The 144,179-nt window shown below is 39.9% G+C and overlaps 1 protein-coding gene across 1 annotated transcript; it reads right to left on the bottom strand.

Moving 5' to 3' along the window:
• Positions 1–42,883: 42,883 nt before the first annotated feature.
• Positions 42,884–110,971, bottom strand: LOC113257385 (protein O-mannosyl-transferase TMTC1-like). Its single transcript, XM_026501574.4, has 7 exons — positions 110,868–110,971; positions 110,355–110,556; positions 107,622–107,734; positions 93,198–93,365; positions 80,124–80,237; positions 50,424–50,510; positions 42,884–44,826 (listed from the first exon to the last, which is right to left on the bottom strand). The coding sequence occupies exons 1-7, from the start codon at positions 110,969–110,971 to the stop codon at positions 44,796–44,798; spliced, it is 819 nt and encodes a 272-aa protein (XP_026357359.3). The 3' UTR covers positions 42,884–44,795.
• Between the last annotated feature and the right edge of the window lie 33,208 nt (positions 110,972–144,179).

The following is a 144,179-nucleotide window of genomic DNA, read 5'->3' as shown; positions in this document are numbered from 1 at the left end:
AGCAAGAGGGAAAAAAGTATAAAATGTCCAGAAAACAATTAAGGGAAATACAGTATATTTATACCTATCAATAATATAAACGGACTAAGTTCTCCAGTCAAAAGATATAGTAGTTGAGTGGATTGAAAAACAACAACACAAGACCCACTTATATGCTGTCTACCAAGACTCACTTCAGATTAGAGACTGAAAGTGAAGGGATGAAGAGAGATATTCCATGCAAATGGAAATAAGAAAGCTGATATAGCTATACTTATATCAGACAAAATAGACATTAAGCCAAAATTCATAATAAAAGACAAAGAAGGTCATTATAATGATGAAGCAGTAACCCAAGAGAATATAAGATCTGTTAATATTTATGTATCCAGCATAGGTGCAACTAAATATATAAAGGAAACATTAGCTGATGTAAAGGGAGAAATAGATTGCAATACAGTAATAGTAGGGGACTTAAGTATCCTATTCTCATCAGTGGATAGATCATCCAGACAGAAAATAAGGAAACGGCCTTAAACAACACATTAAACCGGATGGACTTAACATTCCACCCCAAAGCAACACAACACACATTTTTTCTGGAGCACACGTAAAACATTCTCCAGGATATATCATGTTAGTCCACAAAACAAGTTTTTTATTTTTATTTTTTTTTTCACAAAACAAGGCTTAATGTATTTAAGATGGAAATTATATCAAGTATCTTTTCCAACCACAATAGTATAAAACTAGAAATCAATGACAGGGAAAATACTGGAAAATTCACAGATACGTGGAGATTAAACAACAGGTTTCTGGACAACAAGTGGGTCAAAAAAGAAATAAAAAGAGAAATTTAAAAAATACCTTGAGACAAGTAAAAATGGAAATACAACAGACCACAATTTATGAGTTACAGCAAAAACAGTTCTAAAAGGGACAGTCATAGCAATAAATACCTACATTGAGAAACAAGAAAGATCTTAAACACAAATAACTTTACATCTCAAGGAACTAGAAAAACAAACTAAACCCGAAGCTAGTAGAAGGTAATAAAGATCAGTGAAGAAATAAATGAAGGAGTCTGAAAAGAGAATAGAAAATGGGTGCCTGGTTGGCTCTGTCGGTTAAGCATCTGATTCTTGATTTCTGCTCAGGTCATGATCTCTGGGTCATGAGATTGAGCCCTGCATCAGGCTCTGCACTGATGTGGAGCCTGCATAAGATTCTCTCTCCTTCTTCCTTTGCCCCCCCCCCCCGCCCCCGTGCATGCACTCTCCCTTTCTCAAAAAAAAAAGATAATAGAAAAGATCAATGAAACTAGGAGTTGATTTTTTGGAAAGATAAACAAAATAGATGTATTTTTGGCTAGACACACCGAGTATAAAAGAAGGGACTCAAAATCAGAAATGAAAGAGGAGACATTACAACTGATACCACAGAAATAAAAAAGGATCATGAGGAGACTATTATGAACAATTATATGCCTACAAATTGAACAACATAGAAGAAATGAATAAATTTGTAGTACCTTACAACCTATCAAGACTGAATCAGAAAGAGAAAATCTGGACAGAATGATTACTAGTAAGGTGATTGAATCAGTAATCAAAACCTTCCAAAAAAACCCACAAAAGTCCAGGAACAGAGGACTTCACTGGTCAATTCTACCAAATATTTAAAGAGGAATTAATACCAATTCTCCTCAAAATCTTGCAAAAAATAGAAAAGGAGGGAACACTTCCAAACTTATTTTAGGGGGTCAGCATTACTTGGATACCAAAACCAGACAAGGACACTACAAGAAAAGAAAATTATAGGCCAATATCCCTGATGAACATAGATATAAAAATCTCAACAAAATATTAGCAAACTAAATTCAATAATTTGAATTAGTAAACTAAATTCAGTAATTTGAAAAACTAAAAGGTACATACACTATGAGGAAGTGGGATTTATTCCAGGGATGCAAGGATAGTTCAATATCCACAAATCAATTTATTAACCCACGTTAACAAAATGAAGGATAAAAATCATACGATCATCTCAACAGATACAGAAAAAAAACATTTGTCAAAATTCAACATCTGTTCATAATAAAAACTCTCAACAAAGTAGGTATAGAAGGAAGGTACCTCAATATAATAAAAGCCATATATGTTAGGCCCACATTGCCATTATACTCAGTGCTTAAAAGCTGAAAGCTTTTCCTTTAAGATCTGAAATCTAGAGTTGGATGCTTAACTGGCTGAGCCACCCAGGTGCCCCCTCAACAATCTCTTTAACTTTTTTTTTTATTATGAAAAATCACAATCTTAACCATTTTTATGTTAAGCATGCAGTTCAGTAATGTAAACTATATTCTTATTGTTGTACAATAGATCTCTAGAACTTCTTCATTTTTCAAAATTGAAACTCTATGCCCATTGAACAATAACTCCCTATTTCCTTTCCTCCCAGCCCCTGGGCAGCCACGATTCTACTTTATTTTTATAAGCTGATGGTTTTAGATATGTCATCTAAGAGGAATCATACATTTTTTTTTCTTTTTGTGACCAGCTTATTTCTCTTAGCAAAATGTCCTGAACTTTTATTCATGTTGTAGCATAGACATGATTTCTTTACTTTTAAGGATAAATAATATTCCACTTTATGTATATACCACGTCCTCTTTATTCATTTATCTATTGATGTATTTATACCCCACATTTTCTTTATTTGTTCTACCTCTTGACTATTGCAAATAATGGTGCTATGAACATGGGTATACAAATAGGTCTTCAAGATCCTGCTTTTAATTCATTTGAATCTATACCCAGAAGTAGGATTGCTGGATCATATGGTAACTTTTTTTTTTTTTAAGATTTTATTTGTTAGAGAGAGGGAAAGCACAAGTGGGGGTGGTGGTAGTGGTGGTGGTGGTGGTAGGTGAGTAGTGGCAGAGGGGGAGGGAGAAGCAGACTCCCTACTGAGCAGGGAGCCAGATGCGGGCCTCCATCCTAGGACCCTGGGATCATGACCTGAGCCAAAGGCAGACGCTTAACTGACTGAGCCACCCAGGTGCCCCAGGAACTCTATTTTTAATTCTTTGAAGAACACTATACTATTTCCGTAGTGGCTGCACCATTTTACATTTCTACCACCAATACACATATGTTCTGATTTCTCCACATTCTTACCAACACTTCTTCTTTCCTCCTCCTCCTCCCGTCGTCGTCATCGTCTTCTTCTTTTTTTTTAATTGTGGCAATCCTAATGGGGTAAGGTGGAATCTTATTGTGGTTTTGATTTATTTTTCTAGTTAGTGATGTCAACCATCTTTTCATATGCTTGTTGGTGTTTGTATGTCTTCTTTGGAGAAATGTCTGTTCACGTCCTTTGCCCTTCATTCATTAATTCATTGCAGCATAATTAAGAGTGTTATAGTTTCAGGTGTACAATATAGTGATTTATCAATTCCATACATTATTCATTATCTTATAATCAAGATAAGTTTATTCTTAATTGTCTCCACCTATTTTATCCATCCCCTCACCCATCTCCCCTCTGGTAACCACTAGTTTGTTCTCTATAGTTGAGTATTTTTGTCTTTTTCCTCCTTCATTTGTTTGGTTCTTAAATTCCACTTATGGGTGAATCATATGGTATTTGTCTTTCTCTGACTTATTTCACTTAGCATTACACCCTCTAGACCCATCCATGTTGTTATAAATGGCAAGATTTCATTCTTTTTTATGGCTGAGTAATATCCATTGTATATATACATCTTCTTCATCCATTCATCCATTGATGAACACTTGGGTTGCTTCTATATCTTAGCTATACTAAATAATGTTGCAATAAACATAGGGGTGCATATATCTTTTTCAATTAATGTTTTCATATTCTTTGGGTAAATTCCTAGTAGAGGAATGAATGGATCATATGGTAACTCCATTTTTAATTTTTTGAGGAACCTCTATTCTGTTTTCCATGGTGACTGCACTAGTTTGCATTCCCACCAACAGTGCACAATGGTTTCTTTTTCTCCACATCCTCAACAACATTTGTTATTTCTTATGTTTTAGGTTTTAGCCATTCTGATATCTTATTGTGATTTTGACTTGCTTTTCCCTGATTAGTGATGATGAGCATCTTCTCGTGTGTCTGTTGGCCATCTGTGTATCCTCATTGGAGAAATGTCTGTTCATGTCTTCTGCCCATATTTAAATTGGGTTACTTGGTTTTTTGGTGTTGTTATGTAAGTTCTTTATATATTTTTGGATGTTAATTCCTTATTGGATATATCATTTGCAAATATTTTCTCCAACTCAGTAGGTTGTCTTTTAGTTTGTTGATGGTTTCCTTTGCCGTGCAGAAACTTTTAATTTTGATGTAGTCCCAATGGCTTATTTTTGCTTTTGTTTCCCTTGCCTTGGGAGACATATCTAGAAAAATGTTGCTAAGGCTAGTGCCAGAGAAAGTATTGCCTGTGTTCTCTTTCAGGATTTATATGGTTTCAGGTCTTACATTTAGGTCTTTAATCCATTTTGAGTTTGTCTTTGTGCATGGTGTAAGAAAGTGGTCCACGGGGAGCTTGGAAAGATGGCAGGGTAGGAGGACCCTGAGCTCATTCTCTTCCATGTTTTCACCTAGATATCATCCATATCCAAATCAACAAACTAGAGAGTGATCGAAGGACTGGCAGAACAAACTCTAAAACTAAATATAGAGAAGAAACTTCATCTGAAAGTTTTGGAAGGTCAGGGGGAGCTCTGTGTGTGTGTGTGTGTGTGTGTGTGTGTGTGTGTAGAAGACAGAGAAATGGGCCCTCATACCAAGGAAATCAGACAGGGAAGACTAATCCCTATAATGTTTGGCTTTAAAAATCAGAGGGGCTGAATTCTGTGAGTTTATAAAACCAATGTTACTTGGAGCCTCGAGCTTTAAAAATCTGCTAAATAACACTGGGTGAGCTGGGAGGGTGACAGCTCTATTACCATCCTTGAAGACAGCAACCTGCATGGAAAGGCAACATAAAAATGGCAGTTCACATTATGTGGGGGGCAAAGGGGTGACAGATCTGTTCATACTGATTTTGGAGCATGTTGGGGGACTTCCCTGAAAATGAGGGAGCTGGCAGGTGCCATTTTCCTCTCCCACACCCCAGCATAAACACAGAGACACCCATGAGAGGGAGGACTGCAAAGACACTTGCTACCTAATCCACTAGCAGTGTGTCAAACCCATGAGTTCTCCTGAGAATTAGCTCACTCCAAGCCTGCAAATTTTGCTAAAGCCATGTATGGGCTGCAGCCAGCCACTGGGTATGCATAGTTGCCACAGTGCACCACACTGTGCCCAGTCACATGTCCCCAGCTGCTGTTCACTGTGCTGTGCCCAGCTGTCACATCACACCCAGGCACACACCCCCAGCCATTATCATGTGCTGTAGCCAACCTTGCATTCCCAGCAATCCCCAGCTGCCAAAGCTCCTTGGAGGATCTGACATAGGACTAGTGGCACATGACAAATTTTGCTAATATTGCTGCCCACTCCCAAGTTCTCTAGTGGGTATGCTCCCCCTGGAGCTGGTGTGCCTGGGTCCCACTAACACTATAGAGAGTAAGCACAGTCCACAATAGCCCATAAAAATCACTAGACACAACAGCAGGGCATAAGCAACACACATAGGATACTATTCTGAGGTTCCAGGCACTGAACAGAGGACAATGCACTGCAGGGTGCTCCAGGATCTCTTCTTCATAAAGAGCAATGAGCTGACTTTCAAGAGCAAAAGACACAGCTGACTTAACACACAGAAACAGACACAGAGAGGCAGATAAAATGATGAGACAGATAAATTTATCCCAATGAAAGAACAGGCCACAGCTAGAGATCTAAGCAAAACAGATATAAGTAACATGTCTGGTAGAAAATTTAAAGAAATGATTGTAAGGATACATACTGGACTGGAGAAAAGAATAGAAGACATGAATGAGACCCTTAACACAGAGATAAGGAATAACAGTAGAGACAAAGGGCACAATAAATGAAATGAAAAACATGTTTGATGGAATGAACAGAGGGATGGAAGAAGCAGGGTAACAAGTTAGTGACCTAGAAGATAGAGTAATGGAAAGTAATCAAGCTGAACAAAAAGGAAAAGAATTACACAAAACGAGAATAGACTTCGGGAACTCAGTGACTCCCTCAAACATAATAACATTTGTATTATAGGAGTCCCAGAAGAAGAGAGAGAAAAGGGGGTAGAAAATTTATTTGAAGAAATAATAGCTGAAAGCTTCCCTAATATGGGGAAGGAAACAGATATCCAGATCACGGAGGCACAGACAACCCCCAACAAAATAAACGAAAACAGACAAATAACAAGACATACTGTAGTTAAATTTGCAAAATATAGTAAGAAAGAAAAAAATCTTAAAAGTAGCAAGACAAAAGAAGTCAGTCACTTACAAGGGAAAACCAATAAGGCTAGTAGGAGATTTTTCAACAGAAACTTTGGAAGACAGAAGAGAGTGGCATGATATATTCAAAGAGCTGAATGTGAAAAAACTGCAGCCAAGAATATTCTATCCAGCAAGGCTATCATTCAGAATAGGAGAGATAAAAGTTTCCCAAACAAAAACTAAAGGAGTTTGTGACCACTAAACAAACTCTGCAAGAAATATTAGAAAGGAATCTTTGAGTAGAAAGGAGAGACCCAAAGTGACTGTATAGAGGTAGGAACACAAACGAAGTAAAAATGAATAGTTCTGTAAAAAATCAGTCAAGGAACTCACCAAAAAAGGACATAAAGATAACATATACCTAAAATGCGGGGAGGTGAGGAGGAAAGAATGGGTTCAAACCTAAAAGACCATCAACTTAAGATACACTGATATATAAAGAAGAGGTTATATACAAACATAATGGTAACTGTATATTGAAACAACTAATACATGTGCAAGGAATAAAGAGAAATAAATCCAAATATATCACTAAAGAAAATCAGCAAAACATGAAAGAAAGAAAGAGAAGAAAGGATCAGAGAAAATCTTTAGGAGCAATCATAAAACAAGGAAGAAAATGGCAATACATATCTATCAATAATTACTTTGAATGCAAATGGACTAAACACTCCAATCAAAAGATATAGGGTGTCAAATAGATTAAAAAAAAAAAAGCAAGATCCATCTATGTGTTGTCTACAACGGACTCATTTTAGCACTGAAGTCACATGAAGATTGAAAATGAGAGGATGGAGAAACATCTACCCTGCAAATGAATATTAAAAGACAGCTGGAGTAGCAATACTTACATTAGACAAAGTAGACTTTGAAACAAAGACTGTAACAAGAGACAAAGAAGGACGCTACATAATAATTAAGGGAACAATCCAACAGGAAGATTGTAAATATTTATGCATGGACCATAGAAGCACCCGAATACATAAAACAGTTAATAACAAACATAAAGAACTAATCAATAATAATATAAAAACAGTAGGGAACTTTAACACCCCAGTTACATCAATACACCATCTAAACACAAAATCAATAAGGAAACAATGGCTTTGAATGACGCACTGGTACAGATGGATCTAACAGATAAATTCACAGCATTCCATCCTAAAACAGCAGAATACATGTTCTTTTCAAGTGCACATGGAACATTCTCCAGAATACTCACATATTAGCCCATGAAACAAACCTCAACAACTTCAAAAAGATCAAAAATCATACCATGCATCTTTTCTGACCAAACTCTATGAAACTAGAAGTAAACCACGGGGAAAAGTCTGGAAAGACCACAAATACCTAGAGATTAAATAACATGCTAAACAATGAATGGGCCAACCAGGAAATAAAAGAAATTAAAAAGTACATGGAAACAAATGAAGAAGAAAATGGTCCAAAACCTCTAGGAGGTAGCAACAGCTGTTCTAAGAGGGGAGTTTCTAGCAATACAGGCTTACCTCGAGAAGCAGAAAAATCTCAAATAAACACCTTCCTTGCACCTAAAGGAGCTAGAAAAAGAACAACCGAAACCTCAAATCAGAAGGAAAGAAATAATAAAGATTAGAATAGAAATAAATATTGTAGGAACTAAAAAACCAAACCCCCTTCCTCCCCAAAATAGTAGAACAGATCAATGAAACCAGAAGCTCGTTCTTTGAAAAAATAAATAAAATTGATAAAACTCTTATAAGACTTACCAAGAAATAAATAGAAAGGACCCAAATAAATGAAATCACAAATGAGAGAGGAGAAATCACAACCAACACCACAGAAATACAAACAATCATAAGAGAATATTGTGAAAAACTACATGCCAACAAATTGGACAACCTAGAAGAAATAGATAAATTCCTAGAAACATACAACTTTCCAAACTGAATCAGAAAGGAATAGAAAATGAACAGACCATAACCAGCAAAGAAATTGAATCAGTAATCAAAAAACTTACAACAAACAAAACTCCAGGGCCATATGGCTTTACAGGTGAATTCTACCAAACATTTAAAGAAAAATTAATACCAGTTCTTAAACTATTTCAAAAAAATAGAAAAGGAAGGAAAACTGCCAAATTCATTCTATGAGGCCAGCATTACCCTATACCAAAACCAGAGAAAGACACTACAAAAAAAAAAAAAAAAAAAAAAGAGAGAACTGCAGGCCAATATCCCAGATGAACATAGATGCAAATTTCTCAACAAAATACTAGCAAACCAAATTCAACAATATAAGAAAATCACTCAACATTATCAAATGGGATTTATCTTGGGTTGCCAGGGTGGTTCAATATTCACAAATCAATCAGTGTGATACATCACATCAAGAGAAAGGGTAAGAATCATATCATTTTTTCAATAGACACAGAAAAAACATTTGACAAAGTACAGTGTCCATTTATGATAAAAACTCTCAACAAAGTAGGTTTAGAGGGAACATACCTCAACATAATAAAGCCCATATATGAAAAAATCATCATAGCTAACATCATTCTTAATGGGGAAAAACAGAGCTTTTCCCCTAAGGTAAGGATATCCATTTTTGTCACTTTTAATCAGTATACTACTGGAAATTCTAACCACAGTAACCAGACAAGAAAAAGGAATAAAAAGCATCCAAATCACTAAGGAAAAAGTAAAACTTTCACTATTTGCAGAAGACATGATACTATATATAGAAAACCTGACAGACTTCACCAAAAAACTGCTAGAACTGATACACAAATTCAGTAAAGTCACAGGATACAAAATCAATGTACAGAAAGCTGCTGTGTTTATATACACCAATAACAATGCAGCAGAAGGAGAAATTAAGAAAACTCCCATTTACAATTGGACCCAAAATAATAAAATACCTAGGAATAAATTTAATCAAAGGGGTGAAAGACCCACACTCTGAAAACTATAAAACACTGATGAAAGAAATTGAGGATGACACAAAGAAATGGAAAGAAATCATGCTCATGGATTAGAAGAACTGCTATTTTTAAAATGTCTATACTACCCAAAGCAATCTACAGATTTAATGCAATCCCTATCAAAATACCACCAGTATTTTTTCACAGAGTTAGAACAAACAATCCTAACATTTGTATGGAACCATAAGAACCCTAAATAGCCAAAGCAGTCTTGAAAAGGAAAAGCAAAAGCAAAGCTGGAGGCATCAAAATTCTGGACTTCTAGCTATATTACAAAGCTGTAGTAATCAAAACAGTATGGCACTGGTACAAAAATAGACACACAGATCAATGGAACAGAAACGAAAACCCAGGAGAGAACCCACAACTATAAGGTCAATTAATCTTCAACAAAGCAGGAAAGAACATCCAATGCAAAAAAGATAATCTCTTCAACAAATTCTGTTGGGAAAACTGGACAGCAACATGCAGAAGAATGAAATTGGACCATTTCTTACATGATACACAAAAACAAATTCAAAATGGACTAAAGACCTAAATATGAGACCTGAAACCGTAATACTCTTAGAAGAGAACACAGGCAGTAACTTCTTTGACATCAGCCATAGCAATGCATTTCTAGATAGGTTTTCTGAGACAGGGGAAATAAAAGCAAAAATAAACTATTAGAATTACATCAGAATAAAAAGATTTTGCACAGTGAAGGAAGCCATCAAGAAAACTGAAAAGCATCAAAAAAACTAAGAGGCAGCCCACAGAATGGGAGAATATATTTGTAAATGACAGTACAGATAAAAGACTGGTATCCAAGATCTACAAAGAACTTCTCAAACTCAATACACGAGAAACAAATAAACAAATCAAAAAGTGGGCAGAAGATATGAACAGACACTTTTCCAATGAAGACATACAAATGGCTAACAGACACATGAAAAAATGTTCAAAATCATTAGCCATCAGGGAAATTCAAATCAAAACCACACTGAGATACCACCTTACGCCAGTTAGAATGGCAAAAATAGACAAGGCAAGAAACAACAATTGTTGGAGAGGATGTGGAGAAAGGGGATCCCTCCTACATTGTTGGTGGGAATGCAAGTTGGTACAGCCACTCTGGAAAACAGTGTGGAGGTCCCTTAAAAAGTTAAAAATTGAGCTACCCTATGACCCAGCCATTGCACTACTGGGTATTTACCTCAAAGATACAGACATAGTGAAGAGAAGGGCCATATGCACCCCAATGTTCATAGCAGCATTGTCCACAATAGCCAAAGTGTGGAAGAAGCTGAGATGCCCTTCAACAGATGACTGGATTAAGAAGTCGTGGTCCATATATACAATGGAATATTACTCAGCTATCAGAAAGAACAAGTTCTCAATGTTTGCTGCAACATGGACGGCACTGGAGGAGATAATGCTAAGTCAAATAAGTCAAGCAGAGAAAGACAATTATCATATGATTTCTCTCATCTATGGGACATAAGAACTAGGAAGATCAGTAGAGGAAGAAAGGGATAAAGGGGGGTGTAATCAGAAGGGGGAATGAAGCATGAGAGACTATGGACTATGAGAAACAAACTGAGGGCCTCAGAGGGGAGGGGGGTGGGGGAATGGGATAGACCGGTGATGGGTAGTAAGGAGGGCACGTATTGCATGGTGCACTGGGTGTTATACACAACTAATGAATCATCAAACTTTACATCGGAAACCGGGGATGTACTGTATGGTGACTAACATAATATAATAAAAAAACATTAAAAAAAAAAAAGAAACAAAAATAAGATATTTCTGCTTCTGAATATGATGGAATTCACGGCAGGAAAACGCTTCCACTGAGAATGATTACAAAATCCAAATAAACTTAGAATCTTATTTTCCAATACATCAGAGGACTGCAAAAACAATCAATACCAGAGGGACTAAAATTCAAAGACTAATAGGAGAGAGAACATTTTATAAAGGAGCAGAGAACCTACAATTGCCTTTTTCAGGAGATTTTATGCCATTTCCAGATATGGGCTAGAGGTAGAGGGTCTGGGTGTGGTCTCTCCTAGGGAGAGAGACAAACTCAGAGATTTGGGTAAACATTCAGGACTGGTCTTAGAGTAGGGAGTTAGTTAGGTTCTAACAGGATAATTGGAGGCCAACAAAGAGGATATCATGGCCAACTATCCAGGAAATCAGAAACCTGGCCTGGCAGTACATGGCAAGAAGTGGGCTCAAATCAGATGGGCCCAAGATGCCCAGTGCCATGACAAGAATCTCCTGACCAAATGAGGAAGAAAAGGCAAGAAATCTTGCTTCGAAGAAATCCTTGCCCCAAAGAATGACTATTTCAACCCCTAGTTAACAACTGTCAATGGAAGATCCCGAGGGCAGGCAAGGGATCTTTTCCCTATTCGGTCTCTCTGGTTCCCTCCTGGTCTCTTGTCTCCTTTTCTGTCTCTTTCTCTGTATGTAAAATGTGTTTGCTTATATACACACATGTGTTAATCTTTGAATGATGCAGGGGTTGGGGTGTTGGTCCCCACATGCTTGCTAATGTACATATAACTTTGACTCTCCAAAAGTTAACTACTAATAGCCTAATGTTGACTAGAGGCCTTACTGATAACATCAACAGTGGATTAACACATATATTGTATGTTATTTGTACTATATACTGATTCTTTCAATAAAGTAAGCTAGAGTAAAGAAAATCATAATAGAAAATACATTGGTAGTGCTGCGTTTATTGAAAAAAATACATGTATAAGTGGATCTGTGCAGTTCAAACCCATGTTGTTTAAGGGCAACTGTATATACATATATATAATCAAATGCTTTTAAACTCCATTCTTATACTTTTTTATTTAAAGATTATTTATTTTAGAGAGAGACAAAATTGGTGGAGAGGTAGAGGGGGAGCAAGAAGGAGAGAGAGAATCTCAAGCAGATTCCCTGCTGAGCATGGGGCCTGACATGGGGCTCAATCTCATGACCCCAAGACCACAACCAGAGCCGAAATCAAGAGTTGGCTCTCAACTCACTGAGCCATGCAGGCGCCCCAAACTCCATTCTTATATTTTGCTATAAAGTATTTTAAGTTAAATATGTCCTCGAGGACATTTATGATCTTATTAAGCATGCTCTGGAAAAAAGATCCATCATGAAGAAATGCACTTTACAGCATTTAAAAAATTTAGCTCTTTAATAATTAAAGAACATCGCTAATCACAGTACGACTTGACTGTGTTGATTTCATTCCATTACAAAAATCTCCTAGAGTTTTTGTCAAACCTGATTGACAGCTTAATCTGCTACTCTAATTTAGGCTCCAGAAGCTTATATTGCACAATTATTAGACTGTAAGTGGGGTACATGATTCACGGTTGACATAGGGGTCCTAAGAGCAGAATAGCTTCTCTAAGAAAATAATATTTGTGGTCTGAAGTGAAGATGAAGAGAAATTTACCTGGTTAAGGGCAAGGGGAAACAAGAGAAAATAGCTTCTGTGAACCTCCTGGAGGGAGAAAAACACAATGAATTGGAGGCAGTGAGGACAGGCAGCTGGAGTGTAGTAAGGAAGTAGCACAGGATGAGATAGTTGAGGCAGGGCCCAATCACTCAAGGTCTTTTGGGCCACGTCAGTGATGTTATTTGCATCCTAAACACCACTGAGAGATCTCAATCTCTCAGGTTAGTTATACAATCAAGGTTTGCACTTTTAAAAATCTTTCCACCTATTGCGTGAAGAATAGGTGAGGTCAGTGAGGTTGGGCACAAAAGTACATGTAAGACCTCAGATTTGAAGGTACGGGAATATTCTAGCAAAGGGATGGTAGTGGCCGGCACTCAGGTGATACGGAAAGAAGTAGACAGGCTCAAAATATTTTTGACTGGTAGTGCCAATCTAGAAACACAGGAGCGGGCAAGGTGGGGAGTAGAAGGGACAAATTGTGATTTCTATTTGGACATATGGGGTTTATTCCCCTAACTCTCAAGAGGAGGTGATTTGTTCTATATGTCTGAATGTCAGAGGAGACATCAGGGGTGTAACTAAAGCCAAGAGTAGAAGAGGGCCTCAGATCAAACATGGAGAACTTTCTACACAATGAATGCCTGATTAATGAACAGACTCTTAAAAATTAAGTAGAGGAGAATGACCCAGAAGGGGAAAGGAAAGAAACAGCAGGATTTAGGAGAAAGGGTGCTTTGTTATGGAAATTATAGGAAGAGAGATTTGAAAAAAAGAGGACTCAAGTGCATAAAACCTGTCACTGGCTAGATTCAGAAATGGGAAGATCAGTAAGTATAGGACTGTTGACAATACTGACTCCATCTTTGGCCCTCCTCGATGACCTCTCCTGGGGCCACATGTTCTGGACCCCTGGAGATTAAGTGACTATATGAGGGTTTCAGTTGCTTCACATCCTTGTTGACACTTGGTATTGTCAATCATCTTGATTTTAGTCATTGTATGTGAAATTATCTGTGGATTTAATTTGCATTTCTCTGATCACTAGTGACTGGGCATCTCTTTACATGCTTATTGGCCATTTACAGGCCATCTTTGGAAATGTTTCTGTCCAAATCGTTAGGCCATTTTTTAATTGGGTTGTTTGTCTTCTTATGATGAGTTTTTTCCTACTGAGTCATTATTATTATTAAGATTTCTTTATATATTCTATAGACACAAGAGCTTTATCAGATACATGTTTCTACAAATATTTTCACCCAATCTGTGGCTCACTTGTCTTTTCATTTTCTTAAGAGTATCTTTTAAACAGCAGAAGTATGTTTTGATGACACACAATTTATCAATTTGTTGTGTGTGTGTTTTTTTGTTTTTATTTTTGTTTTTTATAGTTTGTGAGAAATCTTTGCCTAACCCAAGGAAGGTCACTGTTACATGTTGAATCGAGTCCTCTCAAATTAATATGTTGGAGTCCTAACCTCCAGTACCTGACAATATAACCGTATTAGGAGACAGGGTGTTTACAGAGGTAATGAAGTTAAAATGAGGTTATTAGAGTGGGTCTTGATCCAATATGATTGGTGTCCTTATAAAAAGAGGAAATTTGAGGAAAGACACAAACACACAGGGAGAATGCCCATGACCATAAGCCAAAGATTGGGGTGATACTTCCGTCCACAAACCAAGGAATGCCAAAAACGCGGGCAAAGCACTAAGAAAGAGGCACTGGATAGATTCTTCCTCACAGTCCTCAGAAGGCACTAACCTTGCTGACACCTTGATCTCAGACTTCTAGCCCCTAGAACTATGAGATAATACTTTCTGTTGTTCCTCTTCAGTTTGTGACACTTTGTTATAGGAGCCCTAGCAAACTAATATAATCACTAAGATTTTCTCCTATTATTTTTCGTAGAAGTGTTGTACCACTTTTGTAAGGTCAATTCAGCGGAGGTATGAAAAAGAGTTAATGAGGTCAAAATGATTTCCAAATGAGTTTAAGGAGCGGGGGGATGCTGGTAGCAATCAAGTTTTTACTGGAATAAAGAAATTCTGCCTTGTGTCTGTCAAGCAGAGAGAAGATTTCATCCTTGTGTAAACTGATTTTATTGAACTAAGAAACCATTTGGCATCTGTCTCACTATAATTTAATGAATTAGAAATATAATTTTGGGGGGATGCCTGGCTGGCTCAGTCAGTGGAGCATGCAACTCTTGATCTTGGGGTTGTGAGTTGGAGCCCCACATTGTGTATAGAGTACTTAAAATCTTTAGGAAAAAAGGAAATATAATTTTTTTGGCCGAGAAGCTGCAGTTTGCTGAACCATCATTCTTTTGTTCCATTCTGAGGAAGTTCACTGCTTCTTCATAGGCGGTGTTCAAATAGAAAATTTTGGAATTAAGCAGTAAAGTGTCAAGCTGGATATTAAGTAGCTAAGACAGGCAATGAGGTTTGTGTTAGATTTTTAGCAGAGGCCGCTGGCTGAATTGCACCTCAGGTCTCAGCAGTGTTTGCTTATCATCCTTTATTCAATCAATCATCTTGAAAAAATAGGGATCAGGAAATTCAACTAGAAACCACAGAGGGCTCACCCTACACTCATCATTGTCAGGATAAGAAGCCATACGATGAAGACCTAGTACTTATGAAATCTGTAGGGCACTAGATTCCAGCCATCATGTCTACTTAAGGACAGCACTCATGCTGCCTCTTTATGGTAGTCCTACGGGAGTCATTGCCCCTGCTGGGACTCTCAATGAAGAATTAGAAGCATGCTACAGAAAATGCCAATTTATCATAAAAGAGGAGCTTCAGCATTCCAAAAAAAAAAAAAAAGCATGATACGGGCTGAGAATGGTGATCTCATTTCTGTGAGTTAAATAAAAGGGGGTATCATAATTATGTTTTATAAATGAGGATTGAATTAGAGAGAAGCTAGAAGGACATACATACCAGATTATCAGTATTATCAGTATTATAATAGCCAAACTGTGGAAGGAGATGAGATGTCCTTCAACAGATGAATGGATAAAGAAGATGTGGTTTATATATAATGGAATATTATTCAGCCATCAGAAAGGATGAATACCTACCATTTACATGGATGTGGATGGAACTAGAGGGTATTATGTTAAGTGAAATAAGTCAATCAGAGAAAGACAATCATCATATGGTTTTACTCATGTGGAATATAAGAAATAGCACAGAGGATCATAGGGGAAGGGAATGAAAACTGAAGGGGAAGAAATCAGAGAGGAAGACAAACTATGAGAGACTCTTGACTCTGGGGAACAAACTGAGGATTGCAGGAGGGGAGGTGGGTGGGGGGGATGGGGTACCCTGGTGATGGGCATTAAGGAGGGCACATGATGTGATGAGCACTGGGTGTTATACACAACTAATTAATCAATGAACACTACATCAAAAACTAATGATGTACTATATGTTGGCTAATTGAATTTAAATAAAAAAATACTATCGGTGTTAGCAATATTTAGCGAATGCTTTCAATTAAAGTTTTTTGTGTGTGTGTGTGTGTGTGTGTGTATGTTATGCTGGTCAGAAGTATTTTTTTTATTACAGAATCTTTGTTCATGGGGTTGTACAGAAGATAATTCAGCAAATTTCCAATCCCTCTGTTCCTCCAGCCTCTGCGGGTGCTGTGGATCCCCTCCTCACCCTGATGGACTTTGGACTTAGCCACCTAGATTGCTTTAGCCGGCGGGATGTCAACAGATGGGAGCAAAGGCTTGAAATGTGCTTGCACGTTTGGACTTGCTCTCCTGAGCTCCTGCCTTTAACCGTGAGAAGGACATGTCGTGGACACGGCTAATCTAAGAAAGATGGGAGACGTGGAGCAGGCCTGGACCCAGCCTGCAGCTAGGAGTCTGGCCCAGCTAAGTTCTGCCCCTGGCAGGAGAGCCTACAGACGTGTGAGGGAGCAACATATTGCTGCAAGCCCCTGAAATTTCCAGGTTATTTGTTAAGTATCATTGTTTTGGTTAATTAAATCAATACATACTTTTGCAGAGAGCCAAATAGCTATGGGGAGCAGGTAGCAGATGGTGCTTATGTATCTGCATAGACTGGAAGCAGAATAAGAGTGGAGGCTGAATGATTTGAAGAAACAGCACAGACCTGGAAATGATAAGACCTGGGTTGTATCGGTTTTCTTACTTTTATTTTATTTATTTTTTTAAATTTTTTTATAATAATTTTTTTATTATGTTATGTTAGTCACCATACAGTACATCCCTAGTTTTTGATGTAAAGTTCCATGATTCATTACTTGCGTATAACACCCAGTGCACCATGCAATACGTGCCCTTCTTAATACCCATCACAGTCTATCCCATTCCCCCACCCCCCTTCCCTCTGAAGCCCTCAGTTTGTTTTCCTACCTTTAATAATAATGGCGTATCCTTGTGAAGTGCTGACTATGTGACAGGCATATTTTCTAGCAGTTTTATTAACTCATTTATTTATTAACAACTCTATGAGGTAAGCTGAGTATTATTCTCACTTTGGAGATGAAGAAACAGAGGCATACATGAAGAAACTCAGCAGGGCTCACAGCTAGTAAGTGGCTGAACCGAGCCTAGGACCTAAACAGGCTGTGTCATGGGTGCTGTCGTGTGCTACCCAGACAGCCTGGTCACGACGGAGGCACCTGTTCACCAGCTGCTGGGAGCGTCGGCTCCGGAGGGCTCTCAGCTGAGTCTCTCTCTGCGAGTGGCCCTTGACCAAAGGGAGTTGCCTCACCCAAGGTCATATACTTTCTTGGGGGTAGCACACCCAGAGTCTGGTCAATACGTGACCAAAAGGCTGGTCAAAAACCCCTTTGCTGGGGCACCTGGGTGACTCAGTGGGTTAAGCATCCAGCTCTTGATTTCGGCTCAGGTTGTGATCTCAGGGTCCTGGGCTGGAGCCCCGTAGCCGGCTCTGTGCCCAGCGGGGAGCCTGCTTGAGATTCTCTCTCTCCCTCCCCCGCTCCCCCTACCCCTCCCCACCCTTGCACATGCTCTCTCTCTCTCCCAAAATAAAATCTTTAAAACAAAACAAAACAAAGAAACCCTTTGCCTTCATTAGGGGCAACTTGAAGTCCCTTTCCAAACCAAGAGCCTCTGCAGGGTGATTAAACCTTTGTAACGACTTCATCGCCTCTGCCCAGTCCTGCTTCCCTCATCTCCTGACAGATGCTGGCTTTGAAAATGCTCCCCAACAAACCTGCATACAAATATCCATCCCCGAGTCTAGTTCCAAGGAACTCCATCTGGGAGAGCGGCATTCAGAGTCTGAGTTCTCAGCCACTGCCTGATACTGCGAGTCAGCACACTGAACTTCAGGACAAAGGGGGGACGAGGACACCCATCTCGTTGGCAGGATTAAAAGTGGTAGCATTTTACATCTATTTTCACTTTGGAAGGTGGCTACCTCCCTTCCACCCCACCCTTTCCCACCGCAGGGAAGCTCTTTCTACGAAGGTCAACAGTGACTTTTAACGGCAAAACCCGGCTGATATTGTTTATACTGGATTCTGCTGCATTTGATTCTATCATCACTTCAGAATCTGGCCTTTCAATGATTGTTTTCCCCAGGATTCCAACTCTCCCTCCCTTGCTCATCTACCACCTACATACCCGGGACTTCCCACCCCACTTCCTCTCTGGGCTTTGGGACTGTTCCCTAAGCCGCTGCCTATGCATTGCCACTTGTCTTCCAACTTCCTCAAACTCACCATTTTCAAAATGGAAGTCAGCATTTTCTCTGGGGAGCCCACTCCTCCTTCTGTATTTAGCTTTCATTGGTGACACCATTTTTCCAGGCCACCGTTCACACACAAGGATATCTTTCTTGAATAGTTCCTCTTCCTCATCCCTATACAAAATCAGTAAGTAGGGCTCATTTGATCCACGTCCCCCAAACTTCTCCAATATGTCCCTCCTCTCCATTCTTTCCGTCACTGCCCTCCTTGAGTCCCTCATCATCTCCCACCTAAACAATTTCAATAGCTTCCTGACTGGCCTTTTTGCTTCCCACCTTGCTTTCTCAAAGTTATCATCCAAACCACAGCCCGCACGATCTGCTTAAAAGGAAAATCTCATCATGCCATTCTTCTGCTTAAAACTCTGTGGCAGCCCCCATTGTCTACAGGATAATGTCAATCTCCTTACGATAAAAAGTTTTTCCTGATCTGACTGTACGGAGCCGGAGCCGTGGCTAAGACGCAGGCTTTAAAATCAGACAGTTGATTAGATCCTGGCTCGCGGCTTAGAGGTGGTGTGGCCCTGGCTAATACACTTCACCTCTCCAACAGAATGGAGATATAAGAAAGGTTTCCGCCTGAGGCAAGTACTCACCAGCTTCTCATGCTCCCTTATGCTTTCCAGCCTTTCTGGAAGTGGGGTTGGGGCCATGTGACAGTCAACTGGGAATGGAATTGATGTGAGGCCCACAGCCCTCCATCTTCCTCTTTTCTTGCCATGACAACCTGGTACGCCACATGTTCAGGGGGCAGAGCTAGTGTGGCCAATTCCTTCTTTGCCTGTCGGGGCCCCCCACCGGACTGTGAGCCCCTGAGGACACACAGGGCTTTATTGTGGCCCCTCCACTACTAAGCAGAGCTTCATCCACATTGGGTGGTCAACAGTGTTTGCTGAATAAATCGACAACCACTTTGGACTTTGGAAAATGGAGTATCCTTTTCTTTAAAATGTGCAGAATAGATTTTTATGCTTGTATTAATTTGCTAGGACTGCCATAACAAAATACCACAGTCTGGGTGGCTCCAACAACATAAATTAATTTCTCACACTTTTGGAGGCCAGAAGTCCAAGATCAAGGTGTTGGCAGGTATTCTTCTGGGACCGTTCTCCTTGGCTTTGCGACAGTCACCTTCTCTGTGTCCTCACATGGTCTTTTCACTGCATGTGCAAGTGTCTGGTGTCTCCCTGCATGTCCAAATCTATTCCTTTTATAAGGAGACTGGTCCTATTGGATTGGAGCCCACCTGAATGGCCTCATTTTAATTTAATTACCTTTTTATTATTTATGTATTTATTATTTTAAAGATTTTATTTACTTTTTTGAAAGAGAGAGAACAGAGCAGGGGGGAGGGGCAAAGGGAGAGAGAGAGAAACAGACACCCCACTGAGCAGGGAGCCCGATGTGGGGCTTGATCCTAGGACCCAGAGATCATAACCTGAGCTGAAGGCAGATGCTTAACCAACTGAGCCACCCAGGCGAATCTTAATTACCTTTTTAAAGACCTTATCTCCAAAAATAGTTACAATTTGAGGTACTGGGGTTAGGATTTCCACACCTGCATTTTGGGGGACAGAATTCAGCCCATATCATCCCTCATCTGGAGACCACCCTGGATTAACTCCAACAGACCAGAGGGTCTTTTCCTCCTAGGAGAAAATACCTTGTAATAAGAATGATCAGGACAGCAGAAAGTAACAGCTGCTGTGGATGGCATGATAGCAGCCCCTGCTTCCTGTCCACTCACTATGTGCACGGTCTTCTGCCAGGTTCTGTAAGTGCGTTGTCTCTTTCAATCTCAGAATTGAAGTACAGGGAGTACTGCCCTCCTCCTCATCTCAGTGAGTCATTGCAAGTGCCCTGTGAGACACTATATGCTTTTTTAATTTTATTAAAAATTTTTTTTTTCACTATGTGTTTTAAAAAACTGATAATAAAATAGCAAGCATTCATACAATGCTTTCTACATAACAGGTCCTCTTTCAGGTATTTCATGTAAGCTAACATTTAGTTCTCATAATAGTGCCATGAAGTAGGTATTGTGTGGTCAGTCCCACTGCTGAAAGTGACCAGCAAAGAGTGGTGGGGGAGGACTTGAGCCCAGGCAATTTAACGAAGGGCACGCCAGGGAGAAGGGAAACACTGGGATCTGAACCTGTCTGCAGACCCCACACTCCCTTCTTTACTTTGTGTCACAATCTCTGCCTGCACCTTACCTGCTTTGTGTTTTCCTCCCCCTTTTTGGTGATATGAACAGGTCTCCCAACTCTAATGCTGAAGAAACAAGGGTTGGAGAAAATGCTCCTTTGTCACGTGATTGGAGTAAACTCTGTTTTCTCTGAGACTGATTAGCTATATGTTTAAAATTTCCAAACACAAATATCTTCTTCCATTCCGTAGGCTGCCTTTTAGTTTTGTTGATTATTTTCTTCACTGTGCAGAAGCTTTTTATCTTGATGAAGTCCCAAGAGTTACTCTTGCTTTTGTTTTCCTTGCCTCTGGAGATGTGTCTAGTACGGCTGAGGTCAAAGAAGTTGCTGCCTATGTTCCCCTCTTAGATTTTGATGGTTTCCTGTCTCACATTAAGGTCTTTCATCCATTTTGAATTTATTTTTGTGTATGGTGTAAGAAAGTGGTCCAGGTTCATTCTTCCACATGTTGCTATCTAGTTGTCCCAACACCATTTGTTGAAGAGACTTTTATCCATTGGAATTCTTTCCTGCTTTGTTGAAGATTAGTTGACCAGAGAGTTGTGGGTCCATTTCTGGGTTCTCTATTCTGTCCCACGGATCTCATCTTCAAGCAATCAGAGTAGTTAAATCTGAAGGGGCTGGGAGTCTTCAGCAGGCTGGTAGTTGTGTGCAGATTGCTTGGCTCTTTTATATGTATGAAAGTTATGTGTGTCACCAGGCCTCTCAGGGCCTTTGCACAATTTAAAATACAAACTAGAAAAAGTATGTGGACATATTGTGATGGGTTCACAAGAAAAACCCCAGAGAGAATTATTGATCAGTGAGTTCATTCCACCCTGGCTGAAGCTTCCTGCCTTTCCACAGACTTGTTCTGTGGTCTCTCCTCAGGCTTCGGTGGAGCTCTTCACTACTTGACAAAGTTTGATATTATTTGGAAACTTCTAAGACTGCACTGTGCATTTCTTGCTGAAGCTCATATGTTGAAAGGATTTACGAATCCTGATGATTCATAAATTAGAATGTCGAATTCAGTGTATTAGTAAAACTTCTATCTTGAATTTTATAAAGATGACTTCTTCCCTGCCTCCCCTCCCAGCCTGTAACGTGCACTCCAGGGAGGATAAGGCAGTTGCCCCTGTTCCCCCCAGTTAATTTCATTCCCCGGAACATGGGAGGAAGCAGGGAAAAGGGAGCAGGAAGTTCTTACTTAAATGGTACTATCTGAAGATGGTTTTTGCACTCTCTGGCCCTGGAAGATGTCTATAACTGATTCCTGTGGGCACCTTCATGCTTTGTTTGGTACACCCTCTGATTATAAACCTTTTTTTTTTTTTTTTAAAGATTTTATCTATTTATTTGACAGAGAGAGAGACAGCCAGCGAGAGAGGGAACACAAGCAGGGGGAGTGGGAGAGGGAGAAGCAGGCTCCCAGCGGAGGAGCCTGATGTGGGGCTTGATCCCAGAATGCTGGAATCACGGCCTGAGCTGAAGGCAGATGCTTAACGACTGAGCCACCCAGGCGCCCCTGATTATAAATCTTTTGACATGGGTGATGCATTCTATTTCTTATCTACAATTCTCCCCTTAGCCCCCATTTTTCTGACAGTCTATTCTGCACAGATTTCCACTGTTGGATTCCTCCTCTCGGGCAGTAGTCGAAATGACTTCAAGTCACCCCTCCCTGGTCCACATCTGGTCCATAAGAAGCAATCATGTGTCCCTTGCTTTGACATGTCAATTTGGAGGCATCAGGCTCCTTCTGATGTAGCCCTCTATTTTTGTTTGCAGGCCACTTTTGCTGTCCCTCTGTGAGTCAGGCACAGTCCTCTGGGCCCCCATAACTGCAAGGAACACAGGAAAGGTTCTCCAGGTGGTCCTGCTGGAGCTTTTAGCCCTAGGGTTGAGTTGTGAGAAGAGCACCTATCCTTTCCCGATAAGGTGAGAGTCACAGCATACTAACTGTTTTCTCCAAAGAAATATATTGCAGGTCCCCTCTGTATCAACACACTCTCAACTCTTTGAAATTGTCACACTATGAAGGTCTGCCTTATACTCAGAATTTGGTATCCATTGTATCTTCATGCCTCAGTTGAAACTCCTAACTTAACACCTTATTACACTCATTTACTGTCCCTTTGCTTTGCATCTACAGCATTTCCCAAGTCACAACAAAACCTCTCCTAATAAACCCCATCATTACGTTTCTCTGTTGCTTTTGAGGTGGAACCCTGTCATAGGCTCGTTAACAATTCAAATTGTTATAGCACAGTTTAGAGCTACCTTGCATAGTGTCTGGCACATACTGAATACTTGGTGAATGATAGTTCCTCATTTCCTTGGATACGAATCAACACTGCACAAGGACTATTACTGAAAAGTTAGCTGCAATGTGGAATCTGAAACCATACGACTAAACCTTTCAAACTCTATTACGTTAGAATCCATTGGTCTGTCCTGCACTGTGAATGAAGCTTTTACTCATGCATGGTTTTGTAACATAATGCATTGGATATTTGGAAAATATCAATTCACTGAGTTATACAGATCTTCCTAATGGTAGTGCATTTCATCACTCCATATCAAAAAACCACATACGTTGGGGTGCCTGGCTGGCTCAGTCCGTGGAGCATGTAACTCTTGATCTCCAGGTTGTGAGTTCAAGACCCATGCTTGAAGAGATTACTTAAAAATAAAATCTTAAAAAAAACCCACATACATTGACATCACCACCAATCTCACCAAAAAAGTCTGTGAGCATTGAAAAGCTGATGATGAATACAAATGAATAGTCTGATGAATACAATTTTTCCAAAATTATTATTATTATTATTATTATTATTATTATTATTATTATTACTTAAAAGCTGGAATTCTATCATTGGCAACAAATAACGATTAGTGATTTCCGTGAAGTGATGATGGGCTCTCTGTTTACTTTTGAGAAACTATGTGCTAAATACCCAAGTCTGCAAAACTATGAACTCTGGCAGTAGTTCTGTCACATAGAAATTGTGTCCATGGAGAAAAATGACTAGTTTGGCCTGTGGTTCAAACAAGTACACAGGGCTTTACCTTGAGATGACCATTACTCTTGGGTTCACAGAAGTGCTTTGGAAGTGTAGTTCCCATTTGGCACACAGAATAGTAAAAGGATGTGTACTCTGGGTTGAAATTTTGTAAAATTAAGAATTTTGAGGGCTGCCTGTGTTGCTCAGGTCTTGATCTCAGCTCAGGTCTTGATCTCAGGGTCTTGATCTCAGGGTAGTGAGTTTAAGCCCTGTGTTGGGCTCCATGCTGGGTGTGGAGCCTACTTAAAAAAAAAAAGATTTAAAAAAAATTTTATTTGTTTATTTGAGAGAGAGCAAGAGAGAGCATGAGCGGGGCGGGGGGGGGGCAAATAATCGATTAATATTATTATGAAAATAATTTTGACTTTGTGGACTCCTTAGTCTTGTGGACCTCCAGGGATCCACAGACCACACTTTGAGAATTACTGATCTAGAACATTCCCTCAATCTTCTCCTTCTCCTTCTTCTTCTTCTTCTTCTTCCTCTTCTTCTTCTTCTTCTTTTAAATCTTTCATGACATAGACATTTTGGTAAATTTAGATCAATTCTCCTGTAGAATGTCCCACAGTTTGGATTTTTGGGTTGTTTCCTTGCATTTAGAATTCAGGTTAAATATGTATACATATTTAAAGATTTTATTTATTTATTTTAGAGAAAGAGAGAGAGACAGAAAGACAGAGAGACAGAGAGCCCCAGGAGGGGCGGGGGGGGGAGGAGGGGTAGAGAAAAAGGTAGGAGCAGAGGGAGAAGGACAAGCAGACTCTGTGCTGAGTGTGAAGCCCGACGTGGAGTTCGATCCCCCAACCCTGAGATCATGACCTGAGCCAAAATCAAGAGTTGGATGCTTAACTGACTGAGCCACCCAGGAGCCCCACAGGTTAAATATTTTTAAACAAGAATACGGTACAGGAGATATGTGCTCCTATGCTGTACGTCAAGAAGCACTTACTGTCCATTTGTCCCATTATTGGCAATTCTACATTTGATTGCTTGATGAAGATGGTGCCTGAAAGATCTCTTCATAGTAAATACACTCTTTATCCTTTGAAAGTAATAGTAATAAGAAATTTATATGTTATCATCTGTGAAATAATACTTGGAGACCCTGTGAATACCTTATTCTGCAAAATGGTTTTAGCCATTGACGATTCTTGCCTAAATTATGATTACGTTGGAGATTGCAAGATGGTGATTTTTGAATTCTATCATTTTACATTTTTTTAGCAGCTGTTATTCTGTAAAGAAGTGCTGTCTCTTCACACCACCCCATTCTCTTCATAGATGTGTGGGTTCTTTTTATTTATTTATTTTTTACAATTCAGTGAATTTGGCAAATGAGAACCGTCCTAAAGTGGCTATTATGCTCTTTTAACATGTCTTCATCAACATTTATGCATTTTTCTTGCATTCTGGTATACAATATCCAAGATTAATTTTCTTTTTTTTTAATAATAATTTTTTTTATTATATTATGTTAGTCACCATACAGTACATCCCTGGTTTTTGATGTAAAGTTCAATGATTCATTAGTTGCGTATAACACCCAGTGCACCATGCAATATGTGCCCTCCTTACCACCCATCACCAGCCTATCCCATTCCCCCACCCCCTCCCCTCTGAAGCCCTCAGTTTGTTTCCCAGAGTCCATAGTCTCTCATGGTTCATTCCCCCTTTGGTTTACCCCCCCTTCATTCTTCCCTTCTCTCTCCTACCGATCTTCCTGCTATTTCTTATGTTCCATAAATGAGTGAAACCATATGATAATTGTCTTTCTCTGTTTGACTTATTTCACTTAGCATTATCTCCTCCAGTGCCGTCCATGATGCATGTTGAGAAATCGTTCTTTTTGATAGCTGAGTAATATTCCATTGTATATATGGACCACCAAGATTCACTTTCTACTTATTGTGGGCCAATCATGCAATTAGCCTATTTGTCCAAGGAGATTGGATGCCTTTTAGTGTGAATGGTATTTAGAAATCAAGATCTGGAGGCACCTCAGTGGCTCAGTTGGTTGAGTGTCTGACTTGGTTCAGGTCTTGATCTTAGGGTTGTGAGTTCAAGCCCCTTGTTGGGCTCCCCACTGGGTGTGGAACCTACTAAAAAAAAAGAGAATTCAAGATCTGGGCACTATTTGTATTCATTGCTACCAGGGTTTTTCGACCCTTTCAGTGGACAGAGCTAGAATCTACATGTTTTAAAAAGTGACCAATTCAGAATCACTGAATTGCTCATACCTACAACCACATGGATGAATTTCAAAAACATTACAGAATAAAATAAGCTTTTAAAAAAATGGCCTATAGAGCAGAAACAGAAGCCTGGAGTCCCTACTGGCCCAACTGAGCTCCATCTAAATCAGCTGAACTACAGCCCACCTTTAGATCCGTGAGGAATGAAAAGGTGGTTTTAGCAAGCCACTGGGATTTTGGGATTGTTTGTTTCCAGCATTATTTTAGCCCCAAACTGACAAATAACAAAGAAAGCCAAGAGAGTGTGTGGTCTTAGAAGTCAAGAAAGTGCTTCAAACACTGCTGTTAAATCTACTACATGGTAGACTGGGAATTGACATTGAATTTAACTGCATGGAGTTATTGGTGAACTTAATAAGAACAGTATCGGGGGACCTGGATGGGTGGATGGCAAGTCTGATTAGAGCAGGTTTAAGAGAGAATAGGCTGTGAGGAATTGGAGACAGTTTAGAAAAATCTTTCTAGGGGCGCCTGGGTGGCACAGTGGTTAAGCGTCTGCCTTCGGCTCAGGGCGTGATCCTGGCGTTATGGGATCGAGCCCCACATCAGGCTCTTCAGCTATGAGCCTGCTTCTTCCTCTCCCGCTCCCCCTGCTTGTGTTCCCTCTCTCGCTGGCTGTCTCTATCTCTGTCAAATAAATAAATAAAATCTTTAAAAAAAAAAAAAAAAGAAAAGAAAAATCTTTCTAGGATGGGGCGCCTGGGTGGCTCAGTCGTTCAGTGTCTGCCTTCGGCTCAGGGCGTGATCCTGGTATTATGGGATCGAGCCCCACATCAGGCTCCTCTGCTGGGAGCCTGCTTCTTCCTCTCCCACTCCCCCTGCTTGTGTTCCCTGTCTCTCTGGCTGTCTCTCTTTCTGTCAAATAAATAAATAAAATCTTTAAAAAAAAAAAGAAAACTCTTTTTAGGAGTTTTGGTGGGAAAAAAGAAAAAAAAAGAGCAGTAACTGGCAGGGGAAGTGAAGCCCAAAGTTTTGTTTTGAGAAGAAATAGCAGCATGTGTCCGTGCTGGCGGGTCAGTCACGAAGGAAGTAAAAAACGATGGTAATGATGTTAGGGATGAAGGGGGAGTCGTTGGGTGGTGTCTGGAGTGGGCAGGGGTACACGGAATCTCCACAGGCTTCTGAAGGGCAGAGTCAGAAGGGTCTCTGTTGACGCCAGCATCTCTCTCAGGGCCGAGATCTCCATGAACTATAGTTGAATTTACTGGAGTTGAACATAAGTTCAAGAGGACTGGTGAAGAGCAGTATGGTACCAACACTGCGCAGGCCCATCCCCACCTGGTGGCCGCTGCTCAAAACCTGATGGCCTCCTGCCTGATAAATACTCTGGTCAGCACTTTCTTCCTTAATTCCAAACCCCTCCATTTGGATACCATCTATGAAAAAGTGGCAAATTTCATTCACAAGGAGGACGGGAAAAAAGGAAAGCTGGGCTAGCCACTGCGGCTTCTAAGCCATTAAATTGCAATGGGACCCATGCCAAACTGTTAAGATTCTTTAGTTCAATCAGATTTACTGCCTTCCAAATGGAATTCTTAGCTCTCTGCAGGATATCTTTTTTCCCAATAAAAACTTTATTATGCATCATCTAGCTCCCTAAAGACAATCTGAAATCACTGTGATCTGTAACTCTTGTTTCTACACACTCTGCTGTAGCAACCCCATGAAAGCCACATAGTATTGTTTACGCCCTCAAGCACTGACAGAGATTTCTGGGAGGCTCACCACGTGCAGAGCGCTGGGTACCAACTGCTAAGAATGGGGTGTTGTAACTTCCTTCCTTCATATCATCCTTAGAGTCAGATTCCCAGTAGGCATGTAATGCATACTGACCTATTCTGCATCCAATCATTCAATGGCATGGGACACAAATGACAAACATATGGGTGAGTGTTCCCCGCTGAAGGAAGCCTGCCAGATTTACAGCAAACAAACAAATGAATAGCAGGATATGACATTAAATTTGAATTTCAGATAAAGAAGAATAATTTTTTAGTATACGTATGCCCCAAATATTGCATCTTTTTTGAGAATCAAATGAGCCCCTTCCTGGTAGCATTCCCCAGTTGGCTTACTCCGGGGGGATTTGCCCACTTTGAAACATCTCACTCCTTCAAGAATAGAGGCTCTGCCTCAGTAGCGGCCAAGCTTTTGTATTTTTGGAATTAAAGGCTAAGAAATGGAATTAGATTCCCGGGTTGGCAGTGTAGAGAGAGGTATAAATGAAAGCTGAAGTGAAACCAAGCATAAATGGATAAAATATGAGGTCCTCCCCTCCCTCTTCACTAGCTGCCTTTTAAATATTCGCCACAGAAATGCAAGTCTCTTGGCACCAGAGTTATTAGCATATGTCCCCAAATGTGCAATGCTGATTTCGGAAAGGACAGTGTCGCTCGTTATGCCCTTATTGATGGCAGAGCAAGGCCTCTACCACTCTTTGCTCTCGCAGCGGCACCAGCATTGTCCCACCACACAGGTTCTGCCCGTGCAGTCCTCCAGGTGGGAGACCGAGAGAAAAGCGAACAGAAGATGGTGAATCTGTTATTGGATAGATCCAAAATAATTTTCACTCCTTCTTGGCTGGTAGATTCAGCAAAGGTAGTTTTCCTCTTAAAAAAAAAAATGGGGTGGTGGGGCGGGGAAGCAAGCTTATTTACCAGGAAGAGAAAAAAAAAAGGAAAAAAAATAGATATTAAGAAATAGGAGGGGCGCCTGGGTGGCACAGCGGTTAAGCATCTGCCTTCGGCTCAGGGCGTGATCCCGGCGTTCTGGGATCGAGCCCCACATCAGGCTTTTCCGTTATGAGCCTGCTTCTTCCTCTCCCACTCCCCCTGCTTGTGTTCCCTCTCTCGCTGGCTGTCTCTATCTCTGTCAAATAAATAAATAAAATCTTTAAAAAAAAAAGAAATAGGAAAAAATTATTTAAGGGGAAAATAGTAATTAAAGTAACCCTTTATTTTACATTTGAATAAAAGTGTGAGAAAAATAAGCCAACTAAATTCTAATAGGCCTTTAGTTCACATAAATAAGTTTATAATTGCTGTATATGTTCTATTTGTGATCAGTAAAATCATCGTGCTGCATTAATACACTTTTTTTTTCCTTTGAAGAAAAAGTGACGCAGGACACTTAACATCCTGATAACATAAGGCAGAGCACAAACTGCTATTTTCACTTTTAAACATCTATGTTTTGGGTCTTTAAGTAATTTAGTAAGGATATAGGTTTTTAATAATTTAAGTGAGAAGAAATGCAGAAAGAGAAAACATGAAAGGAAAACGCAGTCCCCATGGAAGTGGATTATTTCTTCTATCCTGATGTGTTGGACTCCACCCATGTTCACCCAGGCCTGTGCTTGATCAGATTTAGTTCCATGGCTGCTTTAAAGCTTTAAATCAATAAAAAAATATTTTCAGGTTAGGAAATGAGAACCCATCTTTAACACTACAGGCTTGTAAAACCACTCTTCACATACAAACATTTAAATGGTTAATACAATAATTATCACTGTTATTTTCTGTTATTGCCCAAGTAATAGAAAACCAGTCACTATTCTTTTGCAAAATGCCATGCACAGCACAAGTTGTTGATTCTAAAGTGAAGAAACCTGGAATGTGTCATTTCCCTGCAGAGAGAATCTTGTGCACTTGAAGACACTCAGGACGCCTGCAGGGAATCCAGGTGATTTCTATTAGAGTGCATCATTACCTGCTGGCCTTGACCTGCAAGAAATCTGTGCTTTTCAGCTATTCTAAAAATGGTTTATAATGGAGTTGGCAAGAAAAACTTGTTTTCTCCCAATTTTTTTCTTGTGGTAAAATCCACATCCATAAAATTTATTATCATCATCATTTTTTTGTATGTACAGTAGTACATTCATGTTCATATAGTTTTGCAACCATCATCTCCATCCATCTCCAGAATTCTTTTAATCTTGCAAAACCAAAACTCTGTATCTATTTTTTCAAAGATTTATTTATTTATTTTAGAAAGAGCGCAGGCACCCTGCGTGTGCGCTGGAGTGGGGGGAGGGGCAGTGGGAGAGAATCTTCAAGCAGCCTCCCTGCTGAGCTCAGAGCCTGACTGGGGGCTCTATCCCATGACCCAGAGGATCATGACCTAAGCTGAAACCAAGAACTGGATGCTCAATTGACCGGGCCACCCAGGTGTCCCTAAAACTCTGTACCCATTAAACAATAACTCCCATTTCTCCCTCTCTTCAGCCCCTGGAAACTACCATTTTACTTTCTTTATCTGTGCATTTGACTACTATAATGTTAACCTTAAAAAATAAAACTGCCAAAAAAAAAAAAAGTGCCAAAAAAAAACCCCCAAAAAAACAAAAACCTGCCAGGTTGTGGTTTTTTTTTTTTTTTTTTACCAGCAAAAATAGTTTTGTTTGGGAATAGCAGAGAATGGCAAGACCATAGGCAAGTTTGAGAACAAAGGAGAGGTATGCTCTTTTGTAGAGGAAAGGGGGAAACTGGGAAGGTTGTCATAAACAAAAAGTCCATTGGAGTAAACTAGGAGTTCAAAGCATAGTGGCTTTTCATAGGCTGAGGTGTGATAGTCTTTCATTGCCCGGGCTGTTGCCAGGGCAGGAGGAAAACCTTTCTTCCTCTTACTGGGGTAGTAAAGTAGTAGCTAAAGTAGTATCCTCTTGCAAGGTAGGTCTTTTCCTGTTGAGTCTTTAATTAGGAAGGAGGAGTAGGCCATGAGAGCCCCCTCACTGCTGGCTTCTTAAGTCCATTTTAAAAGAGATTCTTGGGGGCGCCTGGGTGGCACAGCAGTTATGCGTCTGCCTTCGGCTCAGGGCGTGATCCCGGCGATCCGGGGTCGAGCCCCACATCAGGCTCTTCTGCTATGAGCTTGCTTCTTCCTCTCCCACTCCCCCTGCTTGTGTTCCCTCTCTCGCTGGCTGTCTCTATCTCTGTCGAATAAATAAATAAAATCTTTAAAAAAAAAATAAAAGAGATTCTTTCATTAATTTTCATAGTAGTTACCTCATATGAATGGAACCATACATTACTTGTCTCTTTGTGACTGGTTTATTTCACTTAATATAATGTCCTCAAGGTTCATCCATGTTGTATCATGTGTCAGAATGTCCTTCCCTTTTAAAGGAGGACTAATATTCATTATATGGATAAATCACATTTTGCTTATCCATTCATCTAACATTTGGGTTGCTTCTATCTTTTAGCTCCTATTAATAATGTTGCTATGAACATGGGTATATAAATATCTCTTTGAGACCCTGCTTTCAATTCTTTTGAGCGTACACCTAGAAGTAGAATTGCTTGATCATGTGGTAATTCTATTTTCAATTTTTTTGAGGAACTGCCATACTGTTTTCCATAGCAGTTGTACCATTTTATATCCATTCTATCCAACAGTGCACAAAATTTCCAATTTCTCTACATCCTCACCAACAGTTGTTATTTCCTGTTTGTTTTTTGTTTTTTTTTTTTAGTAGCAGCCTTACTAATGGGTTTGAGGTGGTATCTCATTGTGGTTTTGATTTGCATTTCCCTAATGATCAATGATACCAAGCATTTTTCATGTGCTTACTGGCTCTTTGTGTATCTTCTATGGAGAAATGCCTATTCAAGTCCTTTGCCCAATTTTGACTCAGGTTGTTTCTTTCTCTTGTTGAGTTTTAGGAGCTCTCTATATATTCTGGGTTTTAATCCCTTATCGGCTATATGATTTGTAAATATTTTCTTCATTTCTGTGGGTTGCTCTTTTACTCTGTTGATAGTACTTTTTGATGCACAAAGTGTTTTAATTTTTGTGAAGTCCAATATGCCTGTTTTTTTTTGTCTTATTGCCTGCGTCTTTGATGTCATATTCAAGAAATCATTGCCAAATCCAATGTTGTGAAAACTTTGTTCTAGAAAAACTTTTCATTATCATAAAATTTTAGAATAATTGCCTAACTATCTCAACATCCAATTCAGTAATATCTCTTATTACATCACGGATCCACTTACCGGGCCTAGACTGAAATACCTCCATGACAAGATGCCTAATACTTTGTAAGGAAGACAGCATCATTAATGACAGAAAGTCTAGGAGGATTAGAAAGTCTCTTTATTTTAAATGGAATTTTTTATGTCTCCAGCATCTACTACTCAGTTTCAATTTGATAGTCTATCCAGAGTAACACAAAATAAAATTTTTTTAGCCACAGTAAATGTCTTCAAGTATCTGATGAGCATTATCCTACCCCCAACTCCTAATTCATAATATGTTGTTTTAAGATGAGTAGGTAAGAATATCTAGTAACTTTATATGCAATAGTAAAAGCAAATTTCTTGGGCAGGTCATTTTTAAATTAATTCATAATATAATTCATGTTCTAGAAAACAGAAAAGCTTCAAATGTATCAGAAAAAAATTTCTTTGAACTTGTCATGTTGAAAAAATAATTAAAGCTCAATTTTACCACAGGCAGCCAGTCTATTAGTTAATGAGAATGAAATAATGTTCTTACATTAAATTCAACATCTTTATTTTCATTATTAATAAATATTCATTATGTGCCAACAATATATGGAGCTCTGCACAGATCATAAAAAAGCAGAATTCCAGCCCAATATATTTTACATTAAATGAGATGCAGTAAGTGTTGTTATAGAATGCCTGCCATGCAAGAGCTCTCTATTATCATTTTGATTCTATAAGGCATATTAAAGAAGAAAAGAGAAAAAAAGTGCTGAAGCTTTGCAGCATCTGTGGAAACTAGGGCCAAGTATGGTGACTAGATCGAAATGCAGGTTTGGCAGTGCTGTTCAGGTGCGTTGTAAGATCGTGGATTTAAAAATTTGGATAAATGGTGCTAAAAGAAACCACTACTTCCTAAACCATCAAAACCACTCCCCATATCCTGCAGAGTTTTCCTTATATTATGGCACCTGGGCACATTTTACTGAGCTGAACTTGAGGATTTAGAGAAGTCACAGTCCCAAGGTACAGTGTGATGTCAACAATGTGAGCTTCCTAGGGGCACCTGGCTGGCTCAGTTGGCAGAGTATGGGACTCTTAATCTCAGGGTCAAGAGTTCAAGCTTCATGTTGGGTGCGAAGCCTACTTAAAGTAATAAATAACATAATATAACATAAAAAATAAGTTAAAAAAAGCTCATATGATTAAAACAATAACGACAATGTGAGCTCCCTGCCAACCCCAGTGAAGTCTATTTCTGGGGCATCATTGGTGTTACTGCCATTTTCTTGATAGACCTGATCAGCATGATCTAACCCTAACAGAACAGTTTTTTTTTTTTTTAATGATTTTTTATTATATTATGTTAGTCACCATACAGTATATCCCCGGTTTCCGATGTAAGGCTCGATGATTCATTAGTTGTGAATAACACCCAGTGCACCATGCAATACGTGCCCTCCTTACTACCCATCACCGGTCTATCCCATTCCCCCACCCCCCTCCCCTCTGAAGTCCTCAGTTTGTTTCTCATAGTCCATAGTCTCTCATGTTTCATTCCCCCTTCTGATTACCACCCCTTTCTTTATCCCTTTCTTCCCCTACCGATCATCCTAGTTCTTATGTTCCATAGATGAGAGAAATCATATGATAGTTGTCTTTCTCTGCTTGACTTATTTCACTTAGCATTATCTCCTCCAGTGCCGTCCATGTTGTAGCAAATGTTGAGAACTCGTTCTTTCTGATAGCTGAGTAATATTCCATTGTATATATGGACCACGACTTCTTAATCCAGTCATCTGTTGAAGGGCATCTCGGCTCCTTCCACGATTTAGCTATTGTGGACATTGCTGCTATGAACATTGGGGTGCATATGGCCCTTCTCTTCACTACGTCTGTATCTTTGGGGTAAATACCCAGTAGTGCAATGGCTGGATCATAGGGTAGCTCAATTTTTAACTTTTTAAGGGACCTCCACACTGTTTTCCAGAGTGGCTGTACCAACTTGCATTCCCACCGACAATGTAGGAGGGATCCCCTTTCTCCACATCCTCTCCAACAATTGTTGTTTCTTGCCTCGTCTATTTTTGTCATTCTAACTGGCGTAAGGTGGTATCTCAGTGTGGTTTTGATTTGAATTTCCTTGATGGCTAATGATTTTGAACATTTTTTCATGTGTCCTAACAGAACAGTTTTTAACCTCACTTACCAGGCTTGGCTAAGAAAACCCTGTAGTTGTTGTGTAAGTCTGAGCTTTCTAGACATTTCCTTACTCCTACCTGATAGTTTCCTCAGCTTCCTCAAATTGATTTTCAAAAGAGAATAGCCAGAAAATGCTTGAGGGGTTAAAAAAAAGCTAAGACTAAAATCAACTCTAATGGGAGAGGGAGGGCCAATGGGAGAACTGTTTACCGAGCATCTACTATGTACCAGGTACTGTGCTAAACACTGTACATGCTTTGGTTGTATTTATGTGAACATTAACCATGGAAAACACCTACAGTTCCAAACCATGTTTACTAACTTTAAATTCAGTTATTGAAATTCTTGGAGTTTTATTTTCCAACAAATATCCTAAGAATGGATAACCTACTGCACATGGAAAATGCATATTGGTTATCTTTTTTCTTTCTCTCCCACATGCGAATCTCTTTCATTGTACAATTAGAAGAAGAGCTGCTTCAGAACTCAATGGCCTTGGTACAACATCACCTCCCTGGAGGTCATGACCTTCCTGCTAAGGCAACCCTAAGGTTTCGGGAAGGAAAAAGAAAATAGATTGTGATGCTTGGGACCAGCCGAAAGCATCCAGGAAAGCAGCTCCCTTCCCACAGTCAGCCATATTTCCTTGTGAACTCTATAGAATGAAAGCCACAAACATGCTTTGTATCATGAAGATGTACCTGGCTTTGCAAATACCCATCTGAAGTCCTAGAGAGGACCTAGTTCATGCACCCTAAAGCAGTGCTCAGAGCGATGTTGTGCTCAGAGGGTAGGGCCAACAAGCTGGGGCGTGCTGGAAAGGGACATCTGGCTGTCTGGAAGCATTTGGACCTAAACAAGTATACACCTTTAGGACAGGAAAGAGCTGGATATATTTGATTGGAAAGGCTGCCCTTTAAGATAGGCAAGGGGCTTTTATTTTTAGTCCAGTGACTCCCCAGATGAGAATGGGGGACTACTTTTGGAGCAGTGACAGCTCCACTAGGGTCTATAAGGATCAGCAGTATTCAAAGCTGCTTTTTATCGCTGCAAATTTTCATGGTTTCTTTTCATCTACACTGCACCACTCATTGGGGGCGGTTTTGCCTGCGTACGGATGCTCAGACAGATCCTTTCCTGGGGTCATCTCCACAGCAGAAGGCTGGCGGCACACTGAACCAACCACCACTCCCAGTGACAGGCCTGTGCTGACACCCCCCCCCCTCCTCCGGGCAGGACGCGCGCCCCTCACTGACCCCCTTCTAAACCCGACCCGCGCTTCAGGCCCCAGATCAACGCCGCCCCCTCTCTGCGCTATTCCTCCGCGTCCCGCCGCAGGACTCCGCACGGCCCTGCGCTCCAGGCTCGTCACTTTCCAGTCTGTAGAGCAGGTGTTGCTGTTCTCTCTCCACGGAGGACAGAATCATGCCCGCACCTCCTAGGCCCGAGAGCGCACACGGCTAAAAATAGCAGGTTAGTTTGGCCCACAAAACAAAGTAACATTTTTTCCTTAGTTGCGACCATTGAGAAATGTTTACATACAATCCCAGCCTTTTGATTTATCTTGAAAAACTGGAAGATCTGACATGTCAAGACTCACATCCCCTTCACAGATACAATGAGCAGAAAATGACTCTTCATTAAATGAAGCAGATGCTCTTCATTTGTTTTCAATCACCTGCTTGTAGCCATTAGGACGTGTGCCTCCCTGCGTAGGCATTTTTTGCACAAGATGCCCCAAACTCGCTATGTGGACCACACAAACGAGAGAGCAAGCTTATCTTCTCGTCTACCAAGTCACCATGTTGATTTCCAAGACCTACACGGTTCTTCAGGGCTTTTGAACAGCCTGAATAAGCATTTGGCCACACTAAATCTCTTTCACTCCTCCTTCGATTCTTTTGCGCAGACCCTCGCGTATCAGAGAACACGTCCCCTGCTGCTAATTCATTTCTGGTCACGGTCCTGCTGGGATCAACAGCAGCCTATTAACTTTCATAGTCGTTTTTAACCACATCCTCAGGGTTTCTCTGTTCATTAATTCACTTTTGAAGGGAAGTTGTGAGACCATTAAAGTGAGGCATGTTTAATAGCCCTGATTTAACCAGGTGCCTGGCAATCCCATCCACATTGCTCCGCTCGCGGGGTCTCCTGTTACCCCGCGGCAGGACAGGGGCAGTCAGCCACAGCCCCACCCCATGTCCTGGGGCCCCCGGAGGCCGCCACTGACACCACTTACACTTACACCGTGCTCCTACAACCCAAGTCAGGTGCCCTGGAGAGGTCTATTTTAATTTTTTGTTCAAAAGAAAACTATGCCCTGTGGGGGTACCTCTTCTCACACTGAGCCGTGTCCTACCCACATCCGCTGGTTCAATATGCCATCATAACACTGATTTTTATGAGCTTTTAGATTTCAGATGACACATTTTCCACAACTTAGATTACATCATCAGATCTTTTTCACTTCTACGCGATAGCTGGTAGGATTGGATGAATTAAAACTACTGAGGTTTAACCATAATCGGATAATTTTGTTGACTTCCTAGCTCAATTCTGAAGGTTAGACAAAGGAAGTGATCCAACATAAAGCCAACAGTGATTTTTTTTTTAAAAGATGCTCTGAATATGGACATTTTTCATAACTTTATGCCAACTTGCTACTACTGAGTATTCACCCAGAAAAAAGAAAAGAGAATGCAGAGTGATAATTAAATTAACATTTTCTCAGAAATAACACCTTTAGCTTGTGAATAAAAATGTGTTAGAAATCGCATCCGGCCCTGTCATGATCCAAATGTCATCCTATCTTACTACACCTATTATCACTAGCTCTACCAACACAGATAAGGTATGCTTAAAAAAAAAAATCTGTGGATACGTTTAGATTTCAAAAGCATCATTTTAACTTAAGCTAAACTGTTTCCTGAAAAGATACATTAAAACCAATTTCCTCACATTGTAACTTTCAGAAGCAAAATATAACACTAAACAACAGTTTCCAAGTCCATTTACTGGCTTTTAATTTTACCTTCCCCCACTTTCTTGCTGATTAAATAGACAGAGACATTGTATTTTTTCACCTAAAGTGTTTTGCTTATGTTTCTCTATTTCTGAGCCCGATTTCAATTCTGAAGTCCTAAAAGGTAACAAGGGATCCTAACTGATCATTTGTGATAAAAACAAATGATCTCTTTAGTCTCAAAACTCTGGTTCGATGAAAGTATTCTCAGGAGCCAACTTTCTCTCCTTGCTCTCATGATTCTAAATTTGAAGGAGTGATTAACACTCTACTTATAAAATATATGACAAGGAGCCACTGTAGGAGGGAAATACCTTATGTGTATGTTATTTTAAAAATGTTTGTTTTTGTAATTCTCTGGAAAGGCAATGTATTATTTTTAAGAAGTCTAAGTGGTCTGATTTTTAAGTATTTTGAATAGTCAAATCATTTCTAAGTTGTCGATTTCAAGAAGGTCATCTTCCACTTAATTCATCAAATTAGAGGGTTCTGAACCAGGCCTGGCCATTCGGGTTCTCTACTGACACTGTGAATTTAGGAGGAAAAGAAGATGAAGTACATACAGCACATCCTTAATTAAGAACGCACGTGACTGGGGAACAGTCCTGCCCGCCGTACTGTCTGCTATACCCCAGAGTCTCCGGCTAGTCACGGCCTCACACAGTCAGCCCTGCAAACAGAGGGGCAGCATTCTGTGGGGGCTCCTCTCTGTGGATCAGAAACCTTTGAAGTGAGCCATGGGGAGGAAACAGAACATAGGAAACACTCCCTTCTTGTGGATTATAATCACCCAGCCTGGCATGCTTTCTATCTCCAGAAAGAGTGATCCGTAAAAGTTCTCAAGGAGGTAAAGGATTCATGAAATTTATTTTTCCTCTTGGCATAACTGATACAGTTGGAAAACTTTCCCATGACTCAGATAGCAAGAGCTTGGAGGAGAAATGGGCATTGACTTAATGGAGGGTGTGTAATAACGCATACCCACTCTACAGATGGACAGGGTGTGGTATCCCAAGGATTCGGGAAGCAGCTGATGAAGGGAGACAGGTTTGTGGGCTGCCACCACTGGAAATTGGCCCAGTGTCCTGACATCGCTGTCACATATCCGAAACACCTTCTGGAAATCCCTTCTCTCTAGACCCTGATGTAAGCACATAGGATCCCGAGTTATCTCCCTAACTTTCTAAGTTACCGCATCTCTAGGAAGCTGAGAACCAATGGGAATTTGGGGTTATGCTAATTATTTTTCTAAGAAACATGCAATTCAAACACACCAAAAAATTAAAATTAAATTATTATTAAATTCAAAGTAATTTAAAAAATAAAGCAGAGATACCTCTTTTATGCTCTCCACTAAACAGTTCCCTCCCCTCATCTGTCATCAATATGGGCATTTTATGAGAAACACTTTTCAGTATTTGCTCACTCCTTTTTCTTGCACATGCGGTTGAAATGAATAATTTAATCTGGCATTCTCCCCACCCACCCACCCAGCAAATGTTTTTTTTCTAATCTGAGGTTTTCTCAGCACCCAGCAGAGTGTGATCAACACAACACAGTGACAATTTAAGCAAGAGAGAAATATGACTTTAAAGAGGAAATGCCAAGAATTGTAAAAGTTAATGAAAAGTGTGACAGAGCTGTGAGCCACAAACACAGAGGTTTAGCACTGTCAGGGGCCCATGAAATTGTGGGTGTGGGGGTGACAAGAGACATGAAAGAGAATCATGTAGGTAACTGCAGCTTCCTTGACCCCCACTCATCTCAGACATGTTTGCTTCCATTTTCTACACTCCTGGGGACACTGACCTTCTTCCTGTGCCTGGAATCCTTTAGGCAAAGTGCATTTTATTTTGACTTGCCCACTCCTAAAGGGGCCTAAGAGTCTGAAAATATCTAGCAGATAAGAAGAAGTAGAAGAAGAGAAATGGACCCTGGATCATTTAGGTCTATACTGCAAACTAAGATTTTACTGGAACAATTTTCTTTTTGCTATTCTGCTGGGTGAAGTCATATATGAAAATGCACAAAAGGAAAGTATCTGATTGGATGTACTATTAATTAGCCTAGTTTTTTTTTTTTAATAGTTCACAAACCTGAGGCTAGTAATAATTTATAGGTGGCCAGAGTCATAAAGGAATGTTGATTTTTTCTCTTTTACTGCTGGTGACTATTACCTGAGGCAGAACTAGGCAATTGGTAATGTTTGTGTGCTTGTAAATGTTTAAGAGTCTGTCTGTGGAGCTGGGGAACAGCCAGTTATCTGTGCTACAGGATGATCAGAGGAGAACTAGTAAGCCAGAGACCACCCCTTTTTCAAATCCAAGAGTTTATCTCTCTCTTTGTTTTTTGTTTTGTTTTGTTTTGTTTTTGTTTTTGTTTTGCTGCTTTTGGACACGGTGCTCTCATCTTCTGTTTGACAAAAAGTTTTAGTCTTTAAGTTTAACTTTAGTCTTTAACTTTGAGAGCCAATGCACTTTCGTTGTTCTCTTTCATGACCTTCCTTTCCCCTCATTACCTGTTATATGTTTGACCTTGGACAAGCCATTTCATTTTGAGCACCTCATCTGTAAAATGGGAAGTTAAAAAAGAACTGCTTTAAGGTTCATCTTCCAAAATTCTCCATTTTTATTCACTCCCCTGGAGATGTTATGTTGCCTGTTAGATTATATTTATTAGTCATATTTGAAAAAGTCCTAAATCTATAGCTCCCACCTCAATTTCTCTCACTCTCAACAGCCCATATGCCATTACAATGTAGATATCTCATTAACATTCAAGACCTAAATGTTGAACACTGCTGATGGAAATGGAAATTGGTACCCTCTTTTAGATGCAAATTAGTAAATGTCTTAAGAAACATGAAATATACTCATATATGTTAACCCTGGAATTCTACTTCTAGGAATCCATCCTAAGAAATAATTCAAGATATATTTTTGAAAAGTCATAGGCATAAGTATGTTTATTGCTCCCCTTTTCCCAGACTGAAAAGAATCTAAATGACCAATCGCAAAGGAATTAAGTAACTTACGATAAATTGATAATTTACCAAAAAACTATTAAAATAGTTTAGTTCCATCTAGCCACATAGAAAATAAGTGCAATATTACGTATAAAGTAATGTAATGACCTGAGCTGAAGGCAGATGCTTAACGGACTGAGGCACCCAGGTGCCCCTGAGTATCTGATTCTTGGTTTTGGCTCAGATCATGATCTCAGGGCCCCAGGATTGAGCCCCTAGTCAAGCTCCATGCTCAGTGGGGAGTCTGCTTGAGATTCTCTCCCTTTCCCAGTGTACCTCCCCTTGCTTGTGCTTTCTTTCTCTCTGTAATCAATCAATCAATCAATCAATCAATCTTTAAATAGCCCCATCTCAAATTCTCTACTTTGGCCAGAATACTCTGCTGAGCTCCACTTCCGTGTTATGTACCCATCAATCCTTTTGCTTATTCCCTCAAAACCCACTTTCAGTTTATATAATCTATCCTATCATCTTTGAGATGTTTTACTCCATGTATCCTCAATCCTTATTAACATGGACTTTCTAAGCATGTTAGTGAGATTTAAATGTGATAAAATATTTGAAAAGTGGTACATGGATATTTGATAACATGTTGTTACAATGTAGCATAATTCTTAAAGAATTGTAAATGGCTAATATTTTTTCTAATTTTAAAAAGTTTGGAAAAAAATGGATCTAGAAATAACAGACCAGTGAACCTAATATCAGTCACAGACAAAATACTGGGAGGGATTCTGACACCTATAATTTTGTTGTCACTGAGCACAAGAAATGGTCATCAGTAAAAGCAATAAGAATAGGGCATTCCACACTCATTTTGATAGAGTTCATTAGCCTCAATCAGGGGAATGCTTTCTGCACAGTATTTGACAAAGTATCATTGATAACCTTGTAGACAAGACAAGAAATGTGAGCTGGATGATAATTACTTGGGCAAATTCATAGCTAGTTGAAAAATTATACCAAGAATCTCGATTGAGATCGAGATGAACTTGGTAACGGTGTACTGATCTATCTAGTATTGATCTCTTCAGCACTTTTATCAATGACTTAAATAATCAGAAAATATTCACATTGAATTTTCCCAATTAAAATAGCTAGAAAGGATTTTTATACAGTGACTATCAGAAAAAAAGAGAAAAAAAGTCCCCCGAAGTTTAAAATTTCAGACTAATGTCAAGAAGGTGAAATAAAGTACAGATAAATAGGAATCCCTCAACATGGGTTTAAGAAATTGGCTACACAACTGCCAGAGGGGTGAGACTTGGTTTAATGAAAGATTGTGAAGGGGCGCCTGGGTGGCTCAGTCGGTTAAGCATCTGCCTTTGGCTCAGGTTATGATCCCAGGGTCCTGGGACCAAGCCCTGTATTGGGGTCCCTGTTCTGTGGGGAGTCCGCTTCTCCCTCTTTCTCCCACTGCCCCTCTTTGAGCTCATGTTCTCTCTTGCTCTCTTTCTCTCAAATAAATAAAATCTTTAAAAACAAAACAAAAATATTTGAAAAAAAAAAATCACCAGAGATGGCAGTTGACTGTCTCCAATGTGAGTCACAACCCCCCCCCCCTCCAAAGCCATTTTGGGGTAGAATAATAATACAGGGTCTAGAGCCAGGGAAGTGAATATTTCCCTTTACCCTGAACTTACTGAACCAGAGCTTGAGAAAATAGTTTAATTCGAGGTGCCTTATTTTAATGAAGAAAACGGACATTCCAAAAGTAACACAAACACTGTGAGCAGGAGAAGAAATGTAGGGCAACTAGGGCAAATGAGGAAGAGGTAAAAAGAAATGGGGTGTTCATACAAGAAGTGCCATGACACCTGCGCTCATACACATAACGGGCTCTCAGATGAAAGAGGAACTGAAGGCCCACAGATGGGCCAGTTTGGGAAAGAAGGCTCTAATGTACTGCAGGTGCCTGAAAAGCTGGGGTGCTGAGCAAGTGGTATCACCATGAAATGAGTTTCTTTTCTGCCAAAGAATGAGTCAAATCAGGTTTTCTTTAATAGCATCTCTGTGCCTGGCATGTGTATCTACAGCCTTCTACAGAAGTGAACACATGAATATAAAACAACGAAAGTCGGGGAGGGGGAGGGCTGCTCTGTGTCTTTGATGCCAGAATAAATCTGTGGAGGTGAAGTGAGAACTTTTCAATCTTTCTTTCTTTCTTTCTTTTTTTTTTTTTTGAAGTTCAAGCTTTTTTGTTTTAGAAGTTTTTGATTTCCAGAAAAACTGCAAAGATAGTACAGAATTCCCAAATACCCTGTACCTACTTTCCCCTACTAGTAACATCTTATGTTAGCATGGTGCTTTTGTTACAATTAATGAGCCAACATTGATGCATTATTAACTAATGCCCATACTTTATTCATATGTAGTTTTCATAGTTTTTATCTAATGTCCCTTTTCTGTTCCAGGATCTCATGCAGGATACATTACTCTTAGCAGTCATGTCCCCTTAGGCTCCTCTTGGTTGTGATGGTTTCTCAGACTTTCCTTGTTTTTAATTACCTTTACAGTTTGAGGAGTTCTGGTCAGGTATTACGTAGAATGTTCCTGAATTGGCATTTGTCTGATGTTTTATTATGCTAGGGTTATGTGTTTTGAAGAGCAAGACCACAGAGGTTAAATGCCATCTTCATCACATCTCATCAAGAGTATGAACTATCAAAATGACATCACTAGTGATGTTAACCTTGATCATCTGGGTGAGATAGATACCCCAATTTTTAATCATGAGTTTGTATCAATCCAACATCACAGGTTCTTATTTACCTTCCATCACCCTTTATTTATATCTCTCTTGTGCCACAGTAAAACACCAGCTCCCATCAGTACATTTATTCAATCCTACAATGCATACAAAATAGCTTCCAAATCATTACACCTATGTTACTATGAGGACAATTTCTAAATTAGTTCAGAAGTTGTTTGCAGGTTTTTGGTTTTTGTCTTTATACATTATCTGATATATACAAGGTTGTAAATATTCTCTGCCTGTCATTTGTCTTTTCCCTTTCTTATGGTGTATTTTGCCGTACAAAAGTGCTTTAGTTTTACATTCTCAATGGTAGCAGTCTTTTAAGTCTGGATTTTTCATCCTAACTAGAAAGTCTTTTCACACATCCAGGCTACAGATGAATTCAACTCTTCAGTACGCTTCTGGTACTTGTATGAATTTAGACCTGTGATCAATTTGGAGTTTATTCTTTTGCATGATGTGAAGTATGAATCCAATTTTACTTTTTTCTAAATGACTAACCAGTTATTCCCCAAGGTTATTTATTAAAAAGTCTATTTTTACCCCAGTGATTTGCCGACTATTATACACTACATTTCCCTCTGTATTTGGTAGTATTTCCGACTTTCTATTTTCTTCTTTTCTTTTTTATTTTTATTTTTTTATAATAATTTTTTATTATGTTATGTTAGTTGCCATACAGTACATCCCTAGTTTTTGATGTAATGTTCCATGATTCATTATTTGTGTGTAACACCCAGTGCACCATGCAATACGTGCCCTCCTTAATACCCATCACCTGCCTATCCCAATCCCCCACCCCCTCTCCCCTCCCCTCTGAAGTCCTCAGTTTGTTTCCCAGAGCCCATCGTCTCTCATAGTTCATTCCCCCTTCTGTTTACCCCCCCCCTTCATTCTTCCTTTCCTTCTCCTACCGATCAGAAATTTTCAATCTTTCAACTATATTCGCAGATCTCATAGCATTCTAGGATCACAGTTAAGGTATGAGAGACTGGCAAAGAAGGTATGACCTTTGGATTTAGGAACAGATCTAGTTGTATTAATATGTTATCTTTCTTTAAAATTGTTCACAATATCAACTATGTGAAATGCAAAACTCAACAATTTACCTTTGTGGTTTATTCAGATGGAATCTATCTTATTATTGATTCAAAAATAGGGCACCTGTTGTTTAAACATAAATGAGGCCAAAAAATGCATTTTTGGCCCATTTTCAACTTCCATTACTAATATAAAATTATCAAGAGGAAGAATGAATGGAGAAACACAGAAAAATGGACTATAGTCAATTTCAAGGTCATTACACATCTCAGTCATTTTCACATAGTAACTTTTCATGAACTTGGAGCTCATTAATTTTGAATCACTGATATTTCAAGACTAAAATTCATCCCTGTCCTCTATAAAACAAATACAATTGAAACTACCCAGTCTTATTAAGAAGGTAAACTGTTTTCTCAAACAATAATATTAACATTGTTATTTATAGAGAAATTATAATACTAATTACAATAGATATTTAAATTATTAAAGTACTGAATAGTGGTTAGTTGATGTTGGAGAGATCAAAATATTAAACTAAAAAACATTAAAGATCATTTAGTAAAATGTTCATTTTTCAGATTTGGAAACAGATCCAGGAAAGGACAGAAAAATCCTCACCCAAGCCCATGCTGCCAGATCCTTGAGGGTGAGGTCTAGAATCTGGGTCTCTCACGTCACGATCAAGTGGTCTTTATATCACACCACAGAGAACTGAAATGCAAAATGAATTAAGTTGAGGTACTGCATGGAGCACTTTGTTTATGCAATGTGCTGTGCTAAGTCCTAGAAGGAAGATTTGGTATCCAAAGATGACCTAGCCCTTTTCTTAAAGAAACTGATCATCTTGGCTAAGAGACAAGCCTGAGAGCCTCATAATCCAAAGAGGGCAGAGTCCAGTAAAAGCAGATCTATGAAGGACAAAAACAGAGAGTTCCTATGTGCAGTTTGCTAGCCATCTGTCTTGAAAAAACAGTAAGATTTAGAACATGTGCAGTGGATGGCACAATCTTCATATTCTTTATTTCTTAAGCCTGGACTTGTGTGAGAATTGGGCAGCAGAGAGTTCCAGGGTTCAATGCTCTGGTGAGGATGTATGGGGGGTCTGTGCTTGGTTGCAAGTTAACAGTTCCACATGCTTGATGACCAGCCAGACAAGGCAGAGGGAGGGTCCTGTTGGGACAACGAAGGAGCCAAGGCTAGGAAGGCTAAGGAATATACATGAATAGATACCATATTTTCTTCAGAAAACTTGTTTCTGCTTTAACACATAAGCAGGTTGGTGAGGACTAACAGATTATATCATAAAACATGGCTAACACTATTTTAAAGTATTTATTTAAACAAGGATTAAATTGTTCATCAAATCAATGGAAAAAGTCACTAAAAAATCTACTTGCTAGAACCCCATGTGACCCAGCAATCCTGCTTCTGGGTATATATCCAAAGGGAATGGATCAGGATCTTGAGGTGATACCTGTACCCCCATGTTCATTGCAGCCAACATATGGAAACAACCTAAGTGTCCATCAATGGGTAAAGAGGATGTGATATATATATATATATATATATCACATATATATATAATGTGATATATATATATATAATGCAATATGATTCATCTATGGGAAAGAAGGACATCCTGCAATTTGTGACAACACAGATGGAACTCGATGGCATTATGCGAAGTGAAATAAATGAGACAGAGAGAGACAAATACTGTGTGATACCACTTATATGTGGAATCTGAAAAGCTGAACTTCTAGAAACAGAGTAGAAGGTGGGTTCCAGGAGCTGGGGATTGGGTGGGAGAAATGGGAGATGTTGGTCTTCCAGTTAGAAGATGAATAAGTTCTGGGGATCTAATGCACAGCATTGTGAATACAGTTAACAACAGTGTATTACATACTTCAAAGTTTATAAGAGACTAGATCTTAAATGTTTTCCCCACAGAAAAGAAATGGTAACTATGTGGCATGATGGAGGTGGTAGCTAAGTCTATGGTGGTAATCATTTTGCTATATATGGGCGTATCAAATCAACAGGTTGTACCCTTAAAACTTACACAATGTTTTATGTCCATTATATCTCAATAAAGCTGGAAAAAGATCTATTTGCTTCCTGGTGAATCCTCCATGATTAATTAAATGCAAATTATACCTCTAGGTAGCTGACTTGCAGCATAGACTCATTTACTTGATATGAGCCAATTGATTAGACAGAAGCCATTATATATAAGCTGTAGGACATTTGGCGAAGACAATGAATTTCATTTTAAAGATATTCTATCTGGCAAAAACATAAAGAAACTTGTGTGTTAAGGGCACTTCTGCGTCTCCATAGAGCTATATCAGCAAGTTAGGGAAGACAACTTACTTTTTTTTTTTTTTTCATTTCTCTCTCTTTTTTAAAAAATATTTTATTTTTAAGTGATTTGTACACCCAACATGGGGTCATATCCACAACCCCCAAGTCAAGAGTCTCAAACTCCACCTACTGAGCCAGCCAGGCCCTTTGAGAAGACAACTTACTTAAAAAATAAAAGTCTCAAAATCTTGGCAGGAGGGCGTGGATCCAGGGTAAAAGTAATATTAAATCATTAGAAACAATTAAAAAAAAAAGGAAAGGGTTCAAGATAATCTGTTTCTTGCCACTAAAAATGCTGTCTCAGGAGCACATGCTCCCAACACTTCGCGATCTTTTGAAGGTATTAAGATACAGGTTGTGTCAGCTTATCAGTAATTGAGTTTATACTAAATTCAGACATTTTAAACCATGACCAATTCCCCCAACAAAGGCTGGAGAGTAAAAAGTGGTAACACCTACAATCTTATTGCTTACCTGATAGATTTTGCCCCAAGGTGATAGAGAATATATCAATAACCAATAGTGGATGACCCTGGCCTAAAACTACCCATTGGAATAGTGAATTGTGTGAGAAAGCCAGGCTTGTAATTTTTGTCAAGAAGAAACTTGACAAAACATCAGCAATGAATTAAAGCCTACAGTGTGAAAATCTATGCAATATTAATTTATAAAATTGAGTTAAACTTTAAACTATTGTGTGCAATTGAATGGAAACAATGACCATCTAGGTTGACAATAGAATCCTTCAGGAAGAAGTTGGCTTCTTCTTATCTCTCCTGGGGCCTACAGATAATAGGGTGTGTATGGGTGAGGGAAAAGCTTTATTAACCCTTTGTGAACACTTTGAGAAGATTTTTATAATATCATTTGTTTCAATGAAGATTTACTCTAGATTTTCACTGAAAGGTGAAGAAACCAGGCTTCCTCCAGGTGCTGGCAGCGTCCATGTCTGACGGCTCACCGGAATGAGACGTTGATTTAAGTGAAGTGGCGGGTCATTCTCAGGGTCCTCTGCCTGCATTCCCGCTGTGTTGCTCGGGAGTTTTGTTGCGGACTCTACAGGTCCTTCACAAGACCCTCACCTCACCTTCAGCAGAGTATCGCTCAGGGCAACGTGGGCGGCTGGGGCCGGAGTCAGAGAATCGGGAGGAAGCCTTGGGTCTCTGGGGCACTAATCACACCCCCAGCGGCTGAGCGGCTGAGCCACCCTCCCCAACGGGCCTGGCCTTGTACCAAAGGTAGGTGAGTTTGGACACAATTTATACTGAAGGATATGAAAGATCAGCTATCCTAACACCGCACTTTCACTGGGAGGCGCTGGTTCTGTCTCCCACTGCTGGCTCAGAGGAGCCTGGACGTTCCCCAAGGCCTCAGAGTGACCGCTTTCTCGGTGACGATTCTCTCCTGTTGGTATCACAGGAGCCATCGTCCAGGCGTCAACGTCTTTCCAGGCATCGGCTGCTCTGCTGCTCACTGCACTGAGCAGACGCCGCCTGAGCACCTGCTCAGTAGGGAGCTCTGTCCTCGGCACGAAGAGGGACGAGTGGTGGACTCCTCGGACCTGCCCAGACACGTGACCTGTGCTCGCCGTCGGGCCAGCGAGCATTTGCGGAGCAAAGGCTGTGTACGGAGCATGCGCCTACATATTTATACTGTTATTCATTAATTCTCCTAAGGATCCCATGACGTGTTACTATCTTCCTACCATCATCATTATTATTGCACCCATTTTCCCCACCAGACCATTTGGATTCAGAAAAGTTAAGTGACTCATATGTGGTCACATGTGCAAGTCTTCTCCAGGGTTTCTCATCACCCCATATCTGCTTAGTCTGCCCGTTTATCCAGGAATCTCCCTCTTCCTCTACAACCTTGCTGCTCCAAGTGTGTTCCTGGACCCCATCTGGGCATCACCTGGGAGCTTGTCAGACGTGCAGAGTCTGGGCCCCACCCGGACCTACTGAATCAGACCCAGTATTTAACAAGCCCCCCAGACAGTCTGTCTGCAGGCTGAGATCTCAGCAGCACTGCTCCATGAATCACCAAAGGAGCTCCTGCTCCACAGCCCCTCTGGCTCCGCTGTCTCTGCAGGACGCAGCTCTGTGGAGGGAAAACTAACTTGACTCTGTAAGTTTTGATTCTTCCCATGCCAGAAGTAGCTTATCACAAGGTGATTTCAAGTTGAAGGCAGTTTTCTATCACAGACACTGTAAAAAATATATTTCCCCATACAGACCTTACATTAAATGATTCAGTTTGCCAACATTTATCACTGTGTGTTATCTGCCAAGCCCTGTGTGCCGTGCAGGTCTCAGTGGTCTCCCATGGGAGGTTACTCCCTGCATATCAGCCAGTTCCTGGTTTTAAAGTTGCATATTTATAATAAAATGGCATCTGTACTTCTCTTAATGCTGCTTTCTTGCCTCTTCGTTCATCTAGTCAAACAACATATTTATTCATTTGGACAACAGACACCTTTTGGCGATGTGCAAAGCACTGTAGAAGTCCATGATATTTATAAGTATATATATTTGTGTTTCCAAACCAAATTCTATCCTGGAGCAATTCTTCACTGGGGACATGTTTTCAAAAGCAAGATTTTTAAAAAATCCTGGTCATTTTACTGCTGATTTTTATGGGTAGCAGAACTCCACCTCCGAAGTTTCATAAGTCTTTACCGACATTAACTCAGAAATTCTCCGCATGTCCCAAGGATAAATGCAGACTTAGGAAGCCAAGGCTGAAAATGATGTCCCTCAGGACATGTTGTTGTCTTCATGATAATTTAACTTGGATGTTATTCAAAATGTGCAGGGGAAAATTTCAATATTTTTTGATTTCAAATGGAGCTTAAGATTCTTTATACCAAGTCTGGTAGAGTAACTGGCACTTAAGACAGTCGGTGAATTTAAATACTTGAGGTCTTCCATTAACATCAGTTACATGCTGGGAACTCGGCTCCCTTATGGAAAACTATCGTTCTAAAACTTCCTTTAGGGGATGACATACTCCCAGGAAAAATGCCTCGTTGGGTAATTTAGTTTTATATGGGAGTATTGACAGATGCAAACACTTCAGGCACAGACCTTCTTTTTAGCTCCAGACTCTAGGAGAATTCTGGTTTGGCTTGGGAATCTTTTGGGGTACTTAGTCACCAATGGTTCAGGCTAATGGGTTTGTTATAGCTCGAATGATGTTTAAATGTTTTAAAATATTTTCAAAGGACGTCATTGAGGTGGAGAGGTTGTTAGGTAGCAATTTAACATTTTTTTAAAGATTTTTATTTATTTACTTGAGAGAGAGAAAGAACAAGTGGGGGGAGGGGCAGAAGGAGAGGGAGAAGCAGACTCCCCACTGAGCAGGAGCCCAACGTGGGGCTTCATCGCAGGACCCTGGGATCATGACCTGAGCTGAAGGAAGCCGCCCAACTGACTGAGCCACCCAGATGCCGCACAATTCAATATTTTAAAATTAGCTTTATTGGGGTATAATATACAAGCAATCAAATGCACATTTTAAGTGCACAATTCAGTGAGTTTTGACCCATGTAACACCACCAAGGAAGACATAAAACATTTCCATTGTCCCAGGATGTTTCCTCATTTATGTCCATGTATCTTGCTAAGTGATTTATGTGTATTATTTCTTTAAATTCTCACTAACTATTATGAAATAGGCTGTTATGGGCTGAAGTGTGTCTTACCCAAATTTATACTTTGAAGCCTTTATCCCAGTACCTCAGAATGTTACTGTATTTGGAGAGAGGCTCTTGAAGAGGGGATGAACTTAAAATAAGGCTGTTAGGGTGGGCCCTAATCCAACACGACTGGAGTCCTTATAAAGAGAGGAGATTTATGCACACGCACAGGGGAAGGACTGTATGTGGGCACAATGAGAAAGCGGCCACCTGCAAAACAAGGAGAGAGACCTGAGGAGAAACCAACCTGGGTCTTGGACTTCTAGCCTCCAGAACGGTGAGAAGATAAATTTCCGTGAAGTCACCCAGTCTGCGGTACTTTGTTATGGCAGCCCTAGGAAACAAATATAAGTGTTAGCTTGCCTTTTTAACAATTAAAAACAAAACACAAATGAGACTTAGGGGTATCACAGAATTTGCCCACAGTCCCCCAGATCCTCAGTGATCGGGCATGGGTTGGATCCTAGGCGTGTCAGGCTCCAACTCCATGCTCTCAGTCACTGCCTGCACCAATGCCCCAGGCACCTAAACACTAGGGAAAAAATTGCAGGTGGCTCAGTCGGTTGAGTGTCTGACTCTTGGTTTCAGTTCAGGTCATGATCTCTGGGTCTGAGATCGAGCCTCCACCCCCACCCCCACCCCACTGAGCCCCGCATCGGGCTCTGAGCTCAGCGGGGAGTCTGCTGGAGTTCTCTCCCTCTTCTTCTCCCTCTGCCCTTCCCCCAACTCTCTCTGAAATAAATAAAGAAATCTTTAAAAAAAAAATTGCAACCATGACTCCAGTCAGTCAGTCGCGCTGCCAGGTCCCCCTCAGCTCTCCCTCCCTCCAGTGTCTTGCTTGCATTTTTAGGTGCTTGGCAGCGATCAGTGCTAATCTGCACAGAGGGCAGAATGTGGTTCTTCTTACTCTGACCCTCTTGTAGTAATAGAATATTATAATAACAAAACAGAGTAATTAGATGATTTGAGGTGATCACATAAGTGCTGGCACATGGCACAATTTTTGTTTGGCTATTACTACCTCATTTAATTTTTAAAATTAACTACTTAAAACTAAATATTGTCTCCTTTTTTCCCTTTAATTTTCTAAAATTATGGAGAATATAGTGTGCTTTAAAAACCCAAATAAGTAATAGCTGTTCACAATTCAAACTGTTTTACAAAAAACATTGAGGTTAGACGTCAGAATGATTTTCCCTCATATCGGACTCCATAATGGATTTTTACTATAACAATCCCCATTAAACACGGATGATAACAGTGCTGCCCTAAATGTTAAATAGCGTCGGTAACAAATAGTGTCACTACCCTGGGAAGGAGCCTCATTTACGCAAAAGTTGAGGTGAGGAGGCCTACAAGGCAGACTATTAGTTCAGAATCCACTCGGCTGACATGAAGGCCAAGCACGGCACTGGGTGTGCATTTTGAAGAGTAATTACTAAAGGCGAATATTTAGGTAAGAAATAATAGGAGCCATTTGAAATATCCATTTTAGGGAGACTAGGCGAGCTTCCCGGGAGAGCTTTTTCGGAGTTATGTAAATGTTAAAAGGGGGGAGACATGCAGGAAAGTTCAGAGGAGCACTCTGCAGTTTCTTCACGATGCAGACAGCCTAGCTACCAGACAGTGCAGACCTCCCTGAGAAGGCGGACACCCCAATGCATTCATTCGGACCGTGTAATAAGGAATTTCAGGAGACCAGAAGACAATTATGGATTTAAGCTGCACCTATGTAGGATTATTCTGTTTGACATTTTGGCTGAGTTGACAGATTAATTTGAAAAGAGAAAAATTAGGAAAATAACATCCTCTGCGCTGACAATCATGTGATATAGGTTTCAAGTTCACAGGTTGTTTTTTTTTCACATTAATGAGCAAACTGAATTAGCCAATATTTGTAGAACAAATGGCTAAAATCAAATGATTGAACAGCTGATACCACCTCAGTTTACACCCGGTTCAATTAGTGTGGGCCCATGTTAGCCCACATGAGTCTCAGAGAGGAATAGCCCAGTCCTTTTTGAAAATCACGTGAAACCAAGGGCAACACACTAAAAGTCTCAAAACTTCTGTGAAGGGTGATGGAACCATCAGGGGCTCCTGGTGAAATGGCGTAAGTAGTTTAGAGTGAAAACAACTCCAGGATTAGGCAATATTAGAACCATGTGGCATCTTCTATTTCCTTGTCCGTTAGTTATCAGGTGATGATCTAGAATCCTCTCTGACAGGTTCCCCGTGTTCTTAGGTATTAGAATCATCTGGCTTTTAAAGATCCTAATATCCAGATCGAACCCCTACCAATTGGTTGGAATAGTTGGAGGTAGGACATAAGCGTCGATATTTTTAAAGGGATCTCCAGATTACCCTATTGTGTAGCAGAGTTTGGGAACCACCGCTTTATGACCTTTCCCCTAGGTCAGTAATCCCCAAATCTGAGGGCATAAGAATCACGTGCAGCGGTTGCTAAAATGCAGAGTCCGGAAGAGTTTCAGTAGGCCTGGGGTGGGGGCCCTAGAATTGGCATCCTTAATAAGCACCCCTAGCGATTTTGATGTAGGTGGTCTTTTGTCTCACTGAGAAACACTGCCTTAGTAAGTGATGCTTAGTCAGCACTGGCCGCATCGATTAGTGCGTGATATCAGGCTACAATGAACAAGATGCTAAAAGCTGCAAAAGAGATTAGAGAAGACTCCCTAGGATATTGTGAGCCACAGCCAAAGATCACAGTGGCTGGCTGACTTGCTTGAACAAGATACCTCTGGTTGCCATGGTGATGTGAGGAGGCTGGAGTTATTTCTCCCTTAAATAGTCACCTTTAGTATTTACTCTGCCAAATGCACACCCAGTGCTATATTGGCCCCGATAGCAGCTATCTGTTGACATTTGGCTGTGGCAAGGGGAAATACTACAACAGGAAGAGAATGCTTTCTTTTGTAAGAGCTCTGTTTTCAATGTCCACTTTTGAGCAAGTCTGTGGTATGCAAACAGGCATTATGACATGAATAAAATCTCCTGCTCTTTTTGCAAGCCTCACTCCCTAAAGAGTCCTCAGAAATCTCCGAAAAGTGGAGGTTGTGTGTGTTTGGGGGAGGAGCATGACTAGAACCAACTTTATCATATGTTTATTGGAAATTAGACCCCATTCAAAGACTGTAAAATTTCTCATTAAGCATTGGTTGTTTCAAAGAATTTTCCCTTTAGTTATCAGCAGCGACACATATCAGCCTTCTCGTGTGCTGAGTAAATGCATTTACATCACCTGTTTTCTGGCTGTTTCAATGACAGAAGTTTAGCAAATGCAAATATTCACCGCGTTTTCTCTTGGCAGTTAAGGACTTGTTAGTTTTCCAATTTAGGAAAAGTTTTCAGTTGTCTTTGTCTGTGGTTTCATATTTTCATTCAAACTGAAAGCAGATGCTTTGAAGCATATTGATATTTGGGGAGAATTTAAGAAACAACGGTTGTAGAACTAAATGGATTTAGCAAACCACTTGGTGGCAGTAAACTCCCTGTTAACCATGGTATGATTCTGAACCGCTGGGTGGGCTCTTAATTTTTTTTTTTTAAAGATTTTTTTAAAATTTATTTGACAGAGATAGAGACAGCCAGCGAGAGAGGGGGCTCGATCCCACAACGCCGGGATCACGCCCTGAGCCGAAGGCAGACGCCCAACCGCTGTGCCACCCAGGCGCCCCGGGCTCTTAATTTCTATTCCTTGGTGGGAATCTATTTTTTTCTTTATTATTATTATTTTTTATTTCAAACACTGTCTCTCTCAAATGGAAAAAGGTATGATTTCTTTTTTTTCTGCCCCTAACAGACTGAATTATATGTAAAGATTAAACATTGCGACCTCTTTTAAAATAATTGAAATTTGAGAGATACATTATCAAAAGTCTGAAAGAGAGAATCTTGGTAGAGCACCATTTTTCTATGGCTTCATCATCCAGTCTGAATGAATGCTTACGTACAGTGAGAAGAAAGTTGGATTACATTCCATGTAGCCTATCTCTTCAAAATGTCACAATGCCTTTCAAAAGCATCCATTGTTCTGCATGAATGCCTTTCCATTTTCTCCACAAAATTTGTCACAATATCTTCTTCATCTCTATGCATTTAAGAGAAGAGGGAGCCTAAAATGTAATTTAATAATAATTATGAATAACTAGATGAGTTGTCAACGTATTTGGAACTAAGAAATTTGAGTGGCCAATAAGGAACCATGATAGACCAGTTAATTATGATGTAAGTGGGTTTGGTACTTATGCTAGTCCTGATGAAAATGCCAGTCATGTGAATTTTTAGAATAATTCTAGTCCGGGGTTTGTCAGTAACTAGCTGTGTAAGCCTGGAAAGTCCACTTAATCTCCCCAAGCCCCAGCTCCTCACCTGAAAATGACTAGGTTGAGCAGAAAGAGCGTAGGGCCTATTTCCCCTCTCAAAAATGTATATATACATAAAATTCTAAGTTTTCCAAGTGTATCCCTGGGAAACACAATGGAAATCTAACATCTAGTTTAGGGGGAATCTTGTGAGTAGACTATACACAAGCTATATATAAGTACTTCCTGGAGAATATAAATTCATATTACGTGGTGGTAACAGGAGAAACTTCTTTTCAGGTCCAAAATCTCAGAAAGAGAGGAAATCAGTTGTTTTCCTTGGTGTGGACAGCCAGCCTGCAGTATTGTATTTGGGTCATTGCAGCGACGGTGAAAGGCAGCCTGGGAACCCATCCTGCACAGTGAGATTAGAAAAGCTTTGGTTGCCTCGCGGCACTTTGCTCTTACCCTGCTGAAGATGGAGGAATAGAATTATTTAAAAATTCTGACTCTGTAGAGATAAGAAGAGCAGAAACGGAGATGACTCACGTAAGAGGCGTCATGCAGGGTCTGACAGAGAGTAGTCAGTAATTTTAGTTCCAACTCTTTCTTTATTTGCTTCTCTGAAATACAGTGTATTCACTAGTTCTTTGAGGCAACTGCTTCTGAGCCCAGGCAGGCAGTTCCTTGCCACACTATGGTCTTGTGTCTGCATATTCGAAGCCAGTTCCCAGTTAAGAGTGAGTTGACCTGGGACCGCTTGGTGGCTCTGTTGGTTAAGTGTCTGCCTTCGGCTCAGGTCATGATCCCACGGTTTTGGGACTGAGTCCTGCATCGGGGTCTTTGCTCTCTGCCCTGCCGCTCCCCCTGCTCTCTCTCTCTGATGAATAAATAAATAAAATCTTCAAAAAAAGTGACTTGACCTGCGCAAGATGGGAAGTTAGTCCCAAATCTAAACTATTTCAAAATGTATGCAAATATTTACGTTAAACCATTCCATGATTGGAAGAGCATTAAAAACAATGCTTATAACAGAAAACCTACAACTACAATTAAACTTAATGGTCAAAGGCTAAAGTCAGGAACAAGGCAAGAATGTCTATTCTTGACACTTTAACACAACATTGTATTGGAGGTCCTAGTCAGTAGAATAAAGACAAAGAAAAAAAAAAGATATGCACAATGGACAAGAAGAAGTAAATGGTCTTTATTCACAGGTGGCATGATTATAGATGCAGAAAACCCCAGTACTCTACCAAAAAAAGTAATAAAGCCTAAAACTAAAGTAAGTCAATTTAGCTAGTTAGCCAAATAAACGATCAATATATAAAGACTGTCTTCCTACATACTAGGAATAAGGAATTAGAATATGAAATTTAAAAGATACCATTTATGGTAGTATCACAAAAGCATAAAACTCTTTAGGGGAGATTTTAACAAAAATATAGCATCTCTTTCTTGAAACTATAAAACATTACCAAGAGAACTTAAAGAAGTGCTAAATTAATCACATTCATGAGTTGGAAAACTCATATTGTTAATACATCGTTATCCCCAAATTGATTTATAGATTCAATGAAATCCCAAACAAAATCTCAGGAGGTTTTTTATAGAAATTGACAAATTGACTGTAAAATATATCTAAAATGCAAAGTAGGTAGAATGGCCAAAACAATCTTGAAAGACTTAACTATTAGATTTTGAGACTTAATAGAAAGCTCCAGTAATCAAGACTGTGTGGTATTGTATAAAGATAAATGTTTAGATCAATAAGCAGAATAACAGTCCAGAAATAGAATCGCACATATATGGCCAATTGATTTTTTACAAAAATGCAAAGGCAACTCAGTGGATTAAGGATAATCTTTTCAACAAATAGTGTTGGAACAACTGGATATCAATACATAAAAGACTAAAAAAGTCAACCTAGACCTCACCCCTTTGATAAAATTTAACTGAAAATGGATTAGAAATCTAAACAGAAAATGTAAAACTAGAAAAGATTTAGCAGAAAATATATGGAAAAGTCTTCCTCATCAGGGGCTAGGCAGAAAATTCTTAGATATAATACCAAAAACTATAACCTATAAAAAGAAACATTTGAAAAAATTTGGACTTCATCAAAATTTAAAGCTTTTCTGCTTCAAAGAACACAATCCAGGAAGTGGAAGGACAACCTACAGAATGTTTCTGTGGGAGAAAATATTTGCAAATCATGTATCTGATAAGGAACTCGAATCTAGAACACAGAAAGAACTCTTAAAAGCCAACAATAAAAAGACAAGCCAGTTAAAGAAGGGCAACAGATGTGAACAGACACTTCACTAGAGAAGAAGTATGGATGGCAAATAATCACGTGAGAAGATGATCAACATCATTACTTATTAGGGAATTGCCAATACAAACCACAATAATATATTACTTGACATTCACTAGGATGGCTATGATGAAAAAGCTGGACAATTAGCAGGTGCTGAAGGGGATATGGACAGGTTGCTACCATCACACAATACTGGTGAAAATGTGAAATGGTGCAGTCCCTTTGGAAAACAGTTGGTAACTCCTCAAAAAGTTAACTATCAAGTTACCATATGCCTCAGCAATTCCACTCCTGGGTGATCACCCAAAAGAAATGAAAACATACGTCCACACAAAAACTTGTACATGAGTGTTCATAGCAACATTATTCATGATAGCCCCAAAGTGGAAACAGCCCAATGTCCATTAATAGATTAATGGCTGAAAGATACGGTATAGCCGTACAGTGGAATAGTATTTGTTCATAAAAAGGAATGAAGTAGTAATCCATGCTACAACATGGATGGACTTAGAAAACATCATGCTGAGTGAAAGAAAGCCAGACACATATTGTATGATTCCATTTATAGAAAATGTTCAGCATGGAGTAACGCTAGAGGCGGAAAGTAGATTATTAGATGCCAGAGGCTGGGTAGAGGGGACAACAGGAAGTGGCTGTAAATGGGTACAGGATTTGTGGGGAGGATGATAAAATGTTCTAGAATTAGATATCGGTGATAGTTGCACAATTTTGTGGATATATTAAAAGCTACTGAATTATACCCTTTAAAAACATAAAATAAATAAAAATCACATATGCACAAAACACTATGTAGCTTTCAAGGATACATGCATATCTAAAGACACACTTAAACATATTAGGAGTGCCCTTGGGATGGGGAGGAGGATAAAATAAAATAAAATAGGAACAGAAACCCCCCTTCCAAAAAAAAAAAAAAAAGAACTCTAGAGACTGAGAATATATCAGGGGTGGGCAAGGGTTAGGGGTGAGGGCAGAATTTAACTACAAAAGGACAGGATGAAGGGATCTTTTGGGCAGTGATGGAATTATTTTTTATCTGGATTGTTGTGTTGGTTTCACAAATCTAAAACTTGTAGAATTGCACACCAACAGAACAGGTTATTTTCTTCCTGAATGCAGACCTTAAAAAAGTATACTTAGGCACCTGTGTTTTTACGTTTATTTTAAACTGCCTCCATTTTTTCATGAAGCGCCAATGTTACTCTTCTCTCTGTGAACAACCCCCTTTGGTCTGTTTTTTTACTAAGTCATGCATTAATCAGTTTGTGGGTTATTTTTCGGTTTAGTGCATATAAGATGTGCTGCATAAATACTGCTCAGGCTTTTGTAGGCAGAATTTCAGACACAGATGAACCCTACATAGTATTTTCCTATTCACATATAAAGATATTGATTTCTTTGACATTAGAAGCTGTTTTAAAATGTTTCCGGTATTAAGCTTGAATATAATCATTTGCTAGTAAAAAATTGAGGCTTGCATTCAAGCCCAGAAGGTAATTGTGTAAAAGAGCTTCTGCTCTGGGTTTATAATACTTGCCCTCTGATATTTACCACTGATATTTACCATTACTCTATTTAGTGTTTACCACTGCAAGTAGTATTACTACCTGGGCCCTGAAATGTTTACTATACATATTCTAGGTGGAATTTCTGCTGTATATCAGTACAGTGATAATATCATTTCAGTTCTCCCTCTAATGGTCTTTGTGAGGCGACGAATACCACTGGGGTTTCGCTGTGGCAGCTCTCAGAAGGTCTGGAACTCCTGCTGGAGGAACATCAGGGACATTTATCTGGGGATATATGTTTCTTCTGTGTCTGTGTAAAACTAAACTTAATATCAGAATAAATCTAATTTTGCTAATATTCACCATAGAAAGGATAGTCTATTTCAGTTATAACATTAGACTTTCATTTTGGTTTCAACTGACTTTGTATTTCACTTGTAAGGATTGATGACTATCTGGGCACCAGAATATTTTACATTATTTATAAATATCCCTAATAAAAGCGTAGAAATATCATATAGTTTCGGCACATATAAGCCACACAATGATCATGAGAGTTAAGTCAGTCCCTTAGATTAATCAGAACACCCTTCTATGAATTTCCTTTGTCTTTTTTCCTCCAAGACTTTACTTCTTTAGAGCAGGTTAGGTTTACAACAAAATCGAGAGGGAAATATAGCGATGTCCCATGTAATACTTGCCCCCACACATGCACAGCCTCCCCCATTAACAATTTCACTCACCAGGATGGTACTGTTTTTTTTCTTTTTAAGCCAGGGACAAACATACATTAACTCCCATCATTGACCCCATCAGGGTCAACCTACATTGATCCATCATTAACCCCCAAAGTACACTGTTTACAATTTGTTCTTGGTGTTGTATATTCTATGGGTTTTGACATATGTATAATTTGTCAAAAATTCCATCACTGTAGTATCATACAGAGTATTTTCAGTGCCCTAAAAATCCTCTGTGCTTGGCCTATTTATCCCCAATACCCCAAGATCTTTACTTTCCCTATAGTTTTGCCTTCTCCAGAACGTCATATAGTTGGAATCATACAGTTTGCAGCCTTTTCAGTTTGATTCTTTCACTTACAATATGCATTTAAATTTCCTCCATGTCTTTTCACGGCCTGATAGCTTGCTTCTTTTTCGCTCTGAATAATATTCCATTGTCTGATGTAGCATAATATGTTTATCCATTACCTACTGAGAAAAATCTTGGTTGTTTCCATGTTTGGCAGTTATGAATAAAGCTGCTGTAAACGTCCGTGGGCAGGTATTTATATGGATGCCAGTTTTCAGCTCCTTTGGGTAAACACCAAGGAGTGCCATTGCTGGATCACATAGTGAGATTATGTTTAGTTTTCTAAGAAGCTGCCAAGCTATTTTCCAAAGTGGCTGCACCATTTTGCATCCCCGCCAGAAATGTAGGAGAGTTCCTGTTGCTCCACATCCTTGTCAGCATTTGATGTTGTCAGTGTTCAAATTTGGGGCACTCTAAGAAGTGTGTGGTGGTGTCTCATCGTTGGTTTAGTTTGCATCGCTCTGACGACATCCTTCTGTTTGCTCATTTGCCATCTGTGTTTTCTTTGATGAGGTGTCTGTTAGGATCTTTGGCTGATCTTTTAATTGGGTTGTTTTCTTATTGTTGAGTTTTAAGAGTTGCTTGTCTATTTTGGGTAATAGTCCTTTATCAGATGTGCCTTTTGCAAATGTTTTCTCCCAATCTGTGGCTTCTCTGTTCATTCTCTTGACACTGTCTTTCACAGAGCACAAGGCTTTAATTTTAATGAAGTCCAGTTTATCTTTTTTCTCTTCTTTAGTTTTCTGGGTTTTTTTTAAAGATTTTATTTATTTATTTGACAGAGAGAGAGAGAGAGAGAGACAGCCAGCGAGAGAGGGAACACAAGCAGGGGGAATGGGAGAGGAAGAAGTAGGCTCCCAGTGGAGCAGGGAGCCCAATGCGGGGCTCGATCCCAGGACTCTGGGATCACAACCTGAGCCGAAAGCAGATGCTTAATGACTGAGCCACTCAGGCGCCCCTAGTTTTCTATTTTTTTGTGTAACGTGTTGCTTTCCTTTTCATTGATGATACATTTTCTCATTTCTAACAATAGCTATCAATGCCCAGTTCACATTATAGCACCACAAGGACAAAGCACCCTGTCTTCCCTTCTGCCACTTCGCCCTCGGGTCTGTGTTTGGGAGCTGCTCTCTGGAGCACGGCCAGCCCTGTTCTTCCCCCTGCATGATCGGGGAGGAAGCTCATTCTAAAACCTATCTTGGACTAACTGAGGTCAGTGTATCAGAATGGCATGAGGTACTTGCTAGAATAATTCTGCACAGACAAAAAAAACCTATAATCTCTTTCTCCTAGGAGTTTGAGAAAAAGGAAGATTGTACAAATCCTCCCCTTATTAACTATTAGATATGCTTCGGAAAAGCTGCATGTAAATAGGAAATTTGAAACTATTTTAAGTATATCAGAGAAAAAAGGAAAGTCAATCCCCAGTTAATCACTTTCTCAGTTTGTAATTACGTATATTAGGGCTTTTTAAAGCAAGTCACATCTTGATTTCTAGGACACTGAAAAACTATTTTTAAAAGTTAATATTCATATGCTAGTATGTGGCGACTTTTATTATTTCCCCCCCTAGATTTAATTTGTGGAAACCCTTTGAGAAGCCAGAAGAAATTAATCTAGGTTTTGAGGACAGAAAGTTCTTTTCACACTTTCTCATCCTCTGGCATTTCCATGAGGACAAATCCTTGGGTGAAGGGTCTGAATGGAGAGGGTTTATTGGGCCTCAGGGAACAGCCCATGACACTAAGCCTGCCACAGAGGGCTTGGAAATGAAGAGGTGTCCTTGAATGGTGTGGGCCAGTGATATTAAAAACATTTCAGCTATGGAACCCATTTTTCAAAGGAATCGTATCCAGAAGCCTAATAGATAAACAGATAAAAGACAGGCTGCTCTGCCTAAAGCGAAGTAGGGAGCCTGGAGCCCTAATGATGGGGCAGTTTTGACCATGGAATTTAATGTGTGTTATTGGCTAGAGGGACAGTCCAAATACTACTTCAACCCTGGCGGTGCCACTCACCGGCTGTGTGACTTGGGTTAGCTGCATTACTTCTGTGAGCCTCAGGGCCCTCATCTGTAAAACGAAGGTTGACCTCTACCTCTCCAGTATTCTAAAAGGTTTAATAAGCTAACATGGGTACTGTTTTGGGCAGAGGGTCTTCCCATGACAAGACTCAATAAATGTTAAAACCATTGCTCTTTCCCCACTGACCAGCCAGCTTCCCACCTAGCCTAAAATTTCCATCTAAAATATCACGAACAGATTCCTACAAAGGTTGGGGGAATTGTCTCCAGAAGGAATTGTTAAAATGGAAATGCTGCCTCTGAAGGGAAAAGGGACTGCAGTTTCTTCTTTGGGCTTCCTTAGTTGACACTTGGGTTGAAGCGTGAAGAATCTTGGACCTAACAGACACAACTACAGATTCTGAGAACTAGAGCAATTGATAAGAGCAGCCAGTCATCACTTTTACAAACATGATAACTGAGTGTCGAAGAGGTTGTCAATTCCCCGAGGTGATGGACTGCAGTGGGGGGACATGGATGACTTTCTCCAGCCTGTTTTCTTTCTAAAAAATGACAGTGATGATCCCTTTCCTACCAAATACTCAGTGTTCACAGGGGAAGTGAAAGCACCTTATAAATTGATTTTCGAGTATCCAGTATTGTTGCCCTTTTCACTTGGAGAAGGAGGGGAGCAGGAAGGGTGAGGGACAGAGAGCTCTGCAACATTGCCCAGCAGACGGGTGGTACAGCAGAAGGCACCAGGCTGGGGAGGCTGGGCCCTGTCTGAGGTGATGAATACGGGGTTGGTAGGACCTGCCCAACATGGCTGTCCTGAGGCATCGTCAGAAAAGGAGGGAAACTTATGGGCAAGCAGGTCCCCACAAGGGCGGGTGTGAAACAGGGAATGCCCTTCTGTGTGTGTGTGTGTTTCTCATTGCTATTAACATGAAATTACTTAAGTTTCTTTTCCTGGCTTGCATGGAATACTTTTAGATCGGAAAGTCTTTTGATCTTCTCAAAAGTCTTAGATACAAGACCTCAACCTGCAGGGCAGGGTAAGATGGAACCCAGACTAGTTTAAGATAGGTAACTGAGAACATAAAGGCAGGGGAGGCAGACGTGGCTTTCATGCCTGTTATTCTAGAATGAGATAGTATATGCGAGAGGTGAGAGGTGAATCCTGTGAGTATGCCTCATTTATCAGGTTCTTTTACGTGAATCATTCTTTCCTGAACCCACATCCTGATTCAAGTCATCACTCAAGATAGAGACTTACAGGGACCGGATTTCAAAAGCATCCAGGAAGTCCATAAACCTGAAGAGTGGGAAAAATAGTCTACCTGAAGGGGAGACTACTGACTGTTCTGATGATTGACAAAGTAGTCTAGCCTCTGTTAGAAGTGTTTTTACGAGGGAAGAAAGCGATGACATCCTTACTTCTCCAGGAGGATGAAAACAAAAGCAGGAGTTTCCTCACAGCCTTCCTCTCGCCCACGGCACTTCCTGGGCAGATCTGTCTTCTGGCCCCAACAGTGTCTGTTGCAGCTGTCACGACAAAGAAAGGATGGGGAGAAAGACACTCCCTTGCAAACCAGGAGATTCCCTGCTATGGATTTCTTAATAACCTTTACATGGTAAGTTCAGCAGAAACCACACTTTGAATGGACAGATTTTAGTGGGGGGAGGGGTTATAGAAACATTCACAAAACCATTTTAACAGAATTCTGTTTATGTGGAAATAACTCTCAAATCTTGAAAGAGCAGGGAAACATCTTTGTCACCATTTTACTGGTAACTCAGTTTTATATAAAAAGGTGAGTATAGGGGTGCCAGGGTGGCTCAGTCAGTTAAGTGTCTGCCTCTTGGTTTCAGCTGTTATGATCTTGCAGTTGTGGGATTGAGCCCCACGTCGGGCTCTGTGCTCAGTGCAGAACCTGCTTCAGATTCTCTCCCCCTCCCTTATTCCCTCTCTCTCCCTCAAATAAATAAATAAAACCTTAAAAAAAAAAGGTGAGTATAGATAAATGAAAATGCAAATGAGAGCACATTATAAATGAAGCAAAAGAGTGTCCCCTTTACAAAAAGTCCTTAAATGAATTCCTTTTAATGTTCTATTCGACGTTTTAAATATCTATGTGTATTTCTTTTCTCCTGACAGCAAACATGAGGTTTCTAGATCAGAGACAGACATTATTTACTTACTGAACATCTCAGTGTTGGTTTCCCATGTCCCATTGTCTTTGAGGGCAGTGTGATGAGGGCAGATGTCCCCTGGCATGTGCAGAGGGTCCATAATACCCTGGAGGACCACTGAAATTATGACACTGGGAGCTTATATAGGAACTGCTGCACAAGAGCCTCCTCCTCCCCAGAGAGGGAGAGAGGGGAACTTAATTTTTTTTAGTGGGATTTAATGGGATATAAATGTATGGATCACGACTTTATTACCTTTTGAGATATAAATAAATGGCATCAGGGGAGATAAACCTGTAAATCTATCAGGAGCAATTCACTATTTCTAATTTCCAGGGCATGATTACTACTCAGTCATCCTTTAATACAGTTTGCCAGTAATTTTTGTTCCAAAAACCCTGATGGTGTGGAACATGAAATTAATAGTGGTTTCTCAAACCATCAAATGTGGTTGGGTGGAATTGTATTTCCTATTCATTGTCAAGTGATCCTGGCATTGTGAAGTCGATGGCTCTTCAGTAGAAAGTAGGAAAGGCTTGAATTGTAATCTTGATGCTACAGGAATGAAATAGAAGGTGGCATATCTGGTTGAAAGCCATAAGAAAAAAGTCTATCCCCACTACTTAAATGTATTTCAAAGATAACAGTTATTAAAGCAAATGGTTATATCTTGTCTCTTTATTTTCTTGAAATTCAATTTTCTAAAGAAACAGAATAAACACTACCCATTAACTATGTGCTATTACCAAAATAATCTTTCATATATTTTAGTGAATATTGCTTATGAAGTTTATTCTGACAACCACTTAAGATGTGACTGAGAGTAGGATTAGGGATGGAGGTCAGTATGATATGCATAGGAAATTCTTTTTATCTTCAGTTTCAGTAGTAACTATCAACAAATATTTTACCTAAGCACTTACAGGGTACTTAGGTACCCCAAATTTAAACAGTCTATTCTAATATTCTGATCCTGTAGGGACTTGTGCTCATCCATAAAATGTTTACCCTCATCTTGCCTACTTTGAGGACATAACTTTTTTACATTTTAGTTTCCAAGCATAACAAGCAGGAATTCACATAAATTAAGGGTGCCAGCAGGGAAAGCTGTTCCTTATCAATCCCTCGCACTGGAGCTATGCTGCACAGAATCATAATGAGTTAGTTTCAAGGTTTAGCACAATGGTCATGGAAGAAGCTTAAAGTATTCAGATAATACTCAGTGTGGTCTACTGCTGTGAAAGACCCAAAGCTGGCCTGCCATATGGTGCCAAGAATACAGATAAAATGTATTCCCAATGCTATAATATATTCCCATGGAGTAGGGTGTTCTGGAAGATCAATGTCTTGTTTAGAGTTTTTAGGCTGGACAAAGCCTCACAGGTCTGTCAAAGTCCATGTCATTAATAAAGAGCCACCGGCAGTATTTCTGCCGCGAGGTGGCCATGGGGAGCAGTAGAGTGTGGTGGTTACACTCATGGTTGGCCCTTAGGTTTTGCATTATCTTTAAAAGAAAGCGTAACATTAATTTTATCATCTTTGTAGATAAAATGGGATGTTACACTAGTATGATGTGTCACGACCTCACTTCTGATGACTTATTTTGATTTATTCAAACAAGAAACCATGATGGGTACTTTAAGATGTACAAAAGTGGACAGCATTTATCTTGTCCTCCAGAAGTTTATAAAATAGAAAAAATTTCAGTATGCGTGTTGTTAATGACCTAACAAGCAGGGATAAACATATCACTACTTTCTCTTACCACAACCATTTTTTCTTTTGTTTTGCCTTTTGTATTGTTTCCAACATGACTTTTAAGTTCAGAAGTTCAACCCCCATTCCCACCACCACTCGTCCAAAATCACTACCCCCTTCCCAAATCATGGCCACTTTTGCCATCATGTCCAGTACTAGTGTTAGTACGAACAGGAGTGCAATATGTAGAATATTCCACTTGTCACCCCGTCTTTCACGACCCTGATTGTATTATCACCCCTTAAGAAAGCCATGAGTGAAAAGCAAACATCACTGATCATGCCTACGAGGTGTTTATAAGGTCAAAGGTTACCACTACCAACTGCAGGTAAACATCACTTTGTCTCCTATTTCTAGTAAAAATTGTAGTTATGCTATTTTGGTTGTGACACTTTACAGCACTTTTTTTCTTCTTTTTCTAGACCAATCTTTTCCCAAAAGTATCTATGGAATGCTTTATCTTGGGAAAATGTTGCCAAGAGTTTCCCGGGCAATTCTGAATACCAGATTCCCTTCTTGAAGATTCACAAGATGAGTTAATATATTCCTGACTCTCATAACAAGAGAACCTGTTTATCTTTGCTTAACTAAGCATTTGCTTAACCACTGGACTCTGCCTTGCCCATATTTAATTGGCAACTGTGAACATCCCTCAGAATGTGCATTTCCAGTAAGACATTCTGGTAAATCCTTCGCTTGAGTGACAAGGGATAGAAAACATTCAGATGAATGTTACAATGTCCCAAAGCTTGAGAACCCTAACCCTTTAGGAAGAGGCCACAGCACCACAACTTGAGTCGAGAAGGGAAGCCGTCCTAGGAATCACAAGGCTATCTGATCAATGGTAGACTCCATTTGCTTCAGAGATTCCTGAGATTTAAAAGGGCCCGGTTGTGCTGAGACACAGGCTCCTATCTCAGAACTCCTCCGATAGTCTATCTTTGCCTCTGCTGTGTGTCTGCTCAGTGCGGCAAGGTTGTTCAGGGCACTTGCAAGGTGTGGATACAACTTGAAATAGTGTGAATCCTAAGCCACGATTGTCAGACACCTCTAAATTTGAAATAATTTGCTTATTATTTTTTTAATCCAGGTATTCCACAACCAAAATAAAACACTGAAATCTTCCTTTACTTTCTCTTTTGAGACAGTATGGCTGTGCCAATCATTTCATTATGGCCAACTTCTATTTTGTAAAAAAAAAAAAAAAATGGAAAAAAGGCAATTTAAAGTTTTAAAAAATTTTGCTGTTGGAGGTATGCAGATTTGGCAGGAGAGCGTAGATCTGACACATGGTAGTATAAATATAGCCTCTGAGTAATGCAAGGTTTAGAAATACACAATGCTAGCATTATTAAACAATTAGAACCTTTTATGGCTTAAACAGTTACTTGCAAGTTCTTTCGGTAGAAAGTTCTCATGAGGTGCTGAATTTCTGGTCTGCTGGGATTGCTGACCTGTTCATATGGTGCCCTCTATTTACACAAGATGGTGGGAATTCATTGGTTTGTACACGAGGGAGTTACATAAATGTCTTTGGATCAGGGCATCAGTAAAGCTAGCATTATGAAGAAGGAAAGACATAAAATTTATGCACATAAAAATAAATCACATCCCTAAGTTGGTTCTTCATCTGCATCCACCATTTGTCTCTTTCCTTCTCCTTCTGCCATGAGATTCTGTCCTATCTGGTGTAGTTCACAGCATGAAAATCCTGGAAAAATCTCTAAATATAAAAATATTAAATAATTCACAATGACATAAAAGAAAAGGGGCCAGTCCTCCTAAAGTTCAAAGCAAATAAAGAAAATTTGTGCTGACATAGAAAGCAAGGGAATTGCTTACTTCCTAAACGATAAAGAAGCCAAATGATCACAGCTATGTAATTTAGATGTTTCTGCTACATTTAGAGTGGACATATTTGTCAATTTAATAGGCTCTCTCTATCTCTGTCACCCAAGGAACGAAACTGTGGAGCCAGCTTCAATGTAGAAAACCCAAGATAATGTCCAAGCGATAAAAACAGGATCTGCACTTGTCAAATCCTTTGAAAATCAAATGCCCTACTCACCCCCCTTTCTGCCCTATTTAAGAAGATCAGTTTAATTCTGGAGAAGGAGCTCCTATTGATCGGCCAGGGAAGACATGTTGCAATAGCTTACCGCGGCCCCGCAAGAGCTTGGGAAGCTATTTGGTGAGACATGTCATTGGAGGCTGCTGGGCAGAGAGAACGCGCTGAACTGGAGCATGTCCTGCTACTTCTTTGCACACACTTTTTTTTTTTTTTTAAAGATTTATTTATTTATTTTAGAGAGAGAGAATGGGGAGGGGAAGAGGGAGAGAGAGTCTTAAGCAGACTATGCGCTGAGTGTGATCTCCATCCCGTGCTTCGTGTCACCGTTCTGAGATCAGGACCCTGAGATCACAACCCCAGTCCAAACCAAGAGTTAGATGCTTAACTCACTGTACCACCCAGGTGCCCCAGGTGTACACCTTTAATTGGTAGGCCGTTCTAGGGCCTCCTCTATCCCCAAGCAGGCTGTGAGCAGTAACTGAGGGACAGCAAATCCCAAATGCTGTGGGAGGAGCTCAAGGATATTGTAACTATGATAGAAGAAAAATAGTCCCGTGTTCCAAGCCCATGAAAGATCTGGGTACCTTGGTCCGGAGAACTACTTCATTATTCCCTGTAAGTGATTACAAAGAGCATAGCTCAGCCAGGATTTATTAATGAAGTAAAGTTCCACGACCTCTAATAGATTTAGGGGGCATTGAGTGAACATGGTGAAGGTGATTCCATGCTCATTGTTTCTCTGATGACAAGTGGTCATAAAAGCATACCTGGGACATTTCCCCCCTTTGTATCACAGGAGAGGTAATTTCTTATAACTTGATCTTTTCCTTATTTCTCTGGGCTTGAGGGCCCTTGAAATAAACATCTGAAGTGATAACTATGGGAAAAGCCAGACCCAACTCAACAAGAGCTTTCACGATGGGCTCACCTACACATCAAGACACCTGTCCATGGTCACACACGTGCCTTCTGGAGTTGTATTCACCCAGCATCCCACTGGCATTTAAATAGCCATACTCACTGACTACAGACGTGCTTTTTTCTTCTTTTTCTTTTTGACCCGATATAGGAAATCAGTTTGCCTCTCAAAACCAGAAACAAACATAAAGAAGGGGAAACAAAGAAATATGAATTCTGTAAGCAGAGAAGGCCTTTATACTTAGAGTAGAGACTTTATTTTAACAAATAGCCCCCAACTAGAATTGGCTTGGTGGCATTTATTGTAATTTACTGATTCTATTACCATGCTGCAGTCCTCCATCTGGATACTGTGCAGACATTTTTTGTTTCTGGTAATAACAAAGATCCGCAAGTAATATTCTCTCTCTCTCTCTCTCTCTCTAGGGATCTGATTGGTAAAAATTTCTGTGGCTGCACCCAATGACAGGTGAGCACTATATGATTTATGAAACGAAGCTGAATTTTATTTTAAAATATTCTTCAACAACCAGGCCAAAGATCTCACTTTTGCTTTTTTTTATAAATTTAGTTTTATGAAAGATGTTTTTCTATTTGCTGCAGACCTCTGAAATTATAAAACCTACTTTGTGTTTTTCTCTTAATATATGCTTGAATTATATTGCAGTTTGAGATCTTCAAAAAAATCAAGTGGAGATTATTTCCACTGGAAGATGAATAATTTAATAGTTGTCTGTGCTTCCGCATCACTCGTCAGAATACACTTAAACATATCTAGACTCTGACTTCTACAGGTATGTTATGTAAGTTCTGTTCATAGCTATTTCTTACCCCATCAAAGGAAACTCACAGAGTCCCCCTGGTATAAAAATAAGTACTTCACTGAATTGGAAAAGACTGGTGAATTTTAGTCCTAGTATGGTGGCTTTCACCACTTTTTAAAACCATTTTTTCTTATAAGATGAATTTTACAATTTTATTATAAAAGCATATATACTATACTCGAGTAATAAACTTTATTGTTTCATTTCAAAAGACAAATAGAGGAGAAACTGGGTGGCTCAGTCGGTTAGGCTTCTGACCCTTGATTTGGGCTCAGATCGTGATCTCAGAGTCCTGAGATCAAGCCCCGAGGTGGCTCTGCATTGCTTAAGATTCTCTCTCTCCTCTCCTTCTCCCTCTGCCCCCACCCTCTGCTTGCATGCTCTCTCTCTCTTCCCCTCACCCTCTCAAATAAATTAAAAATAAGTAAATAAATAAATAAATAAATAGGCAAATACAGGTACAGAGACATATAGTTTGATTAGATGCACAGAAAAGGAAGACACAGGGAAGAAATTATTGTCATGGAAAATAACCTATTGAGGATTGTATTCTGGTATTGAAAACCTCAGCCATTGTATTTGCTTCAGGTAAAAATGGAATTCAGGAATAAAAGAAAATAAGTCCAAATGATCTAAAGTCGTGATAATGACATTTTACATTTGTCTTGTACTTTGCAGCTTATAGGGTACTTTTCCATTTATTATTTAATTTTCCCAATTTTTTTCAAGCAAAACAATTTTTTGTTACTTTATGGTTGGAGAAACCGAATCTAGGGAATACTGAAAAATTACAATAAACATACAAACAAAATAACTAGTACTTCAGAAGCACTTGTGTTTTTAAGGTGTTAGAGGCAGATATTTCTTTTTTTTTTTTGGTCTTTAAAATTTATTTCAGTAGGCAATACTTTCATGTTTCAAAATTTAAAAACAAATGCATAAACAGATATACATTGGGAAGCCTTGCCTTTGTATGTGCCCCATACAGACGGTCCTACCAACCCCATTAGATAATTGTGTACATTTTTGTATATTGTCCAGTATCTTTTATGTACTTATAAATATAAGTACACATGCAAATAGAATAAACACAAATGTATATTTAAATAAGTGTGCAAAACTAAGAGTACAAATATGTATATACATTTTCATTCATCCTTTTCACTCAAAGTTCAGATGTGTACTTTGACTTTTATTCCCCAAGTAATTGTTTATCTTGAAGGTCTTTTCAATCCCTTCATAAGATGCTTTTTCTTTTTCTTTTTCACACCTTCATAGAACTCCCATGGCTTAGATGGATCCTCGTAGGTGTCTAGGCTCTTGCCACAGCAGAAAGCGTGTGCATGACTAACCATGCACACGTCACTTCTGTAGGAGTAGAAAAACATCTTCTCTAGCTATACTTCCAGGTTCTCAGCTGTGTCTTTGTTTTTGTTTCTTTTTTCTGGTTAATATTTTTTATTTTTATTTTTGTTTTATTTATTAATTATTATGTACAATTAGCCAGCATATAACACATCATTAGTTTTTGATGTAGTGTCCAACAATTCATTAGTTGCGTATAACTCCCAGTGCTCATCACCCCACGTGCCCTCCTTAATACCCATCACCCAGTTACCCCATCCCCCCACCCCCTCCCTTCTGTAACCCTCAGTTTGGTTCCTGGAGTCCAGAGTCTTTCATGGTTGTCTCCCTCTCTGATTTCTTCCCATTCAGTTTTCCCTCCCTTCCCTTGTGGTCCTCCATGCTATTCCTTATGTTCCACATATGAGTGAAACCATATGATAATTGTCTTTCTTTGCTTGACTTATTTCACTTAGCGTAATCCCCTCCAGTTCCATCCATGTCGATGCAAATGGTGGGTATTCATCCTATCTGATGGCTGAGTAATATTCCATTGTATATATGAACCACATCTCCTTTATCCATTCATGTATTGAAGGGCATCTTGGCTCCTTCCACAGTTTGTCTATTGTGGACATTGGTGCTATGAGCATTGGGGTGCATGTGCCCCTTCTTTTCACTACATCTGTATCTTTGGAGTAAATACCTAGTAGTGCAATTGCTGAGTCATAGGGTAACTCTATTTTTAATGTCTTGAGGAACCTCCATACTGTTTTCCAAAGGGCTGTACCAGATTGCATTCCCACCAACAGTGTAAGAGGGTTCCCCTTTCTCCACATCCTCACCAACACTTGTTGTTTCCTGTCTTGTTAATTTTTGCCATTCTAACTGGTGTAAGGTGGTATCTCTTTGTGGTTTTGATTTGTATTTCCTTGATGTCTAGTGATGTTGTACATTTTTTCATGTGTCTGTTAGCTATTTGTATGCCTTCTTTGGATAAACGTCTGTTCATATCTTCTGCCCATTTATTGATGGATTATTTGATTTTTGGGTGTTGAGTTTGAGAAGTTCTTTATAGATCTTGGATACCAGCCCTTTATTCGTAATGTCATTTGCAAATATCTTCTCCCATTCCATGGGTAAGAGGCAGATATTTCTTTTTTTTTTTTTTTTTTAGATTTGTATTGCTTTATTATTTTTTTTTTTAATGATTTTTTATTATATTATGTTAGTCACCATACAGTACATCCCCGGTTTCCGATGTAAGGCTCGATGATTCATTAGTTGTGTATAACACCCAGTGCACCATGCAATACGTGCCCTCCTTACTACCCATCACCGGTCTATCCCATTCCCCCACCCCCCTCCCCTCTGAAGTCCTCAGTTTGTTTCTCATAGTCCATAGTCTCTCATGTTTCATTCCCCCTTCTGATTACCCCCCCTTTCTTTATCCCTTTCTTCCCCTACTGATCATCCTAGTTCTTATGTTCCATAGATGAGAGAAATCATATGATAGTTGTCTTTCTCTGCTTGACTTATTTCACTTAGCATTATCTCCTCCAGTGCTGTCCATGTTGTAGCAAATGTTGAGAACTCGTTCTTTCTGATAGTTGAGTAATATTCCATTGTATATATGGACCACAACTTCTTTTTATTTATTTATTTATTTTTTTAATTTTTTTAATGATTTTTTATTATATTATGTTAGTCACCATACAGTACATCCCCGGTTTCCGATGTAAGGCTCGATGATTCATTAGTTGTGTATAACACCCAGTGCACCATGCAATACGTGCCCTCCTTACTACCCATCACCAGTCTATCCCATTCCCCCACCCCCCTCCCCTCTGAAGTCCTCAGTTTGTTTCTCATAGTCCATAGTCTCTCATGTTTCCTTCCCCCTTCTGATTACCCCCCCCTTTCTTTATCCCTTTCTTCCCCTACTGATCATCCTAGTTCTTATGTTCCATAGATGAGAGAAATCATATGATAGTTGTCTTTCTCTGCTTGACTTATTTCACTTAGCATTATCTCCTCCAGTGCTGTCCATGTTGTAGCAAATGTTGAGAACTCGTTCTTTCTGATAGTTGAGTAATATTCCATTGTATATATGGACCACAACTTCTTTTTATTTATTTATTTATTTTTTTAATTTTTTTAATGATTTTTTATTATATTATGTTAGTCACCATACAGTACATCCCCGGTTTCCGATGTAAGGCTCGATGATTCATTAGTTGTGTATAACACCCAGTGCACCATGCAATACGTGCCCTCCTTACTACCCATCACCAGTCTATCCCATTCCCCCACCCCCCTCCCCTCTGAAGTCCTCAGTTTGTTTCTCATAGTCCATAGTCTCTCATGTTTCCTTCCCCCTTCTGATTACCCCCCCCTTTCTTTATCCCTTTCTTCCCCTACTGATCATCCTAGTTCTTATGTTCCATAGATGAGAGAAATCATATGATAGTTGTCTTTCTCTGCTTGACTTATTTCACTTAGCATTATCTCCTCCAGTGCTGTCCATGTTGTAGCAAATGTTGAGAACTCGTTCTTTCTGATAGCTGAGTAATATTCCATTGTATATATGGACCACAACTTCTTAATCCAGTCATCTGTTGAAGGGCATCTCGGCTCCTTCCACGATTTAGCTATTGTGGACATTGCAGAGGCAGATATTTCTGATAAAAATATTTGTTTTCCCACATCCCATGAGTAACGACTCAGTTTTCAGTACAATAGTGACTAGAGCCCTTTGAGGAATGGTCATTTGGCTCAACAGTCATGTAGCATATGCTATATATAAATATGCTGCTACCAGTTGATATCAATGTGAAATAATTGGTGCTTTTTTCCCCTTGACCAACCGATTGAACTATATTACTTCGGTGAGAAGTACTTAAACAGAAATGAAATATTTCTAAATAACCTGGGCCACTAAGATTACTGCTTTAATTGGAAAAATTTGCATCCTATCACACAACATGAACATCTCTAAAAACCATGGCATAATTGAAAGTGTATTAAAATCAATAACATGCAATAAGTGAACAAGACTCGGTCCACCAGGTATTAGATAAAAATACAATGTCAAATAAATTAAGTTACGCTCAACTATTTTAAAGCTCTATCTTTGACCAAAGTTCTATAGGTTTGAATCTCAGAAAAAGAGAAAGGATTATACACTAGGTGGTACAGAGATTAGCAATCGGTGAAATCTGTACATCTAGAAGATGAGATCTACTTTTTATTTCAAGAATTGCCTTTATAGTTTGCACAGTCTGTTAAAGAGTTATAGATGTCATCAATTTTTCATTGTTCAAGTGATTTGTAAGTAATTCCACAGTTCCAGTAAAATCGCATCACGTGCTCTAGTTTGTAATTTCCCTTCTGTGTGTACACACCCAGATTTACTTGCCTGATTTCCATTCCCAGATTTTATTTATTGAAGATTAAGTATGCTTAAGGTCAGATATTTACTTTCTATTTTCTGTTGAGAAGAATAAATCAAAGCGAAAAATATTTTTAAGAATCACCCATAAACTCTGGATTTTTCAGGACTAAAAACTACCCCCACCTAAACTCAGTTTCAGGACATGGCCCTGGACGTTCAGGTCAGTCTTATCCCTGCTCTGTGCCGGGTTCCTCCTTTATGCCCAGAAAGTAATGATCAGTCAACCTAACTGAAACTCAGCTCTTGGTATAAGAAGCTCCCTTCTGTTTATTTGCCAACAGAATTTAAAGTAAAACCAAGGGTGAAGAGTCAGGAAATGAGTCCTCTAAATAGCTATTCTGATAGTTGAGGCTTAACCTTGGAAGTGACAGAAAGTAGGACATTTAGCGAATATTTCTTTTAAAGCACTATCATACTTCTCTGTTCCTGTAAACAGAATATTGTGAATATAATCTAACCTTTTCTTATTCTGGGAGCAGGATGGATGGGAAGCTGCTTTGGTGAAATGGAAGAACTGATTTGGGAGTGAGAAGCCCTGGGCTCCTTTATGCCTGTGATACTTTCCAGTCCTGTGGGTTGGATTTGTGTCTGTGCCTTAGTTTCTTTCCCTGTGAAAGCAGAGCCAAGAGCACATTTCACTAGGCTACTGAGAAACCAACGAAATCATTTGTGTACAAGTTGTCCTGGCCACACCTGCTACATTCTAACAAATGTCGTTGTTCCTTTTCTGAACTTACTCTTTTTAATAGCCAGCTTATTTTAGGGTCCTTAGGCCTTTCATGTAGAGGTGGAAGGAGTACACACTGCAGGATCTCTAAGTTGACTCAGTTGTCTCCGCAAGCCTCACGAATCCGTGGTAGGCTGAAACATCCAGCTCTCCACTTCTCCCATGGCTTTCTCATCTTCCAAAACAAACAAACAACAAACAAACAAAAAAAACCCCCCAAAATATCAAAAAAACCCAAAAAAAACAAAAGCTCTGGACTTGCTCCCTTCAGTGAAACTATCCTCGTTATTTCTTCATCTCTAGTAGAGTGAAGACTCGCATCTTCTGGCATCCATCTGGTTCTACCACTTTCTGTGCTCATGGGTGTGGAGGATGAGTGCAGGAATGTTCTTTGTTGGGAGTCCTTTCCAAAGAGGACCACCCCTTCTTCATCTGAAACAGGTGATCCTCACAGACACCAAGCCAAATATTTTTTCCATGTCTCTTTGTGGGACTCAACATCCAATGGAATTCCAGCCATGTACCAGTAAAAAGGGGCTGCAGCAGTGAAGTCTCAGGAGCCCCCACCACTAACCCTCCCAGGACAGCCGCCCAGCCCCCTCCAGGAGAGAATGCTGGGAGTAGTCAAAGCTCGTCATAACATGGACAAAAAAGGCCACAGAAAGAGAAGATCTAGAGCCAAAGGACAGGAGTCAGGAAATCTTAGGACCCTACACAAAAGCCACAGCCAGCCAGCTTTGTGCAGTTAGAAAAGCTACCCGGAACTGTGCCTCATTCTTTTCAAACTAGATCAGGAAAACTAGTTTTACATAAACATGAGCAGTATGATAGCCTCAAGGGCAAATCACACGCAAAGCTATTATAAATAAAATTATGAGCGGATCAACATGTATGCACATTTAGAGCTGTTTCGAATGAAGATTAGAGTGTTTTGATTTAAGATGTATCCATGCATGTGAGCACCACGTGACTAAAAGAACTCCAGCTTATTTTTAAAAATAAACTAATACTTCTTAAATTTAATGATCAAGACTGCCAAACTTAACACAACATGTATAGTGAGAATGTAATTTCATCAGCAGATATAAAAATAATGCCAAGCCTCCAAATGAGATATCAGAGAGGAAATTCAGGTCTTTAAGTGTGAGCCCCAATACATTAATAACCCCTCCAAAGGAGGAAACTTCGTTAAATCCAAGCAACAAGTGGTGTTGGAATTTTATTCCTTCCAGAAACATATGCCAGTCGGCATCTGAGTCCATCTGGAGTTGTGAGAGTTATTTTAAAGTTCATTCAGAATTAGCTGTGTAAATAATGTGGTGTGTTTTCCTACTCCATGGGTCCTAAGGCTTACAATTTTCAAACCCCACATGTTTTATTGGACACACTCTTCATAAGAAATGTTATATAATAATCTTATTGAATACACTTAGGATACCCTCAAAAAGTAGGCTATTTTGCACCTGCAATTAGCTTTTCTTGTATTTCAGGACAGCACTAATGATGTTTCCTTACTATTCACCTACTTATTTCTTTTTGAAATAATTGTTTTTTCTAATTGAAAAAATATACATCCAAGTCTTATAAAATTTTCTTGAAGAGTTCCAATTGTCCACATAGGAAGAATGATTAAGTACTATGTTAATGGGCAATATCATAAAAAATCTTTATGATTCAATGACTTTTAACAAAAACAAGTTCACTCCTTTCCTTTCCAATGTTTAAGGAAGCCAAAAAGTGGGATGGGTTTTTGTTTTCGTTTTTGTTTTGTACAGAATTATTAAAAGCATAGTCCTTCCTTTTTAGTTACAAGAACGTTAAACAACATGATCGGGAATTATAATCCCGTTTGCAGTTTTCTTTCCTTTCAGAAGTGCTGCTTAAAATATCAATGACGGGCATATTAGGAGCATCCAAGGCCATTCTAAACGCTTCAAGGCTGCCGGGCACACCGCGTCCCCCCCCCCCACCAGAGTGGGGTAATGTACCTCCTGACTGACCAAAACACTGGAGGAGAAAATCAATCTGACTTAATTTTCTGTTTATTTTGTGTCTGAATTATACATGTGAAGAAGAAAGCGGATGTCTGGGTGACTGATAGTCAGCCCTCTCACGTGGATTAAATCCTGCACTGATATCCAAACACCTGCATAGCCTAAGCGTCAGCAAATCTTCAAGCGCTGGGGTCACAGGGGCATTATGCGAGCAGAGTGGTATGAAGGACAGCTAGGGGAGCAAACGTCCGGGGGCACGCGGGGCAATATTCTAGTGACCTTGAGAGGCCAGCCTGACTCCCTAGGCAGTAGCATACCTTATTTTGCATTCCTAGATGCCAGGTTTTGAAAGCCAGCTGAAAAGAACCAATAATTGTCATCCAGTGAGTCTGAACGATAGTAGAAACTATGGTTTTTATCAGTTTAGGTATATTCCACCTTAAATAATCTCCAAGTCAGAGTCACCAGGTCAGCAGCCATTCTCTAATCCTTTTGTGAATTTACTGAGTGAGGCCCTGATAAGCCCTCAGCGAAGCATACCCACCCCCCCCCCTCAACACCCCGGCTCCCATTAGTGCACCCCTAGCCTCTGCTTGCCCTGGCTGAGGTGCTGGATCGCTAAGAGTCAGTGTTTATTCCCAAGTTTAGTCAGTTGCATTTTTTTCATTGTAATTGCATAATTTAGGAAAACATCTTAGAAATGGATAAAATCTGAGTGTGAAAGAAGCTGTCATTTCTATGAAAATCAAGGACAGACGTGCTCTGGGAAGATTAAAAATACGAAGTTGCTAAAAAATCTAGAACCGCTGTGTAATTAGGTGTTGATGCTGATTTGGCTCTTATTAAAAGACCTTGGCCAGACCTTAAAATATGAGCAAATGTACACATGCATGTTTTAGGTTAAAATAAAATGCTTAAGCTTAAATATTATTTGCTTTGATTCTCTACTTTAGATTAACTTTTAAAACTAAACAACTATTTTCTGCACCTTATCCAGACTGGGTCACTGTGTCTCCTTTTGGATTTATTGAATGAGTCCCTTTGTGTCGGTGCTTGTGCAGGAAGAGCTGAGTTATTGGGCGGTGTCTGGAGTTTATACTCCCATCATGTGGGGTGGGATGGCAGAAACTTTCCACAGAGTAGCCCAAAGGTCTAAAGGCTTTTAGAGGCCCATGGCAGATCTACCAGTGGTGCTCTGATTCTCCAGCATGTAGAAGCCCAAATTTTATAGAACCTGGAGTAGATATAAACAGGAGAGCTGCCCTTCCCAGCAAAGCAAAGCTAACATTCCTGTTTGCACTGAGTGTTCTGACTTACTATCATTATTATTTTTAGGTTTTAAAGTGAAACTATAACTTTAAATGTAGTATTTTTCCAGGGGAAGTTTTCCCATTCTATACAAATATATTTAAATGGACCATGCCCAGAGGGAAGAAAGCAAAGGTAGTTCTGTAATATTGTAAAAATAAAATAAAAATGTGAAAGAAGCAGAATGGTCATGTTATATATAATTGTCAGCTTAGTATTAGGCTAGTTTGAGAAATGCAAGCTAGCCAAAAAAGTAATTAGCTCACAATAAATACAATGCGACGACTAACTTCACTACTGCTCTTGGATTCCGCATAGACATTATAGCTGTGTGGATGACTGTTGGAAGTGACTTTGGACACTTTAACCCTGCATTTCCCTATTCTCTTGCTTGCTGTGAGGAGATATGGAAAACATTAAATACACTGAAGTGGTGAGTTGGGATAGGCACTTGGAAGGGAAAGGAATTCCTACCTCAGCAACACGTACATAAATTGTAATAATTTCCAAAGACGCTAACATCTGACAATAATTCACAACAGGAGCCTACAGATAATAAGGAGGGTACTTTTGAATCAGACAGAGTTTTGAGCCTGGTCTGAGAGAATCAAATATTTCATCAATCACTGTGTGGTCTATTTGTAGCTTTAATTGTTCAAATGTCTCTCTCTGGAGACATGCTTCTCACAGAAGCACAGTTAATACGACAACACTTATTTTTATTGTTTTACTGGAGATAAGCTCAAGATGTCCAACTGCCTACTATAATCCCTTAAAATCAACCACCTGTGAATCACACTCACTTCATGTCCAAGTGACCTAAAGTCTGCCTTGTTTTTCTGGCAGAAAATAGGTTTTAAGAAAGAAAAATAAAAATCCTAAAGCATTTCCTTTCATCCTATATTTTTTTCAGGTAAACTTAATGTGCTCATTTTTTCCCCACAAGAAGGCTATGGAAAATTGTTAAATGTTAGTTTATTTTTCAACCAAAATATACCCTTAAAATTTAAATGACATTTTCTGATTGCTAAAGCATAGCATTTTAAGAATACAAAAATCAACATAATTCTATCAATGTAAGACATAGCTGTAAGCTTTTGGTAAACTGCCTCCCAGCAAAAGAATATGACTACTTATTAAGCCTTTCCACTCTTCTGTTCCTCAACACAAATATGAGGTCCTTTTGACTTTAGCCTCAATATTGTGAGTTAAATATATTATTCTATTATTTACACCTAGTGGTATATGTGCTTCCAGGCATCTATGAGAGTGGAACTGAATTAGAGAACTCAATCAAATTGGCCAATCTGTGGGGTCCAGAATCCTGCTGAAAAACCTTCTATGAGTCCAATGGTATGCAATTGAGGAGAGAATTCAGCTTGATTGTACTCTTCATGTATTTTATTTGTCAAGTCTCCACATGTTCAAGGTCAAACATATTCTTAACTGGAATCTTGAGAAATGGCCACCATGAAAAGTCATCACTGAGAAACAAAGAGTGTCTGAAAGCCCTACAGCAATGGGCTTTTCCTTAGAATGAAGTAAAGCCACAGCTATAAGCATATTTGATCTACTGCATCCCAATGAAACGTGCGAGGAGAGTATCAGAACTCTTTACCTGGGGAAAATATAAATACATACATGATCTAAAAAGCTTACATTCCACACATGGCAGTAAAGTGCCTTTTCATTTTACTCTTAATCAATGTAACATGGTAGGGCATCTTAATTGCTTTCGAAGGATGCCATAAAAATCTTCCTCAAGTAGTGAGAGACCTAGATTTTCCATTAATAATTCACTGGAATACATGCTCCGAGAATTTGTGAGTGTCTTCTTGACAACCAACTCCTGTTTGCTGCATGAGTGTACTTGACCGAGTGTCCCTTCATTGAGTAGTGGGTAGCAATGGAAACTTGCAGGAAAACACCAAGAACCAGAAGCAAGGCAGAGTTACCACATTCACAGCAGACTGGAACACTGAGCCAAAAGATGGGGAGTCGGGGATCCTTACACCTCCTTGGAGAGGTGCGAGCGCACACTGGGAGGGGAGCGACCGGACAAGGGGGCGGCGGACAGTCGTGGGTGCTCACCTGAGGGCCGTTCTGTAGTGGTAGATGGCTTCCCGGTTCCGACCCTGGTCCTTCAGGAAGTTGGCGTAGTTGTAGTGAACCTTGGCGTTGTGGGGCAGAGTCTGAACGCCAGACCTACAATGAATACGTCTTTTTTAAAAAGCAGAAAAGAGTAGTGCTTAAGAATGTTGTCAGTTTCCTTTACATTTTACTCATGAATCAGTATTTTAAGTGGTTTTTTTCCCTATCTAAATTAGGGCGTTCAAAATCCATGAATTATCTGAGCTCCTAGTACACGCCTCTGTGGAAGGTGGTGAAGAAGGCAGGTGTGCACATCCGAGCAAGACCTGCATATGAACAAAAAGCCCTCGGCACATAAACATAAAGGCTTGTGTGTCCCAGAGACACACGTGGAGCCCGGGCAGGTCATCTCACCTGAGGCATCTCCGAGCACAGCAGGGCCCACTTGCAGACCAGAGGGCACATCATAACCACGAGGGAGACGTGTAACTCTCACTGCGCAGGCCAGTCTGGCTTTCCCAACTTAGGGTGCAGTGGGTGGACGGTGAGAGCACCCGGGCTACACCTCAGTGAGGCTAGACCCTGCGGAGGGTGACTACAGGCACACGCCCCTGTGGGAGGAGCTGGAATTAGGACACCCTTTCTTCCCTTCATGCCTTTCCATCTGAAAGGGCAGCCTTTTTAATCATGAACATTTGAGGAAATAGACGCAGGTGATCTTTGTGAGCACGAGAAAGAACAAGAAGATTAAATGGTTTTCCTGAAAGGAGACTAACCCATAACCACAACCTTCTCTACAAAGCATGAAATGAGACATAACGTGTGGTGTCCCTTTATTCTCTGCCTTCTTTCCCTTTATTTCCCACCATTCTGGTTTCCTTCAATGTGGGAAACCATGCAGCTCTGTGTGTGAGACTCTGTTCACTCCCTCCCAGCCTGCAAAGTCTCGGCTCCCTCTGCATACATAGTTCTCAGCGGTGCCTTTTGGAAGGAAAACACATTCCAGACCTAGGCATGTGCACTGGGACTCAGAAAGCTCCTTAGTAAGTCAAAAATGGTGGGTAATAAAGTTGGGCTTGTTTGAGATAATTATCACATGCCTGGCCCGGCCAACAGTGCAAATGGTAGAGTTCCAAGTGAATAGGAGGGAAGGAAAGGTGAAGATCTGTACAGACCAGCGCAGAATTATTAAGTAGGGGGGAACATTCCAGAAATGAGAAGGTTCTGGACAAATTAATTTTCAATAATTTGAAAATCTGAGTAATTTAATATGTACAAGGGGCCCACTGTATGCCAAGCACTGTGCTTGGTGCCAGGGACAGTCAGTCTCTGTCCTCAAGCAGCTTACAGGAGGGTAGAGAATATGAGCAATTACAAAATGTGTTTGTTACAGTGGGGACCAGGTGCCATGGGAGCAGAGAAAAGGAGGCTTATCCCAAACATGGGGGCCAAGGAGATCTCCCAGAGGGCTGTGACTGCTAAGCTGAGTCTTTGAGAATGATAGAAATCAGCTTCTAGGGCAGATCAGGGATCTGGGGAGGGGCAGAATCCCTAAACAGAGGACCTAGATAGAAGAGAATATGGGGCTTTTGAGAGACTACAAGAAATTCAGGGTGGCTGGATCCTAGAAGGTTGAGTCTGGGAGTGGAGGGCCTAGAGGGGCCTAGGGATCACATCAGAGACATTGGGTTTTATTTGAAGCACAGTGGGAGTGAGTGGAATGTTCTAAACAAAGAAGTGAGACCAACAGTGTAGCATTTTGGAGCAATTTCTCTGGGAGTTGTTGCAGTCAGGGAGGAGAGAGCTAAGGGCCAGAACCACAGCACTGGGTATAGAGAGAAGACAAAGGATTCAGGAAATGTTTAGGAAGCAGAAATGACAAGACTCAGTGATAGATGATTCCTCAGAGGACAATTGTGTATGCTCGGTCAGTTCTCCCCACCCCCCTCGCTTCCCATCCCCCCCCCTTTTTTTTAAGGGATTTTTCTCCCTATCTTATTTTTTTTTTAAGATTTTATTTATTTATTTGACAGAGATAGAGACAGACAGCGAGAGAGGGAACACAAGCAGAGGGAGTGGGAGAGGAAGAAGCAGGCTCCCAGCAGAGGAGACTGATGTGGGGCTCGATCCCAGAACGCCAGGATCATGCCCTGAGCTGAACGCAGACGCTTAACGACTGAGCCACCCAGGCGCCCCTTCCCGTCCCTTTTTTAGTGGAACTTCCTGAGAATGGAAGAGCATTACTGCATCTCCCCAAATCCTTGATTTTTACCTAAGAAATATTTTTCATGAAAAGTACTCTCAACTAGTTGATAGCCTTATTTACTTTTACCTTTTGTGGCACTGATACAACATTGTTCTCTCTTAATTTTCATGTATGAAAGACAGAATAGAGAAATGAACACTATTATTTTTAAAGTTCATGTTAGTTAATAAGCCATATCATACTTTAATAAGGACATGAATTTTTCGTCTTCTAAACTTCTTTTTGGCACCTCATTCAATTTGAAAGTTTGATTTGTTAGTTGACTTTATAGTTCTTAGGCGAAAACACAACAGTTAACACTATAGAAAATTCTGGAATTCTGAAAATGATTTTGTTGATTTTTTTCTCAAAAGGGTCATATTCTTATTTATGTTTTGTTATTTTTTATTAAACTTAAGCTTGGACTTTAAAGTTGGTGTTTAAGTGGGGCGCCTGGGTGGCTCATTCTCTTAAGTGTCTGACTTTGGCTCAGGTCATGATCTCAGGGTCCTGGGACAGAGCCCTGCACTGGGCTCCCTGCTCAGTGGGGAGTCTGCTTGTCCTTCTCCTTCTGCCTCTGCCCCTCTCCCTGCTTGTGCTCTTTCTCTCTCTCTCAAATAAATAAATAAAATCTTCAAATTTTTTTTAAGAAGTTGATAAAGTAATTTGAAAATAAAAATGACTAGGACTAGGTTGTTCATTTGAAGAGACTGTGGTTTTCTGACTTAGATAAGAATAGCAGCTAGCATTCAGGAATGCCACTATGCACCAGATGCTATTCTAAGCACTTTACATCTATTAATTCCTTTAGTTTTTATAGTCTTATCATCACAAATTATGGATGGGAAGCTCATGAACAGAGAGGTTGAGTAACTTGCCTAGCATCACACAGCTAATAAGTGTCAAAACAGGGGATTCAGCCTGGTACTTTGGTTCAGTTCCTGCTCCTTCATTTTAGGAAGTGACAATGATCTGTTTGGGAGAAAATTGCCTGGACCTCTTATTGATTAGATTGGAGATGAGAACCCAAGTGGGAAGCTGGGAAAGGCTAGAGGAAGAAGTTACTGCTGACAGTCTAGTTTCTGGGCAGTTGTACCTCACCAAGATAACCTGGTATAATTTCATATTTGTAGTGGGTTGGTTGGTGGGCCCCCAAAAGATACACCCATTGGAAATGTGGCCTTATTTGGAAAAAAGGGTCTGTGTAGATGTGATTAGATTACCTTGAGATGAGGTTTGGATTATCCGAGTGAGTCCTAATCCAATGACAGTGTCCTTTTAACAATAAGAGAAGAGACAGAAGAGGCCATGTGAAGCTGGAGGTGAATTTGGAGTGATACAGCCACAAACCCATATGAATGGCAAGGATCCCAGTGGCCACAAGAAGCTAGTAAAAGGCATGGCATCGATTGTCTGTCAGAGCCTCCAGAAGGAATCAACACTACTGATGCCTTGATTTCAGACTGCTGGCCTCTAAAACTCTGAGAGAAAACATTTTGGTGGTTTTTAGCTATCACATTTAAGGTAATTGTACTGCAGCCCTAGGAAACTAATACAATACTTAATTTAAAGGTAGGGTGTATAGGGAAATTTCATACCAAGTGTTGGAGCCTGTTGGGGAAATGTATTTGGACAATGTAAGCTTTTATTGAAATTTAGTTGAAATTTTTACACATAAGAGCTTGTTTGCACCTAAGAGCTCAGCCAAGGCTGCTGTAATTAGAATACGCTAACTGGGAGCTTGAGAAATCTCAGAGAAGTGGAAACTGGAAGGGAATGTGGGAGGGAGAGACAGTGCTGGGGAAAACACAGCATCCAAGAGCAGCCGATGCTGAACTTACAAATGGCGGCTTCGTTGATTTTTGACATATGTGAGTTGGCTAGCGTGGTTAATATAACTTAAAAATGGTTATGGTTCCTGGAATGAATTAGGAATTGACTCACTGGAGCTGGAGCTGGATCTGCATGACAGTGGTAGTAATGGTTTAAAAAAATTCTGATTTCTACCTAGAAAAAATTCTATCTCAATCTAAGAGTGCTTGGTAACATGTAGGTTGCAAAGGCATCTTAGGCTAGAAGATCATCATCTTAATGCATTTAAGCATTTCTGTTTCTATTGATCCTTTATTTCTTGCTCGGTTAACATAGTTACTCTAATTTGTGTTTCAGATCAGGAACACACAAATGGTCCTGAAGAAGTGTGAGCAGACCAGAGCATTATTCTGTGATGGCAAGAGGAAGTAATAATATTCATAATAGCCAAGCAGGGATGGCTGGGGTAACTCAAATCCTGGGAACACACTGCTTTCTTATTGTATTCTACCGTAGCTCCCCTGTCATATTCCCTGCCACTCTTTTCCTGTCTTTCATTTTACAATGAACAAAAAGAAAATAAAAATGGGATAAGCGGAAAGCATCCTATGTATCTGTAACTTCTGAGATTCCTTTTCTCTCCAGAGTCAGGCTTCTGTGTTTGTTTTCCTGGGGCCCTAGGTTAGTACTTCTAAGGGTTTTAATTGAAATATGCCATTACTGGCATATTTTCTCCAAAAGCAAATTATAAAGTTCATAAATTATTTTAATAGATCCAAAATTGTTACTATAATTATAGCACATCAAGATTTTAATTAAAGCCCTCTCTTCAATTTAGAATCTTACGTCCCATTTCTTTCTTTCTTTCTTTCTTTCTTTCTTTCTTTCTTTCTTTCTTTCTTTCTTTCTTTTTTTTAGATTTTATTTATTTATTTGAGAGAGAAATCGCACACGCACAAGAAGGGGGAGAGGCAGGCAGAGGGAGAGGGAGAAGCTCACTGCTGAGCGGGGAGCCCAATGCAGAGCTTGATCCCAGGATCCTGGGATCATGACCTGAGCCAAAGGCAGATGCTTAACTGGCTGAGCCACCAGGTGCCCCCTAAGTCCCATTTCTTCACCACTTTGTTGTAGAACTACAAAAGTGGCAGAAAAACAAGTTCTGTCAATTGTATCTTTAAGTTTTAAGGATGTTAAGTTATTCTTTTGACATTACTGGACAGCAGAGCAGGAGGATATCTTCAAATTCTAGGCAAAGAAAGCAAACAGAAATTAAAAAAAAAAAAGTAATGTTTACACAGTGGCCAAGAGGAGGAGAAAGGAACAATTCATTTCTCATTAAATTTTGGACCCTCCTTTGACCTGACTTCTAGTTTCAACAATATCTACACTCATAAGAGCTAGTATCTTATCTTATAGATACTTATTATAAATTAAGCTCTAGGCTAAGTTAACAGTTGTGTGGATTCACTCATTTCATCCTATCACCTATCAGGCAGGGAGTATTATTGTCATCTCCATTTTAAGATGAACAATTGGAAACACAGAGAGGTTAAGTTATTATTTGTTTTAAAGATTTTATTTATTTATTTATTTGAGAGAGAGAGAGAGAGAGCACAAGAGCAGTGGGAGGGGCAGAGGGAGAGAGAATCTCAAGCAGACTCCCTGCTGAGCATGGAGCCTGACCTGGAGGCTTGATCTCAAGACCCTAGGATCGTGACCTCAGGGAAATCAAGTGTCCAACGTTTAACCCAGTGAGCCACCCAGGCGCCCTGAGATTAAGTTATTTTTCCAAGATCACAAAGCTAGGAAGTGGCCGAGTAGGAATTTGAACAAAGCTTCAAGGTCTTAGCCATTAAGTTTATCTCTTGTCCATAATCAAAATCATTCCTGAGGTTGAGCCAACATGTGATGTGAAACCAAAAATCACTACAGGGAAACCAGCAGCATTAGGATTTCACACTCAGAGTTTATGCTCACTGCAGGAAGGGGTCTACTGCTCTCTGTGTCTCAGGAATTCAGAGTTGAATAGCACAGAGCAACGTGCTTCCTGCGGAGGGAGGAGATCATTTCTGCCAGGGGTTGGAAAACTTTCTGTGAAGGGTCAGAGAGTGAGTATTTTTGGCTCTGCAGACCGTATGATCTCTGTTGCTCCACTCTGCCATTGTAGCCTGAAAGCAGCCATGCAGAATGCAAAAACAAACGGGTGTGACTGAGTCCCATAAAACTCACACAAACTCTGGTGAAGGACTGGATTGGACCCAAAGGCTATAGTTTGCTTCCCCTGGTCTGAGTGTTCATTTTTGTCCTTAAATGACGGTGAGATAAACTCCCTCAGGAATTCATCAACTTTCTCCCAGCGGGAGGACAACTGGGTGTTTTATGTGGCAGTCCATACGGCCCTAATCCTGATCTCTCTGATCCCTGCCATGGATTCTTAACCTGTGGTCCGTGGACACTCCCAAGCAAGTTCCAGAGAGTTCACCAACTGAACATTAAAGAAAAGATATTTCATTTTGTGTCTTTCTTGATATTTGGAAGAATCTGGAGGAAAAATTGATCCATTTAGAAGTTATTGCAGTAATTTTTTTTTTAATATTGTATTAATTTACTCAGGGAGAGCAAGTGAGAGAGAGAGAGAGCATGAGCAGGGGGAGGGGCAGAGGCAGAGGGAGAAGCAGCCTCCCTGCTGAGCAGGGAGCCCGATGCAGGACTAGATCCCAGGACCCTGGGATCATGACCCGAGCTGAAGGCAGGTGCTTAACCGACTGAGCCACCCAGGTGCCCCTCAGTGACTATTTTAATCTGAACAAGTGTAAGGTAGCAGGGGTTGTAACTATATCCAGGTGAAGATGTGTAGTCATCACTGTCCCCAGGTTAGAATATCAGATGGTTTCTTACAAACAGGAATTAAAGAAAATTCCTTGCAGCATGATTATGAACATTTCTCTTTGCTCACACCGGGCCTAGTTTAGGTTGGAAAACAGAAATAGAAAAGCTTGTGTATTCCTTGGCGTTTCAGTCAAATATGTGCCCAAATCCTGGCTCTCTTATTGCTTGCTGTGCCAATTTAATTTGCGTAGATTACTCGCTCTCACCGAGTCTCAGATTCCTTAGTGTAAAATGGGATTATAAAGACCGAGTTAAAATGTGTAAACCGCTGGGCATAGCATCCCAATAAATGGAAGCCCTCATTAGCGATGTCATGAAACAGTGCTGGGTTCTTGTGCGTCTCATATGTAAGGTTCTCACCCATGGAAACTGCTGGGGGAGCTGTCATCCTGAAAGTGCATTGGACGATAGGATCTCTTTTGTGCAGAAGAAGCTCATCTGAAAGACTGGAACTTGACCAGAATTTGGATTTTCTCTAAGATGAAGGCCTATCATAAGCTATTCTGTAAAGCTGCTTTTGGCTTTGTCAAGCCGAACTAGTCCACATAATTAGAGAGGCCTTGGAGAGGCCATATGTCCCAGAAACAGGTCAAATAGGTTTAGTTTGGAACTGAGGAAAAAACTGAAGCAGGGCCTTTGTCAAAACATCTTTACCCAAAACTGTGGACAATTCTACCGATTTTCTTAGGCAGATTATGTTGAAATTACCAGTTAGGCCTTTGGCATGCAAGTAAATGAAATCACTGACATATGCCAGTACGGCCAACTCTTAGGTTTTGCCCATTATGGCTACTTAGGGATTTACTCGTCCCTTTGAAGCTTATGGCAGGTCCCAAGGAGAAGCTTCCTTGGAGGCCCAGGTTAGTACAGTGCAGTGGCTGTGCTGATGTCACCATGTTCAGGAGTCTGTCTCATGCACTTCCCACTCCTCTAGGGCGGAACTGGGTCTCACTGTCCCTGAATCTCAGTCCTTAGGTCACAGTAATGATACTAATAGCTTGCACTGCTCTATCATGTGCCATACTCTTTCTGCTATTTACGTGTTTTGTCTCATGTCATCCTCATACCACCCAATTTACAGATGAAGAAATGAAAGCCAGAATGGTTAGATGATATAATTCCAACACCGGTTCCAACACAGGTGGGGTTTTCCCTATGCCATCCAGCAATTCTTGGATACCAGCTGGCTGTCCTACAATTTAACTCAATTCTGACACTGTCTACCTTAAGATAGCATTATATCCTACAGGTCAAGGGTTCAGTCCTACAAGACTGATATGTGGTAATGATGCTGATGGTACATGGGTATGATGGAGATGGAATGAAATCTAAGAGAAGCAAAGGTTAATTTCATAGACCCCCCTACACAGTATTATTCTGAGTATTAAAAAAGCAGAAGGCATGTGTGCCAAACTGAATTTTAATTTTTTATCAAAAAAGTAAAATGTTGTCAAGTTTCAAAATCAGATGAATCTATTTTATTTTTTCAAAGATTTTATTTATTTATTAGAGAGAGAGAGAGCGAGTGAGTGAACTCAAGTGTGCATGAGCAGGGGGAGGGGGAAGGGGCAGAGGGAGAGGGACCCTGAGCCAAAGGCAGATGCTTAACCGAGCCACCCAGGCACCCCTCAGATGAGTTTATTTTAAAATGGTTTATTTGAGGGGTGCCTGGGTGGCTCAGTCAGTTAAGCGTTGGACTCTAGATTTCGGCTCAGGTCATGATCTCAGGGTTGTGAGATCAAGACCCGCCTCAGGTTCCATGCTGAGTCCTGCTTGAGATTCTCTCTCTCCCTCTCCCTCTGTCCCTCCCTGCCTGCTCATGCATGCTCGTGCTCTCTCTCTCAAAAATAAAATAAAATAAATATCAGAAGCAGAATACAAAGAATATTTGTTATTTTTTGGGTATCCCAGAATCTATTCTCCTTCTTAGCCGCACCTGGATTTCCTACTGGGTGACTCCCTTGTTGCCTACTGTGTGCAGTCTTGGTGAGACTTAAGGTTCTCTGCTCTCTTTATCATGGAATACAAAGGAGTCCTCTTCGGAGTCCCCTTTGGACAAGTCTGTCATCTCGCTAACCTGGGGGGAAGAAGCTACATGACTTGAATTCAAGGTCAGCTATTGGGATTCTCTCTATCAGTACTTTGATGTGAGGAGAGACAAGAATGGTGGTAATTAACTTGTTTGTTCCACTAATGATTCTCAGAGCTTACTGTCAAGCCCCTATATTTGTTTTCTAGGGCTGTCATAATGAATATCATAGACTGGGTGGTTTAAATAACAGAAATCTATTGTCTTATGGTTTTGGAAGTTAGAAGTCCATGGTCAAGATGTTGGTAAGTTTGATTTCCTCTGTGGTCTCTCTCCTAGGCCTGCAGACCATCACCTTCTCACTAGGTCCTGACATGGTCTCTCCTCAATGCATGCATTCCTGGTGTCTCTCCGTGTGTCCCAACCTCTTCTTCTTAGGACCCTAGTCAAATTGGATTAGGAAACCCTCCCCACAATGGCCTCCTTTTGACCTAATCATCTCTTTAAAGGCCAAAATACAATTACATTCTGAGGTGAATTTAGGGGGACACAATTCAGCCCATAGTCTCCCATTTCTTTTCTGTTACAAGGCAGCTTCCTCAATGTTCCCTTTAATTCTGTAAGCTTTTCCCACCCTTGCCATATGTTCTTATTTAAGTTATCCAAAGTCAGCTTTTGTTACTTGCCACTAATGCACACCCACTGCAGTATAGACTGACAGACAGTTCTCATGGGATTATGTAAACCCTGGCATGGTGGGGCAGTTTGACATAGAAAGGTTCAGACTTTGAGAACTGTTTTTTTCTTGTCTAAAGTTTGTTGAATCAAAATCTCTTTTCAATGGCAGCTGGTGAGAGAGACACCGATGAGAGTGGAATGACTGGGATGAGCTAATGAGACAGGTGTGACTGGAATTACCAATAACATTTTACTCTTCAAAATTTGTACTTATGACCCTGAATAGCCAAAGCAAGCTTGAAAAGGAAGAGTAAAGCGGGAGGTATCACAATCCCAGACTTTAAGCTATACCGCAAAGCTGCAGTAATCAGAACAGTATGGTCTTGGCACAAAAACAGACACATAAATCAATGGAACAGAACAGAAAGCTCAGAAATAAATCCACAATTATATGGTCAGTTAATCTTTGACAAAGCGGAAAGAATATCCAATGGTAGAAAGATGGTCTCTTCAACAAATGGTGTTGGGAAAATTGGGCATCTGCCTGCAAAAGAATGAAACTGGACCACTTTCTTACACCACATAATAATAAAGTCAAATAGATTAAAACCTAAGTGTGAGGCCTGAAACCATAAAAATCCTAGAAGAAAGCACAGGCGGTAAGGTCTCTGACATTGGCCGTAGCAACATTTTCTAGCTATGTTTCCCGCGGCAAGGGAAATAAAAGCAAAAATGAACTATTGCAACTACATAAAAAAAAGAAAAAGCTTCTCTACAGCAAAGGAAACAATCAACAAAGCTAAAAGGAAACCTATGAAATGGGAGAAGTTATTTGCAAATGACATACGCAATAAAGGGTTAGTATCCAAAATCTAGAAAGAGCTTACACAATTCAGCACCCCCAAAACAAATAATCCAATTAAAAAATGGGCAGGAGACACAAACAGACATTTGTCCAAAGAAGACATACAGATGGTCAACAGACACATGAAAAGATGCTCAACATCACTCCTCATCAGGGAAATACAAATATAAATTACAATGAGATATCATTTCACACCTGTCAGAATGGTTAAAATACAAAATACAAGAAACAAGAGTTGGTGAGGATGTGGAGAAAAAGGAACCTTCTTGTACTGTTGGTGGGAATGCAAACTGGTGCAGCCACTGTGGAAAACAGTATGGAGTTTCCTCAGAAAGTTAAAAATAGAACTACCCGATGACCCAGTAAACACATTACTGGGTATTTATCCTCAAAATAGGAAAATACTAATTCAAATGGACACATACATCCCTAGGTTTATAGCAACACATACATTATTATTCAGCCATAAAGACTGAAATCTTGCCATTTGGAGCAACATGGACGGAGCTAGAGAGTATAATGCTAAGTGAAATAAGTCAGTCAGAGAGAGACAAATACTACATGATTTCACTCATATGTTGAATTTAGGAAACAAATGACCACAGGAAGAAAGAGAGAGAGAGAGACCAAGAAAGAGACTTTTTCTCCTCGACTTAACTATAGAGAACAAACTGATGATTACCAGAGGGGAGGTGGGTGGGGGTGAAATGTGTGATAGGAGTGAAGGAGGGCACTTGTCCTGATGAGCACTGGGTGATGTGTAGAAGTGTTGAATCACTATATTGTACACCTAAAACAAATATAACATTGTATATTAACTATACTGGAAATTTTATGTACTTATGAATTTTGTCATTTATTGTGTGAGTGATAAAAAACTGCTTTTTCAGAAAGAATCCAATGACATTTTACACAGTACATAGCAGACACAACTCTCTCTGAGACAACAAGGAAGGAGGAAGAGCGTGCTTGTGAACTGGAGAATATGCTTGGATGCTCATTCCATCTGCCCACCGTCTTCCCAGCAGAGTGAGGCTGGCACCTGTGAACTCCACTCACAGATCACAGGCACCACATGCTTCATTTCATGTAATGCTCACAACCGAACTGTGGGAGGAATCATGGTCGTCTACAGAGGGAGGCGCTGGGGAATGAGAACTTAGCAATCACTGGGAAGCAGGGACATATTATGAACATCAGCTAGAGGTGAGCAAGTTTCTATCACAACTCAGCTGAGGACAAACGGACCAAAGTTGTGGGTAGCAGCCCATTTTTAAGACATTAGCTAGCAAACCATGTGGCTTTTTCATAGGAGAAGGAACATAGAACAGAGGATTCTTTTTTTGTTTTTTTCTTTGTTTTGTTTTTGGTAGGATGCCCCACTATTGGAATGTGTGTCTTGTTTTTCTTGTGGTAAGACTGGGGTTATAGGGTTTTGGGAGGAAGACCACACAGGTAAAGCATTGTTTTTGTTTCATTGTATCAAGAGCATGGACTATCAGCAAATAATTTATGAGTGTTGATGTGACCTTGTTCAGCAGCTGAGGTCGTGTTTGCCAGGTTTCTCTATTGTATAGTTACTCTTTCCTCCCTTTCCCTACAGTACTCTTTAGAAGGAAGTCACCACACACAGCCTGTATCTAAGGAGTAGGGAGAGGATTCTTCTCAAGGCTGGGGATTAGCAAATTAAGCACAAGAAAAGTCAAAGGAGAGCAGAAAGAGGTGACAGATGGGATAATGGGTACATACCTAAAGTGACTGACCACTGGGTACCAGCTGAGAAGGGAAGCAAGAGACACCAGGCAGACAGAATTGGCCAAGTCAGTCTTAATGAGGATAGACAGCTAATTTAGCAGGAATAAATGACTGGACTGGGTATATACTGGCAGACTGTTGGTACTGGGGCCATTAAAAATGATGCTGAGATACAAGCAGAAGCCAGCTGAAGGTCCCTGGAGCTGGAGAAGGGGTGGAGCAGAAATCCTTGGACACTCGGCTTGATGGGGGTCTCAAAGAGTGCTTATACTTCACTACAAGTATAAGGCTATGAAATAACTCTGTTATATTTAGAAACAATTTCTGCCACATAAAAACTTATCAGGACATGAAACAGGTTTTCACTTCCTTGTAAAGCAACTAGATGACAGACCGCAGGAATATTCCCTAAAAAATGTACTGCATTTTTATTTCTTCTTTCTGTGTGAATGCCTTTGCCCTTTGCTTGACTGAACAAAGAAATTAGGCTTATCAGTTTCTTTTTGTTTATAGCTGATTTTACAGTCCAGCTCATCATTAATACCGTTTCCATCTGAATTCACAGATGGAAAACCTTCCCATGAGCCTTCTCTTCTAAATTCACATTAGAACCAGCCCATGTTCACATAATATCCTTTGAAAAAAACTAAAGTTTAGACCTCAAATAAATTATGTCTTCCACTTGGAGATTTTCTTGGTTAATAAATACTACCACACCCATATTATCTCATTTGTTTGGAAGTTGATATGTAAGCAAAGAAATACATGGGAGGAGATTTGCTCTTCTCCATCGAATCGTACCTGAACAGGGACTCTCTTGACAGCCACGTTTCATTCTGCTTCACCATTTTCCAGGAGAAAACCAACAGCAGCAGCGCAGTGCACACGGTCAGGGTGGTGGCCCCCCATCGATTCAGGCAAGTGCAGAGCTTCCTCAGTCCGTGCACAAAGAGGATGCAGTAGCCCATGCTGGGGAACAGAGTGGGAGAGGCAGGCTTACTCCGGGGGTGCCGGGGAGTCCCCCTGAGTACTCGATCCCATATAACTAACTTCCAGAAATGGTTCATGCTTCCCTTGAGAAACACAAGTTAATTCTCTAACGGGCTACAGCAGCATGTTTGCTAGTTCTTCATGGTCACAGAGCAGCTTGAAAGGCTCGTCTCACCTACTCTAACTCCCTGGATTTCAGCACCTCAGGCATCATGACAAGTCCCCCCAGCATGTTCTCGGATCCTGACGGAGCCCTCTGACCCCGGCTCCCCACGTCGCTGGCCTCCTCTAACACTACCATACTACTGTAACACTGCTCTGTGGCACAGCAGGTCACACCAGGGCTGTGTGGGGACAGTCTCTGAGAGCTCCCTCCCTGCCTCTGCGGGGGACGCCGGCCGCCGAGGGGCACGGTCTCACTCTCTAGGGATACGCTGCCTAGTCGTCTGCACTTCACCGGAGTCCTTAGGCTGAGGGAAAATGCACTACAGGCCAACTCCTGAGTGGCAGAGCTTGGAACTCGTCACAGACAAATTGTGTTGATATGATTCTCTTCCTGACTCTGGCCCAGTGTTCCTGACAGACACAAAGAGTTCACGTGTTATCTGAGTGTGATTCGGCACTTGTTGACATCGTGTCTCTAGAAGACTTGGGCTTGGTGGACATCATCGATGATGTGAGGAATCACATCACTTGTGTGTCTACAGAGAGACTTCTGTTTGCCAACCGGACTCAGAAGAATGTGAGTGATTTTTGTGCACATTACCATGTAGTTTAGCGACAATCTGATTCTTTGCAAATATGAAAGCTGCAAATAATTATGGAAGAGTTTGAAGATGAAGTAAGATACAGTCGAGAAATCTTAGATAAAAAATAAGTCACTGTACATTTGGGAATTTATGTGTGTGAGATGCGTGCGAATGCACGCATCTATCTATCCATCTGTCTACCTATTTGGATGTAGACTATTCAGTTATTCATTCAGTCAGTCAGTCATTCTCCATTATGTGTCCATTAACACGCTAAATCGTCAGGACACATTTAGGAATAAAACAAAGATCTAGCCCTCAAAGAACTGCAGTCTACTGAGCGAACTTGACGTGGTTAAAGAGTACAACTAAATATTTTTATTTCTAAACATACATATGCATCTTTAAATGCATCTTTCCACTTTCCTTCTGTTCATCTATCTAGATGTCTGAACTTTGTCATCAAGGTGGAAAGGAAAGAAGAGGTATTTGAGGCGTCTAGCTTTGGAGAATCAGAAAGTCAATCTGAGTGACCTCCAACTCCAGGCTTCAAACCCCTAGGCTGACTGGTTCAGCACCCCGAAACTTTAGGGTTCATTGATGACCAAAAGGAGTCACCATTCTACTGACCTCTCGGCAGAAATAGTTTGACTGAGGACTTTATCCTTTGAATGCCCCTCACCTCACCCTGTACCATCCATTGATGTCCAAAATAGCCTGATAAGCCTTGCACACACCAGAACCAAAGTCTGCTTAAAACGAACAACCGCAAGACCCTTTCCATTCCACAGTCTCCTGTGTTCTACCTTAAAGTATCAAGATTTCCTAAACACAGCCTGCTGTTGTCCAACAGACCATGCTGATGTGCCCAACGGACATGGCTGCCAAACAGTTCCTGGGGAGACAAGAAGTTGATCTTGAGGTTCACAGGTTGCTCACCAATGCTCAGAAATCGGCAATCTGGCTCATAGCAATCTTTGGGATACATTTTATGGAACGCAGTCACCCTCATTTATTTCTGCATTGTCCCTGGCTGCTTTTCCATTATAATGGCAGAGTTGAAGAGCGGCAACAGAAATCACATGACCCACAATGTGGTAAGGGTTTGCTATCTGGCCCTTCACAGAAACAGTTTGCTGTTACCTGCTAGGCTGGACAACGTGTTTGCAACTGCCAGTCTGTTCTCTGTATCTATGAGCTTGGGACTTTTTAAAAAAGATTCCACATATAGGTGCGATCATACGGTCCCTGCCTTTCTGTGTCTCACTTATTTCATTTAGCATAATACTCTCAAGGTGCACTCATATTGTTGCAAACGGCAAGACTTTTTTCTTGTTTATGGCCAAATCATATTCGCGCGCGCGTGTGTGTGTGTATCACGTTTTCTTTCTTTCTTTTTTTTTTTTTAAGATTTTATTTATTTATTTGACAGAGAGAGAGAGACAGCCAGTGAGAGAGGGAACACAAGCACGGTGAATGGGAGAGGAAGAAGCAGGCTCACAGTGGAGCAGGGAGCCCAATGTGGGGCTCAATCCCAGAACGCTGGGATCATGCCCTGAGCTGAAGGCAGACGCTTAACGACTGAGCCACCCAGGCGCCCCTCACATTTTCTTTACCCATTCATTCTTTCATAGATGCTTATGTGGCTATGATAAATAATGCTGCAGTGAACATGGGGATGCTATATCTTTTCAAGTAAGTGTTTTCATTTCCTTCAAATAAATACCCAGAAGTGGAATTGCTGGATCTATGTCAATATTTTTAATGTTACTATTTTAACTGACAAAGACATTGAGAGGATGAAACGTGAATTAATTTGGCCAAAATCAGACTGCTGATAATGAGCTGAGCAAAGATTTGAATCCAGGAACTTTGGGCTTTGGAGTCTACAATGGACTTAGCCACTATGCTTTGCTGTGGGGGTTGAACTGGGCTCAGGAATCCTAACCCTGCTTCCCTTGCTTCCTTCCAAATACTCTATTCATTAAATCTCAAGAGTAGCTTCCTTCTTTCATGCAGGAAATTCAACCAGCACCTGGAAGAGCAGAAGGAAAGGAGAAAGTTAATCTTCCAGTCATTCCAGAAGAATGACCACATTGCCCTAAGTGGCAGAAGACAAGAATGATGACAAATGATGATGATGATGATAGCTAGTGCTTATCAAGTGCTAAGTGCCCTGCATGGTCTTCACCTGAGCCTGCCCCAGGGATTTGCAGGACCTGAAGCAAGAATAGGAATGGAGGCCACATACCCTATGTCTAAATACTTTCAAGTCGTAAATCAAGCTAACAAATTATGAAATGCTATTAATTCTATCCTCCAATCTTGGCACATATATCTTCGTAAGAACTGGAAGGACATGTTTACATTTCGAATCCCTAGATCCCTTGGAGTGTGTGTAGGGGATGTGGCACTGCAGGGGAAGCCGGTCCAGCAGCCCCACTGCTCTGTGCGGCACCTCCCGGGGGAGCACCACCACAGGCCTAGCTTTCTCCACACCCTGGCCAACAGCTGCTCCTTGAGCCCATCTCAGGTGTGGAGCTGCTCCCTGGTAGGCTCTCAGGAGGAAGAATGCAGCAACGAGGCTCCCATCACAGGCCCTGGAAGTGGGCTCAGGGCCACATGGGTCAGAGTTCTGGGGTGCTGACTACATAGAACTTGGTCTAGGAAGAAAGGACATGGGCTTCAATGAACCACATCCCTCAGCCTGTCTCAGACTCATGCCATCAGGAAAGGTCTTGTTGGAGGCGGGCCAGAGGATCTCAGACGCACAGGCTCAGCACATGCATGTGTTATATAATTTAGAATTAGAGTCCGCATCAAAACCCTATGAGTATCATCCCCTTGCACGGATGAGGGCTGCAATAACTTGCCTGCCAGTGGAGTCAGACGGGGCGATCAGACTTGCAGTTCTGCTCTAGTCCCCCCCCCCCCCCCGCCTCTCCGCCAAAGAGAACACCACTCCTTTCCAATTAATGCATTTGCCACAGACATCTGGATAACATAAAATCCAGATAATTTTTTTTCCAAAGCCGCTCTATTGAGATATAGTTTAAATTAGTGAGAGCCCATATAAAATGACCCTACTTACGTTTAAAAATTTCTTGGCAAGTATCACATTTTTTTTTAAAGATTTTATTTATTTATTTGACACAGATCAAGAGCACAAGCAGGGGGAGCAGAAGAGGGAGAAGCAGGCTCCCCGCTGAGCAGGGAGTCCGATGCGGGGCTCAATCCCAGGACCCTGGGATCATGACCTGAGCTGAAGACAGTTGCTTATCCAACTGAGCCACCCAGGCACCCCACGTATCACATTTCTTAAGAACCTGATATAAATATCTCCGAGATTCAGGTGCTTCTCCACTACAAAAGTTTATTTTCTTTTCAGTATCTGCTTTAATGCAGGCTACAAGAACCAGGGCTGTGGCAGGGTGAGAAGACTGCTCCACTGATCTGGGCAGGCAAGTCCTTTTCCTGGGAGTGGTCAGTCAAGGGAATGAGAGACCGTGTGCTCCTCCCGCCTTCGTGAAGATGCACGCAGAGGCCAGTTTGCTCTGGCTCTGTGGAAAAATCTGGGCTGCTGACCAGAGACTTCTACAAAAGAGCCAGTGCGAACTACTGATACGTGGTAAAATCATAACCTTGAGAACCAAGAGCCAAACTCAAGTTTAGCTCAATACAAAGAAGAGGCACTTAAGATGCCTCCTCAGGGCCTGTTGAAGGAGCACCACTGCTGGATCAGAGAATGGAGTAATCCCTCACACGTAGGGACAGTCTCTCATTCACAGACTGATAGTATCTCCAATTACAAACGTCATTGTTTTGACAGGCTGCTCAGCACACAGTGCTTATAACAATCACACACTCGCATCTCTCAGTTACACTTTCTGATGCACGACCAAAGGAAATTTATCAGGAAATGCAAATCCACCATGTTTAGTGAAGCTTTAAAACTGTCTTTTAGAACTTTTTAAACTTTGTCTAATCACTGCATAAAGAGAGGACTTTTGCTAACCACCCCTCGTAGCTTGTAAATGACAGACAAAATGATATTTCCCATTCCGATTCACATCAATTTACAGAGATGACGATTTTCAAATTTTGAGACAATGATTTTACTGTTTACTATAGATTCATTTCTTGTTTCACTCACATGCAGCAAAGAGAACCCCTTTTCTAATACCAAGAATTAAACTGTGCTGATTTAACACGTCAGTAAGTTCACAGCAACCTGCTGAGACTACCTATAAATGACAGTCATGATAGGAGACAGACAATCCTACCATGCTTTTGTTAACAAAAATTCAAAGCTTTAGGTAAACGATTCTTTTGCATTTTGGAAAAATTACTTTTTGGAAAACCCAAAGCAAACTGATCTGGTTCGGGTGGTGTGGGCTACATTCTAAAACAGAAGAGTTCTAGGAAGATGCTCTTCCACAGGTGCAGGTCACAACTTTGCAAAGCAGAGTCAGAAGCCAAAAGGAAATTCAACCTCTGGGCAGAGGGTTGACATGCAGGTGCCTCCAATCCGGGCCTGGGCGAAAGTGCTCCCAGGGTCCGTTACTGCTCAGGGTGCAGTGCAGTGTGAAAGGAAAGGCTTGTGGAGTACCACCCCCCGACACCGAGGGGAAAATTGCTCATCAGAAAGAGTGTGACTAACATGGTCTGAGAATTTTTATAGTTTTGTTCACAACATGAAGGTTAGCAGAATCGGCCACCCCAAAATATCCCACTTTGGCTAAGGATTATTTTGAGCTGAAAGCAATTGAGAAGAAGCAGGTGCAAGGAAAGCTCCCTGCACTCCCCCTATTTGCAGGACATACATTTATAGAGGTGCCCCCTCCCTCCCTCTACCAGGAGGGACAGCCGTTATTAATCACTAGACACCCTTATCCACCTGGAGGTGGTGCCAGAGGAACCTCCCCACAAACCTTACTAATCAGCCCTTGTCTATGGTTAGTTTCCCTATATATTTGCCTTCCCACAACTTGCGCCCCCAAGCTCAAAGTCCTTTTCCTTTGTCACTTCTGTGCAAAATTATTGTCCTTTGCTAAGATGCTACATCAGCTTAAGTTCAAACAATCTCTTCGAATAACTCATCGCTTTGTGCCCCTCAGGTGGGCACCATGCACATAATTAATAAACTTGTTTTTCTCTTGTGAATCTCCCTTTTGTCAATATAATTTATGAGGCCCCAGCTGATGAACCTAAAATGGGTAGAGGAAAAAGAAAATTTCCTCCTTTACAAACAGAAACAAGGTTCCTATAATTTAAAAATGCCACTGCATATCTATTTCTTCTTCACTCATTCTTTCTCAAATATTTATTTAGAACTGAAGAGGCAAGTCACTTGCTAGGTACCAGTGACTATGTGAGTTTATGTCTCAAGGAACTTGAGATTTGCTGGGGGGGAGTGGTGAATAGTGGCCCCCCAAAAGGTACAGCCATGTATCCAGTGAGTGTAACCTCTTTAGGAAAAAGGGTCTTTGCAGACATACTTAATTTAAGGATCTTGAGAAGAGATCATGCTGGATTGTCTAAGTGGGTCCTAAATCCAATGCCAAGTGTCCTTGTAAGAGACACACAGAGAAGAAACATAAAGGGAAGCTCCCGTGGGGACAGAGGCAGAGGTTGGACAGAGCCACTAGAAGCTGAAAGAGGCAAGGAAGTGTTCTCTCCCAGAGCCTCTGGAGGGAACATGGCCTTGCCAACACTTTGATTTTGGAATTCTGACCTCCAGAACTAGGAGAGCATAAGGTCCCATAGTTCTAGGCATCCAATTTGTGGTAATTTGTTGTGGCAGCCCTAGGAAACTAATACCAGGAATAAAGACAAGGAAAAAAATAAGATAGAGTATAAAAAATATTAATTAATCACATAGTAAATGTGCAGTGGAGAAGCAGTTTTTTCCTCCACATCTCCAGGGTTTGTATAAAAAATAGTAATACAATTCAGTATAAGGATCCACTGGGGCATAGAAGTTTTCTCAATTAAGTGTCTTAACTGAAGGCTATAGTCTCGAGAAGTCTGGTACAGGAGGACCTGCAAGGACGTGCTTGTCTTATTTTTCTTGCATTGAACCAGCTGGCCTAGTACTAGCCCCAAAACCTTCATATATTTTATGAAGAACTGTATGTACCAAGCTTGCTGATAAAAGAAAAAAAAAAGAAAGAAAGAAAGGGAAGAGAAATACTGATTTAATGTACAATTATAAATAGGTATGTTGTTTTTCATATGCAGAAAGTATAAAGGAAATCTTTTAGGTTAAATTCCAAGTAAGTGTCATATATCTGTTTCTAAAAAAATTATCCATCAAATATTTATCCCATTTATCAAACACTGCATGTTATAGATGCATGTCTTAATGCGAAGATTTGTATATTCTCTGATTTTAAAACATTTCAGTGTAAAAGCGAATCGCACATGATACTTGTAACCTGAAGATACTATTCAAAGAATGCAGTTTTAGCTCCCTTAACCCTCAATATTAATTAATCTCAGGCTTTATCAAAGTTCTTTCTCTGATATGTAACTATTTCATGGGAAGAAAAAATATTTGGAAGAATTGTCACAATGCTTCTTTCTTCTCTTTTCTCCTCCTCCTGCTTCTCCTTCCTAATCATTAAAACCAGGCTTCAAATTATCTACAAACTTCCAGGCTTCTATTGAAGGACTGACCTCAGACTCCATGACTTAGGACTTCTTAAAAAGCTGGGCAAAGCAACATAAAAATTTGAAAGTAGGTTTCAGATTTACTGAAATTTACTTTAAATTTACTTAAATTTCAGTATGATCCAGACCAAAAATATCCCTAACTTACTAGATTCTGATCTGTTGAATTCCTACATTTATGTGCACTTGACAAATTACTGGATGATAAGCTCCTATTTTGGTGTCATGGATGTTGGTCTGAGATGGTTAGAGTGAAGCCCCAGAATGCCAGGCAGATGTTCGAGGCTGCAGCAGCCAACGCTCAGGGGTCCGTGACTTCTGTGCAGAAGAGAATCCTTGTGTCAGACTTGACCTGGAAGCTGCTGGCTTCTGTGAGCCAAGACAAATAGAGCCTGTGGATTTCTTTATCCAAAGATCTGATGAATGGGAACATTTCCAGAAGACTGTGTATAACTGCAGTCCAGAGCTTTTCAGATTCAAAAATTTTCAAGCCATCTATCAGTTTCCTAGCTCCCTGTCCTATAGGTTGGGTCTGAAGAGCTTCTTTATATTCAATATAAAGATACAGCTATATATTTTTTTTCCTACACTAGCCTTAGCATATTCATAAAGCAACCTGGAGAGCAAGGTCATTCATTTTACTTTCCGAGAAACTGCTAGGTTCTAATTTACTTTTTAATATGAGATATCTCCTCTCATGTCATTGATTTTCTACCAGCTCTAAAAATTATGTGACATCTCTAGGCATGAGAAGTAATATAGCCTACTCATGAACAAGAGTTCAGGCTTTTGTGTGAGAAAGACAAATTATTTAAGTCTCTAGACATGTTTTGTCTAATACACTAGCCACCTGTATCTATTTAGTGCTTGAACTGTGATTCTGAATTGAGACATGTTGTAAGTATAAAATACAACATTGCATTTTAAAGACATGGTATGAGAAAAAGAATATGAAATATCTTATTAATAGTTTTTTTTTAAATTTTGGTTCCATGTTGAAATGATGATATTTTGGTTATATTGGGTTAAATAAAATATATATTAAAATTAATTTCACTTGTTTCTTTTTTAAAATGTAACTACTAGAAAATTTAAAATTACCTATGTAATTATAAGTGTGGCTCACATTTTCTCTATTCGGCAGCACTGTTCTAGATCTCAATTTCCTCATTGAGCAAATGCGGATTATAATAGTAATTACCTAGTTTGGTTGTTGAGCTAACGACAACATGTGGAGCATAGGTAATGCTCAATAAATGATGGTAATAATACACAATATAAATACTTGTACTGGTCAGAGTTCTTCAAAGAAACAGAACCAACAGGAGAGATGGATAGCTAGCTAGCTTGCTAGCTAAATATAGGTATATGGAAAGAGAGAGAAAAATTTTTATAAGGAATTGGCTCACATGATTATGGAGACAGAGAAGTCCCAATGATCTGCCATTTGCAAGCTGGAAACTCAGGAATGCTGATACTGTAGTTCTAGTTCAAAACTGAAGGCCTGAGAACCAGGGGAGACTCAGCCCACATGCAGGAGAAGAGTTACATCTCAGCTCAACAGTCAGGCAGAGTGAGAATTCAGCCTTCCTCCACCTTTTTGTTTCATTGAGACCCTCAACTGATTAGATGATACTCACACTGGGGATGACAATTTGCTTTACTCAGTCTGCCAAGTCCAATGCTAATCTCTTCTGGAAACACCCTCACAGACACATCCAGGAACAATGTTTAACCAGATACTTAGGCATCCCTTGGTCCAGTCAAGTCGACACATAAAATTAATCATCATAATACTATCTTAACTTTGCTGTTGCACATTTATTTTCTGAGGTAGAGAATTAGTGAAGTATTTATGTATTGTAAGTAGGAAGCAGATGATTGTCAGCAATCCAGTCTCCTTGAAGTGTATTAATTTTTTAAGAACACTAAGGCACTAGAAAGGGCAGTGGACCAAAATTACTCCAGTTCAACTTCTCAAAAGGTTAAACACAGTTACCATATGCCCAAAAATTATACTGTGGAGTAACTATCCAAGAGAAATGAAAACCTATGTGTATACAAAAACTTATACATGAATGTTTATACCGGTGGCATTTAAACCACTTCCAAAGTGTAAAGAACCCAAATGTTCATCAACTGATGGATGGATAAAATATATGTGATACAGTCATACAATGGAATATTATTCAGCACTAAAAGGGAACCAAGTATCGCTACATGCTACAACATGAAGGAACCTTGGAAACATGCTAAGTGAAAGACACCAGTTATGAGACCACATTTTATATGATTCCATTTATATGAAATATCCAGAATAGGTAAACCTATAGAGACAGAAAGATTAATGGTTCCGTAGGGCTGGAGGTGGCTGAGGTAAATAGGGAATGACTGCTAAAGGGTGTGGGATTTCTTTTTGGAGTGATAAAAATGTTCTGGAATTAGACAGTGGTGATGCACAGTTCTGTGAATATAGTGCAAGTCATTGTTTTGTGTACTTTAAATGGGTGAATTGTGTGGCATGTGAATTATACCTCAATAAAATCGTTATTTAAAAAAAAAAAGCTTGTACCATCTAAATACCCATTAGGATGGCTACCATTTAAACAAAGAGAAAATAACCAGTGTTGGTGAGGATGTGGATAAATTGGAACATTTCTGCACTGTTTCTCTGTTTAATATTTATTTATTGAGAGAGAGAGAGAGAGAGAGAGTGTGTGTAAGCAGGGGGAGGGGCAAAGGGAAGGGGAGAGAAGCAAACTCCCTGCTGAGGGCAGAGCCCAATGTGGGGCTCCATCCCACGACCCGTAAATCATGACCTGAGCCAAAATCAAGAGTCAGATGCTTAACTAATTGAGCCACCCAGGCGCCCCACTTTGTGCACTGTTGGTTAGGAATGTAAAGTGGTACAACCACTATGTTTTCTCACTGTGTGGCTCACATATTTATTTTCTTCATGGTGTCATCTCTTTTTCTGCTTCTATTGATTATTTTCTTCTTTGACCACAGGCTACATTTCTTGCTTCTTTGTGCCAAACAAAGCCTCAAGGTTGTGCCCGGTTTCTGGGCTATGATTTTTTGTGGTCTAGACTCCTTAAAATCTGGAATGACTCATATACCATTAGATGGCTCAACCTTGCCCAGTACCTACCTATTCTCTATATTACTCTGAATCACAAAACAATTGAACTTTAGAGGTAAATGAAATCTTAGAAATCACGTAACCTTGTGGCACCAGAATTAAAAAAAAAGATTTTTAAAAAAGACTGGGAGTACTGTCAGGGGGTTGTTGAGTAAGGATAGTAATAATTATTAATTAATGTGATTTTCCAAAATAAGGATATTAATAAATACAACTACCATCTGCCTTTATCATTTCATAAATGAAAGGAAGTTCTAACAGCAGTAAAGTAGAACAAGCATAATTTCAGAATTTAAAAACTACATAGACTCAGCTTTATGAAAAATTCACCACACTGCCTTCCTTTAATTTCCATGTGGCTACCGATCAGTCATGGACCAACAGTCCACAGTGTTCCTGCAACCAACATTTGGAAGTCATCAAAGAAGGTCAACCCTCTCGTTTCAACCCTCTCATTTTACAGATCAGAAAGTGGTAATTTGGCAAATTTCAATGCTTTTCCAAGGTTACCAGCTAGTTCAGTGTTTTCTTTTGATTGCATTTGCTAAACTAAGTTTCTGATAACAAAAATGCCTTTGCTGATGATGTGGCATTGGCAGGAACTAGATTCAGTCCCAATTAAACATCTCTCTTTTCCAGAGACTGAAATACAGAGATTTACATGCACAGACAGTGCATTGGAATGGGTCCCACATATTGTACGTAACATTCTTCACACAGTATCTCAAGAAATAACTATGGAATTTCATTTTTATTAAGATTCTTAGTTGGTTAAAATTTTTCACTTTATAGTGATATATATGATTGGAAATTTTTACTCACAATAGAAAATAACGGATAGTCATTTTTCAAATTCCACATGTCTCAAATATCTGTAAGTTTAGGGATTGTGCAGTATAAAGAACATCTAAGTTTATAGCCATTTTTAGTTTTTCCTCTTTCCCCAATTACTTATTCAATTTCTCCATCTGTATTCTCAATTATTCTAGTAATTTCTATACCACATATTATTTCTGCCTTTGCTAATTCTGTCTACTTTTCCTCTATTCCAGCCAATTAGAGTTTTCTATTACCTTGGGATTTATACTTTTGTACTAAAGTGAATAAATTATCTTATTCTGGCTTGTGAATGAGAGATCAGAATCTATTACTTATTTTGACATCTCTCATTAACTATTTCAACTTCTTCAACTGTGAGAAATTTTAGCCATTTGAAATATGACTGAAACATGAAAAAGGAGCCATCAAATTATATGTCTCCTTCTGGATAAAAATAAGAGGGCAAGAAATTTGTAATGGATCAATTTAAGCCATAAACATGTCTTCCTATTCAAAAAGGACACCCATAAAACTGGCACTTGTTATCAGAATAAAAGATTATTCCCACATATTTGGCTTATGAAATTCTGACTATAAACTCTACAGTGCTAAAGAGGTAGCCAATACTAAATAACCATTCCAATTCCCTTTATACAGATTTCAAAGTGCAATTAGGAGGCAGGTGATATTTGGGCACTTTTGAAGTTAGAATGGAGAGAGGGAGGGCACATACAGGATACCTAAGACTACTGACCTATTTTTAATCTTATTGAATAGTATTTATTAAAGAATTAACTGCTTCTCAAATTGTGCTGAAGCCTTATAAGGCATATAATGAACTGACTACTCCTTTAGTCAACTGAAAATAAGACTTCGAAATGTCTCAAGAAAGCTTTTAAGTACTTTATTCTTAGGGGATCCACAATTTTGAAATCAATTTCTAATTAAAATGTATAATTTTGACCACTTTTATTGCTAGCTCAAAGTCATAAAAATAATAATTTCTTTTTAATTCTTTGGTTTACAATCACTGACTTTCAGATAATGGGCATTGTTATACCTCATTTCTAAAATGATATAATTTCAGAGACTGTTTAATCAAATGCCCTGATTCTAAAAAAAATGAGAAAACTTGGCCCAAAGAAACTTAGTGTTTTTCTCCTGGACACACAACTGATCTTTGGCAGAACACTCTATTCCTTGATTCAGGGTCATTTCCAGGAATCCAGAAAGAAACATTGCCTTCGAATGCCTATATTTGAGTAAGACAAGAGAACAGACAAGACTTAGCACAATTCAAATATTCAGAGCTAAGTGGCATTATGTAATATTATATGCCTGAATGCTCTTTATATTTTTAAGCCATTTTTTCCCTCAAAGATAAATTTCTTGATATTGTTCTCATTTTTATATTTATTCATTTTAATTATTAAAAAATTTCAAATTTTCCATTATATATTTTGAATAAAAATTGTATACATTTAAAGGCAGACAACATGATTTGATATATATACATACACACATATATAGATAGTGAAATGATTACTACAGTTATGCTAATTCATATATCCTGTCACATAGTTCCCATTTATTTATTTTATTAACATATAATTTCTTATTTGTTTCAGGGGTATGGGTCTGTGATTCATCAATCTTACAAAACACACAGCTCTCCCCACAACACATACCCTCCCCAATGTCCATCACCCAGCCACCCCATCCCTCCCACCTCCCTTCACTCCAGCAACCCTCAGTTTGTTTCCTGAGGTTAAGAGTCTATCTTATGGTTTGCTTCCCTGTCTCTCTCTCTCTTTTTTTTCCCCTTTCCCTATGTTCATCTGTTTTGTTTCTTAAAGTCCACATATGAGTGAAATCATATGGTATTTGTCTTTCTCTGACTTATTTCATACAGCAGCATTATTTACAATAGCCAATTTATGGAAGCAGCACAAATGTTGATTGATAGACGAATAAAGAAGATGTAGTGTGTATGTGTGTGTATACACAATGGAATGTTATTCAGCCATAATAAAGACTGAAACCTTGCCATTTGCAACAACATGGATGGAGCGAGAGAATATTATAATAAGCAAAATAAGTCAGTAAGGGAAAGACAAATACCATGTGATTTCACTCCCATTTGTGAAATTTAAGAAACAAATGAACAAAGGGAAAAAAAGGAGAGAGAGACAAATGAAGAAACAAACTCTTAACTATAGAGAACAAAGTGATGGTTACCGGAGTGGAGTGGGTGGGGGGATGGGTTAAATAGGTGATGGGGAGTAAGCAGTGCTCTTGTTGTGATGAGCACTGGGTGATATATGGAAGTGTTGACTCACTACATTGTACACCTGAAACTAATACAACACTGTACACATTAGAATTAAAACTGAAAAACTAAAAAAAAAAAATATTTTCTAAGGTTGGAAGAAGAAAGAGGGAAAGAAAGAGAGAAAGAAGAAGACAGGAAGAAATTAGTTACAATTCCAGTATTTAACATAGTCAATAATCTTATGCAAATCAAATATTTCTAGAAAATTACTACAATTACATTTAACAAAACATAGATATGGGGGTAAACGACTGCCCCTGAAATCCTGAATACACTCAAGTCAATACTTCACATTTAGCCATCAAGCTTCCAGCTGGAGGTCAGCCCCTGCAAACTAGAGTGAACAGGGCAAGCTCCAGCTCCCCAAATCTCTCTGCGGCTGTTGTGAAAGCCGAGATAATAAACACCTCAGCTCCACAAGGACTTGATTGCGACGTACGAAAAGGACCGTCCCTCTGGAACTACCCGTGTTGGTGACGGAAGGCAGGTCTCGTAAAGAGGAAATCACGAGCAATAATCACCTAGGCATGTAAAGGACTCTCTCGGCCACCACAAAACCCACCCTGAAGAAGAGATTGCTGGCCTGGAAAACCAGGAACACCAAGCCCACTAAAACTTCCTTGTGCTCCAGTCTCTGAAACACAATAGTGAAGGACAAATTAATGTTTTGAAAATCTCACTTCAGTCGGCATTCAACCATCTCTTTCGTTCTCAAGTTCTCATTGACAGAATGAACAAATGAGACCATTGCAAACCCTTTGATCAGTGTGCTGAGTTCATCAGAGAAAGCCCTCGGGCTGAAACCTTTGGCAAGTCACACGTGTACCATCCAGAAACCTCTGATAATTACACATGATCAAGGACCATTACTTCTTGTTCTGGGCCGGCCCTATAGCAACCCTACTTCTTGGTTCTGGTCCCTTTCAGAATTTCTGTCCCCCCAGGCAACTGGTTTCCAGAGAGCAAAGCAGCTCACTAAGGCATCATGGAGAATTATTGTTCTCTCAGAAATAAAACACATTTAAACAACATTAACAATAAAAAAGAAAGCCCATCAGAAGCAAACCTCAGCATAAAAGAAATTAAATGCTAATGGTAAAATCTGGTGCCAGTGAGGGAGACTGTTTGAGTTGAAGATTTTCTTGGCACTTCTCAAATTAAGCCAGTAAGCAAGTATTTGTTCCATGACATTTTTTTTTTTGAATAAGATATTCAGGGGCACCTGGGTGGCTCAGTTAAGCAACTGACTCTTGGTTTCAGCTCAGGTCATGATCTCAGGGTCATGAGATCGAGCCCCACATTGGGCTCTGTGTTGAGCATGCAGCCTGCTTAAGATTCTCTCTGTTTCCCTCTGTCCCTCTTCCCCCACACACTGTCTCTCTCAAAAAATCATTATAATTATTTATTGAGCTGAGAAAGCACCTGTCTATGATATTGTCCATATTAATTTGTGAAGACTTTTCTGTTATTTATAAGTAAGAGAAAAAATTTATTACTAATATGTTCTAATGGACACTGTGAAAAGTAGTTTGCATTTCCTTATGTGTATATGATAAGATGCACTTAAAGGGAGGTCTATTTAAAATAGACTTTAATATATTGGGTGGTTTTGTTTTTTCTTTTAAAAATGTTTAATAAGAAACCATATACAACTTTCCATATTACAATTTCAAATATTTCCTATGAACATTTTAAATAACCTATTGCTATTAATAATTATAAAAGAAAAAACAAAAACATTTCAAAAATATAACTAAGACTCCTAATACAAACTACAAATACTTTAAGTGTACAAAATAAAAGATCTTAAACATCTTGGACTATTTGTCACCTGAATTTTATTTAAAACCTATGCTTTCCTGACTATAATGTATAGAGTAATAAAGTTTCTGAGAGTGATTCCATATGAACAACTGTAATTTGGATAGTTTCCTCTAAATAATACTTCTTTAAGTAATGATGTCATTTTTTACTCAAAGGAACTATACCCTTTAGATTTAAAACAAAAAGGAGAGACAAACAAATAAAAACTGCTATAATAAGCTTTCATCTTAAATGAGTGCCTAAAGACAGTATATTTCTATGCCCCACTGAAATTTTTTAAAAAACTAAAGGAAGGGTAGGGGCGCCTGGGTGGCACAGCAGTTAAGTGTCTGCCTTCGGCTCAGGGCGTGATCCTGGCGTTATGGGATCGAGCCCCACATCAGGCTCCTCCCTGTGAGCCTGCTTCTTCCTCTCCCACTCCCCCTGCTTGTGTTCCCTCTCTCGCTGTCTCTATCTCTGTCGAATAAATAAATAAAATCTTAAAAAAAAAAAAACTAAAGGAAGGGGAAATCATTTTATTTAAAAGCTGAAAGCTATCTTTGTGACTTAATTTATAGTTTGAGTTTACAAAGCACCTTTAAGTTCAAGAATTTGAAGTACTTAATTGAAAAAAAGCCCCACCTTTGTAAGGAGGCTGTAATATGAAGAGCAAATATGTCTTGACAAATTTGAAAACAAACCCCAGAGAATGAGTGTCTTATCCTGTGTTCCTCATGAATTCTGCTTCAGGAGCCCCTAGGTTGGGAGGAGGCAGGTGTCAGGTGACCTGCAGACACCCAACTCCATGCCTGCCCCCCTCCCTCTCCCAGCCCTGCAGGGGGCAAGACCCCCACGGAGCTCACTGCTACTGGATACAGGGAGATGAGGGTGAGAGTCAAGGAGGCCCCAGCCTCCTCCAGAAGACCGACGTGCAAACTGAAAACTCCGTGTGTTCCTTTTTCCTCCACTGGGTTCTTCAGGCTCCGAGAGCGTCATTATTTCCTTCACGGCCATCATCCCAATTGTCACCACACATTTATTTGTGTGTTTCCTGTCTTTATACAATGTCTGTCTTTCCCCGGAGATTGGGAGCCAGGAGGGCAGGGAGTTGGTCAGCTGCGTCCGCTGGTGCATGATCTGTGCTTAGTTCAGTGCCTGGTACTTAATGGGTGCTCGGAAATATTTGTTGAATAAACCAGTAAGAGAATAAATGTACCAGGCAAGGGAGAAAACTGAGAAGAGGGCATCGTAGTAGAGGTGACAATCTAGGTTTGAAAAATGAATAAATGCTCACAATGAAAACACTGAGAGAGGGGTCAAGGCTAGGGGCTTTCCAGGCAGAAGGTACACGATGTACACGGCAGGTAGATGTCAAATGCCACCCAGTTTTTAAGAGCCGTTCGATACTTCTAGAGTATAAAGTGCAAGGGAAGAATGGCAGGAAATCAGACTAGATGTGTGGGCAGAAGATAGATCATGAGGGTCTTCCGGGACATGCTGTGGAGTTGACCTTCACCTAGAGGCAATGGGGAGCTGCTGGAGGGTCCCATGTGCATGGAAGCCTCAGACCAGAAGTCGATGTCCAGACTCAAATCATAGCCCTGGTTACCTTGCGCGGGCACCTTAGCCTTTCCATACTCAGCGGCCTCAGCTCTAAAATGAGACAAATGAGGCTTACTGCTCAGAGCTCAGCAGAGCTGGATACAAAGTTACTCTGGCCCTGCAAGTGGGTGTTATCCCCACGATGTTGCCTAGGACGTGAGGCCCCAGGGGGGGCTGGAGGAGAAAGTGGAGATTCCACCGCAGACGCTCTGACAGGTGAAGGCCACCACTCCTTGGTCCAGTGGAGAGTGCTGAGCTGAAGGGGCAGGAAACAGTAGTCTCTTAGTGGTTAAGTTTTTGGGAAATCAAAAATTATACATGGAGTTTTGACTGTGTGGGGGGTAGGTAACCTGAATGCCTACATTGTACAAGGGTTAACTGTATCTTCTTTTGTATTCCTGTAAGACTTTCCAAGGTGACTGAGTCTAAACCCAGACTGTTCCTCAGCTGCCACTGGCACCGCCATGCATCCCTCCCAGCACTAATGGAAGAGCAGCAGGTCTTTCCAATGCTATAAATTACTGCAGATGAAATCCAGCTCCAGGGTTGAGTGTAACCTGGAAGCTCCTGGCTCAGCTTTCTGAACCTGGGGGCACTGCTGAAGAAAGAAAGATACACAGATACAGGTGGACATGGGCACGTACACAGATAGACCCGGGTGGCAAGGTGGGGCAAGAGAATCTTAGGGTGGTCTTAGGGTAAAAAAAAAAAAAAAAAAGTTAAAAGCTGATTCTGGGACACGGAATCACTTCTGCCATATCTCACTAATGATTCCATGTTTGGCTGTGGCCCTGATTTAGGATTACACTGCCACAACACCATGCCGCAGAGAGGATTAGGATAGATCTCCCATGATGTGAGCGCACGCCATATATATATATGTCAAATGCAGACGTGAACAGATGACCTATTTCACTTTTTCTGAGAGCAACAGGACAAAGCTGAACTGGGACAGAAAACGGTTGTTTCAAGAACCCAACAGCGTAGCTGCCAGCCTACACTCTATTTGGCTCAAACTGGTGATTCATTTCATGACTTTCATAAGCTCTAAAATTCACTGATATAATTTAAATGAAGAAACTAAATAGCTGGGAGACAAAAGTAGACTTGTACACTCTGTTCTCCCAGCCATTTCTAAACTTGCTTTTCCAAGGCCAAACTTTTCCCCCCAAGAGGCACCGATGATAGAAAGGGGAAGGCAGATGAAGATCAGCATATTTATAAAATTACAAGACATGATATCTCATTCTTTTGCCGCTTATGTTGATTGCCACCTAGTAGATGGTGCCTTTGCTCTGGAATCTGAAATCAATAAAGGAAAGAAACCAAATACAATCCACAAAGTTTCACTCACTTGATGAAGATCCACATACTCTAGAGCTGCACCTGAAGGTAGGCAAATGCTCATCATACTTTATCAAACAAGTATGGCAAGACATTTTTGGCTTATTTCATGACGTATGAAAGTAACAATAAATCCAGTAAGCTTCTATTTTAGCAGCTAAAAGGAAGAGAAAGATTTACTTGTATAACAGCTTCTGGAGGAACTCCTATTAATAGTAGATTTGATTCCTGCTATCCATCCTGTATGCATGCAAAGCAAAATATCTTCTATAATCAAAATATGTTGCATCTCTTTGGACCAGACCCAATTTCCTACTCACGAGACATATGGTGATAAAAGCCATGATAGATTATTTTGCTTCTTAAGGGGTGTTTAAAAGCTACTTTCACAGATAACTCACTTGAAAGAATAGTTCACTTCCTCCATAATTAAATATACATTCCAACAGCCTACCTCCATCATTTAAAAGGGCAACTATAATTGACTAATAAAATGTAGCAATGGCTAGAAAAAGAAGCCCTGTATATGAAAATGGCACCAAATACTTATATTTCTGTCAGCTCAGCAGACATTCACTTACACATGCATCAAGACATGGACGGTGCATTCATTACAGGGTTGCTTTTCCTCAAATGGTGTGAACCTAGATTTTTAAAGTACATCCAAGAAAGAGGAAACTTTAATGATCTACATGTGGCTTGAAGATGTGGTAAAGACAACCCAATGATCACTAATGGGGAGTCATATTTTCCTAGAAAATTCCATCAGGATGGTAGAAACAAATGTCTTTGGCTAAAAGCAAGAATAAAACTTGTTTTCCAGCAACGTTTGGCATTATATTACTACCAAAAAAAGATCTTGTAAAATAAGGGTCTATGTCTGTCTCTATATAGTATCTATACAGAGATGCTTAGAGTTCACCAGCCAAAGTTACTAATGTCAAAGTGATTGTGAGAGATTTGAATGATGATATTTTTCTAGCAATTCCAGGAAGGCTGACTCAAAGATGTTCCTCTCGTTGGGTTACTTTTTAATACCAAATACCAGAGTCCTGGTGTTGAAAAGTAATGTAAGCCAGTTTGGCTTCTTAAAGGTTACTAGGTCTTTTGTAAACACTAGTGGTCCCTGGTGTTTAGAGCCAGATGGGATGTAACACTGACAGCAAGTCTGGATAAAAGTACAGCTGAAGTACAAACATTTATTAGCAAGCAAGTAGAAAAACAGTTTTCCACCATCTGCTCTTGTGAGCTCAGGGAAGTCCTCAGTCTTGCGGATCTCCTATACAGCCTTGCATGGAAAGCTCCCTCTGAGAACAATGTAAGAACATTCCAAGGTAAAGCAGCCTACCTCCTAGTGAGGTTGGGCTCAGAGACTTTGTGAAGTATGGAGACATGGGGCCAAACAAAGCCTGGTTCTAGCTCCATTAGGCTGCCGGGCTGGCCTGTCTTAGATCTTTTTCATTCAAGGGTAATGGTTCCTGTACAATCTTCTTAGCTAACCACCTATCTTGGCCAGCACTTACTTCACCAGTATAAAATTACTTTCTAATACCCCTCATGCTGAACAAAACTTTGGCATGAATTTTGACAATATTGGAAGAACATGCAGAAGCCCCTCAAGAAAACTGACTCCTGAAAAGAGTGCTTTAAATGTCAACCACCCCTAGAATGTACAGTAAAGTTTACCTCACCCACAGGCAACACAATGTTGACACTCATGCAGTTTAAAGTAAATTGTTGCACAGACAACATACTGCCTCAGAGACAGAACGTGTGAGTGGGGGCAAGGGAGAGGGAGAGAGAATCCTCAAGCAGACTCCCCATTGAGCACGGAGCCCGATATGGGGCTCGTTCTCATGACCCTGAGATCATGACCTGAGCCAAAATCAAGAGTCCGATACTTGAGCAACTGAGTGACCCAGGCGCCCCACTGTTGTGCCTCTTTTTAATCAATAGTCAATGAGGTGAACAGATGACTTTCCTTCAAAGATCTCTTACTCTTACTGTTGACTAGTTAGAAACTCTCTATAAAACAACATGTTCCAAAAGAATCCTTCCGTAGGTGGTGTTGCTAAAGGAAAACTGTGAAGATTTGTCATTCTTGAAGGTAGGGATACGGTAAGCTAGAAAAATTTTAGATAGTGCTCTGAGGGGGTCGTTACAAGTCTACAATTTATCTACCCACTCTCATGTGTCTAAATCCATACCTCTCAAATGACCTGGAATGTATTTAATGACAGAATCCTTTTTTTTTTAAAAGATTTTATTTATTTATTCATTCGACAGAAATAGAGACAGCCAGCGAGAGAGGGAACACAAGCAGGGGGAGTGGGAGAGGAAGAAGCAGGCTCATAGCGGAAGAGCCTGATGTGGGGCTCGATCCCATAACGCTGGGATCACGCCCTGAGCTGAAGGCAGACGCTTAACCGCTGTGCCACCCAGGCGCCCCTAATGACAGAATCCTTATTTTGAGGAAACCCTCTTAATGTCCTGTGCAGTGCTAGAACACACTTTGAGAAATGCTGGTAATAAATTACCCCCGTCAAAATGAAGTTAAAAAGAATGGTTTCCACATAAGAAGACGTTTCCACATAACACCTCTTTCAAGAAACCATCTCAGTATCTGGAAAATCTTTCTGCATCCGAAATAACATCCTTTTTGTAATATTGTAAGCCCATTTCCTGCTCTTCCATTCTCCGTGGAGATGAGGGCAGCAGGTCGCCATTTTCATGGTAAGGAATCATTATTCCCTTAGAGAACTTACTGCAATGTCCATCTATTTCCTCTACTGCAACAGCAGTGAGCCCACTCATTAAATATATCTTAAGTTTTAATCTCCAACAAAGAAGAATCATCTTTGTGGCTCTACTGGGAATGCCATTTTGAGAGTCACATGGGGGTGAGGTTCTAAAATCAGCGTATGAAGCAAAAATCATGCACAGTCAAGATTACCCTTGAAAATCCTTTAGAAAGGTTCCCTTTGTGAGAACGACACACCATATTTCAAGAAGCCAAACCCTCTTTTTCAAAACTGGGTCAGATGGCTATTTCTTCAATTGAGTACTAGATAAAGTAAGATTGGTGTAAGGATGTCACATTCTATGAAAAATGCTAATCTTTAAACACTAGAATTCCATTCACCACTGCAAGATGCTCCCACATGAGGGCTCACAGGAAATGAGGTTGCTTGGCCAGGAGACAAATTTACTCCTCTTATCTTCTACTCTTTCCTGGAACTACATTTTTTGAAGGCAATAGCCAGGTATTTATCAATACTACTTAAGTCCCTATTCTCTCTTCTCTTTTCTGGCTTTTGTTTCTTTTTAAAATTTTTACTGATCCAGTGTAATTGATTTATGTACATATACCTAGGCAATATCATTTTAGTCAAATTTAAAAAATATATAAATATATATGTACACATATACATACACATGTACACATATACATTTATGTATTTACTTTTAAAATTTGACTAAGTACACGGTAGCATTTTTTCCCCTAGGAGGTGGTATCCATCACATTTGCCTCACTATCGTAGGCACTTTAGGCAGCCTATTTAGGGCTAAATAGGAACACTCTAAAGATTTGAGGGGAAAACTGTTCAACAGTCCTGAAGTCCAGGACAGCAGCAGAGACACTGGGATAACATATGCAGGATATGATCAGATAAATCACTTTTAACAAAATGACTAAGAATAGGAGGGAAAATATGTGTCTCCTGGGGCTGGGGAGTTCTGACTGGAGCCAGAGAGCAGATTTGTGTGGGTGTGAATGCAGTTCCCTAGGATTTTCACCCTAACAACGAATCACTCTGCAGAGAACTGTAATGGGCCATTGGTGGAAGGGAAGACGATGACGAATGTGTCTACAAGCCTTCTGATGACCAGGGAGCACTTGCAGAAAAGTTAGGTGACACTTTCCAAGCTCTGCAACTGAGCTCCACCCAGCACAGTGTAAGGGATGGTCTGGCTCCTCCTGGCTTGCAGGCATTCAGATTGGATTTCTGCCCTACTCACCTCCTACCTGATTCCTCACCCTCACCTGAAAAATTCCCCCTCCCAGTTTCTCTTCTGTCTAAATCCCATTTGTTCCCACTTCTAAAGGAGCTGAAGCAGAAGTCACAGTCACCCCCCCCCCCCCCGAGTAATTAGTGCTAACTGGGCTCTGAGAGTCCCTCTCTGGAGATGTCACAGTGAAAGTCTGGAGGAAATCTTCACCCAGTGGAGACAATTCGGTTGTTTCAATCATCACAGCCTCCCCTATGTAGGGAGACCTGTTCAAATGTCAGGAAGCCTGAGCTACAGGCAGGCAAACTCATGGACTCACTTCATTTCATTCCACTGACTCTTACTGAGCACCTGCTGTGAGCAAGATTTTGTGCCAGGCAGTGAAACAGCTGGGCTGGTACCAACACAGCCATTGTTCCCAGTTAGAAACATCCAAAGACTCTGGGGCAAATTTCATGGTGGTGCATGTAAACATAAGGGGAATGAGTACTGCAAACACTCATCCTGGACTAAGCTGAAAATGAATTCTCACGGATCTACACTTACCTGCTAAGATAGCCCGTGAGGCTTCTTGCTGAATTGAAAAGTATCTCAATTTTATTTTTGCTTTACTTAGCTGTGTGTGTAACTGTATTTTAAATTAAAAGAGTATTCTGCAGGCAAAGGATTTTCAGCTGCTTTCAGTTCCAATGACAATATGATTCATTCATTCATTCATTCATTCATTCATTCAACTAATATATACTGAGCATCTAGGAAAGTGTTGCCACTATGCCGGGCACAGGGGCAAAAGAAACAAAGAAACAAAGCAACCAAACTATAGACATGGTGCCCATGCTAGGGAAGGTTATTTTCTGGTGGAGGAGTCAGACATTATTTAGGTTTACATATGTATATGACCCTCAATTCTTCTTACTTCTAATGTGACGATGGGGTGTATAGAGCTTAAGGTGAGTGCAGGATGCAATGGGAACATAAAGGAGGAATCTCTTTTCCTCTTAAGTAGTGACCTATTAGATGAGAAATGAAACCTCAGTGTTACCCTTCTCTTCATGATCCCCACCTTTCCGACTATAATCTCTTACTTCCATACACAAAACACCTCAGTAAACTGGCTTCCTAGTTTTTATCCAAACTTGTCATACATTTTGCTAATATTGTGCCTTTGCTCACTTCCTTTTCCTGTCTGGAATGATATTTCTCTAGTCCTGATTCATTTAAATTCTACTTTTGCTTTAGGGGCAAGCTCATATGGCCCCATAATCAAGAAAACCTTCCATATCAAGCCAGCTCCCAGCCCAGGGCCTGGCACTGGAATCAGTCTAATTTCATTGAATGAGAAAATTAATTTCTAGCCTGAACCAAAGCACGTTCTGCCTATGTGACTCACGTGGCATTTTCCTTCACCTTGTGAATTATTACTTTATTTCTATATCCTATCTTTCCAAGTAGACTCAGGGCAACTTTACTTCAGAGACCACATCATTTACACCTTTGTTTCCTCTTGCTAACAGAGGGCCTGGCACAATTGATATTTATTTATTTTTTTTGTTATTCATGAAAGGAATATTCTCTGAAATATAATGTGTTACTAAATTCTTTTATTCTTCAAATATTCATGGAATGGCTACTATGGATTCGGCAGTATTTGTTCTAGGCATGAAGTTACAGTGTTGAACATAACAAATTTCTGCTATCATGGAGCTTATGTTCTCGTGGAGGTAGACAAAAATAAACACATAAATACAGGATGTGTCATGTGGCAATTGATGCTACGAAGAAAATTGAAGAGGCTAAGAAAGATGGTGGGGGAGCTGAGAAGTGCTGTGTTACATTGATTGGTCTGGAAAGGCATCTTTGATAAGGTGACGTTGGAGAGAGATCTGTTGGGAGTGAGCAAGTCACATGGATATCTGGGTCAAGAGTGTTTCAGAAGAGTTTGGAACATAATGAGAAAGGGGAAGAGTGGGAAGAATGAGGGGCTTAAGCCTCTGGAAAGATGTGATTTCTGAATAAAGTGAAGCCTTTGGAGAGTCTTCGGCAGAAGAGTGACATCATCTGACTAATATTGTAAAAGGATGGTCTTGCAACCTATATGGTACACATATAGGTTACAAAAAGGCAAGAGAGGAAGGAGGGAGAACAGATAGGTGGCATTTGTATGACTTGGACCTAGGCAGTAACGTGGGAAGTAGAGCAAAGCAGTCAGGCCTGGATATATTCTGGACATATTTTAAAGGTAGATTCAATAGAATTTGCTATTGGACAGAATGTGAGATGTAAGAGAAGCAGGAGTTAAGATGATGGCAAGATTTGGGGCCTAAGGAACTCAAATAATGGGTTTGTTATTTACTGAGTTTCCCAAAGCATGCTTGATCATGACAAGAATCAGGAAGTTTGTCCTGGACATGCTGAGTTTGAGACGCCCACTAGACACCCATTTTGAGAGGCCAGAAGTCATCTGGACATATGAATGTGTAGTTCAGGAAGGGAATCCAAGCCAGAGGTGTGGTTTTGTACTTGAAAGTATATAGGTACTGTTTAAAGCCAGAAGACTGGATGGAATCCCAGGAGAGTGAGCATGGATGGAGAAGGAAGAATTCCCAGATGAGACCAGGGCATGCCAACATTTAGAGAAAAGGGAAATGAGGAGGAACCAGCAAAGGGAATTGGAGGGAGGGCAGTGGGGTGAGAGGGAACTAAGATAGAATGCAGCCAAGCAAAGAGGGAGGTAGGTGCAGTTAGCTCTGCCCAATTCTGCTTAGGTTTAATAAGATGAGGACTTAAAATTGACCACTGGGTCAGAAAATGAGGAGGTCACTAGGCACTTTGACAAGAGCTGTCAGAGATTGGAGTGGGGGCAGCTGAAAGCCTGACCAGAGAGGGGTCAATGGAAAACAAAAGAGAGGCATGGAGGCAGAGAGTAGACAAATGTGTTTGGGGGAGTTTTGCTACAGAATGGGCATAGATAGGAGGCAGTGGCTGTAGGGAGATGTGAGAACAAGGGAGGGTTTTTGAGATGGGAGATATTACAGCTTGGTTGCATAATGACCGTGGTTGGGAATAATTGAGTACTGAGAGAAAATAATTCAGGAAAGTAAGAAAAAAGGGGGGATGCCAGAGAGAGTGTCAATTGCTAGAATAATATTTTTGAGTAGATGAGAGGTAAGGGGGTCTAGTGGATAAATGGAAGAGCACAGTTTATCCATAAGTGAAGGAAAGGCAGAGCACATGGGTACAGTCAAAATGTAAGTTGGGAGACATGGTAGGGTGTGTGTGTGTAACCCAAGTGGACCCAATGGGTGGGATGATCTGTTATAGTGTTTTCTACATTCTCAGTGAAGTATAAAGCAAAGTCAACAGAGAGTAATGTGGAAGGAGGTGTTGGAAATATGAGAAAAGAGAAGAACGTGCAAAACAGTTGTCTATAAAATGAGACACTGAATTGATAAGGAAATGAGAAGGGAAATGTGGCAGTACCAACAGTCCACTTGAGGAAGAAAGTCATGACTTTAAAGTGAGACTACCAAGTAGAATTAGAATCACAGAACATGAGTCACAGTTTGCATCACATATAGCAAACATAAAAGTATCTGGGATATAGAAATACCTTGGATAAGGCATTAGCAACAGCAATGGATCTTTAAACATGTTCCATTTAAGGTAAGGTACAAATCTTAATTCTATAATTTCTAACACTGTCAAACGAATCAGGAAGTTCATTTTCAAATGCTATTAAAATAATATAAACAAACATTTCAGCTTTGGAGCATGGTCAAAGTACCAAAGTTGATCATAGATGCTGAACTAGAAAACTGACCTAAGTAGCATCAGGTGACCATGCTAGATAAATAGGTGGTAGGTAGATGTAGGAGGCAGCTAAGAGTAGTGAGAAAAGGCTTGATTTCTTGGGCTGACCAAGCCTGAAACAGGGCTGACCAAGCCTGAAACAGGTCACTCACAGAGTGACAATGGCCATGCCAGGGTAGTGGTGGTTGAGAATGGACAGACAATGGTGATGTGGTCAGCACATCTTTTATCAGTGATTGCAGTGGTCCCAATGCAGAACATGCTAGCACGGCCGTAAATGGCCAGCATGAGGAACTTTCATGTAATGAGGTCGGGAAGGGGATGGAGAGCATGGTGATGGGGGAAGAGTAGGAAATGAAAAGTGAAAGGTGGTCTAGAAGGAAAAAAAATCATTGGCATTGGCACAGAGCCATTCGCCACTCAATGCAATATTCATTCTCAAAGTTCAACTTTACATTCCATTTGGTATATTACAACAGGATGCTTATTCCCTCAAATTTCATGATTGCTTTTTCTGGAATTGGCAGAAGAATTCCAAAGTGATGTATGCCACAAGGATCACTTGACCTTAAATATGGCTCAGCGTGATGCAAAATGCCTTCCAGTTTACTGTTCAGTTTACTGTATGTACCTGCGTCAGTGCAGCGGTCTGCTATATTATGCTGTATAGCCATAATCTACTCCCCATCTTTTTGGAATTAGATGAGAATAATGAGAAAATAACCATTTCACAGTAGTGTGGTAGGCAGGCTGTGAGGTGGCTCCCACGATTCCTGCCTCCTGTTGTTCAAGTCTTTGTGCAATCCCCTCCCCCCTGAGTTGGTGGGAGTAGAACTTGCTTCCAGCCAATGAGCTACTGCAAAGATGATGTAAGTCTCCATCTTGTCTCTAGGCAGATGCTGGAGATGGTCTCCCTTGCAGGGTTTGAAGAAGCTGCATGTTGTGTAAGAGAGGTTTGTTTGACAATCTCTGTTTTTCTTGCAGATATCTGTGTGCTCTTTTGGTGAGTAGGTTGATGGGGTGGTGTGGGGTGGCTGGGATATGAACACAGAGGCTAAGAAAAAGGCTGAGAACAGCCCCTCATCCCTCAGATGAACGCGGCTGCCTCTCAAAGTAAGGAGATGCATTAGCCCCACTCCATCCCTCCTCACCACTTTCACCAAGTTGTCACTGGTGATCATGTCCATTGGTCAGGCTACAGATTTGCCCCCACGTGGGCCTAAGAATTTGGCTTGTTTTCCAGATCCTAGAGCTGTAGCCTATTATTTGTGGTAGTTATGGGGACACTGGTTTAAGAAACGATTGATGGATACATGGATATATTGAAACAGATGATCACCTCTACTAGGAAAAGAAAGGGCCTTCAAATGACTCTGTTGAGGGGGATTCCACTTCTTCACATCCATGCACAAAGGACAGCTTGTGGTCATTATTAGGCAAGTCAGGTCTCTTGCACACTCAACTTCACCCAAGGTTCTCCATTTATAAGTATGCAACATGAATGTAAAATAATGATAAAAATAATCCCAAACCTCAAGACATCCTGTGAAAGTGTAATGAAAACCCAGCACCAAATAAAGTACTCAAAAATAAAATTCAGTGATGTTTCTTCTTGTTATTCAGGGAAACCACATTAGAAGACACTGAAAATAGAGAACTATAAAAAAATAGATCCACTGGTATCCATTCTCTTAAACAATCAAAATTAGACTGGCTATTTTCCTGATTTATGTCTCTATTTATTGCAAACCAACATGGCTAGTTCAGTCTGAATCTGCAAGAGTCATAAAGGAAAACCCAAGTGCCTCTTTAGCCTATGGTCCTCCTGGGGTATAAACATTAACTATTCATAGAAGAAAATAGAATAATCAGCCTTCACTACTTAAATACCTTTATCTCTACTGTACATACATTCCAATGGAGTGATTATCCTAATCACAATGTTGAGAGCAAATGAGTTCATTTAAAAATCATTTAAAGATCGTTATTGACAAAGGATTTAGTCCAATACTAAATTTCTAAATTGATCTCTACATCATGCAAGATTAAATCCAGCCCTAATGAATATAGGGTGTGAGTAGAAATGAGTAGAGATGATGGAGAGGCCCAGATCGACATATCTATAGTATTCATATTCTCACAAGTAATATGGACCACATTCCTCTGACGTTCAAACTGAGATTTTTTTTTTTTTCCTGGCAAATAATAAACTATCACTCAAGCCAAATTTTCTTAGGCTGTGAAAAACAGAAAACTAGAATCAATCTCTAATGTTCATCTTGTAATTATTTCCACAGTATAACAAAAGCATGAATTTTAAATCTTGACTCTTTTTCTTCAACTTTGGACAAAACTTTGGCAAATTCACAACGTATGTTCTGCATCATTTACCTGGGCTAATCCTTCAACCTGATATTGAAGTGGCCTGAAATATTTTGCAAGTTGGAACAGTGTCTAATTCAGTTTACCTCTTAAACATACAGAGTCTGTTTTCAGTAACTGTAAAGATGTACAAAAGAAAATGTTCTATACTGGCCCCCGAAGAGTGGGGTTTAAGGAAAGGGAAGATAATATACCTGTATTTATTTTAATTGCTGTTTTATTTCTTTTATATCTTACTCTGTAGCTTTATAATATGTAGTTTAAATATAAGTGAAGAAGTAAGGTATTAATGATAATTGTAGCAGGATAGAGTATTCTACCACGCCCTCACTCCCTTGACTGATATCAGGTAGGATGGCAGAAGAAAGTGTTTGTTAAGTTGGAGAAGAGATAGATTGCAAGATTTTAAAAAACACCAAAACTAGGCATTGAAAGGAGGTTGATAATAGTATGAAAGAATTGCATGTCTTGTAGGCTCTTTATTGACTCAAAGGCTCTCTTTTTTCCCCATCAATCGCCACCCCCGCCCCTGTAAACACACACAGAAGCATCTAAAGTTTTCTCTAGTCTTGCCCCCCACCTTCCATGGTTTGGTTCCATCAAGAAGAAAACCAGACAAAACCATTTGACTGTCAAGAGTGTCAGAGTCCAAGTGGAAGAAGCATGGCAGGAGAGGGGAGAGTAAGTGAAGCTTAAAAAAATGGAGGCTTGATCCTGTATACACACACATTCACCCACACGTGTGCATGAATGCATACACATGCAAGTGTGCAGGTGTACACACACACACACACACACACAGGCACTCCCTCATCATTTTGGTATCATTTTAAATGGCTCTACCTCTGGCCCACTTTGTTCTAGCCAAGCCAGACTCCTTACTGTTCTGTGAACGCTCCAGCACATTTCTGCCTCAGGGTCTTGGCACTTTCTTTTCCTCTGTCTGGAATGTTCTTCCCTAAATAGCCACATGGCTCACTTCTTTACTTGCTTCGTGTCATTACTCAAATGTCATCTTATTTTTGAGGCCTTCTCTGACTTCTTCACAGCACTCATCAACCCCTGGTACACATTATGTAAATATGCATTTAAATAAATGATATTTGTATAAATAAATGCATATTATGTATCTTATATGTATATAAATATACATATATATATACAAAAATATTTGTATTTGTTTATTATTTCAACGGCAAGGTCAATAAAGGCTGGCTCTTTCTTTTGTTTACCACTCTAGTCCCATCAATTGAAACGTGGGTAGCCCATTATGAGCACTCAGTTCATACTCAGTGAATGAAGGAGGAAGGAGAGTGAGACTAGACAGGACAGACTCTCTGCTTATCAATCAAGTTGACTTAGGTACAACTGAGAGTCAACTCAAGAAGAAAATAAATATTTTGTATCATCTTTTGAACTCTGTATATCTCTGTGTATATACTTGCTCATTCAATAAAAGGTTTTTTTCCTTTAGTAATGAACTGTACTTATATACTCTTTTAAATTTTAAGGACATATCTGGGGTTACAAAATTATTTCAAAGAGAGTTTTACTCAATACAGTCCCTGTATCATTTGGAAAACATTCTAGGTCAACAAGCTGCAATTACTGTATTGGCATTTTTGCATGTATCTCATCCATTGTTCATTTTTATTACAAAAAAAAATGCCCATACACAGGGCTTCTATTTTTATAAACATTTGCTTTCACTGTTTATTGTCCCAGAGTCAGAGCTTTTAAGATCTTGTCCTTAGTAAGTGATCATCAAACAAAAATAGTGGTCTTTCCCTTGAGAGGTAACTAATTAGAAGGAGAATCTGACTTCTAAAGCCTTCCTATACATAAATAGACCAGGAAAAGAGGGGCATAAAAACATGAGGTAGAAGTCAAATCTCTTTTTTCAAACTCTGAAAGAACAAAACATAGAGTGTAACTAACTTCCATGAATTGCCAGATGGATTAGTTAATGTTTGCAAAGAATTTTTTAAATGAAGGCCACCACAGAAGGGCTAAATCTTTCTATTAACCCAGCTGGAATGCTTTCTTGATTTTTTCATGCTGTGTTAAAGAGTCTTTGAAATGAATTCCACACACACACACACAAAATGGCTAATGACCCTCCAAAGAAGAAGTTTTCATTTATTTATCACTTTATCAAAATACTCTAGGGAAGGACAAGGCTTGCCTGTGTGTGGGGTCTATTGTCATGATGAAAGTTCATATTTAACACACTTGACCAAGATGACAGCCTGTAGAGATTCAACACTCTCCTTAATCAGTTGGGAGGGAGTCAAGGAAAACCCTTACTGACATACTAGTCCAGGGCTCCATGATAGTCACTCCCATAAGTCAATTACAATACAGCAGGCATGCCAAACCATGGGCGGGTAAGGCCAAATTCTAATAATTCATCTTCATCCCCAACATTTCAAGTTGCTATTGAGTTTGGTTCTTTTACAAGTCATATGTAGTTCAGTTTAAAATAAGGATTTTGGGGCACCTGGGTGGCTCAGTCGTTAAGCGTCTGCCTTCTGCTCAGGGTGTGATCCCGGCGTTCTGGGATAGAGCCCCACATCAGGCTCCTCCGCTGGGAGCCTGCTTCTTCCTCTCCCACTCCCCCTGCTTGTGTTCCCTCTCTCGCTGGCTGTCTCTCTGTCAAGCAAATAAATAAAATCTTTAAAAAAATAATAAAATAAGGATTTTGACGAATGAAATCCAATTGGACAGAATGTATTAGTAGCTATTGGTCTGGAACACTCTTCCAAACTCCTCCCCATTGATCTCCACCCATTTCCTGTTTTCCCTCCATTGGCAGTGGAAAATTGTCAATAACAGGTTGAGGTTCAAGGCGAGAGATCGTTCATATCCCCTACTCTCAAGCCCCAAAGGGCTGAAAAAAGTGGAAGTGAGGATGGGCATATTTCCGTGGTGTTTCTCCATTCTTTCCTTTACAAATGTTATTTGTGACATGTTAAAGTACACATAGTGCAGCAAATGCTGAAGGTTTGACCGGTGCTTTTTGTTTTTTGGGCCTGGGCCTGGCCTGGGTTATACTTGCTTCTTCTGATAGTGAGGACTGCTTTTGTACAGTGTCTAGGCCAGTCCTCTGTGCTTACCAATTTAGTGAAGACTTGTGATGATCAAACTTGGCAGGAAGGTGGCACAGCTTTGTCATACATCACACCCTCACTCTGGCTCTTAAAAATGTATTTTAAAAAGTTACAACGTCCTCCACTTGATGTAATGGATCTAGAGCAGTAATTAGCGATGGCTGCTAAAATACTAGGTCAAAGCTGATGGGAATGGATCAGGCTGACAACACCAGAACTCATTTTAGGGCCACACAGCAGAAAACCAGATATTCTCCTGGTGGAAGTACAAAAAAACATCGAGTATTCATGCCAAAAAACCTATCGGAGGCTGATCTGATCAAACCTCTGGGTCTAGCTACCAGTTGTAGCTACGAGTTTACAACAAATATAGGAAACAAAAGTACAAGTCAACTGATAATCTGGAAATGCAATCAGCAAAATCCAGAATGTGGGAAACTATAGAGTTTACATCAATGGATACATTGCAAAGAAAAATGAAAGGACGAAAGAGAAACTATGGATTTTAAATGCCTTAAAATGACTTCTCAAGCAAGTTAAAGGTGTTGATACTGTTTAGATCATAATTTGAACAGAGCAACTATTAAAAAACATTTACAAGATAATTATCAGAGCAAATTAGACATTGATTGGATATATGATGATATTAATTTTTTAAAGCAATAATCATGTAGTTTTTAAAAAGACTTCTTGTCTTTTAGAAATTCATACTAACATGTATACTTTTAAAATGATATGATAAGAATAAACTGGTGGTTACCAGACAGGAGAGTGGAAGGATGGGCAAAATGGGTGAAAGGGAGTACGAGGTATAGGCTTCCGGTTATGGAATGGGTGAGTCATGGGAATGAAGGGTACAGTACCGGTAATATACTCGACGGTATTATAATAGGGTTGAAAGGTGACAGATGTAGCTCCGCTTGTGGTGAGCATAACACAACGTATAGACTTGTCAAATCACCTGAGGCTAATGTAACAATGTATGTCAACTATATTTCAATAAAAAAGAATGATATGATGTCTGGTATCTGCTTCAAAATAGTCCTGTGGGAATAGGTGGGATGGTGGAATACAGATGAAACAAGGTTGGACATGGGCTGATGACTATTGAAGCTGGCTACTGGTTAGATGGGGTTCATTAGGCTGTTCTCTCTACTTCTGTACAGATTGGACATTTTCCATAATAAACAGTTTTTTAAAAATTAGGGGAAAGGGAAAGCAGAATTTCCTTATTTTATATCTAGCTACGGCTTAAACCATGAACTATTTGCAGCTGTGTACAACATTATTCATTTTGATTATAAGCTCTCTTTTCGGCTTTGCCACGTGTTCTGTTCTCAGTTTCCTTTTTCATTGTAAATTTACACTGTCTCATTGAAAAAAACTAAAAATATAAAGAGTAATGTTTTCTAAAAAGTTACAATGTTGGTAGAGTTATTTAGATAGGTAATTTAAACAAAATATATGCATTGTGAGTTTTTAAACAGCTGCTCTGCAACCCAAATAGGTTACCAAAAAAAGGAAGAAAATAAAAATAGAACAAAAGGGACTTCCTTAATACTATCTGGTCATGATTATTTACCCCAAATGGTACCCTATTAAAATATATTCATCCTAAACGGAAACTGATAGACATCTCCTACCTTCTTGTTTATTTGAACTCAAATCAATATTGCTAATAAACTGTTTATAAACTACTTGAAAAGCTGGCATAACACTGCAATTTTTTTTAAGCAGAAAGAAAGCCATTTGGAATGACTCCAAAAGTAATTACATTTGGAAGAGAGGTGCTAGTAGAGCCAACTGAAATCATTAACTAAAATATTTATTTTTAACTCACTGACTTGTGTATTACTTTTCAAATAACCATCTTGTTTACTTCTGCTTAAATTTCAGAAGCTCAGTAATCTGTCGAAAATCTGGGCCCTGCCAAATTTCTCTCCTTTTTTTTTTTTTTAAGCAATAGCAAAGCCATCTGGCCCTAGACTTTTGTTTGTTAGGGTTTTTTTTTTTTTTTTTTAAAGATTTTATTTATTTATTTATTCGACAGAGATAGAGACAGCCAGCGAGAGAGGGAACACAAGCAGGGGGAGTGGGAGAGGAAGAAGCAGGCTCCCAGCAGAAGAGCCTGATGTGGGACTCGATCCCACAACGCCAGGATCACGCCCTGAGCCGAAGGCAGACGCCCAACCACTGTGCCACCCAGGCGCCCCAATTAGGGTTTTTTTTTTTTTTATTACTGATCCAATTTCTTGACTGGTTATCAGTCTGTTCAAGTTTTCTATTTATTCCTGTTTTGGTTTTGGTAGTTTATATGTTTCTAGGAATTTATCCATTTCTTTTACATTGCCCAATTTGTTTGCATTGAATCAGTAATCAAAAATTAAAAACATTAAAAGAATTATTCACCACAATCAAGTGGGACTTATTCCTGGGCTTCAAGGGTGGTTCAATATTTGCAAATTAATCAATGTGATACACCATGTTAATAACAGAAAAGATAAGAACCATATGATCCTCTCAACAGATGCAGAAAAAACATTTGACAAAATACAGCATCCATTTTTGATAAATACTCTCAACAAAGTAGGGATAGATGGAACATACCTCAACATCATAAAGGCCATATAGGAAAGACCAACAACTAATATCACCCTAAAGGGGGAAAAAACTGAGAGCTTTCCCCTACAGTCAGGAATAAGAAAGGGATAGTCACTCTTACCGTTGTTAGTTAATATAGTACTAGAAGTCCTAGCCTTAGCAATCAGACAACAAGAAGAGATAAAAGGCATCCAAATCAGCAAGGAAGAAATCAAACTTTCACTATCTGCGGATGATATGATACTCTACATAGAAAACCTGAAAGACACTACCAAAAAAACTGCTAGAACTGGTACATAAATTCTAGTAAAGTCCAGCAGGATACAAAAACCAATGTACAGAAATCTGTTGCATTTCTATATGCCAGTAATGAAGCATCAGAAAGAGAAATCAAGGAATCAATCTCATCTACAATTGCACCAAAACCCATAAGATACCAAGGAATAGACCTAACCAAAGAGGTAAAAGATCTGTACTCTGAAAACTATAGAACGCTTACAAAAGAAATTGAAGAGGACACAAAGAAATAGAAAAACATTCCATGCTCATGGATTTGAAGAACAAATATTGTTAAAATGTCTATACTACCCCAAGCAATCTACATATTTAATGCAATCCCTATCAAAATATGACCACATTTTTTTCCACAGAGCTAGCACAAACAATCCTAAAATTTATATGGAACCACAAAAGACCCTGGATAGCTAAAGCACTCTTGAAAAAGTGAAGCTGGAGGCATCACAATTCTGGACTTCAAGCTATATTACAAAGCTGTAGTGATCAAGACAGTATGGTACTGGCACAAAAACAGACACATAGATCAGTGGAACAGAATAGAAAACCCAGAAGTAGACCTATGGCTATATGGTCAACTAATCTTTGGCAAAGCAGGAAAGAAGATCCAATGGAAAAAAGACAGTCTCTTCAACAAATGGTGTTGGGAAAACTGGACAGCGACATGCAGAAGAATGAAACTTGTCAAGTTTCTTATACCATACACAAAAATAAAATGGATGAAAGACTTAAATGTGAGACAGGAATCCATCAAAATCCTAGAGAACACAGACAGCAACCTCTTTGACCTCAACTGTAGCAACTTCTTATCTTAGACACATCTCTAGAGGCAAGAGAAACAAAAGCAAAAATGAACTATTGGGACCTCATCAAGATAAAAAGCTTCTGCATGGTGGAGGAAACAACCAACAAAACTAAAAGGGATATATATATGTATATATATTTATTTATCAAACTATAAGGGAACTTATCAAACTCAACACCCAAAGAACAAATAATCCAGTTAAGAAATGGGCAGAAGACATAAATAGACGTGTTTCCAAAGAAGACGTACAGATGGCTAACAGACACATGAAAAGATGCTCAACATCACTCATCGTCAGGGAAACACAAATCAACACCATGGTGAGATACCACCTCATACCTGTCAGAATGGCTCGAATTAACAACACAAGAACAACAGATGTTGGCAAGGATTTAGAGAAGGAGGGACCCTCGTGCACAGTTAGTGGGAATGCAAACTGGTGCAGCCACTGTGGAAAACAGTGTGGAGGTTTCTCAAAAAGTTAAAAATAGTACTACCCTATGATCCAGCAATTGCACTACTAGGTATTTACTAAAAGGACACAAAAACATTGATGTGAAGAGATACATGCACCCTGATGTTCGTAGCAGCATTATCAACAATAGCCAAATTATGTAAAAAGCCCAAATGTCCATCAACTGATAAATGGGTAAAGACGATGTGGTGTGTGTGTGTGTGTGTGTGTGTGTGTGTGTATACACACACACACACACACACACATACAGTGGAATATTACTCAGCCATCAGAAAGAATATCTCGCCATTTGCAACAACACGGATGGAGCTAGAGAGTATTATGCTAAGCAAAATTAGTCAGAGAAAGAAATACCATATGGTTTCACTCATATGTAGAATTCGAGAAATGAAACAGATGAACATGGGGGGAAGAAAAGAGAGAGGCAAACAATAAAACAGACTGAGAACAGACTGAGGGCTGCTGGAGGGGAGGTGGGTGGGCGATGGGTTAAATGGATGATGGGTATTAAGGAGGGCACTTGTTGTGATGAGCACTGGGTGTTGTACATAAGTGATGAATCACTAAATTCTACTCCTGAAGCTAATATTACACTATGTGTTAACTAGTTGAAACTTACATAAAAACTTGAAACAAACAAAAAAAGCAACAGTAAAAATAAAGTGAAATATTCATCAATTTTCTACTATAAATTCTACTACTGGGAAAAATGTCTTGCTAACAAAACAGAATATACGACACAGAAAACTGGAAATTCAACTTAAACAATTTAGTCATGTATCTTCATTGTCTAGCCTAGCAGGAGTCAGGAGGCTTCCCAACAGAAAAGGAAGGGGGAAGATAAGACTGAGGGAGACTTGGCATCAGCTGGCACTTAACTGAAATTGTGGGGCTCTGTAACTTGTAAACTTCATCTTTATCAAGAGAATTAAAAATAATTCAGAATTCTTTATGTGCAAAAAGCTCTTCAGAGCTCTGTTTTTCACCTAAGAAATAGTAAAAGCTAAACTATTTCCTTGTCCTAGAGATATGCCTGTGATAATATATATGAAAATGAATGTTTTGCGAACAGAAACATTAGTAGCACTTGCTTGTTTTATATGAGAACACTATTGTCCAGAGCTAAAGGATCTGCATGCTTCTTCACATATAAAACCCTTTCCTTCTGTGCAGATAGGGGAGGTTGTTCCGTAAGCCGCACCCTTGTTGGGGAAGGGCGTGTTAATCGAATAGAAGTCTGTACCTCCTCCACCTATTTCCACTATCCTCTTCCCACTCACCAACATATAAATTATGCCATATCTACTATCACTTCCTGCTTCAATCCTGCCTTCGAAAGAAAGATCAAATGTACTGATAGCACATCATGGAGATGGAAATTTGTCTTTTGACCATCTCAACAGCCATCCTGTAGTTAAAATAGAAAAATTAAGCTCCATCATTTTGGAAATGCTGTAAAGATCATCTGGCCTCCTTGGTGGGGGGGAGGGAGAGGGAGAAAAGTTAACCAAAATGTTGAGTGACATTATTAGAGCCTGTGCTTATGGAGAGGAAATTTGTACCCAGTGCAGCTCCATAACATACAGTACAAATTAAAATGTGGCTATCTATGTTTGAAATGCAGCGGGAAAGTGCAGTTCAAGATACTGAAATGTAAAGTTTTTTTCTTTAAAATATTTTATTACTTATAAAATGTAATATGGGTAATTGTGATACATAAGTAACAAAAGTAACGAAAATATTATTTTTGGTGTTAGAATTCTACACAATACAGAAAAATAATACTTTGTTAATGTGATATCTTGATTAACCATGAGTTTTTTTATGGTTTGACTTTCTGCGAATTCATTTATTGGGTCATTATACCTTTAATAACTTCATTTTGAATTGGCCTAATTAAAAGTGATCTCAGTCACTTTTGGAAAATTCATGATCAGAATTTTTGATAATTTTTAATTTTGAAAGGATCATTTTTCTAATGTATTTATTAAGAGTATATTTTAGGCTGTGACAACATTGGGATAATTTTCTAATGAATTCCTTCTTTTTTTAAGCTTATTTACTTTAGAGAGAGAGAGCGAGTGAGAGAAGGGGCAGAGGGAGAGAGAGAGAGACGCAGACTCCCGCTGAAGAGGAAGCTGGACATGGGGCTTGATCTCACGACTCTGATATCATGACCTGAGTAGAAATCAAGAGTTCGATGCCAAAACGATCGAGCCATTCAGGTGCGCCACTAAATTATTTCAAAATATAAATTTTAGAACACCACAGCTGATGAGTCTGGGAGAGCAATTTTTCTAAAGAGATTTGACTCTTCATTCAAATCAGTTTTGTGTAAGCCTAAATTTAATTTTTAATGTAAATTTATAAAATTGCATTTTAATGTTTCTTCTGACATTTTCAGGAACCTGTTCAAGAAACTGAAAATGGCTTCATTATTTGTGTATAATTTAAAATGTCTGTTTATACATAGAATTATTGCTGTAACTTCAATTACAAAAAAACAATTAGTGGTCTTTTGGAATAATTAGTTCACCTGAAGCTTCCTCTGTAAATGTAGTTATTTTCTGTAGAATGTGATGATTTTTTAAAATTTAATGTCTTTTTTCAAAGTCTAGGGATATTTACTCTTCAATATTACAGCAGTGCTCAAAACCAGGAATTCTAAACTCTGAAAAATTCTAATAGCTATCTGCTAGGCTTCATTAAAATATACATATGTAAACTTCTACTTTGTGGTAATTTCCTGAAAAAATTTACTACCTTAGCCCTGGTAGTTCCTGACCCAGCACTCAGTCCAAGAGTTAATATTTGTGCAGATGCCACAGGGACAGGTTCTGGAACAGATGGATAGATGAGCTGGTCTCCGCCGCTGACCTTGGCTCTGCCCCCATGTGGGTTCCTCTTTTTTCTACTGCTGTGGCTGCAGCTACTTCCGTGTTGCTGCCTTTGCCAAACTGGGCGCACATCCCACTCAGGCTGCCCCCTTGGGGACCTGAGGCACCTGGGATTGTCCTGAGGCATGCCCTTGCACAGCGGGTGCTCTTCCTCTGTAGATGTTACGTGGCTATTGAGGAATATGCTGGGCCCCATCTTAGTTTTAGAACCATTCTGTAGGACTCCTCACCTGGCATTTCTCGCTCAGCCCTGCTTCTGCCCTGGACAGCCCTCATTTGGGCTCCCGAAAGGTCCCCGAGAGATGGCTACAGCTTGGCTGACAGATATTCCATCTCCTTGTAGTCGAGGGTTTGCTTAGCCACCACTGCTTGATTGAGAAATTTTCCATATGCCTGGGCTTGTTGATTTTTTCTCTGTCTTTTTTAGAAAGATTAATAGGCTGGATGGTAATGGAACCAATCATAGGTAGATGACACTTTTGTAGCAGTTCCTCTGCTTTCCAAAATGTGTTTAAGATTTAAAAACTTTTTTACATCTCCTTTCTAAACAGAAAGTTAAAATGTTACTATTAGCTATTTTTAATAACTGAATTTTAATTCTTTACTGGGCACCTATCTGTAAGATAGGTTTTTTACGATTGCTACGAGAGTCTAATGATACAATGTACATAAAATATAAAATTTATTTAAAGTATAAAGTACTTCATTATCATTATGTATATGAAGAAATAATGTGAAGAAAGATAGATAAGCCACAGCGTAAGAGCAAGTTCCCCTGCACGGAAATGAAGATTAAGCCACTAAAAGAAGAGTCAGTAATAGGCGATGACGAGCCATAGGGAGGTACTTTGGATACATTTGCAGCCAATGGGAAAGACCCTTTCCTGGTAGAATGTTCAATGATGTATTTTTTCCCCTTCTACAGAGAAGCAAATAGAGTTTACAGTCAATTTCCATTCTTCTCGTTTGTTTCCTGCATCTCTACCGAACAGTGCCCTTTAATCCAGCAGCTGCCACGCTGCTCACTGGCTTCCAGGCCGAGCTACTCCACCGGCCGCCTGTGCCGCCTTGCCGGGGTCTGCAGAACGTCTGGAGGCCTGTGCGGACACAGCGGCTCCTTGTAAGTCATCTGGCCGCTCCGGCTCCCCGCTGCATGCCAATTAGCCTGCGGGCTGCTCTTCCTCGGCAGCCGCGGGAGCCACACGCCTGTTTCAGGGACGGCTCTGCAACCACACGCCGGAGAAACGACAGGCAGCGGACGCCCCGTGTGCGCCCCACACCTGGACCTCAGACGTCCTTGGCAACACACGCCGGAAGCCTTAGAAGATTATTTTCCGATTAAGAAATACTAAATGTAAATATTTTACACATTAAGGAAGGTACTAGTTTTATGCCATGATGGAGAAGAGAAATTATAAAGGATTTATTAAGGAAAAATAAGTTTCTGTGAGTTGCAAAGGCCTGCATTATCACCATGCTCTGCTTTTCTCTTCACCTTACTGAAACCGCTCTGCATTACCTTTCACGTTCCAGTACCAAAAATTTAAGTGCACTGCCCTCGGATCTTAGTGTCATTGTTTAACTCAAGCTGTGAACCACAAGTGGCACTATACTTCTAACATTGCTATAGATGAAGTGAAGAGGATCAAAGACTCGGATCAGACCTGGGAGCTATCCAGGGACTTGGGACCCGGAGGCGGGACCTCCCCGAGCTGCTGGAACTGTGCGTGAGCTCCGGCAAAATGCTCCCAGCGCCACTTCACACAGCAGCCCTGTTTCAGCCACCGCAGGTCTGGAAGGCTTTCCATGGGAGCTCACTCCTCTCCAACAGGACATGGACTGCCCCTCAGACAAACCTATGTAAAAAAGAGAACCCCCTCATTAACCAGCCCGCTTGTTTCAGACTGTTCATCTTACATCAGATGGAACCAGTGCTATTGTGGGGGGTGGAAGCTGTTTTTATACGAAGAACCTCATTACGACATTCAGGTATTCAGATAGGTTAACACCTCAAGAAAAAGTCTGACTCCGAACATGTGCCCAGCTAGAATGAGATTATTCCTTATTTCCTCTTGTGAGCCAATGGACCCTCTCCAAGCCCCCAAACCTCAATAGAGACAAAATGAAAAGTCATGCTGGTAGATGCTGAACGGGATAGAATACCTTCCTGATTCACACAGTCAGGGAGTACGGAGAACCCCTGGAAATGTTCCTCACCCTTGCCTAGCTTGATGAAGGGTGCCATCCAGATATCATTCTTTTCCTTTTCCCACCCTGCTTCCCTTTAGCCACTTCTCCCACTTTTTAAAGAAAGGAATATTTCTCATATATCCTGAATTGAACAATGACCCCCTACCCTAGAGGATAAAATCCTCCCAGAATGACAGACAAAAATACAATTCAGAATATTGGTACTGTCTGGTCAAAGTGGAATAACTGGGACCAGATTTATCTTTCAACTGAAACAATCCCCCAAAAGACAAAATACAGTGTTTTCAAGACACTAGACCTCAGGCTACAGAAGGCATTGATGTCTGAGAGGTGGGAAACAGAACAGATGAGCCCTCAAAGTACTCCAGCTAACTGCCTGAGAGTTTCTAGGCCGTGGAGCAGGGAGTGGAAACTGAGGCACACCCCGAGTTGAGAAGATGGAGCTGAGAGTCCAGGGAGACCAACAGTTCATAGAGCGGAGTGCCAGAGAAGAGGGAGCTGCACACAGAGAGAACCCTGGAAATCCACAGAGGGCTGCCTGGAGTATCCAGCAGCCTGTGTGGAAACTTCCTAAGGTTTGGGAAAGAACCATCAAAAGAAGTAGAGGGAACAGTGACTGGTCCTCATGCAGGCCTGGGAACTATGTCTGTTCCTGCCAGCCAGACTGGAAAAACTCATAATTCATGGGGCCTGGGGTAAAGTACTCAGAAAGATCTTATCTTGGTGGAAAGGAAAAATTAGCCTAGAGTAGGCACTGTTCCAGATTTGTCTGACAACTCGTAAGTGTAAGACCCAAAAGGAGAAAACTATTTCAAGTAACTTAGCTATATCGCAGAACAAAGCTCAAGAAAAGCAATAGAAATACAAAAATTTCCATCAAACAACAAGGTAACATTCATAATGCCTGGCATCCAATCAAGATTACCAGATATGCAAAGAGGCAAGAAAACACAGCTCATCATGAAACTAATCAGTCAATGGAAACCAGCCCAGAAGTGACCCAGCTATTAGAATTAACAGAAGAGGATATATTAAAACACTTGTACCTATCAAAAGTTGTACAAGCATCTTCCTAGCAACTTTATTCATAATAGCTAAGACTGAAAGCAGTCCAGATGTCCATCAACAGGAATACAGATCGACAGACAACTTAGTAATAAAAAAGAATGTTTCTCTAAGAGATGCAACAATTTTAATGAATCTCAAAACCATTTTGCTGAGTGAAAAAAAGCCAAACATAAAAACTACGCATCCTATGATGATTCCACTTACTTGAACTTCTCTAATAGGTAACATTAATCTATGGTGATAGAAGTTAGATCATGGATGGGATCTTCTGGAATGGAAGGAGGGTCCACTGAGAAAGAAGACAGGCAACTTTTAGGGTTAAAATATTTTCTATACTGATAGTAGTGTGAGTTATAGAGGGGTATGCGTTGTAAAAATAGATCAAACTATACAAATTGTGCATTTCATGCAATAAAAATTCTTGTTAAAATTTTAACGGTCCAATAGAAAAATGGGCACTACATGTTTAATAGCAAGTCAAATGGCCAATAATAAACATATAAAAATATTTTTAGTATTATTAGAAGTCAGGAAAAAAATAAAGCCACAGTGAGACACCAGTTTGCACTCACCAAACTGGTGATACTTTAAATTATGACAGTAGTTGACACCATTTGTACATATCTCTGCTGATACAATATATATTGGTACAGGCACTTTGGGAAATATTTTGGTTTGCCAAGTAATGTTGAAGAAATGCAGTCCTTGGGCCCTGAAATGCCACTTCTAGGAATATTTCTGAAAAAAGTCTTGAGCATCTGATATGTTAGATCTTGTTACTTACAGCACTCTCTGTGATAGCAAAGACTCAGGAAACCAAAATGTTTAGTCCTAGAGTTATAGAAAAAAGTGGTATAGCCATACATTTGTTGTATACATTCATATAGAAGTGTACTTTAATGAATTTCGGCTAGACGAATCACGTAACTACATTGCACGGGGATGCTGTTGATGAGAAAAGCAAGTCTCCAAAGAAAACTTACAGTATGGTTCCTTCTATAAATATTTTAAAACATGCAAAAATAAACTACAGTTGACCCTTGAACAATGCAAGGATTAGGGGCACTGACCTGTGCAGTCAAAAATGCTCATATGACTTTTGACTCCTCCAAAACTTAACAATTAATACCCTATTGTTGACCAGGAACCTTAGCAATAACATAAGCAGGTGATTAGTGCATATTTTATGTTTATATATATGTACTATATATTGTGTTCTTATGAGAAAGCTAGAAAAAAGAAAATGTTATTAAGAAAATTATAAGGAAGGTAAAATACATTTATCATACTGTACTGTATTTGTTCAAAAAATCCTCATCTGAGTGGACCTGTACAGCTCAAGTGTATGTTGTTCAAGCGTCAACAAGTGTTGTTTAGGGTTACAGAGACATGGAAAAACCGTAAAGACAAGAAAGAGAATAATTTAATTCTAAACCACAGAGTTTGAGAAGGGGAATAAGCATGGGGAGGGGCACATAATACAAAAATGTTTATTATATTGTTGTTTTACTAAGTTCTTCTAAGTATATGTTTACATATGTTTTACTAAAATTCTTTCTTGTCCACCTAGGATCTCACACAAAATTTAAAACACAGTGAACAAGAAGAATGTAGAAGGGTAAACCAAAGAATGAGAGAAAATTAAAGATGTCATTTTTTATCAACAAATGACAACCTAAAAATCTTTATAAAACTCAGTTGTAAATCTGCCAAGTTCTTAATGTGAACATTTCTCATATAGGATTATAAGATCACCATGCAATAAAGGCAGAACGGAGAGACTGAGTGAATAATGTTATGTATAAAACAATGCATCCAATAAATGTCAAGATACTATAAAAAGTATTATTTGCTCCCAGCTCATAATTAATTGAATGCCCTGTGGAGGCAAGATGCTCTGGCATAAAGGTTTTTGTCATTTCTATAAAGATATTCGCTTGCTCTGCTGTTTCACAAGAGCTGATTATGTGCAAGCAGAACTCATCTCCTTTGTATGTTTCAGAGTCATCAGAAGTGCTTGGTAGTGGCGGTGGTGGAAACAACATATAAGATCCTGGTTTTTTAAAAATAGACTTAAGGTTTTTTAGTACAATTTTTTTTTCTTAAAGGTTTTATTTATTTATTTGACAGAGAGTGAGAGAGCACAAGCAGGGGGAGCAGCAGAGGGAGAGGGAGAACAGGCTCCCAACCCAGCAGGAAGCCCAACATGAGGCTCGATCCTAGGACTCTAGGATCATGACCCGAGCTGAAGGCAGACACTCAACTGACTGAGCCACCCAGGCACCCTTTTTAGTGCAATTTTAAGTCTACAGCAAAATTGAGTGGAAGGAACAGAGATTTCCCATAGAACCTCTACCCCACACGTGCACAGCCTCCCCCATTATCAACACCCCCCATCAGAGTGGTACATTTGTTGCAATTGATGAACCTACATTGACACTTCATTATCATTCAGCATCCATACTTTAAAAGGTCTCATTTGAAGAAACATAGTGGTCAAACTCAAATTTTTTCTCCTTTCCCTGGAAATACGAATGCACCCTCAGTGCATGCATGTGTAGAAACATGCAAGTGATGTCTGGAGGAAGTGCATCTGAGTCAGAACAACAGGATGGCTAGAGAGAGAGATGGATTCCATTCTGACTTCTTCAACTTTTTGCAAGGCCAACAAAATCTTCATAGACAGACCTATCTAGACCTAGGATTCAGTGGCAAGACTGAGTTACCAAGTATTGGCCCAAAAGGAAGAGAAAAACCGTACGTCCAATAAACACAGTGCAGTCTCAGCCCCACAAACCTGGGAGAGCTGCTGCTTACACTCTGGGGCTGCCAGGCTAGAGGTAGGTAGAATATTGCAAATAAGGCTTGGGAGGAAAAGCAGCCTGTCTTGTGAAATCATGCCAGTTTTCTGGGGTAAGTCATCAACATAATCTATAAAGTAAATGAATCTGCAAGGTGTTTTTTAAGTCAGCAAGATTTGGGGTGCCTGGGTGGCTCAGTTGGTTAAGTGTCCAAATCTTGGTTTCAGCTTAGGTCATGATCTCAGGGTCATGATCTCAGGGTCATGAAATCGAGCCTCAGGTTGGGCTCTGTGCTCAGTGGGGAGTCTTTTGGAGATTCTCTCCCTCTGCCACTACCCCCACTTGTGTGCTCTGTCTCTGTCTCTCTCTCTCTCTAAAATAATAAATCTTTTTTTAAAAAGTCAGCAAGTTCTTACTTTACAAATGCTCAGCCTTTGTTACATCTATGACAGTTGAAGGCAAATTATGCAAAGTGCAGAATTTCATCTGCTTTTTCTTTATTTCAAATTTTTGGTTAATACATTTGCCTTAAGTTTCAAAGACATTTATAGACAGGACCTCAGACTGCAGAGGGAGAATAGAAAAATGACAAAAAGCTCATTTGCAAAACACTTTCCTCAGTTAATTTAACTACTGTGAGAGTTTCTATCATTATGGTATCTAATTTGGCTGAACTGGATATCAATGTAAGAATATTACTTTCTATATTCAACCCAACACCTCCAGTGATGTGTTGACTCAGAGAAAGGAGAACTTCTCAACACTTAACTCTCCATACAACCTTCAACTATGCACATGCCATGAAAACTAGATTGTATAAAAAAGAAGAAACATAGCAGTTTAGTTTTATAGAATTTGGTGGACAGAATAGACTTTGGAAAGCATCCAAAAATGTTGACCCATGCTCACTTTATAGGTGAGAAAAACGAAGATAAGGAGGGCACTTGGGTATTCTATGCAACTGATTAATCACTAAATTCTACCTCTGAAATTAAAAAAAAAAAAGTGTATAATATCTGACCCAAAGTCATGCAGGAAGCCAGGATCGTGGTAAAACTGAGTAGAAGGCATCCACTTTTTTCTCTACACTGTGCTGCTTCTCTTTGTCTCTAGCACAACTCAGAAATATTTATTCCCTATGTCACTTGCTCGCAAAAGAACAAGTCAAATCAGTGCTTTGACAATGTTTAGGTATTTCAGAAACAGAAATGAGGAACATTGGTGCATGCTTTAATTTCAAGAGAGTCTATTCTTTTAGTCCTCAACCATGGTCACACCTGTATTTTCTGCTTAAATAAAGACTCAGCTCTCTGCAGTGTTTGCCTCTCCTCTAGAGCTGTAAGTGGCATGATTTACTGAAGTATCATGGGATAGAAACAATCTTCCTTGGGAAAAAGTACATAATACCTCATTGACTTTACTGAAAACCAAAATTACTGTTATCAAGTCAAATAACCAAACTTTTCAAGCAAAAATGTTTATCCATCATAATGTTAGTATAGTTTATAATTCCTTTCACAGTCGGACATGAGAAAAGGAAAGTCAATGCAAGGTACAAAAAACAAAAATCTATGAAAAAGATATAACTGTCAGATACGTAACACTCAACTGGTCAATAACTGAAATATATTGGCTATTCGTTAGGTACAAAGTGTAATTGCAGCTCTTAATATAAGATACAAACATTAATCGTTTCCTCTTTCCAACTAAGACTGGAGGTGTATGTGTGTGCGTGCGTGTGTGTGTGAGAGAGAGAGAGAGAGAGAGACAGATGAATTGTCTCCATTCTTTCTCCATTCCTTCAAAATCCATACTATGTTCCCTTTAAACACTTCACCAATACATATGAAGATTAACTCTTTAAGAAAACATCACAGCTACTCAGGCCAGAGGTTGAGAATTCCATATGGTGACCGTTCAGTGAATGGAAGAGCCCAAAAGACAACGTCTGGAATACTCTGCCAAGGGCTATTTATGATAGTAACTAAATTGCATGCCGGGTGGGAAATTTTTCCGTACTGATAGTTTTCGCTTTCTACATATATGCCCCTGGGCATCTGGTTGCGAAGCAGATTAATCTACATTAGCAGTTCTCAAGCTTTCTGCTCTCAGTCTCCTGTAGGCTCTTAAAAATTATTGAGAATCTAAGGAGTATTAATTTTTGTGTCTCATATGTCAATATTTGTAATATTAGAAATTTAAACAGGGAAATTAAAATATTTATTAATTCATTTAAAAGTATCAATAATACACCCATTTTCCAATACATACTCATACAGATATGTAGTTGGGAAAGGGAGGAGTATTTTATTGACTCTTCAAGATAATTGTGGGTATTCTTCTTTGATATACCAAGACTGGAAAAGTGGTCATTTCTTAAAGGTCAGTTGCAATTTGAACTCTGAAACTTCATCAAATGAACTATCAGTGTCCTGTTACATTAAAATATTTGCTCTTATACATTCAATAGATCTCTTATCAATGCATGATTTTGTTACATCATGCATTGGTCATTTGTAAATTATTAGTTTACTGAGTTATGCAAATACTCGAAATGATGACCCATTTCATTATATGATATCAACAATCATATTCATTAATATGCAATCTATATCAGAAAAGATGTATGTATCAGGAAGCTCACAGTGCAGATATAAATTTTCCAAAATTCTGATTTTTATTTGAAAGCAATTTTTACGGTGGGCAACAAATACCATTTTGTTATTTTCCTTGAAGTGATGGCTCACTTAATTTTCAAGAAAATGTCTTCTAAATACTCAGATCTATAAAACGGTTGTCTGTCATTCTTTCAAGTAAAAAAAAGATATTCCCCCCAAAAGCAGCTAGTTTAGTTGTAACCCAGGAGATCACACAAGTGCTTTTCTTTAAGAGAACCATCTTACTTTGCTATGCAGTAGAAATGCTTCATGTGGACATCCCATTCCATCACACAAAATGTTAAGAAGAAATTTACTCAAGGGGTGAAAATTTAATAAAAGCACTAATTTTTGCTGCTTCATCAGGGGCAGGAAGTACCTGGCAGTGAAGAAATCTAAGGACTAGTAGGTCAGTTTGGTGCCGTTGCCTTGATTGAGGTGCCAGCAGTTTTAAGCACCATCACCTTTGCACAATCAGTTGCAAATGTCAACATAGTAAAAATGCACATAACATCTTAGCATTACAGTGAAAATAGCTTTGACCTGGTAAACACACTGAAAAGATCTTGGGCCCCCGCGGGGGTCTGATGGGCCACATTTTGAGAATCTCTGGTATATTTTGAGAAAAGAAAGACCTTATCATCCACCATCTGATGTTCGCTTGATGGAATGAAGACAGCCAACCACCAGTTCTCAATCAACATTAAGCAAAATGATCTAGGGACATCAGCAGCTAGGCACCCTACCCACAGCTATCCAGGTATTAAAATTTTGCCTTCTTAGCATGTGATTTATTTGGAAGAAAATTTTAGCACTAAGTTCTGGAAGAAGCCAAGAAGCATTTTATTGTAATGATCTATTTTAGTGTTGAACTCAGTTCAAGCATCAAAGCAGTTTTTAGTAAGCTTGCAGGTGAACACATCAAGGTAATTTCTCTTTTACTATATGCCCTGTGGTCTGGCTTAGAAAAAAATAACAAAACCCACTAATGGTTAGAAAACACTAATAATGATTTTAAAAACAAAAACCAAAAAAACTTCTCTCAAGCTTTTTAGCTTCAAAAAGGAATACTCTTCTGGTAATCTATATATGTCTATGAAGCCACTATAAAGGAAATTGAGAATCCAGGTTGGATAAATTAATTAACCTAAGGAACATTAAAGTCAGGAGAACTCTGTAGGACAAAACGCTGTTCCCTGATGGCATTCCCTGAAGGAACAGACATGATAATTAAGGAGCCTAGCATCACCAGACTAATGCAAACATTTTTAAGTTTTATGGCAGTCCCCACCATTTCTGTCTCACCTATCACAAAATAAAGCCATCTGGCCACCCTTCCCTGTAAAACATTTCATTACTCACTTCCCTCTGACAGGGTTTTAACACACCGAGTATGCTCGAGCTCCAGTGACACCAAAGGCTACGAAGTGGTAACAGAAGCTCTTTTCACTTCACTATATTTAAAATATATTTTATAAATGATGTAAAAGCTTTGGGGACATATGGAACTGAAAATCAGAAAAGGCATGAAGAAATTGGAAATGTATTCAGATGATAAAATCCTTAGTGTAATAATATATAAAATTGCCTTAATCATAAATGGTTTTGCAATAATTACGATAGTTTGTTTAGTACCAAACACTGCTTAGAAGTTACTGTTCTCTCAGGTCACAGCATCTTCAGTCTCCTGACTCCAGGGAGTGAAGCTGCAATGGTCTTACTGTAGACATTATCAGCAGAAGAACAAAGTATTTTTACCACAGAAGAAAAGGAAGAATTCAGTAACAATCTGTGGTCTAGCACATTACTACACAAAGAAAATTCATGAAGGGCTTTTATAATAAAATATTAAATGACACCCACTTTCATGAAGTATGGTCTGAGTTAAAAGTATGAGCAAGCTGAGCAAGGAGCCCAATGCGGGTCTCCATCCCACAACCCCGAGATCATGACCTGAGCCGAAAGCAATAGTAGGACACTCAGCTAACTGAGCCACCCAGGTGCCCCTTAATCAGGATATTTAAAATGATGAGGACCATAGGCAAAGGGAGAGAAAACAGAATGGGAAGTCATCAGAGAGGGAGAAAACCCATGAGAGACTCAACTATAGGAAACAAACTGAGGGTTGTTGGAGGGGAGGTGAGTGGGAGCATGGAGTAATTGGGTGATGGGCATTAAGGAGGGCACGTGATGTGATGAGCACTGAGTGTTATACGCAACTGATAATTTACTGAACACTACACCTGAAACTAATGATGTACTCTCAGTTGGCTAATTGAATTTAAATTTAAAAAATAATAAAATAAAATAAAATAAAATAAAATAAAATAAAATAAAATAAAATAAAATAAAATAAAATAAAATGATGGAGTTGTGGCATGAGAGGTAGGGGTCTCTGTCTCTTTCCCTTGAAGTTCAGTGAGCTTAAAGCTGCTTCATCCAATGCACTACAGCCGAGGTGATGCTACGGGGTTTCTGAGACTGCAGTTTCCACTCTGTTCACTGGGAACATTGGTTCTTGGAGCCTTAAGCCACCAAGAGAGAAGTGCAGCTATCCTGTAATGCTACTCCATGGAGAGCACATATAGGTGTTCAGCTTGACAGTCCAGCTGACTATCCTTCAGCATTCTAGCTTTAGAGGATGAGAATGAAAATGGCGGCCTCCTAACTTCTAGCCCCGGAGGAGCTGAGAGCTCGGGGCCCCACTCCTCAGTGCGCCCTCAGAGAAAAACAGTGGATCACTCCTGTCTCCCTGGTCTCTGTCTGCACTCCATGCTCACCCGCCTGTGACTGAGAGGTTTCTGTCTCTGGCGCTGGGCCCTGTTTGGACTCTCCAAACCCCACAGACTCCCATGCCACTCCACCCGGGGGAAGAAGGGGAGTTTCCCCAGATGTGCCGCGTGTTCGACCCCTTCTCAGAGAGCAGTGGCCCAACTGTGCCGCGGATCCCCGTTTATGGCCACCCAGAGCGGAGAGCCCACTCCTCCGCTCGCTCTTTGTAGCGGCTTCCCCGCTCCGATGCCTGGGAGCTCTGCCGCACTCAGGCACCCCTGGTCTTTCTGTGACCCTGAGGGTCCTGAGACCACACGGTCCCAGAGAGAGCCCCCCCCCCACCCCCTGCTTAGGCACCAGAGTGATGTCCCTCACCGGAGCAGGCTTCTAGAAGTTCCGATCTTGTGCTCCATGGCTCTATCACTGCCGGTAGCTG

The sequence above is a fragment of the Ursus arctos genome, unplaced genomic scaffold (genome assembly GCF_023065955.2).
Source record: "Ursus arctos isolate Adak ecotype North America unplaced genomic scaffold, UrsArc2.0 scaffold_26, whole genome shotgun sequence".
NCBI classification, from domain to species: Eukaryota; Metazoa; Chordata; class Mammalia; order Carnivora; family Ursidae; genus Ursus; species Ursus arctos.
The sequence above is the reverse complement of the archived record's forward strand: the minus strand, read 5'-3'. Positions and strand labels throughout refer to the sequence as shown.

Coding starts and splice junctions, on each gene's coding strand:
- LOC113257385 (XM_026501574.4), bottom strand. CDS start 110,971: ATGGCGGTGCCAGTGGCAGCTGAGGAACAGTCTGGGTTTAGACTCAGT. Junction 110,557..110,867: donor ACAGTTAACCCTTGTACAAT/GTAGGCATTCAG, acceptor GTCTCATTTTAG/AGCTGAGGCCGCTGAGTATG. Junction 107,735..110,354: donor ATCTTCTGCCCACACATCTA/GTCTGATTTCCT, acceptor ATTGTGTTTCAG/AGACTGGAGCACAAGGAAGT.